The sequence below is a fragment of the Hemitrygon akajei genome, chromosome 25 (genome assembly GCF_048418815.1).
Source record: "Hemitrygon akajei chromosome 25, sHemAka1.3, whole genome shotgun sequence".
Classification (NCBI taxonomy): Eukaryota; Metazoa; Chordata; class Chondrichthyes; order Myliobatiformes; family Dasyatidae; genus Hemitrygon; species Hemitrygon akajei.
Window position 1 is genome coordinate 39,908,496 of NC_133148.1, and position 144,179 is coordinate 40,052,674.

At 49.2% G+C, this 144,179-nt stretch overlaps 3 protein-coding genes across 3 annotated transcripts; all 3 read right to left on the reverse strand.

The window, feature by feature from the left end:
- Positions 1-23,548: 23,548 nt before the first annotated feature.
- Positions 23,549-24,627, reverse strand: LOC140716218 (forkhead box protein G1-like). Its single transcript, XM_073028838.1, has one exon. It carries the CDS (start codon positions 24,607-24,609, stop codon positions 23,578-23,580), a length of 1,032 nt encoding a protein of 343 aa, XP_072884939.1. The 5' UTR covers positions 24,610-24,627; the 3' UTR covers positions 23,549-23,577.
- Positions 24,628-42,636: 18,009 nt separating this feature from the next.
- LOC140716542 (glutaminyl-peptide cyclotransferase-like) lies at positions 42,637-72,827 on the reverse strand. Its single transcript, XM_073029355.1, has 7 exons — positions 72,470-72,827; positions 59,241-59,387; positions 54,588-54,875; positions 52,795-52,956; positions 50,994-51,093; positions 46,795-46,911; positions 42,637-43,923 (listed from the first exon to the last, which is right to left on the reverse strand). Exons 1-7 carry the CDS (start codon positions 72,653-72,655, stop codon positions 43,778-43,780), a joined length of 1,146 nt encoding a protein of 381 aa, XP_072885456.1. The 5' UTR covers positions 72,656-72,827; the 3' UTR covers positions 42,637-43,777.
- An 11,424-nt stretch (positions 72,828-84,251) lies between these two features.
- Positions 84,252-116,960, reverse strand: LOC140716543 (F-box only protein 46-like). Its single transcript, XM_073029356.1, is given in 3 exon segments — positions 84,252-88,620; positions 88,622-89,039; positions 116,544-116,960. Coding segments are annotated over 2 exon segments (1,848 nt in total). The 5' UTR covers positions 88,943-89,039; positions 116,544-116,960; the 3' UTR covers positions 84,252-87,093.
- Positions 116,961-144,179: the final 27,219 nt, after the last annotated feature.

Sequence of the window (144,179 nt, forward strand, 5' to 3'; positions counted from 1 at the left end):
TCAAGAAAAAAATTGATGTTCGTGCCGTCAGGTTGGAGGCCACCCAAACGGAATATGAGATGTCGCTAATCCAGTCTGAGGGAGACCTCATCATGGTGGTAGAGGAGGCCATGCACAGACATGAAGGAATGAGAATGGGGGGGGCGGAATTAAGGAAGGAATTCCAGAATCCCGGGTCTCGGCAGCTGAGAGCAGGGATAGATTGGAGGTATGCGGGATGTTCAACTGGAATCAGAGGGGGTCTGGTGCCGGGAAGGGCTGTAAGAAGGGAGGAGGTTACCAGCAGAGGGAGGAGGCAACGGAACGCGGGTTAGTTGGAGCTTAGGACCGGTGGATGCAGAACTAACATGGGTCAATGAGTTCATCTTGGCCAAACACAAGGACTTTATATTATCCTGCCCTTCAGCTCAGTAAAACACTCTAAGCTATAACATTCCTGGGTGTCAACATCTCTGAAGATCTATCCTAGACCCGGAAAGTTGATACATGCAAGGCATACTTCATTGGGAGTTAGAGGAGATTTGGAAAGACTCTAGCAAATTTCTGGAATTGTAATGTGGAAAGCATTCGGAAAGGTCGCATCGCCATCTTGTATGGAGGTTCCAACGCACAGGACCGGAAGAGCCTGCGGAGGGTCATAAGACTCAGTCAGCTGACTCACGGGCACAACCCTCTCCACCATCGGGGCCATCTTCAAAGGCATCCATCATTAAGGACCCCCGTCACCTGGGACATACCCTCTTCTTATCACTGTCATCAAGGAGGGGGAACCGGAGCCTGAAGACAGCTTGCTCCCCTCCGCCATCCAATTCCTTAACAGTCCATGAACAATTCTCCACTACTTTACTCCCTTTTTGCACTATTTCTGTACTTTACACAAAACATGGAGCATAGAGCGAGTCTGTGTATCTGGTGGGAGCAAAGGATGTTGGGAATAGTGAGGGTGGGGCGCCGCAGGAGGGGTGTGGGACAGGTGGTGGAGAAGGTGTGCCAGGGGAGGGGTGATGGCACAGGTACCCTGAGACACCAGGCAAGGTCACCTGATTCCAAACAACTGGTTTATTGACCATTACTGAATGTATACACCTCACACTTCTGCACAGCACTATATATTTCTCGTTGGAACTTACTTAGTAATATTTTGTGTATTGCACAGTCCTGCTGCCACAAAATAAATTTCATAGCATACTGTATGTCAGAGATAATGGACCTGATTTTGATCATATCTGTTACAAGTCGCTTGGCTGTGAATCTCAAAAACACCCCACCCTTAGTCACCACTCATTCTTCCATGTGCAAGTCTGTTCTACGAGTTCTGTCTATTATCTAAGAGTATTATATTCACTCTTTTTGTTTCTACATTACGTGTTACGGTGTGGATATAATATTTACTTGAAGGAACATGCCAAACTGGTTGATTCTTGTGATCAACATAGGGTGATGGTTTTACAGCTCTGTAACACAAAACTGATGCTCTGCAGCACAATATGTCATTCTAAATTAATATAAAAACAAAATTAAGTTTCCTCTGATAGCTTTCAGAAAATGCACCTTGTGTTAGGACATGTTTTGTAACAACATGATTCCAACTTCAAGGATAATTGACCTTAAGTAGTATTAAACTGTAATACTCTGATTCAATACAACACTGGGGACATTTGCAAAACATTATACAGGTTCAGTGCCCCTTATCCGAAATCCTGTAAAAGTTCACTGTGCACAATGATACCAGGGTGTGACAGTCACAATACTACAACAATCTGGAATAACATGTAAACCTGCAAACTAGCATACAACTGTATGCTGTACAACTGTACAGTTACGAGAATCTAGATTAGAGACTCTACAAGGCTAATTAGCCAACACGAGTGAATCTGCAGATGCTGGAAATAAATAAAAACACAAAATGCTGGCAGAACTCAGCAGGCCAGACAGCATCTATGGGAGGAGGTAGTGACGACGTTTCGGGCCGAAACCCTTCATCAGGAGGCTAGTTGGCCTCTTGGGTCTCAGAATCAGAATTAGAATCAGGTTTATTACACTGGACAAGAAAGCTTTTGCTTCCTGAATACTTTTGGGTGTATCTTATAGATTTTGGGCTGTTGGTCATGAAAATCGCCGTGAAATTTCCCGATCATGCACCTTTTTAAAAAAAAAAATCACCTGTAGTTGTTATTTCAATCCACAATTCAAAATAACTGATGCGCAGATTAGGGAAGGTGTTTTTGTTGGTCCACAAATCAAACAGGTCATCAATGACAGGCAATTCGAAGAACTTCTAGTGAGACCGGAGAAAATCACATGGAAGGCATTCAAGGATGTTGTTGAAAATTTTCTTGGCAACTACAGAGCACCAAACTACATGCAGCTGGTTGACAACATGGTTCAAGCATACAGAACCATAAAGTGCAACCTGTCACTAAAGATTCATTTTCTGCATTCCCATTTGGACTTCTTCCCTGCAAATCTTGGTGCTGTCAGTGACGAGCGTGGTGAAAGGCTTCACCAGGACATTGCGGTCATGGAGAAATGGAATCAGGGCAACTGGAATCCATCAATGCTGGCTGATTATTGTTGGGCACTTAAGCGAGAAGCCTCAGACACTGAGTACAAATGAAAATCATCAACAAAACATTTTTAGCTGAGTTGAACAATTGCAAAGTGTCAGCACCATTATGCAATTAAACACACACGTTGCCTGGACTGGAGAGAGTGCCTTATGAGAATAGGTTGGCCTTTTCTCCTTGCTAGCGATGGAGGATGAGAGGTGACCTGATAGAGGTGCATGACGAAGCTGGCTGAGTTTACAACCCTGTGCAGTCTCGCGCAATCCTCTGCATTGGAGCTTCCACATCAGATGCTGATGCAACCAGTCAGGCAGCTCTCCATGGTACATCTGTCACACACACCGGATCTCCCCAACCTCCTGATGAAACCTGGCCGCCGTTGTGCCCTCTGCATCTGTCACACACACACCGGATCTCCCCAACCTCCTGATGAAACCTGGCCACCGTTGTGCCCTCTGCATCTGTCACACACACACCGGATCTCCCCAACCTCCTGATGAAACCTGGCCACCGTTGTGCCCTCTGCATCTGTCACACACACCGGATCTCCCCAACCTCCTGATGAAACCTAGCTGCTGTTGTGCCCTCTGCATCTGTCACACACACCGGATCTCCCCAACCTCCTGATGAAACCTAGCTGCCGTTGTGCCCTCTACATCTGTCACACACACCGGATCTCCCCAACCTCCTGATGAAACCTGGCCGTCGTAGTGCCCTCTGCATCTGTCACACACACCGGATCTCCCCAACCTCCTGATGAAACCTGGCCGCCGTTGTGCCCTCTGCATCTGTCACACACACACCGGATCTCCCCAACCTCCTGACGAAACCTGGCCGCCGTTGTGCCCTCTGCATCTGTCACACACACCGGATCTCCCCAACCTCCTGATGAAACCTAGCCGCCGTTGTGCCCTCTGCATCTGTCACACACACCGGATCTCCCCAACCTCCTGATGAAACCTGGCCGCCGTTGTGCCCTCTGCATCTGTCACACACACCGGATCTCCCCAACCTCCTGATGAAACCTGGCCGCCGTTGTGCCCTCTGCATCTGTCACACACACCGGATCTCCCCAACCTCCTGATGAAACCTGGCCGCCGTTGTGCCCTCTGCATCTGTCACACACACCGGATCTCCCCAACCTCCTGATGAAACCTGGCCGCCGTTGTGCCCTCTGCATCTGTCACACACACCAGATCTCCCCAACCTCCTGATGAAACCTGGCCGCCGTTGTGCCCTCTACATCTGTCACACACACCGGATCTCCCCAACCTCCTGATGAAACCTGGCCGCCGTTGTGCCCTCTGCATCTGTCACACACACACCGGATCTCCCCAACCTCCTGATGAAACCTGGCCGCCGTTGTGCCCTCTGCATCTGTCACACACACACCGGATCTCCCCAACCTCCTGATGAAACCTAGCCGCCGTTGTGCCCTCTGCATCTGTCACACACACACCGGATCTCCCCAACCTCCTGACGAAACCTAGCCGCCGTTGTGCCCTCTGCATCTGTCACACACACACCGGATCTCCCCAACCTCCTGACGAAACCTAGCCGCCGTTGTGCCCTCTGCATAACTGCATCGACGTGTTGGGCCCAGGATAGATCTTCAGAGACGTTGACACCCAGGCACGTGAAACTCCTCACCCTTTGTACTGCTGATCCGTTACTGAGAACCGTTGTGTGTTCTCCCGATTACCCCTTCCTGAGGTCCACAATCAACTCCAGCATTGCTGAAACCATGGGCCGTCTGTGATCTGACCCCTTTCCCCAAACCTGATCGCCAAATGATCGTGGTCTTCAGCACAAAGTCCTCACACTAACCTTAGTCCTCGTCTAATCTCATTTCTCAACTGCAGCATTAATTCACCGTTTTGAGCCCTTGTCCTGGTCATGTGTCCCTGTTTGCAGAAGGTAAAAGAAATTGACTGACATATAAATTATTGCCCTTTGGAGAAGTAGACCACAAAACCATAAGACAAAGGAGCAGAAGTCGGCCATTCGGCCCATCGAGTCTGCTCCGCCATTTCATCATGAGCTGATCCAATCTCCCCTTTAGTCCCATTCCCCCACCTTCTCACCATAACCTGCGATGCCCTGACTACTCAGATACCTATCAACCTCTGCCTTAAATACACCCAATGACTTGGCCTCCACTGCCGCCCGTGGCAACAAATTCCACAGATTCACCACCCTCTGGCTAAAAAATTTTTTTCGCATCTCTGTTCTGAATTGGCGCCCTGCAATCCTCAAGTCATGTCCTCTCGTACTAGACTCCCCCACCACGGGAAACAACTTTGCCACATCCAGGAGATCTGCATTTCTTACCCAGTCTGGGGAATAAGGGACCATAACTGTGAACTTATCTAACAAAATATAATTTCCTTCTGCCTCCCTTGATTCCTTCCGGTTGTTATAGCCGGGGGTGGTAAAGGGGACCAGCTCCCATAACCTATAAAATGTTCCCAAAGGAGTGAGTGTCAGATAGCCTCTGACAACCAGTCCAGCTCCTGGCCTTCATGTGTGGCTTAACTGCTAGGCCCAGCAGAACCATTTCTACTGACAGGAGAAGGGCAAAGGTGGGTTACTGGCACCTTAAAACCAGTCGATTCGAGCAGATGGGACTCGTCAGCTGTGGTTGGCAGCTCATTTGGGAGAAGGAAAACTCTGATCTCAAACCTCCGCAGCCTTGCGGCTGCACCCGCTCATGGGGGAAGTTTCACGAGTGAACCCCGAGGGGGAAAATCCGGAGCTGGAGTCCCTAAGGCAGTCCTACATTAAGTTCCACACTGACAGGCAACTCCTGCGACATCACTGGTACCAAACTGTATCGGTCTCTGCCGTTCCTTTGGGTTCATCGGCTGCGTGGAGAGGGGCTTGCTGCATGGGCGCCAGCTCGCTCTCCATATTGTACTGCCCAGGCTTGTGTATCTAGACAACTGGGGCACAATATCCATGGCTATTTGAGGCACATGCCATTGGGAGTATTTAATCAGTAGTGGGGGAGTTATCCCTCCTACCACACCCAGCTATTACAACCTTAAGCAAGCTGGTCTGATTATTCCTGAGAAAAATTACAAGTGGTGTGGTCTGATTTTGGTCAGTTTTTACCCAAACGGTTCCCTGCTCTGGTTGGATCGCCATCACGGCGTGGCTCAGTGCTGCCACCTCTGTTAGAATCCTGAACAACAGGGCTGGCAAAATTCAAGGTTCAGAGCAAATCTGACGCCAGTGGCACGGTTGGCGGCACACGTGACCAGTAAGGCTGATCTTTTAAGGGCTGACAAGGGGCACTGAGAAAGCCAGGTCCACCTGCTCTTCTGCAGAGAGCACAGAGTGAAAGGAGGAAGGGTGAAGAGTCCAGCACACACTCGATGAGTGAGCATTGGGAGGAGATAGAAAAAGCCAAGGAAAGAAATGTATGTTCTGGCTAGACAACGTAAGCGAGGTGAAAAGGTGACTCATAAGACCATAAGATATAGGAGCAGAATTAGGCCATTTGGCCCATCAAGTCTGCTCCACCGTTTCATCATGGCCGATCCAATTTCTGCTCAGCCCCCAATCTCCTGCCTTCTCCCTGTAACCCTTCATGCCCTGACCAATAAAGAATCTATTGACCTCTGCCTTAAATGCACAGAAAGACTTGGCCTCCACAGTCACCTGTTGCAACAAATTCCACAGATTCACCACCCTCTGGCTGAAGAAATTCCTCCTCATCTCCGTTCTAAAAGGACGTCTTTCTATTCTGAAGCTGTGCTCTCTGGTCCTAGACTCTCCCATCTCAGGAAACATCTCACATCCACTCTATCGGGGCCTTTCAATGAGGCCATCCCCTCATTCTTCTGACTTCCATTACAGGCCCGAAGCCTTCAAACGCTCCTCATACGACAAACTTTTTTGTGAGCCTCCTCCGAACCCTCTCCAACGTCAGCACATCCCTTCTGGGATAAGAGGCCCAAACCTGCGCACAATACTCCAAGTGATTCACTCGGACAGAAAACGTTTTGTTTCTGATTTATTTGTGAACTTATAGAAATAAGAGTAGGTCATTTGGCCTTTCAATCCTGCTATCACTTAGAGCATAAGACACAGGAGCAGAATTAGGCCATTCAGCCCATCGAGTCTGTTCCACCATTCCATCATGGCTGATCCCGGATCCCACTCAATCCCATACACCTCGACCTCAGAAAGTTCTGAGTAATCATCATAAATGGGGTGTTCCTTGGTTGCCGTGGATGACCATGACATCATCTGTGTCTTGTCACACCCTTCGCTCTCCACGGAGCGTCACAGATTCACCTTCCCGGCCGTTGGATCTCACTGTAGATCCCATCCGCCCAGTCCACCGGAGCTGACTTTGCATGCTGGGACAGGCGTGTCCCTATCTCACCCGGGGTAGGAGGCCGCTGGCTACCCTCACCTGGTTTAGCCCGCCTGTCGAAGCGGTGTGCTGGGGTGAGGCTGCTCTCACATGCAAACAGATACTTGGAGCCACAGGGAGAGCTGAGTGTCTGGTGGGGACCAAAGGTGAGTGAGCTGCTCCAGAATGGACACAACAAGCCCCTTCCCCAGAGGTGTCACCCCTCCCTGGACACACTGTACACTTCAAAGGGACCAGTATAACATGTTAAACTTCTCTCTCCCCCACCCCCCAGAGCTTAGAGTAATTAATCTCTAGCTTGGGTGGCAGGGTGGAGATACGTCTCTACCAAAGGAGGTGATACCCTTGGGCAAGGTGTGGCACCTGCTTAGCCCCCAATCAGGGTCATGTGAACCCATGGGGGCAGGTGGTGGACGAACGTACAAGCAGCCGGTGCAGATCACAAGTCCCGGTTATGTGACCACTGACGCCAGGCAGACAATCTCTGAAGAGTATTGATAATGGCTGGGGTCACCTGTCTTGTAAAGACACTGTCCAGAAGAAGGCAATGGCAAACCAGTTCTGTAGAAAAATTTGTCAAAAACAATCATGGTCAAAGACCATGATTGCCCACATCATGCAACACAGCACATAATGATGATGTCATACGACATGGCACATAATGATGATGTCATATGACATGGCACATAATGATGACCTGAATCCCAACCAGAATCATGTTTAATATCACCAGGGTCCTGCTGAAGGGTCCCAGCCCAAAACGTCATCTGTACTCTTTTCCATAGATGCTGCCTGGCCTGCTGAGTTCCTGTCACATTTTGTATATATACATATTTTTAATAAAATTAAATAAGCAGTGAAAAAAACAAGTAAAAAAGTAGTGAGGTAGTGTTCATGGGTTCAATGTCCATTCAGAAATCTGATGGCAGAGGGAAAGAAGCTGTTCCTGAATCATTGAGTGTGCGTCTTCAGGCTCCTGTACCTCCTAGCTGATGGTAGCAATGAGAACAAGGCATGTCCTGGGTGATGGGGTCCTTAATGATGAACGCCACCTTTTTGAGTCATCGCTCCCTGATCAAACAAAAAAAAGCAGTATGTTCTAAGTCATTCTCTGTGAGAATGCTCTCTGTCTCATTTTGGGACGTTCCTGGATGATACAAAAGGAATTTCCCTTCCTGTTACCCGTAGCGCTCAGCGTTATTATACAGTGGGCATGCTTCCACACACCAATACCGTATCGTATTGGGTCACTGCACTGGCCTTGCTGAGGAGTTGTAACATCAACTTCACAGTCAGCCAAACTGAGAGTCAGGATGTAGCCTCCTAGCTCACGGAAACGTAGAAAACCTACAGCTCAATACAGGCCCTTCGGCCCACAAAGCTGTGCTGAACACGTCCTCAACTTGGGTTTATTCCCATCTCAAGGCATGGCATCTCGAATAAGGAGAGAAACTGAAAAACAACAAAATGTTCCATTCACACAAGGAAATATGAACAGATAAGTAAGAACTTAGTTAAGTTTCCTGCAGGTAAATGTTATAAGATTCTGACAAGTTAAGTTCTACAGGTTCAGTAAATAGTACGTGTAAGCTATGAGCACCTAGGTTAATAAACTCAAATATAACATTCTATTTCAGCAAAATCTTATTGATACCTTTTGCTTAACTTCTAAACAATATAACAAGCAATGCTTCTGCTGGGGAAATAACAGGATGGCTTTAGATAGAAATTGCTTTCGCTCCTAACATAAACCTCTGGCCATCTGCCAGCCAATATGCTTTCCTACTTACTACTTCCTGGATGCACAGGAAGTGACCTAATACCTAATACCTTTCTCATGCCATGGGCCGATACCATTAAGCAAGATGTCCGCGGACCCCAGGTTGGGGGCCCCATTCCGCAGTTTACAGGGAATGGTGGGAGAAGCAGAATACATCCAGTAGGTGGCACTTCTGTGGGTGAAAAATGCCTCGTTAATGACAGAGTCAGAGGACAATGGCCGGACTGGTGCTAGCTGACACATCGAACACACAGCACAGAAGCAGAAGATGGGCTACAACAGCAGCAGAACAGCAGAAAACTCAGTGGTCACTTTATTAGGTACAGGAGATACACAGTAAGGTAACTAGTGAGTGCATATTCCATAAAATTAAAATCCATATATCTCTGTCCACTGTTTTCAGTCATTGTAACATCAAACTCTCTGACAAATATCTGAAACATTTTGTGTTAACAATTGAGTGCTTTTAACCCTTCCAAAGTTCAAAGTTCAAAGTACATTTATTATCAAAGTATGTATACATTACACATCCTTGAGCTACATCTCCTTATAGGCAGCCACGAAACAAAGAAAGCCGATAGAACCCATTTAAAAAAAGACCGTCAAGCACCCTGAACGAAAGTGAGTCCAGCAACAACAAGCTGGAGCTGACCCCAGCCCCTGTTCGGAGCAGAGCCGAGCGAACGTCGGAGAGCCTCTGGTCCCGACTGCCTCCCCTCCCTGCCCCTTCAATCTGGCCCGGCTTTGAATCGTACAAACGCCAGGTCATTCCTCGCGCCAGGGCCCCGTCGGTTCAATACGCTCTGGGCCTGGACCTCGCTGCCGCGTCTCGGCCACACCCAGCCTTTCCAAGTCGGCCCGACGCTTAAATCGATCAAACCTCAGCTCTTTCCTCGCTCTCTGTTTTGGTGGACGGGCCTCGCCTCGACTCTGCCTCAACCGCACTTCGATTCTGCCTCGCACTCGCTTGCCTGCCTCTTCCTCGACTTCACCTCCCCTCCACTCTCCTCGTCTCCGCCTCACCTTCACCATTTGCGGTGATCGTTTACCAGAAATCTAATTTTTCCAGGCAGAAATATGGGATTTCGGGTCATCAGGAGCAGCAAGCGGATGTATCCCAGGAATCTAGTTTGGGATCAGTCCTGCCAATGGGGAAACTCCCTTTCCAGCTCTACAGAATTTAAACAGAATTCAGCAGCAGAACTGAAACAGCTCAGAGAGCGAGATCTATAAACACAGAAGTTGTAATTACTTACCAATATACTGGGCCAAGACAATTGCAGGACAATCTGGAAGTTCAAAGTAAATTTATTATCAAAAAATGTGTATGTCACCATATACTACCCTCAGACCTGCTTCCTTGCGGGTATTCACAGGACAACAGAATTTAGGAAGAACTATAAATAACAAAGACTGACAAACAACCAAAGGACTTTGCTACAACTTCGGGGTTTTTGCCTTTAACGAGCAGGTTACCAGCCGGTATCCAGTGTTACACTTGGGATCTTATTGAAAGGTATAAAATTCTAAAGGGATTGGACAGGCTAGATGCAGGAAGATTGTTTCTGATGTTGGGGAAGTCCAGAACGAGGGGTCACAGTTTAAGGATAAAGGGGAAGCCTTTTAGGACCGAGATGAGGAAAAACTTCTTCACACAGAGAGTGGTGAATCTGTGGAATTCTCAGCCACAGGAAACAGTTGAGGCCAGTTCATTGGCTATACTTAAGAGGAAGTTAGATATGGCCCTTGTGGCTAAAGGGATCGGGGGTATGGGGAGAAAGCAGGTACAGGGTTCTGAGTTGGATGATCAGCCATGATCATACTGAATGGCGGTGCAGGCTTGAAGGGCTGAATGGCCTACTCCTACACCTATTTTCTATGTTTCTATGTTACTACACAAGAAAGCAGCATTCACCAGTGATAACCCTCAGCAACCAGGCCATCCTCCCTTCCCGTGCTACTGTCAGGCAGGAGGAATAAGAACCTTGCAACCCACCAGCTCCAGGCTCAGGATCCGTTATTACTCAACGATCAGGCTGCTGAACAAATGTGGTTAGAGGACTTTAAGACACAGGAGCAGAATGAGGTCATTTGGCCCATCATGGCTGATCCAATTTCCCTCTCAGCCCCGATCTCCTGCCTTCTCCCTGACTAGCCTTTCATGTCCTGACCAATCAAGGACCTATCAAACTCTGCCTTAAATATACCCAATGACTTGGCCTCCAGACCCGCCTGTGGCAATGAATTCCACAGATTCATCACCCTCTGGCTAAAGAAATTCCTCCTCATCTCCCTTCTAAAAGGACGCCCCTCTATTCCAAGGCTGTATCCTCTGGTCTTAGACTCTCCCACCATAGGAAACATCCTCTCCACATCCACTCTGTCTGTGTCCTCTGGTCCCAGACTCCCCCAATATAGGAAACATCCTCTCCACATCCACTGTATCTGTGTCCTCTGGTCCTTGACTCCCCCACTATAGGAAACATCCTCTCCACATCCACTCTATCTGTGTCCTCTGGTCCCAGACTCCCCCACTATAGGAAACATCCTCTCCACATCCACTCTATCTGTGTCCTCTGGTCCTAGACTCCCCCACTATAGGAAACATCCTCTCCACATCCACTCTATCTGTGTCCTCTGGTCCTAGACTCCCCCACTATAGGAAACATCCTCTTCCACATCCACTCTATCTGTGTCCTCTGGTCCTAGACTCCTCCACTACAGGAAACATCCTCTCCACATCCACTCTATCAAAGCCTTTCAACACTCGATAGGTTTTGATGAAGTCACCCCTCACTCTTCCGAATTTTCGTGAGTAGAGGCCCAGAGCCCTCAAACGATCCTCATATGACAAACCTTCCAATCCCAGGACCACCTTCGTGATCCTCCATTGAACCCTCTCCAATAACTTCCTCCTCCTCAGCGCTGAACTGATTCCACAACCTACAGAGTCACTTTCAAGGACTCGTGTTCTTAGGACCTCTTTTTAAAAAATTTGAACAACTTGCCATCTTTTGCACATTGCTTATTCATCAATCTTGCTTATGTATTGTATTTTTTGTGAATTCTATTGCATGTCTTTATTTCCCTGAAAATGCCTGCAAAAAAAAAAGAATCTGGAACACAGAACAACACAGTATCAGGCCATTCGGCCCACAGTGTTGCACCTAACCAGCTAAAAAGCAAATAGAACACAAATCCCTCCTACCTACACCATGTCCATATCCCTCCATCTTCCTCACATCCATGTGCCTTTCCAAACGTCTCTTAGAAGCCTCTAATGTATTTGCCTCTGCCACCACACCAGGCATCCACCACTCTCCGAGTAAAAAACTTACCCCTCACATCTACCTTTAAACCAACCCTCTCTCACCTCCAATCCCTGTCCTCTGGTGTTAGCCGTTTCACCCCTGGGAATCGCGAGCTGGTATCAGGTGACATAAGTGTTCTCTAACAGTAAATGCAACTTCGTTTCTACAATTCCGTTAAGTTTTGTATTTCTACTGAAAAGTTAACATTTTTCTAATTGCCAAAGCAATTGTACAGCCCGAACTGTCTTAATGTAGAAAGCACAACTGATAATTCCTACGCAGCAGGCTTCCTTCAACAACAATTTAATATCAGCCTATTTTTGTGATGTTGGATAAGGTATAAATATTCACCAGGACAGTGGCTGATATCTTTGAAGCAGTGGCCATGGGATCTTTTACATCAGCTGTGAAACAGTTTTTCCCCCGAACCGTTAGGCTTCTGAACACCCTGCTCCCTCCCAGCATCCATGTACATGCTGTCCGAATGCCCTGCTGACCCCCTCTCGCACTCCCCCAACCCATAGGCACACTCCCATCCTACGCTGGACTGTCACCATGTGCGCGGGCAATTTTGGAACCCGAGTGCGGACAGACTCCAATGCAGAGATAACAGCCAGAGTTTATTCATAATAACTCCAACACAACATCGGTGCTCAGCCGAGCGACACTGCGAGATGTGGGACCCCTCGATTAGCGCTAATCAGGCATCCACTTAAATGATATCAGTTACACGGAACCCTGGAGCCTATCAAAATAAACTTAACAAGTTTAAACAGAAAGCACCAGGAGACCACGTTACAAAGAGCAAATATATCGGGGGGAAAAATCACAGGAAACTCGAAATGGTTAACGACTCTCGCAAAAAAAAGAACAATTAACCAATTCAAAGCAACACACGCAAAATGCTGGAGGGACTCAGCAGGTCAGGCAACAGCTATGGAAAATAACGCTGAGACCCTTCTTCAGGACCGGAAAGCAAGGGGGAAGGCGGCAGAATAAAATGTTGGGGGTGGGGGGGGGGGGGAGGAGGAGAGCTAGAAGGTGAAATCTGATGGTTGGCCAATTCAGGTGCTTTAAAAATCTCGGAGCCCAATGCTCTCCGACGCCCCACACGGGCCTAAAGAGCTCATTACACTGACCACTGTTCATCTTTCATTGCTGCTCTTTCACATATTTAGACGACGGCTTGTTTTGTAACGACAGTGTCAGTAACATTATACTGACATACACCTCGCTCTTTAAGTCAGCCTGTCAGTCCTCAGACGGTGCGACTCAGGGACTCGTCCTGATGTCATTCTGGGATTCCTCTGTATTGTAAGTAAATGCTGTGTTCTGCACCTTGGCCCCCGAGGAACGATATTTCATTTAGCTGTATACATGTGTATGTTTACTGTCAATAAACTCCAACACCTGTGTTACATCACAGAGCTACTTCAGTGCCTAAAGAATGGCTCTCCCTCAGTACACTTCTTTCTCTCTCTTTGCACTATTTAGTTAACTTAACATATATATATACTATATGTATGTGTGTATATATATATACACACACACACACACACTATATATGTAGTAAACCACAATGCTGTGCTGAATATGTACTTACTTTAGAAATTACCTAGAGTTACCCATAGCCCTCTATTTTTCTAAGCTCCATGTACCTATCAAGGAGTCTCTTAAAAGATCCTGTTGTATCTGCCTCCACCACCATTGCTGGCAGCCCGTTCCACGCACTCACCACTCTCTGTGTAAAAAACTTACCCTGGATATCCCCTCTGTACCTACTTCCAAGCACCTTAAAACTGTGTCCTCTCGTGTTAGCCATTTCAGCCCTGGGAAAAAGCCTCTGTATATATATATATATATATACACACACAGACATATACATTTACAGTAAATTTACAATTGCTATTATTATATATTGCAATGTATTGCTGCATAACAACTAATTTTACAACATTCGCTGGTGATAATAAACTTGATTTGGAAATAAGAGGGAGGGTGGGATGAATCTATTGCGAGCTATTATTGACTTGATGGGACCACGGTGTTGTAATAAGTAAGCAATTAACTAGTAATGTATTTATTCCTTTGTGTCACCTGCAGTGAAGATGTCAGATCTAAAGCCCAGTTGGATTTACACGAGGGGTATTCCTCAAACTTGCCCATCCTTCCACAACCTCTTTCCCTTTCAAGTCAAGTTTATTGTCATTTTGACCATAAACTGCTGATACAGTACACAGTAAAAATGAAACAACGTTCCTCCAGGACCCTGGTGCTACATGAAACAACACAAAACTACACTAGACTATGTGAGACAGCACAAGGCTACACTAAACTACAGACCTACACAGGACTGCATAAAGTGCACAAAACAGTGCAGGACCGTACAATAATTAATAAACAAGACAATAGGTACAGTAGAGGACAAATTACAATAGAATAATAAATGATGTAGATGTCAGTCTAGACTCTTGAGTATTGAGGAGTCTGGTGGCTTGGGGGAAGAAACTGTTACATAGTCTGGTCGTGAGAGCCCGAATGCTTCGGTACCTTTTCCCAGACGGCAGGAGGGAGAAGAGTTTGTATGAGGGGTGCGTGGGGTCCTTTACAATGCTGTTTGCCTTGTGGGTGCAGCGTGTAGTGTAAATGTCCGTGATGGCAGGAAGAGAGACCCCGATGATCTTCTCAGCTGACCTCACTATCCGCTGCAGGGTCTTGCGATCCGAGACGGTGCAATTCCTGAACCAGACAGTGATGCAGCTGCTCAGGATGCTCTCAATACAACCCCCGTAGAATGTGATGAGGATGGGGAGTGGGAGATGGACTTTTCTCAGCCTTCGCAGAAAGTAGAGACGCTGCTGGGCTTTCTTGGCTATGGAGCTGGTGTTGAGGGACCAGGTGAGATTCCCCGCCAGGTGAACACCAAGAAATTTGTTGCTCTTAACGATCTCAATGGAGGAGCTATCGATGTTAAGCGGTGAGTGGTCGCTCCGAGCCCTCATATAACCCTATAACAATTACAGCACGGAAACAGGCCATCTCGGCCCTTCGAGTCCAGGTCGAATGCTTACTCTCACCTAGTCCCACCGACCTGCACTCAGCCCATAACCCTCCATTCCTTCCCTGCCCATATACCTATCCAATATTTTTTTAATAACAAAATCGAACCTGCCTCTACCACTTCTACTGGAAGCTCGTTCCACACAGCTACCACACTCTGAGTAAAGAAGTTCCCCCTCGTGTTACCCCTAAACTTTTGCCCCTTAACTCTCAACTCATGTCCTCTTGTTTGAATCTCCCCTACTCTCAATGGAAAAAGCCTGTCCACGTCAACTCTATCTATCCCCCTCATAATTTTAAATACCTCTATCAATTCCTGAAGTCAACAACCATCTCTTTTGTTCACATTCAGAGATAGGTTGTTGGCTCTGGTGAAAGCCTACCCTTGCTGGAGTACACTTCCGCCTCTGCAGGGGCGCCCAACCCTTTTTAGTGCCACAAACCCTACAATTAACCAAGGGGTCCGTGAGCCCCAGGTTGGTCTATTGGATGCCATTCAGATATTCAATTACAAAAGGTTTAATTGTTTATTTGTTTGCTGTTTTGTCTATTTATTTGGCAGTACAACGCAAAGCCGCCCCAGCAGCCCCCGACAAACCCTAGCCCAATCACAGGACAATTTACGATGACTATTAAAACCCACCTGGTCCGTCCTTGGCCTGTGGGAGGGAACCGGAGCAGCCGGGAGATCCGGCGCGTCCCACAGGGAGGGCGCGCAGAGACTCCTTACGGAACGGTGCTGGAGTTGAACTCCGAATTCGGGAATTCCCCGAGCCATCCCACCCCACCCTGACACCCAAGTCTAACTGCATACTGCCCCAGAGGGCAGAGGCAATTAAACACGTTGCTGAACCACTCGGGAAATCACGGACTTTCCCAGCTGAAACTATGCCATTTCCAACTCCTCCCCGCTGTTCGGTCCTCAAGTCCGCAGGCACTGAGACAAAACCGACCCCGCCCTCCCCACCGGTATCCCAAGCTAAAGCTTTTTGTCACCTGCCTGTGCATGTACACAACCAAACGAAACAAAGCCCCTCCGGACCACGGTGAGCCCACAAAACATACATCACACACACACTTTGTCTTCGGTCGTCCATTGGAATCCAATGACGACGTCCACTCCTTTATCAGTGAGATATCACCATATAACAATTACAGCACGGAAACAGGCCATCTCGGCCCTTCTAGTCCGTGCCGAACGCTTACTCTCACCTAGTCCCACTGACCTGCACTCAGCCCATAACCCTCCATTCCTTTCCTGTCCATATACCTATCCAATTTCACTTTAAATGACAATACCGAACCTGCCTCTACCACTTCTACTGGAAGCTCATTCCACACAGCTACCACTCTGAGTAAAGAAATTCCCCCTCGTGTTACCCTTAAACTTTTGCCCCCTAACTCTCAACTCATGTCCTCTTGTTTGAATCTCCCCTACTCTCAATGGAAAAAGCCTATCCACGTCAACTCGATCTATCCCCCTCATAATTTTAAATACCTCTATCAAGTCCCCCCTCAACCTTCTACAGTCCAAAGAATAAAGACCTTTGACTATACAGTCCTATCCTGGACCCACAAGCTCTATTGCAGGTGGGACATGTATATGTGGTAGTGGTGGTCGTGATGGCAACCATGGCTGCATTTCTCCTGGCTCTCTCCCGCTGTCTTCTGGTTGTTCTTTCCATCTCCAGAATACGAACCCCGTCCCTACACAGCTGTCGCCAAGTGTTACGGTCAGCATCAACATCCTCCAGGTCCTCGGGTCTGATCTTGTACTTCCTTAAAGCATTCTTCATCTGATCCTTATAGCGCTTCTTCGGTCCTCCAGCTGAGCGTCGACCATGATGTAGCTGGCCGTATAACACTCTGTGGGGTAGCCGACATGGGGGCATCCTTATCACCTGCCCCAGCCACTGCAACTGACGCTGGGTGATAATGGCCTCAATACTTCTGCAGTTGGTCTTTACAAGTATTTCAGTGCGAGGCACCCGCTCATGCCAGGTAATTCCCAGGATGCGCTAGAGGCAGCTTATGTGGAAGCGTCTCTCTCTCTCTCTCTCTCACACACACACACACACACACACACACACACACACACACACACACACACACACACACACACACACACACACGCACACACACACACACACTCACACACACACACTCACACACACACACACTCACACACACACACACACTCACACACACACATACACACACACACTCACACTCACACACACTCACACACACACACACTCACACACACACACACTCACACACACACACTCACACACACACACACTCACACACACACATACACACACACTCACACACACACACTCACACACACACACACACACACACATATACACACACACACACACACACACTCACACACACACACACACACACACACACACACACACACACACACACACACACACACACACACACACACACACACACACACACACACACACACACCAAACTATTACCACCAGTAAGTTAATAAAGTATAATTCAAAATGGATTAGTGCACAGCACAGGTAGCTCGCTGGCCTGGTGACAGGGAACTCATCATTCTCACAGCCCGAGGGAAGCGGCTGTTACCCAGTCCTGATGCTCCCGCACCTCCTTCCTGACGGTAGTGGGTCGAAGAGATTGTGGGATGGGTGGGAGGGATCCTCCGTGGAGCCTGCGTCCGTGTTTACGGGGGGGAATCTCCGAACACCGGCGGCCCTCGCGCTTAGCCGGCGCTCCGGTCCCGGGACCCGAAACCGTTCGCAGAGAGCGGGCAAGCGCCCTCGCTGAACGGGCGAGTCTGCTCAACCTCTCCCGGCTCTGCTCGGCTCTGTCCAGCCCGGGTCGTTGTGGCTCGCGGGGAAGGAGAGTGGTTCCGTTCCTACCCGGCGGAGGGGCCTACAGTCTGCGGGTCCTTCAAACGGGCGCTCAAAACCTGTACAGGCCAGCGTGATAGTGCCACATTGTAAAGAAACCTTGGCTGTTTAAATTCCATCCCAAAACGCAGGCAACACTTCATCTCCAAAAGCTAGTAGTCGAGTGTGGTGCTCCTTTGATGGAGAACGGGTGCAGGCTGATGCGCCGGGAACCACCGCACGGTCCGGGACAGATCGGGGTCCCGGTCCGTGACAGATCCGGGTCCCGGTCCGTGACAGATCGGGGTCCCGCTCCGGGACAGATCCGGGTCCCGCTCCGGGACAGATCGGGGTCCCGGTCCGTGACAGATCCGGGTCCCGGTCCGTGACAGATCCGGGTCCCGGTCCAGCGGCAAGACGACCGCGACCCTTCACTTCTGAATCAGAATCAGTTTAATATCACCGGCATATTGTTGCGAAATTTGTTACCTTTGCGGCAGCAGTACATTACAATGCATAATAATAATTTCTAAACTGCGAATTACAATATATATTAAAAAGTTAAATTAACTAAGTAGTGCAAAAATAGAAATTAAAAAAGTAGCGATGTTGAGTTCATGGGTTCAATGTCCATTTAGGAATCGGATGGCAGAGGGGAAGAAGTTGTTCCTGAATCGTGAGTGTATGTCTTCAGGCTCCTGTACCGCCTTGCTGAAGGCAGAAATGGGAAGAGGGCATGGCCTGGGTGGTGGTGGGGGGGTCTCTAATTGCAGAAATGGGAAGAGGGCATGGCCTGGGTGGTGGTGGGGGGGTCTCTAATTGCAGAAATGGGAAGAGGGCATGGCCTGGGTGGTGGGGGTCCTCAACGATAGACGCCGCCCTTGAGGATGTCCTCCGCGGAGGCTGGTGCCCATGATAGAGCTGGCGTGCCCAATAGGGACTCGGGGCGTTCCCGAGTTCGCAGGGAGTTTGTACGGCCTCCGGGAACTCCGGTGTCCTCCCACGGTCCAAAGACGAGCCAGTTAGTAGGTTTGTAAATTGTCCCGGGATTAGCCCGGGGTTAAGCGGGTGTGGGTTGCTGGGCAGGGCGGCGTGTTGGGCCTGCTCCGCTCTCTATCTCTTAATAAATAATAATTAATGAGGGGCACACGGGTGTGAGGAGAATGGTTACGCAGGAGGGGAGGGTTAGATTGATCGGGGTGGAGGTAAGGGTTCGATCCTGACTTTGGGCGCTGTCTGTATGATCAGCCATGATCACAGTGAATGGCGGTGCTGGCTAGAATGGGCCGAATGGCCTACTCCTGCACCTATTGTCTATTGTCTATTGACCCTGTGGATCTCCCCCGCCCGCCCGGTTTCCTCCCACATTTCAAAGATATATAGGCCGCGGGTTGATTGGCCGTAATAAATGTCCTGTTGCGTGTAGGTGCGAATTTGTGTGAGCGCTCAGAATTGGAGCCAGGGCGGACTCGTCGGGCCGGAGGGGTTGTACCCTACTGGTGGGCCGAAGGGTCCACGCGGTGCTGTAACTGTTCTATGTTCTAATGATCTGCCCTCTGAATCGAGTCAGCGAGGCGACAGATCGCCAACTCCCACCGCGCGAAATGGCGTCGATGCTGAATGGAATTCCCTCTGCCTCGATTCCTACGACAGGGGAGGGGACAGTCCGTCGGCGGCTGGAGGGTGCGTCGAAATGACTTGGGGTGGTGAAATAAACGCCGCACAGAAGTTCCACATGGCGGGTGAAAGGACTTAAACATAGAAACATAGAAGATAGGTGCAGGAGTAGGCCAATCGGCCCTTCGAGCCTGCACCGCCATTCAGTATGATCATGGCTGATCATCCAACTCAGAACCCTGTACCTGCTTTCTCTCCATACCCCCTGATCCCTTTAGCCACAAGGGCCATATCTAACTTCTTCTTAAATATAGCCAATGAACCGGCCTCAACTGTTTCCTGTGGCAGAGAATTCCACAGATTCACCACTCTCTGTGTGAAGAAGTTTTTCCTCATCTCGGTCCTAAAAGGCTTCCCCTTTATCCTTAAACTGTGACCCCTCGTTCTGGACTTCCCCAACATCGGAAACAATCTTCCTGCATCTAGCCTGTCTAATCCCTTTAGAATTTTATTCGTTTCAATAAGATCCCCCCTCAATCTTCTAAATTCCAGTGAGTATAAGCCTAGTCGATCCAGTCTTTCTTCATATGAAAGTCCTGCCATCCCAGGAATCAATCTGGTGAACCTTCTCTGTACTTCTCTAACCCTCTCTAATGTACTTCACCCAACCAATCGCATGATGTCGCACAGCAGAAAGCGGCCTGTCTCTCTATTGACAATCCACTAACCCCACTTAGCAGAACGCGGTCCACAGCTTTCTGAGCCTGGGCGATTCAAATGTTTGCCCAGATTTGAGATTTTTCATAAAGGTACGCAAAATTATGAGGGGTATGGGGGGGGGAGTGCAATCAGGCCTTTTTCTCACTGAGGTTGGGTGGGATTACAACCAGAGGTGATGGGTTAAAGGTGAAAGGTGAGAAGTTTAAGGGGAACATGAGAGGAAACTTCTTCACGCAGAGGGTGGCGAGAGTGTGGAGCGAGCTTCAATAGACAATAGGTGCAGGGGTAGGCCATTCGGCCCTTCTAGCCAGCACCGCCATTCGCTGTGATCCCGCCACGAGTGGTGCGTGCGAGCTCAATGTCAACATTTAAAGGAAGTTTGGATGGGTATGTGGACGGGGGGGGGGGTATGTGGACGGGGGGGTATGTGGACGGTGGGGGTATGTGGACGGTGGGGGTACGGGGGGGCTACGGTCCCGGTGCAGGTCAATGGGAGTAGCAGTTTAAATAGTTCGGCACGGACTAGATGGACCGAATGGCCTGTTTCTGTGCTGTCCAGTTGTTTTTCTGTATTTATAATGTATTACAACGTGTTGCTGCCGCAAAGTTAACGAAGTTCACGACATTCGCCGGTGATATCAAACCTGGTTCGGTACTCTGATTCCGTCTACCCTCGGCTCTCCGTTCCGGAATTAAACCGAGCAAGTTTACAGAATCCGGACTGCTCAGAACGAACAGGCACGACACGAACAAGTTGCGAGTGAAGTCCCGGGCAGGCACTGTAAAACCTAGCAGGGTGCTGGGGGAGATGGCAGCTAACTCTGTCCTTGAGTACAATTGACAATTAGCCTCCTGGTCAATAAAGAAGGAAAATAGTGGAAACAAACAACACCGGTGTGTGTGTGTGTGTGGGGGGGGGGGGTGCTACAGTTAAATTTCAAGTCGAATCTGAACTGGTGCCTTTCCGGTCCTGATGAAGGGTCTCGGACCGAAACGTCGGCTCTTTATTCCTGTCCATAGAGGCTGCCTGGCCTGCTGAGTTCCTCCGGTATTGTGTGTGTGTCTGAGTGAGTGAGTGTGTGTGTGAGTGAGTGTGTGGCTGTGAGAGAGAGAGAGAGAGAGTGAGTGTGTGTGTGTGTGTGTGTGTGTGTCTGAGTGAGTGTGTGTCTGAGTGAGTGTGTGTGTGTGAGTGTGTGTCTGAGTGAGTGTGTGTGAGAGTGAGTGAGTGTGTGTCTGTGAGAGAGAGAGTGAGTGAGTGTGTGTGTGTCTGTCTGTCTGTCTGAGTGAGTGTGTGTGTGTGACCCTGGATTTAAATTTCGGAGAGTCTCAGAAACGTCTTGAACCAGGAATATTAATTTCTGGCCTGACCCACTGACTCTTTCCAGTGCCTTTACTACATTTTATTTAAGATTTCCGTTATCTGTAGTTTCATCTCAAGTCCCCCTTTTTAAAATTCGTTAAAGTGCATTTTGAAAAATCCCTGTCGAATTTCCGGACAGAGAGTTCGATAGAGGCATCTCCCTGGATTTCACCAACGGCACTTTCAAAGTGTTGAGGATAGGCAAGCTCTCAGCTTTCGAGACCGCACCATAATGTCGGGAAAATAGTTCGTAAGCAGTGCACAGAGAAGAGGGGGCAGGTCATCCACCGCTCCCCCTCTGCTGACCGTTCTGCAGTCGGTGGCACACCGCTACAGTGTTACTGAAAATGTAAACTTTAAAAAACTACACATGCTGGAAACCTGCAATAAAATCAAACGGGAAAAAAAACACAAACAGGAAACATCTAACAGGTCGGGCAGCGTCTGTGGAGAGAGAAAGCAAGGAATCCGTTCTGTATTTCTTCTCACCGATGCAGGGTTTCGGCCCGAAACGTCGACAGTTCACAAACACAAGAGATTTTGCAGATGCTGAAAATCATGAGTAACACACATATTCACACACACTCACACTCACACACCACACTCCACACACTCACACACCACACTCCACACAGTCACACTCACACACCACACTCCACACACTCACACACCACACTCCACACAGTCACACTCACACACCACACTCCACATACTCACACACCACACTCCACACACTCACACTCACACACCACACTCCACACACTCGCACTCACTCTCTCTCTCTCTCGCTCACACACACACAGACACACACACACACACACACACACACACACACACACACACACACACACACACACACACACACACACACACACACACACACACACACACACACACACACACACAAAATTCCGGAAGAAATCTCAGTACAGTATCGCGGTGGTCAGCACAATGCTTTACAGTACCAGTGACCCGGGTTCAATTCCCGCCGCTGTCTGTACAGGTTTGTACATTCTCCCCGTGACTGTGTGGCTATGTGTGTGTCCTCTCGCAGTTCCTACAAAGACAGCGGCAGGTTAACTGGTCATTGTAAATTGTCCTGTGGTTAACTGGAATGAAATCGGGAGATTGCTGGGCGGGAAGCTCATTTCCGCACTGTACAGTATCTCGATAAACAAATGAAGTCAGAAGGTCAGGCAGCATCTATGGAAATGAATAAACAGTCGGCGTTTCGAGCCAAGATCTTTCACCAGGACTGTACTTTGTGTGCGTTACCATATAACCATATAACAATTACAGCACGGAAACAGGCCATCTCGGCCCTTCTAGTCCGTGCCGAACGCTTACTCTCACCTAGTCCCACCGACCTGTACTCAGCCCATAACCCTCCATTCCTTTCCCGTCCATATACCTATCCGATTTTTTTTAGAAGACAGTATCAATTACGTTGACAATCCCCCGCCCCCCACACACAGATAATTCTCCATGTGCCAAATTAGATACAAACCCTTATCTAATAATTTGTTAGCTCCAAACTATGAAGTGGGATGGCAGGGAGACAGGCTGTGTTCTGACCCAAAACATCAACCATTTCTCTCTCCGCAGATGCCGCCTGGCCTGCTGAGATTTTTAAAAACATTTTTGTAACATTTCTAACTCCATTTACAGTTTAAGTTTAGAAAGGTTTGTAAAAATGTCACAATTTTTCTGACTTTAGTTTTTAACCTTTTAATATTGAATGTTTTTACATACCTCGTTACAAATAAACATAAGTTCCTCCAATACTGATATTATACAGATAAACGGTCTGTTTTCAATAATTTATCCCCCTCCCATTACACTCATTAGTAAATTGTGCCTTCAATCTGTTATTTACATAATAAATAATCCGGTCCCGGGCCTTCAGAGGACCAGGGGGTTGAAGGGAGAGTTTGGGGTCTGGCTGGGGAGGAAGGTATTGGGGAAACTAGAATAAGGCCTGCTGAACTCTTCGCTATGTTTGAAGAGCGGGGGGGCCATTACACCGAGGGAGGCGGCCGGTCCGGTCACCGGCGGGTGCTGGAACTGTGAGATGAGGTAACCGGCCTGGCCGGCGAGCAGGTTAACGGAGCACGGTCTGTAGGAGGCGGGGATGGCGAGTCCGTGGGGCAGAGAGGTGGCCAGGGCGACCTGGTGATGGGCAGCGCCGAAGGGCAGGTCGAGAGCGGCCAGTTTGTCGCCGCCGGCGCCGAGCTGCTGCGACAGGACGGCGGCGTACGAAGCGGCGGGGTCCGGGTACGAGGCCGCGGCGCCGAGGCTTGGGTGGGCTTGGTGCAAAGAGAGCAGGGGGGACACGGGCCAGTAGAGCGAGCCGGCCAGCGCCAAGCCCGGGGAAGCGAGCCTTGCTCCCCTTTTGAAAGCCAGCTTAGCCCTGGTCGAGGTCGACCTCCTCCGCAGCTTGCCCGTCGCCCCTCCGATGAAGACGTCATCGCTGGAAGGGTCAAGCATCCAATAGTTGCCCTTGCCCGGGTCATCGTAGTGCCTCGGCACCTTGACGAAGCACTTGTTCAAGCTCAGGTTGTGTCTGATTGAGTTCTGCCAACCCTGTTTGTTCTCCTTATAATAGGGGAAATTCCGCATGATGAACTCGTAAATGGCACTCAGCGTCAACCTCCTCTCCGGACTCTGGCGAATAGCCATCATGATCAGAGCATTGTAGCTGAAAGGGGGCTTTTCGTGCTTGACACCGTCTCTGTTCCCTTCTCCGTTCCCTCCATCTCGCTCTGCCTCCTTCCCCGGGACGTCCCGTCCCGGCAGCGTCCCGACACCGGACGGCCCGTCCTCCTCGCGATCAACTCCCTCCACCTTCAGCTCGGGGCTGCCCCCGATCATCGTCTCGGGCAGAAGGTTCTTGATGGCGAAGGGCGCTCTGTCGGACACTTTGGGCTCCCCCATGGCCGCCACGACATCCAATTCTCCCGGTAATCTCCCCGCGAATGTCAAATCGCGGAATCCGCCCCCCAAACGCCTCGAAGATTTGCCGGGCCCCTCCCTCTCGGGTCCCGCAGCCTCTCGCCAATAGCCTCGCTGCTCGACGCCACTGGAGCCAATCAGCATCCCCCGATCTGCCCCCCTCCCAACCCACCGAAGGAGTTCATTCCCAAATCCAGGCTCAGAGGCCCACTGAAAATATTAACGGATTTATTTATTTTTGACCCCCTCGCGATGAAAGTTAGGGCTGCGCGTAATCCGGAATGTCTGGAAGGTAAGGAACCTGTCTTCTATCTCGTTCATACTGCGTTAAATAAATAAAACATGTCTAAAGCACGAATTCAAAGGCAGAGAAACGGACAGGCTCAAATATACTTCTAGATACTTAAAAATCATTTATTTGTACTTTGAAGGCTTTAAAACACACCTGCCCGACACAAAGACACATTGCCACACGCGGTAAAACGCACTGCGCACGGACACAATTAAACGCGCTCAAGTACATAACGCGACTCCAGAAATCACACACAGGTTAAACACCGACTCAGCCTCGCCGAGAGAGAGAGAGGGAGAGAGTTTAAAAATAAATTTATTCCGCATACAGCTGGAAGTATTCAAAACACAAATACGGATCGATGTGTCCGTGGAGATTTGTTTTTAAAGTTCCACAGACACAAGCACACCAAACTGTAGAACTCAGAAGCGTACTTAGAAAAAACATTCCAGGGCGACTCACGCAAAATGCTGGAGGAACTCAGCAGGTCCGTGGAAATGATTAGATAGATGGTCGACGTTCTGGGCCGAGACTCTTCTTCGGGACTTAGAAAATATTCGGGAAGCTTAAACAGACAGACAGAGACACACAAACAAACACACACACACAAAGGGAGAGAGAGAGACGCAGGCACACACAGGCCTCTATAGACAAACCTAACCTCAAACACGTATGCTTCAAATTCAAACGCACGAATATATTTTTTAAACACCTCATACAATCCACACCGAAACAAAATCTCAACTGCACGCGCAGATAGACGCTCGGTAAACCGGTTTAAAACGGTTACGGGTCATGGCATGAATTTGAAAAGGGTTTAAGGAACGAACGGCCTGAAGTGAATTTTGCCCTTTCAGAAGATAAATTATGGGTTTTTTTTGTGTACTTGTCAAGTGCAGGTAAATTCTGGGAGAGAAATGGACATTTTAAGGATGAAACGGCGTCTGTTACAAAGGCGCGCGAACAGTAGAAGATAAATTTAATTACAACTCTAGGTAAAGTTAGACTAAATGTATATCTGACGTGTTTATCGTTCTCCTAAAACTACGCGCGAAATCCCTACCGAGTAAAGATCGGTAACATAGAACATTTTTTTTTAAAACATAGACCGCAGATCAGCCCAATATTTATTATGGTCCACGGTCCACGGTCCACGGTCTAGTTCAGAACCAATTAAATTGTTAATCAAATAGTATTCAACAGAGACAGTCGAAAGCGTTGGGTCACGAACATTAATACTTACCGGGGGGGGGGGGGGGGGGGGGGGGAGATAGAGGAGAAAATGTTACCGGGACGGAGATAATTAGAAAATAAACAAACATCGTCGGGAGAGACTAGAGAAAAAGCGGGAAAGAGTGATTTAGCGTTAGGACGCATTTTGAGATCGGTACCTGTGGACATTAAATATATTAGGAAAAGCTACGGATAACCTCATAAACACTACTTAATTATTCCTGATGAGTCCCGATGGAGGGTCTCGGCCCGACATGTTGACTGTCCATTCATTCCCACAGGCGCTGCCCGACCTGCTGAGTTCCTCCAGCATTTTGCGTGTGTTGCGCTGGATTTCCAGCATCTGCAGAATTTCTCATGTTTGTAACTTTAATTATTCATTTTGCAATATTAGTAGCATTACAGAATCTTCTGCTCTGTTTAACACCATCACGCATAGTCTGCGAGACTGTTTAACTGGTGATTTTTTAATGTCCGTCCGCGTGTTTAAATGCATCTGCCTGTCTCTGCTGTGGGTCTCTGTGTTTTCCGCCTTTCTGTCTACCGATCACTTTATTTATTTATTGTAAGTCATCGTAATTTTATGTCCGTTCCGCTGCCGAAAAGTAACAAATTCCGCATCATATAACTGCGTTCCAAAAGGAAGAAAACTTGATCTGAATAAATAATTTCTTTTAAGTAACTGCGACCTCGCCCGTGCAAAAGTCTGTAAAAAATCTGTAATTCGAAGATGATTTCAAAATGGTGAAATTAAAAGTTTCTAAATATTAAAAAAAACTATAAAGAGCGGCAAAGAGTAAAAGAAAACTGAACTGAATCAATATTTGGTGAGACAGCCGGTTAAAACTGCATCAAATTTCTTAGGTACGCTGCCGTGCAGTTTTATAACAAAATGGTCTGGCGGGTTGTTCCAGGCATCTTGGAGGACTGGCCGCAGTTCTTGGGCAGACTTTGGCTGCCTCGCTGGCTTCTGTCTCTCCAGATAATCCCAGACGGCCTGACGATGTTGAGATCAGGGCTCTGTGGAGGCCAGACCCTCTGAAACCAAAACCCTGGAGTATTAAGACTTTTGCACACTGCTGTTGATCTGTCAGAATTTCCGTGCAGGGACGCTGAAGAATAATTGCCAACAAACTATTCGTCGTGATCTTCAAAACGTTATTTTAATTTCTCAGCCAGTGATGTCTGAAATGTCTGTTCCCCTCTCCCTCGACAGTCACCCGATTTAATGTCGGCAACCGAAGTAGACCCCGGTTTGAAATTCCCCAGTCAGAGAACGGCGAGATGAACTTAACGTCTTGTGTTTGGGCATTTGATGTCATCTTTGTCGCGGCAGTTTCTTTTAATCGATAGTAAACACAGGAGGTTCTACAGATGCTGGAAATCTTGAGCAAGGCACGCACAAACACACACACACATACACAATACAGGATGAATTTGGAGGCCAGGCAGCATCTATGCAGGGGAATTAAACAGTCGCCGTTCCGGACTGGGACCCCTCATCGAGTCTCGGACAGAAACACGTTTCCACTGACGCTGCCCGACCTGCTGATCTCCCCCCGCGTTTCGTCCGTGCTCCTTTAACCACGATTAAACAAAACCTTGTAGAACCAGGGGCGGTCATCTTGTTTATAATTTCTAATAGAAAGTTAGGGGGAGAAAACACTAAACTAATTATTAATAAACACTGCGTTTATAGAAACGCTCTGGTTGAAGTAACGCGATGCCCATTTGCCCCAGGGGCTTTAAACCTACGAAGACAATTATTCGACCCAGTTTGAGGAGGAGTTACATTTCTGAATTGGGGGGATGAATTGTGATTTTTATTTAAAATTTAACCTCCCTGTCGGTTCGGTCTGTTGTTGACAATCACACCCCGAATGATTTGGCTCACCGCCCGTCTACAGCTTCGATGTAAGTATGGTTTTAAACAATTTTTAAAAAGAATCTTTGTCTTCTTTTTACAAATAGACTATCTCCACCGTCCCAACTGCAGTAGGGGGGACTGTGCCGAATTTACTAGTAAAGAACTAAAAAGTCTCGGTAATTTCTCCCAACATTCGAATTAAATGTCTCCTCTTCATTTCTTTACCGGGGTTAAAGCGCATCCGGTGATAAAAATGCAAATAATTTCATAGTTGGCCTAGAATCGAATTTACTGGTAGTTTTAAAACGATAAACTCGGGGTTTTAAACGTGATTAAACATCCGTTTATTCAGCGAGTATAGTTTTAGACACCCGCTGCGGTGTTTCAATGCTTAGCGTTTATATGTCTGTAAAATCTTTACAAATTACGTCCTTTTTTAAATAAAATCTGCGTTTAAAAGACATTTTTTTCAGATTCATGCACGTTGTTTTCTCGCTCTCAACTCCTTTTTCGGAGGTGGGGTAAAAATAATATCGAAAACTTTTGTCGCCGGGTTAAACACGGCGAGCGGTCCGAAGGCAATTCGCATTCTGCAAATGTCTTCAATTTATAAACCTTCTTAAACCCGATCATTTAACGCGACACCGTGCAAATTATAAACGCGAGAAAATCTGCAGATGCGGAAATCCAGAGGCAAACACACGCAAAATACTGGAGGAACTCAGCAGGTCAGGAAGCATCTATGCAGATAAACAAACGGCGTTCCTCTAAAATTGTGTGTGTGTGTGTGTGTGTGTGTGTGTGTGTGTGTGTGTGTGTGTGTGTGTGTGTGTGTGTGTGTGTGTGTGTGTGTGTGTGTGTGTGTGTGTGTGTGTGTGTGTGTGTGTGTGTGTGTGAGACGTTGCAAATTATCCCCAATTTCTGTTTAAGAATTTCTTTCCCTCCCTCTGCGACATTTATTTTTTTTCAGACAGATCAAAATACTCATTTATTCACTTAATTGTCTTTCCAGTTTATTTTTAAAATCCGAGTCAATTCGCTCCCATGAATACGGCAATAAATTAAATAGAATAGGTTAACCTTTTTTTCCTGAACTTCTGAAGTATTTAGGAAACTTTTGGATACATTTCGTGCGGATAGGTGGGGACGTGTCAGTAAGTTAACTGAACAATAACTGCCGATACCGCAGCTTTTCCGGCACTTGCCCTCTCTCCTTCGCCATTTCCCATTCCCGTTTCCCTCTCTCACCTCATCTCCTTACCTTCCCATCGCCTCCCTCTGGTGCTCCTCCCCCTTCCCTTTCTTCCATGGCCTTCTGTCCTCTCCTATTAGATTCCCCCTTTTCCAGCCCTTTGTCTCTTCGACCAATCGACTTCCCAGCTCTTTACTTCACCCCGCCCCCCTCCCCCGGTTTCACCCATCACCCGCCACCTTGAACTTCTTCCTCCCCTCCCCGCCTTACTCTGAGTTCGCTTCCTTTCCAGTCCTGATGAAGGGTTTTGACCCGAATCATGGACCGTACTCCTTTCCCATGAATGCTGCCCGGCCTGCTGAGTTCCTCCAGCATTGTGTGTGTGTTGCTGCAGATGATGGAAATCTGAAATAAAATCGCTGACGTTTCACAGCCGTTCTTTCTCTGGGGCGGGGGTGGGGGGTTAATTTATACCTGATCCGCCGATTGAGAAACTAACCCATCGCGCGTCTCCTGAATTATATTTTGGAAATGCAGATGGGCTGTCTGCGTGGAGTCCGCACGTTCTCCCGGGTGAGCTGGCGGGTTTCTATCCGGGACTCTGGTTTCCTCCCACGTCTCCGAAGCAGAGCGGGTGGGGTTGAGGGGTTCATTGGCCGCTGCAAGTTGCGGCAAGTAGGCGAGGGGCAGAATCTGTGGAATTAAAGTTAGTAGGTGTGTAATAGTCAAAGACTATGAATCATAGGAGCAGATCTGGGCCGTGCGGCCTATCAAGTCTGCTCCGCCATTCCAAGATGGCTGATTTATTTTCTTCCCAACCCCATCCTCCTTCATCCTTCCCTTTGGCTCCCTGATTAATCGAGCACCTATCAATCTCCACCTTGAACATACGCAACGACTTGGCCTCCGCAGCCGCCCGTGGCAAAGAATTCCACAGATTCACCACCCTCTGGCTAAAGAAATTCCTCCTCATCTCCCTTCTAAAGAGCCGTCCTTGTATTGTGCGGCCTAGGCAACATTCTCTCTGCGACTGCTCTCTCTAGGCCTTTCAATAGTCGGTAGATTTCAACGAGATAGCCGCCCCCCGCCACCATTCCTCTAACTGCAGTCAGACTGAAGCACACGCACAAAATACTGGAGGAACGGAGCGAATCGGGCGGCATCTGTAGGAAAGAGTCGACGGCCGAGACCCTCCATCAGGACTGTCCTAATTTGTACTCCTTGCCCTGATAGAACATAGAATCTACAGCGCATTACAGGCCCTTCGGCCTACAATGTTGTGTCGACCATGTAACCTACTCGAAAAACTGCCTAGAATTTCCCTACCACATAGCCCTCTGTTTTTCTAAGCTCCATGTACCTATCTAAGAGTCTCTTAAAAGACCCTATCATATCTACCTCCACCACCGTTGCCAGCAGCCCATTCCACTCACTCACCACTCTCTGAGTAAAAAACTTACTCCTGACGTCTCCTCTGTACCTACTCCCCAGCACCTTAAAACTATGACCCCACCTGTAGCCATTTCAGCCCTGGGAAAATGCCTCTGACTATCCACACAATCAATGTCACTCATCATCTTACACACCTCTATCAGGTCTCCTCTTATCCTCCGTCGTTCCCAGGAGGAAAGGCTGATGAAGGGTCCCGGCCAGAAACGTCGACTGTACTCTTTTCCATCGATGCTGCCTGACCTGCTGAGTCCCTCCAGCATTTTGTGTGCGTGTAGCTTGGGATTTCCAGCAACTGCAGATTTTCTCGTGTTTGCAGTTAGTCTGGACTCGATGGGCCAAAGGGTCGGGTTCTTCTTCACCCTGTGATTCCTGCCGTCACCTCTTCATCCTGTGTTTTTAAAAAATCTTTTACGTTTATGATACAAAACAAATCGGCTGCATATCGTCCTTCTTCAGACGGGGGTTACCGTTCGCCGGGGAGGCCCGGGTAGATCGCGATGTAACTGCTGTCAACCAATCTTTCTAACCGGTGCCAGAACGGAGGGAGACTGCGTACGGAGCCGAACAAAGTTTATGCACAAAGGATTATTGCGACCCTAGGGAAAGGGAGGGGACGCAGGTTCAAAAGGTCATTGACTTTATCCCGCAATGAAACAGAATTTGGATCCGATTTACAATGACCTATCAACCGGCAGGTCTTTGGACTGGTGGAGGAGACCGGAGCACACGGAGGAAACCCACCGGGAGGGAATAGAAAGACTCTCGGAAGGCAGAGGTGGAAGCTGTGGAGAGTTTGTACGTTCTCCCTGTGACCACGCGGGTTTCCTCCGGGCGCTCCGGTCTCCTCCCGCCGTCCAGAGACGCACCGGCTGGGTTCAGTTGCCAGTGTAAATTGTCCCAAGATCTGGCCGGGGTTGACTCAGGGGTTGCTCGGGTGGGGCGGGGCATAAAGAGCTGGAAGGGTCTGTTTTACGTTGTATTTCTAAATAAATAAATATTTAAAAATCAATTTACAAAAACAAACTTCACATAAACAAAGACTGGCAAAGAACCAAAGTGTAAAAGAAGACAAACGTGCAAATAAAAAAGAAAAATAACACCGAGAATACGAGTTGTAGAGTCTTTGAAACTGAATCCATAGGTTGTTGAATCAGTTCAGTGTTGAGGTGAGTGAAGTTATCCACACTGGTTCAGGAGCCTGATGTGTGGAATCAGTTCAGTGTTGGGGTGAGTGAAGTTATCCACACTGGTTCAGGAGCCTGATGTGTTGAATCAGTTCAGTGTTGAGGTGAGTGAAGTTATCCACACTGGTTCAGGAGTCTGATGTGTGGAATCAGTTCAGTGTTGAGGTGAGTGAAGTTATCCACACTGGTTCAGGAGCCTGATGTGTGGAATCAGTTCAGTGTTGGGGTGAGTGAAGTTATCCACACTGGTTCAGGAGCCTGATGTGTGGAATCAGTTCAGTGTTGGGGTGAGTGAAGTTATCCACACTGGTTCAGGAGCCTGATGTGTGGAATCAGTTCAGTGTTGGGGTGAGTGAAGTTATCCACACTGGTTCAGGAGCCTGATGTGTTGGAATCAGTTCAGAGTTGGGGTGAGTGAAGTTATCCACACTGGTTCAGGAGCCTGATGTGTTGGAATCAGTTCAGAGTTGAGGTGAGTGAAGTTATCCACACTGGTTTAGGAGCCCGATGTGTGGAATCAGTTCAGTGTTGAGGTGAGTGAAGTTATCCACACTGGTTCAGGAGCCTGATGTGTTGGATCGGTTCAGTGTTGGGGTGAGTGAAGTTATCCACACTGGTTCAGGAGCCTGATGTGTAGAATCAGTTCAGTGTTGGGGTGAGTGAAGTTATCAACACTGGTTCAGGAGCCTGATGTGTGGAATCAGTTCAGTGTTGGGGTGAGTGAAGTTATCCATACTGGTTCAGGAGCCTGATGTGTTGGATCAGTTCAGTGTTGGGTGAGTGAAGTTATCCACACTGGTTCAGGAGCCTGATGTGTTGGATCAGTTCAGTGTTGGGGTGAGTGAAGTTATCCACACTGGTTTAGGAGCCCGATGTGTGGAATCAGTTTAGTGTTGAGGTGAGTGAAGTTATCCTCACTGGTTCAGGAGCCTGATGTGTGGAATCAGTTCAGTGTTGGGGTGAGTGAAGTTATCCTCACTTGCCAGAAGGCATGTTTTCTACCCGAATTTAAATTCCTGCATACCCATGATATAACATTAGATTTCTGTATTCTTGAGCTGTGTCTTATGACATCATCATTACGTGCCGTGTCATTTGACCTGGGCGATCATGGTCTATGGTCTACAGTCTCATGCTGTATTACAAACGTACATCATCGTTACGTGGTGTGTCTTATGACATCATCATTATGTGCCGTGTTGTATGACGTTTGTGATCACCATGATTGTTCTTGGCAAATTTTTCTACAGAATTGCTTTGCCATTGCCTCCTTCTGGCAGTGTCTTCACAAGACGGGTGACCCCAGCCATTATCAATACTCTTCAGAGATTGTCTGCCTGGTGTCAGTGGTCACATAACCAGGACTTGTGATCTGCACCGGCTGCTCGTAAGACCATCCACCACCTGCCCCCGTGGCTTCACATGACCCTGATCGGGAGCTAAGCAGGTGCTACACCCTGCCCAAGGGTGACCTGCAGGCTAGCGGAGGGAAGGAGCACCTTACACCTCCTTTGGCAGAGACGCATCTCCAGCCCGTGTATATAAGGGAGCACGCACAAGATGCTGGGGGAACCCGGCAGGTCAGGCAGCATCTGCGGAAAAGGGTCAACGTTTCGGGCCGAGACCCTTCATCAGGACTGCCGCGATTTGTACTCGTTGTCCTGAAGAAGGGTCTCGGCCCGAAACGTTGACTGTTTATTCACTTCCACAGATGCTGTCTGACCTGCTGAGTTCCTCCGGCATTTTGTGTGAGTTGTTTTGCATTTCCAGCGTCTGCAGATTTTCTGGGTTGTACGTATGTATAAATGTTGGTGTGTGTGTGCTACCTGTGCTCACCTGACCTGTGCGCGGGGCAGTGACCTGGACTTGTTGGGACCTAACTGGGTTGAATCGTGGCCAGAATTCGGCCGGGAAGATCCAGTCACCGTGGGATCCACCAGCCAGGCCAACAAGTCACCCGCCGAGTCCGCTTTTTAAAAAATAATAATCCATCGGTTATAAATTTCAATCACTAAGGCGCAATTCCATCACAAAGAGGAAGCGGACAAACCCCGGCAAACCCCATCGTCACCGAGGATGGTATCTACCCCCGCGGTCTCAAAGCGCCTCCAGGTTACCCGTGTTGTTTTTCCACAGCTACCCGGTCACTGACTCGACCATCTGAGTACTGCCCGAGCAGAACTCTCCGGAACAACAGAAATTACACCGCCCCCCCCCATCCGCCCTCACTCCTCCCCTCATCCGCCCTCACTCCTCCCCCATCCGCCCTCACTCCTCCTCCATCCGCCCTCACTCCTCCCCCATCCGCCCTCACTCCTCCCCCACCCGCCCTCACTCCTCCCCTCATCCGCCCTCACTCCTCCCCGCATCCGCCCTCATTCCTCCCCCCATCCGCCCTCACTCCTCCCCGCATCCGCCCTCACTCCTCCCCCATCCACCCTCACTCCTCCCCCATCCGCCCTCACTCCTCCCCATCCGCCCTCACTCCTCCCCCATTCGCCCTCACTCCTCCCCCATCCTCCCTCACTCCTCCCCCATTCGCCCTCACTCCTCCCCTCATCCGCCCTCACTCCTCCCCCATCCGCCCTCACTCCTCCCCCATTCGCCCTCACTCCTCCCCATCCACCCTCACTCCTCCCCCCATCCGCCCTCACTCCTCCCCATCCGCCCTCACTCCTCCCCCATCCGCCCTCACTCCTCCCCACCCGCCCTCACTCCTCCCCTCATCCGCCCTCACTCCTCCCCGCATCCGCCCTCATTCCTCCCCCCATCCGCCCTCACTCCTCCCCGCATCCGCCCTCACTCCTGCCCCATCCACCCTCACTCCTCCCCCATCCGCCCTCACTCCTCCCCATCCGCCCTCACTCCTCCCCCATTCGCCCTCACTCCTCCCCCATTCGCCCTCACTCCTCCCCATCCACCCTCACTCCTCCCCCCATCCGCCCTCACTCCTCCCCTCATCCGCCCTCACTCCTCCCCCCATCCGCCCTCTCTCCTCCCCTCATCCGCCCTCACTCCTCCCCCATCCGCCCTCACTCCTCCCCTCATCCGCCCTCACTCCTCCCCCATCCGCCCTCACTCCTCCCCGCATCCGCCCTCACTCCTCCCCTCATCCAACCCTGCACGGTTAAAACGTGAAATCCTAACGCCTGATCCCGACGGAGGGGAGAAGCAGCCGCGCACAGTGCGGATTCCGTCCGGGGGCTCGGGCTCCTTTTGCCCCCGGGGTTCCGAACCCGGAGTCCACTGACGTGGGTACGGGTGCCATGTGTCCGGTCCGGAATAAGGGTTTGTATTTGAAAAACAAATCCCGCTCAGATTTGAGTTTGTAAGTCTTCCTTCTGCACTTTAGGGTGGCGGGAGCAGGCCGTTCGGCCCAACTCATGCCGGCCGGGATCCCGCGTTAAGTTGGTCCCGTTTGCCTGCATTTGACCCCTAGCAGGGGATCTGAACCTGGGGTCCACGGGCCCCTCGGGTTCACCCTCTCAGTGGATAAATTCCAGCGAGTCCGTGAACTTGGATGTGAAAGAATTCACATCGTTATTTGCACTAACCTCTCGCTGAAATTTAGTTTTTTTCCTTCAATGATGAACGTAGGCAGCCGACCCCGGTAGTATTAGCAGTCCCTGGGATTTGGTGACTAATAGAAATCTCAGATTTTTTCACATCCAATTACAGTTGTTACAAATATCGGTTACGGCACACTCATCGCTAGTTATTTGCTAATCAGGATTACAACACTTGTAGCCTTAACCACAAAAAACCGAAATCGATGGTACGTCCAACAACTTTGTCAAAAGTCCACCTCACAGTATAATGATCTTATTCAAGCTTTCACACTGATACGTCTTTTTTTAAAAAAATGAACTTGTCTATATTTTTCTCAATAGTCTGTGCCGGCGGTGTAGGGGCACCGGCGCCGGCTTTCGGGACGTAAGTTCCCGGGTTCGAGTCCGGCTTTGCACCGTGCTGGGTTGAAGGTCGAGCTGGTATCTCGGCCTCGTAAAACAGACAAACGCTGTGGAAAACGGCAAAGTTGCCGCCAGCTGCACCAAATGGGGCGAAGGATGAACCAAAAAAAAAATGCATTGTAAGTGTATGTATATATATATATATATATATATTTAAATATATAGTCTTGTCATTTAATGGGTTAATAAAGCACACATGTCGTCAATTAGTTTTATTTTATGTTTTGATAACTGTATCTCAATATAATTGGTGTAGTTTGTGGATTTTAGTTGATATATTTAAATACATTATTCTGAGAAGGGCTCTATAGGCTTCACCGGCCCCTGACCACGGAACATTCGGGGACGGTAGGGGGACCGGCTCCGTGCTGACCGAGGCCGCGGCCTGTCCTGACTGGCGGCGTCGCTTTCCCCAACTTCAGTTCTGAACGCGAATTGCTTACTGTTACTGCTTGCGTGATTTGTGGGTTTTTTCCCCGGAGACTGGGTGTTTGACCGCTTTCTTTTTCCCCCACAATAGGTTCTATCGGGTTTCTCTGTCTTGTGGCTGCCTGTAAGGAGATGAATGTCAAGTTTTTAAAATTATTTTTATTATTGAGACTCCGGGCGAAACAAGCCTTTCCGGACTATCAAGCCGCGCCGCCCGGCAGTCCTCCGATTTAACCCTCGCCTAATCACAGGACAGTTTACAATGACCAATTAAACTACCGGCCGGTAGGTCTTTGGACTATGAAGGGGACCGGAGCACCCGGAGGAAATCCAGGGGATCGTGGGGAGAAGGTACAAACACCCAGCAGACAGAAACCTGCACTGTAAAGCGTTGTGCTATAAGCGCCGGCTCGCTACGCTCCCGTGGTCCTTGTCGACTAATTATTTCGCTTCTTTTACGTCTGTTTTGAAAGCGTTTCCGGTAGCCTGCGGGATGCAGTTTGGAGAACGGGTTCGGGTGATCCAGCTCCCTGCTGTCTCCGAGGGGATTCCGGGAAACAAGCCCATGTCCGACTCCACTTCGCTGAATGAAGCTTCCATTGTTCACCGATTAAAGCGACGAGGGAGCCTTCTGATCCCGGTGGGATCGTCCTGCTGCCGGAGAGGGGAGCCTGCCTCTTGGCCCGTCGCGGGGCCCGGAGGGTGCCACCGAGGATTCCAGCATTTATGGATGTGAATTTGGACGATGGACTATAGACTTCTTTCTCAGTCTTAAATTGTTTCATATTCGGTGTTTTCTCGTTTTGTGCGGGGGGGGGGGGTGGAGAATTTGGGGGTCGATGTTTTTTTTTTAGTTTTTTGTGCGGGAGGTGGGGGTCGATGATTGTGTTGCCGTTCTTTCTTTGTGCGGGGAGGGGTGGGTTTGTTTCTCTCTAACCTGACTTCCGTTGTTTTTCTTTCTTTCGTGGCTATCTGGAGAAGACACATCTCAGAGTTGGACACTGCATACTTGGATAATAAATGAGCCTTCGAACCTTTTTTTTGAATCTTTATATCAAAATCAGAATCAGGTTTATTATCACCAGCGCAGGCTGTGAGATTTGTGAACTTTGCAGCAGCTGTACCAGGATAAATACAGAGAGTAAATAAATGAAATTCGTTCTGTATGTTAAGTAGTTAAATTAAGATAGTCCTGCAAAACAAAAATAATAAAAAGTGAGGTAATGTTCGTGTATAAAGTATACACACTTTGATAATATTTGAACTTTGAACAAGATCAACGTGCACAGCGAGCAACATATTTTAACAACTTTGCCGGCATTTTTTTCCACTTCTCGAACTGTTCCTGAACCTTGGAGACAGCTAAGCCTGTTGGTGTGTCGGGAGTCAGATATCCCATCCTTCCCCACATTGGTGAACTCGATAGTTTTTTTCCCCCTACAACAATCTGTTTCGTGGTAAAATTTAATTTTATTTAAATCCCAGATTTATTTAACGACGAGTCTACATTCCTGGTTGGCTATGGTGGGATTTGAACTTGGGGGCAGAGGTCAGACCAGTTTATCCGCGACCACTGGTCCGCTGGTGTGGACTGTACACATGAAAATGAGTCATACAGTACAGAACCAGGCCGTTCAGCCCTTCCAGTCAATTCTGACCTTCATTTGTCCGTCTATTTCCCAACGGTTCGTCCATAGTTGGTCGGCAATGTTATTAAATGTGAGAGAATTCTCTTCACATTCTGTTCTTACTCGCCTTCCTCTCCTCCTCTTCACTTCCTCTCCCACTCACCTTCTCTTCACTACCTCTCCCACCTCTCTCTCTTTATTTCCTCTTCCACCCTTCTCTCCACTTCCTCTCCCACCCTCTCTTCACTTCTTCTCTCATTTCCTCTTCCACCCTTCTCTCTCCACTTCCTCTCTCTTCATTTCCTCTCCCACCCTCTCTCATTTCCTCTTCAACCCCTCTCTCTTCACTTCCTCTCCCACCCTCTCTCTTTATTTCCTCTTCCACCCTTCTCTCTCTTCACTTCCTCTCCCACCCTCTCTCTTTATTTCCTCTTCCACCCTTCTCTCTCTTTACTTCCTCTCCCACCCTCCCTCTCCCTCCCGTCAGTTCACTTCACTTCATGTAAGTCGAAACCCCACAACCGCCCCCGCCTATGACAACTTTAACGGACCAGGGCATCCATGGGGACGAATAAAATTCATGTTTCAGTCATCAGGTCTGGGAAGGAAAGGGGAGGGGGCAGAGATCAGAATGAGAGGTGGGTGAGGAGAAGGTGGCAGGTGAGGGTAAGTCCAACCGAGGGGAAAGGTGGGTGGGTGGGGAGGGAGGAGATGAAGTAAGAAGCTGGGAGGTGATTGGCGGGAGAGGAGAGTGGACCGTGGGAGATAGGGGACACCAGAGGGAGCTGATGGGCAAATGGGAAGTGAAGGGCTGAGAGGGAAGACAGAATAGGGAATGGATTTGGATTCGTACTGTGCTTGGATCTGCCCCGGCCATGTTACATTGCGGATTTGCAGCTTAGGAAGGGCCAGTCAGTCCTCGTACAGCCAGCGTTTACAGCCCCCATTGTGAGAGGCAAGGCCCCCATTGTGAGAGGCAATATCCCCATTGTGAGAGGCAATACCCCCATTATGAGAGGCAATACCTCCATTATGAGAGGCAATACCTCCATTATTAGAGGCAATACCCCCATTGTGAGAGGCAAGGCCCCCATTGTGATAGGCAATGCCCCCATTGTGAGAGGCAAGGCCCCCATTGTGAGAGGCAATACTCCCATTGTGAGAGGCAATACCTCCACTGTGAGAGGCAATGCCCCCATTGTGAGAGGCAATGCCCCCATTGTGAGGCAATACCCCCATTGTGAGAGGCAATACCCCCATTGTGAGAGGCAATACCCCCATTGTGATAGGCAATGCCCCCATTGTGAGAGGCAATACCCCCATTGTGAGAGGCAATACCCCCATTGTGAGAGGCAGTGCCCCCATTGTGAGAGGTAATACCCCCATTGTGAGAGGCAATACCCCCATTGTGAGAGGCAATACCCCCATTGTGAGAGGCAGTGCCCCCATTGTGAGAGGCAATACCCCCATTGTGAGAGGCAGTGCCCCCATTGTGAGAGGCAATACCCCCATTATGAGGCAATCCCTTCAACACCGCGGCAGTGCCGCTGCTTCCCCAGTCACTCGCGAAGATTCAGCGTGACATCTAAAAACTTTGACAAACTCCGATGGATGTGTAGTGGAGAGTGCATTGACTGGTTGCATCAAACCCTGGTATGGAAACACGAATACCTTTGAAAACAAATTCTCCTGTCAGTAGAAACGGTTCCGCCGGGCTTAGTAGCTAAGCCACACCTGAAGGCCGGGAGCTGGACTTGGTTGTCAGGGGCTACTTGAGACGCAGGTCATTGAGGGCATTTAATAGGTAGTGGGAGCCCTACTAAAGATTAAGGAACCAACCATGAGTGTAGACTGGTCAAAACTATGGACATTAAGAAAGCCAGACACTGTTTGTGTTTGTTGTAGATCTTGTTTTATGAATAGAAAACCGCGACTGAGCCCTCGGAACACTGTTGCCCCCTGGTGGACAGCGTCCGACCAGCAGCTACAACGGGCCCGCTTTCACTGATGCCGGCTATTCAACTGAGTGGGAATCTCGACACGCTCAAAATGCGGGAGGAGCTCGGCATTTCGGGCTCAGACCCTGGTGAAGGGTCTCAGCTCTTTATTTCCCTCCAGAAAAGCTGAGTCCGTCCAGTATTTTGAGTGTGTTACGTATGTGGGCAGTTAGTTCCCATCAGCGCCTTCCTGCGCTGTTCACACAATCCTTTAGACCTCAATCCCATTGCAAGGTGACTTTTTAAAAAAAATCCGGGTTAAATGAAGGTTTGGGACTCTGCCCGGAAGGCGGCTGAAACTTTTACCCCATTCAAGAAAATGATTTTTTGTATAACTTCTGCCCTCTGGCGGCCACCAGCTGCCACAGCGCTGGTTTAACTAATGCCGGCTCTTGAACTAAGTGAGACCCGGAGAGATTCTCCTGCTGAGCGGGGTCGCAACGACAGCAGAACCGTGTGGACTCCAGTAAGGGGCGGGAGAACGCACACCAGTGCTGCTCGAGGAATCAGAAGTGTAAAGTCCTGAAGAAGGGTCCCCTCCCCGAAATTTACTCCTTTCCACAGATGCTGCCTGACCTGCTGAGTTCCTCCTGCGTTTTGTGGGTGTGTGTGTTATGGATTTCATGCATCTGCAAATTTCCCTGTGTTTATGAAACGAGCGAGCAGCTTCAAGTTCCTTGGCATCATGGGAAAGACGAGCAACCTCGAACTGGACGGCGGACTGATGCAGCAGGTAGTGCTGCTGCTCCCAGGTTCGAGCCCCCAGTTCCGGCGCTGTCTGTGTGGAATTTGCACGTTCTCCCCGTGGACTTCCAGAATCAGAAAGAACATGGTTTATTATCACTGACAAACATTCAATGGCCACTTTACCGGGCGCCTCCTAGGAGATCAGCAGATTCTGAGATACTCAAACCATCCCATCTGGCACCAACAATCACTCCACTCCACGGTCAAAGTCCCTAAGATCACATTTCTTCCCCATTCTGATGTTTGGGTCTGAACAAACAAGTGAAGCTCTTGACCGTGTCTGCGAGCTTTAACACATCGAGTTGCTGACTGGCTGATTAGATATTTGCATTAACGAGCAGGTGTACCTAAGAAAGTGGCCACCGAGTGTACGTCATTAAATTTGCTCTTTTTCAGCGGCAGTTCAGCGCAGTACATTATAAAAAATGTTACAATGAGGGACCCCGTGACCACAAAGGTTTCCTCCCGGTGCTCTGGTTTCCTCCCACAGTCCAAAGACGTTCCGGTTGGTAGGTTAACTGGCCATTGTAAATTGTCCTGTGATTAGGCCAGGGTTAACTCAGGGGTTGCTGGCCAGCGTGGTTTGAAGAACTGGAAGGGGCTGTTCTGCATCGTCTCTCAATAAATAAATAGTACAAAATCAAATCAAAGTGGTGAGATGGTGTTCAAGGACCATTCAGAAATCTGATGGTGAAGGGGAAGAAGCTGTTCCCGAAATGTTGAGTGTGTGTCTTCAGGCTCCTGTGCATTGCGCCCTCCCTGATGGCAACAATGAGAAGAGGGCACGGCCTGGGTGGTGGGGGTCCTGAATGATAGATGTCCCCTTCACCAGCTACCAGATCTGGAAGCCATGCTTGGCGGTGGGGAGGCAGGCGTCCATGATGGAGATGGCTGAGTCCCTGGTATTTCATTAACAGGGATGTGTGTATGGGGTGGGGTGGGGGGGTTACTGAGACCGATTGTCCATCCCTGGTCCCTGGTATGAAGAGATCACTAAGAACTAGTGGCTCTGGAGACACATAAGTAAGGTCAGACTAGGTAAAGACAGGTGTGGGGGGAGAGAGTGGGGTGGGGAGAGAGGGCTGGGGTGGACAGAGGGGTGGGGGAGAAACGGGTGGGTTGGTGGAGAGAGAGACGGGTGGGGGGAGACGGGTGGGTTGGGGGAGAGACAGGTGGGGGGAGAGACGGGTGAGTTGGTGGAGAGACAGGTGGGTTGGTGGAGAGACAGTGGAGGGAGAGACGGGTGGGGGGAGAGACGGGTGGGGGGAGAGACGGGTGGGGGGAAAGACGGGTGGGCTGGTGGAGAGACGGGTGGGCGGGGGAAGAGACGGGTGGGCGGGGGAAGAGACGGGTGGGCGGGGGAAGAGACGGGTGGGCGGGGGAAGAGATGGGTGGGCGGGGGAAGAGATGGGTGGGGGGAGAGAGGGATTCTCAGATATTTGCAGTTGCTCTGGCAGTATAATTGTGTAGAAATTGTCCGTTACTCTTGAGTCTTTCTCTCTCTGCATTTATTCCTCATACAGTATTAATCTAATAAAACAACTTCTTGTAACCTTTAAGCTGTGAACGGCCTTATTTGTGTGGGCATTTGTAGTTTTCTCTTTTTGCAGTACTTACATAACTTTTTAAATATCTACACCCACCCCTTACTATCATTCACAGATTTTTTTCTATTATCCCCCCCTCAACTCCCCGGGTATTAAATCAGATGACAATTTCCAGCCAGCGTGGCGGGATTGTCATTTACCAGAGTAGCACACAAAATGATGAAGGGTCTCGGCTGAAAACACCGACTGTTTATTCCTCTCCGCAGACGCTGCCTGACCTGCTGAGTTCCTCCAGCATTTTGTATGTGCTGCTGCGGATTTCCAGCATCTGCAGAATCTCGTGTTTATCATTTACCTCATGTTTACCCTCCAAATAAAAAAAAGCAAGGTTAGGAAAAAATCTAACCCTTAAAAAAATTAAATCACACCTTGCTCCAAGTCTGCGCTCCGTAGGCATAGCTCGCTCGGTATATGTATATAAAAACATTTATTGCCATTCACGTCAAAACCACATACACATCCATCAATGGTACTGGAGACCAGCTCATCGTCCTGAGCTCCCGGGCGCCAAAGGCACCATCGAGGCCAGACAGCTGCCCCATGCCGTGCCCCCCCAACGCCCGCCATCTGCCCGGATTTACCCCAGGAGACGCCACTCCAGGCGCAAGCCCTCTTGTCACCAGGTCGTACGCCCGCACAAGGCTTTGGGTCAGGGCTGCTCTCGTGCTCAGCCCCCAGAAACAGCCCCGGCAACAAGAAGGGCAAAGTTTAGTCAGCTTTGCCGACTGCCATCTCCGAGAGGACCTGTCCTCGACCCGCAGCTCCCCCAGTGCGCGCCATCAAACGGCTACAACGGAAACGAAGGAGAACCAGGCTGGACTGAGAATTATCCCCAGGACAGGTCTACAGGAAATCATACAGACTGCATCCGGTGAATTCACACAGGGGGACCACGAGGGGGAGGGAAAGAGTAGAGGGGATGATGAGAGGGGACAGGGAGAAAAAGTGATGCGGTGAGAGGGGGGGGAAGAGAGAGAGAGAGAGAGAGACGAGAGAGAGGTAGAGAGAGAGAGAGGTAGAGGGAGAGGCAGAGAGGAGGGTGGGGAGAGACAGCGTTGGGAAGAGAGGGGGTGGGGAGAGAGGGGGATAGGGAGGGAGAGAGGGGGGATGGGGAGGGAGAGGGGGTGGGGAGAGAGGGGGGATGGGGAGAGAGGGGGTGGGTGGGGGAGGGAAAGAGGGGAGTGGGGAGAGAGAGGGGGTGTGGATAGAGAGGGGAGAGAGAGGGGGAGGGGGTGGGGGAGAGAGAGAAAGGGGGTTAAAATGCAATTTCATAGACACAAGACAAAGAACCTGAGACAAGATGAGACCCGCGATAGGCTCAGGGAATGTAAACACACACTCTCACACTCACACACAGACCTGAGGGTTGGCACATTCAGTACGAATGCCTCATATCTCCACTGTTGTGGGACAAGTCGTGCCTCTCTGTGCCCAGTGAGACGGTGTGCACCGCCAAGAGTTCAGTGTACACCCTCGGCATTCCAGCATTACCGAGAAGCCTTCCTCAGTGTGAAGGTCACTCCTCCGACCGCGGCCCGGTACCGTCCGCTGTTACAGTCCCAGGTACTCCGCCACAAAGACGCTCAGGATCTTACACAGGTTCTCGATGGTGGGGGGGTCCAGGTTCTCAAGCGTGTCCTCCATCGTATGCCAGACCCAGGGAAACGGGGTGGCGATGAGGTGCAGGACAGGGACTCCTGGAAATCAAACACAGTATCAGGGACCAATTCCACCATTCCCCAAATCCGTTCCCTTGCCCAAGTTCTGACGGATTGCCATTTCCTAGCTTATTCCATCTCCTTCCGACCCCGTGTTCCACCGTCTATCTTTCCCCTTGTCACATTCAAATTTATAAACCCTCGGTTTCTATATAGTCCGTTACACCCAGCACTATAAACTCCAGGTTTCTATGGTCCGTTAGCTCAGCTCTGTAAAGTCCGTTAGCCCAGCTCTGTAAAGTCTGTTAGCCCAGCTCTGTAAAGTCGGTTAGCCCAGCTCTGTAAAGCCTGTTAGCCCAGCTCTGTAAAGTCCGTTAGCCCAGCTCTGTAAAGTCCGTTAGCCCAGCTCTGTAAAGTCCGTTAGCCCAGCTCTGTAAAGTCCGTTAGCCCAGCTCTGTAAAGCCTGTTAACCCAGCTCTGTAAAGTCCGTTAGCCCAGCTCTGTAAAGCCTGTTAGCCCAGCTCTGTAAAGCCTGTTAACCCAGCTCTGTAAAGCCTGTTAGCCCAGCTCTGTAAAGTCCGTTAGCCCAGCTCTGTAAAGCCTGTTAGCCCAGCTCTGTAAAGTCCGTTAGCCCAGCTCTGTAAAGCCTGTTAGCCCAGCTCTGTAAAGCCGAGAGGGGACTCCCGGTCACAGGGATCAATAATAACCTGGTTGCCACTCCGGGCGTGTCATAGGTTACAATGGAACTTTGACAGGTTGCAGAGCTGGGCTGAGATGTGGCAGATGCAGTTTAATCTGGAGAAGTGAGAAATGATTCACTTTGGAAAGTAAATCGAAGGCAGAGTTGAAGGGGTAACGGCAGGATTCTGAGCAGTGTGGAGGAACAGAGGGGTCCAGGGGTCCACGTCCAAAATCCAACTCAAACTGCCTTAAGTTGACAAGGTGTTTGGGAACGCATGTGGTGTGCTGCCCTTCATTTTCTTTGAAGGGGTTCCACGGTGTTTCGTGGCTGTCTGTGGGGAAGCTGCATAATGCACACGTACTTTGATAACAAATGTACGTTGACCTTTGAATCATTAGTTAGGGACTGAGTTAATGATGCAGTCCTATAAAACTCCGGTAGGACCACACTTGGATTTTCGTGTTCAGTTCTGGTCTCATTATGGGAAGGATGTGGAAGCTTTAGAGAGGATGCAGAGGAGATTCACCAGGATGCAGCCTGGATTAGAGAGGGTGCAGAGGAGATTTACCAGGATGCTGCCTGGATTAGAGAGGGTGCAGAGGAGATTCACCAGGATGCAGCCTGGATTAGAGAGGGTGCAGAGGAGATTCACCAGGATGCTGCCTGGATTAGAGAGGGTGCAGAGGAGATTCACCAGGATGCTGCCTGGATTAGAGAGGGTGCAGAGGAGATTCACCAGGATGCTGCCTGGATTAGAGAGGGTGCAGAGGAGATTCACCAGTACGCTGCCTGGATCAGAGAGGGTGCAGAGGAGATTCACCAGGATGCTGCCTGGATTAGAGAGGGTGCAGAGGAGATTCACCGGGATGCTGCCTGGATTAGAGAGGGTGCAGAGGAGATTCACCGGGATGCTGCCTGGATTAGAGAGGGTGCAGAGGAGATTCACCGGGATGCTGCCTGGATTAGAGAGGGTGCAGAGGAGATTCACCTGGATGCTGCCTGGATTAGAGAGGGTGCAGAGGAGATTGACCAGGATGCTGCCTGGATTAGAGAGGGTGCAGAGGAGATTGACCAGGATGCTGCCTGGATTAGAGAGGGTGCAGAGGAGATTTACCAGGGTGCTGCCTGGATTAGACAGGGTGCAGAGGAGATTCACCAGGATGCTGCCTGGATTAGAGAGGGTGCAGAGGAGATTCACCAGGATGCTGCCTGGATTAGAGAGGGTGCAGAGGAGATTCACCAGGATGCTGCCTGGATTAGAGAGGGTGCAGAGGAGATTCACCAGGATGCTGCCTGGATTAGAGAGGGTGCAGAGGAGATTCACCAGGATGCTGCCTGGATTAGAGAGGGTGCAGAGGAGATTGATCAGGATGCTGCCTGGATTAGACAGGGTGCAGAGGAGATTCACCAGGATGCTGCCTGGATTAGAGAGGGTGCAGAGGAGATTCACCACAATGCTGCCTTGATTAGAGAGGGTGCAGAGGAGATTTACCAGGTTTATAAGATTGATAGAGTTGACATGAATACCTCTTTCTCAGGGCAGAAATGGCTAATACAGGGGGGCACAATTTTAACTCGGCCTGCACCCTCTCCCTCGCCTCCGTTCAGGGCCCCTGGTGAGGTGAATCTGCTGGGGTCTGTCATGTCCGGTGCTCCCTCTACATTGAGCTCAGCGTAAACCGGGGTGTCCGCGTCGTCGATAGGCTCCGGGACCCAAATGCCACCGCCTCGACTCGGCCTGTATCCAACGCGACTCAGCACCCCGAGCGATTGAATCTTGGGTCTCCCTCGCTCTCGGCGGGGGACTCACTGTCTCCATCCGCCACAGTTGGGGCATCCCGGTGGTCAAACATTCCCATTCCCATACATCAGTCCACGGCCTCCTCTTGTGCCGAGATGAGGCCACCCTCAGGGTGGAGGAGCCACAGCTCACATTCCTCCAACCTGATGATAAATAAATTTCACCCCCCCCCCATCTATTCCATTCACCTCTTCTCACCTGCCCAGTACTTCCTCCTGCGTCCCCTCCTCTGGTCCACTCTCCCCTCCCACCAGCTTCCTTCATCAGGATCGAACTGCGGTCGCCGGAGACGCGGAACAGCAGCGTAACCACCGCTGCCGTTTACTGAACACACGTCGCGCCACCCACCCCCCCCCCACCTCCCACCGAGACAGGCAGGCAGAGCTGGCCTCCCCCTTCCACCCCCACCGATCGGTCGGCCCATTACCCTTCTGTAGAAATGGGACGTGGTCGTCCTCGATGGGGGCATAGTGAGTGTTGCCGTTGAAGTATGTCACCTCGAAGGGGTGGAGCTGCAGCAGACCCAGCCTGTGGAGCCTCTTCTCTGGGGGAGAAAGGGTAGAGAGAGTGTGAGACACACACAGACACAGACACACAAACACACACACACACAACACACACACACAGAGACACAACACAGACACAGACACACAACACACAGATACACACACACACACAGACACACAACACACAGATACACAGACACAGTCACAGAGACACAACACACAGACACACACACACACACACACCCTCAAGTCACGAATGCAGAATAAAGTCGAACAGCTACAGAGGAGGTGCAGTGCGGGTAGACAATAATTTGGAAAATCAGAACAAGGTGGATTGTGAGGCCAGGGATTCATCTTATCAGACCAAAGGTCCATTCAGGAGTCTGTTAACAGGGTCGAATTCCCTTGGGCCTGCCGGTACAAGCGGACCGACACTTCCCTGCGTTAAAACGGCTGATCGATGCACCACAGAAGCATTGGGTACGTCTCAGCTGGGCACGGTAACGGCTCTGCCCGACCGCAGGAAACTGCAGAGAGTTGTGCAGACAGCTCAGCACATCACAAAAGGCAGCCTCCCCCCCACGAACGCTGTCTACACCGCTCGCTGCCTCTGATAGCAGCCAGCGTGGTCAAAGTCCCCACCCTCCCCTCTCCCACCGGGCTCAAGGACGGTGACCGCTATCGGGCTCTCGAGTGGCTCCTCACCTCACCACCTACCCGCACCGCGCTTTCCCCGGCAGCTTCTGCAATTCGTTCTGCATTGTTACCGTTTGTCTCGGCGCGCTGTGTGACGACCTGATCTGTAGGAACACCCAGCTCTCCACTGTACCTCAGCAGTGACCCAGCCCCAGTCTGAAACCACCAGCCAGTGATGTCGGGGACCTCCTGTCTGCCCCTGGCCCCGGTTACTCCACAACCCAGCAGCGCGAACGCTGGTCTCTGATGTCTGTCCCCTTTCTCCCAACTCCTGATCTACCAAACACAAAGTACACTGCAGATGCTGGGGTCAAATTAACACGTACAACACGCTGGAGGAACTCAGCAGGTCGGGCAGCATCCGTGGAAACGCGCAGTCAACGTTTCGGGCCGAGACCCTTCGTCAGGACTGATCTACCATGTTCCTACTACACCCACCCCAGCCCCCTCACCCTGCCTCATTCCCCTCTTCCACCCACTAAATCTGCCCATCGCCCTCCCCTCCTCTCCTACCTGCCCTCCCTCCCTCGATTCCCTGTCGCACCTTACCCTCCCGTCAGGCTCCACCATCTCCAGTGCTTTGTCACCTCACAGCCTCTGCCACTATTCCTGCTCTTCACTCCTCCATCTACCAAATGCCCTCCCCACCTGCACCCACCCATCACCCCCCCAGCCTCTGCCACTATTCCTGCTCTTCACTCCTCCATCTACCAAATGCCCTCCCCACCTGCACCCACCCATCACCCCCCCAGCCTCTGATGCTATTCCTGCTCTTCACTCCTCCATCTACCAAACGCCCTCCCCACCTGGATTCACCCATCAGCTCCCAGACTACATATTCCAACTCTCCCCTCCACCATCTGCCATTCACCCCTCCCCACCTAGATTAACCCATCACCCCCCAGTCTCTATCCCTGTTCCCACTCTCCCCTGCTCCATCCACCTATCATCCCTCTCACCCGGATTCATCTATCACTTTAATCTTTATATTTTCAGGTGTGAAGGGTGTTACTGGTGTGAGTCAGGTGTGAGTGTGTGACTGGTGTGAGTGTGTGATTGGTGTGTGTCAGGTGTGACTGGTGTGTGACTGGTGTGAGTGTGTGATTGGTGTGTGTCAGGTGTGACTGGTGTGTGACTGGTGTGAGTCAGGTGTGACTGGCGTGTGTCAGGTGTGAGTGTGTGACTGGTGTGTGACTGGTGTGAGTGTGTGACTGGTGTGTGTCAGGTGTGACTGGTGTGTGACTGGTGTGAGTCAGGTGTGACTGGCGTGTGTCAGGTGTGAGTGTGTGACTGGTGTGTGTCAGGTGTGAGGGTGTAACTGGTGAGAGTGTGTGACTGGTGAGAGTGTGTGACTGGTGAGAGTGTGTGACTGGTGTGAGAGTGTGACTGGTGTGAGAGTGTGACTGGTGTGAGAGTGTGACTGGTGTGAGTCAGGTGTGACTGGTGTGTGTCAGGTGTGACTGGTGTGTGACTGGTGTGAGTCAGGTGTGACTGGCGTGTGTCAGGTGTGAGTGTGTGACTGGTGTGTGTCAGGTGTGAGGGTGTAACTGGTGAGAGTGTGTGACTGGTGTGAGTGTGTGACTGGTGAGAGTGTGTGACTGGTGAGAGTGTGTGACTGGTGTGAGAGTGTGACTGGTGTGAGAGTGTGACTGGTGTGAGTCAGGTGCGACTGGTGTGAAGTCAGGTGCGACTGGTGAGAGTGTGTGACTGGTGTGTGTCAGGTGTGAGGGTGTAACTGGTGAGAGTGTGTGACTGGTGTGAGTGTGTGACTGGTGAGAGTGTGTGACTGGTGAGAGTGTGTGACTGGTGAGAGTGTGTGACTGGTGTGAGAGTGTGACTGGTGTGAGAGTGTGACTGGTGTGAGTCAGGTGCGACTGGTGTGAAGTCAGGTGCGACTGGTGAGAGTGTGTGACTGGTGAGAGTGTGTGACTGGTGTGAGAGTGTGACTGGTGTGAGAGTGTGACTGGTGAGAGTGTGTGACTGGTGAGAGTGTGTGACTGGTGTGAGAGTGTGACTGGTGTGAGTCAGGTGCGACTGGTGTGAAGTCAGGTGCGACTGGTGAGAGTGTGTGACTGGTGAGAGTGTGTGACTGGTGTGAGAGTGTGACTGGTGAGAGTGTGTGACTGGTGAGAGTGTGTGACTGGTGTGAAGTGTGTGACTGGTGTGAGAGTGTGACTGGTGTGAGAGTGTGACTGGTGAGAGTGTGTGACTGGTGTGAGTGTGCGACTGGTGAGAGTGTGTGACTGGTGTGAGAGTGTGACTGGTGTGAGTGTGCGACTGGTGAGAGTGTGTGACTGGTGAGAGTGTGTGACTGGTGAGAGTGTGTGACTGGTGTGAGTGTGTGACTGGTGAGAGTCAGGTGTGACTGTGGAAAGCATTATACGAGCGGTGCAGAAATCGCGAGTTTGTGCTATGGGGTTGCTGTCCATTCACTGATCTGCTGGCGGAGACGAAGAACGAGCGTGCGTCACCCCAATGACACTGTCGTGACCACTAACCCGTGCATCGTTGGACTGTGGGAGGAAACCCACGCGGTGACGGGGCGAACGCATGAACCCCTCAGGGGCAGTGGCGGGATTTGAACCTGCATCTCTGGAGCTGTAACGGTGCTGCACTGACTGCTTTGATGCCGTGCCTCCCCGCCCCCACCCCCCGGCTATCTCCTCTCTCCTTTCCCAGTCCAGAGGAAGGGTCTCGACCTGAAAATGCAACGGCCTGCCTCACTCCGCAGGTATTCCTCCGGCAGTTTGATTTTACCCCCAGTTCCTGTGTCTCCCGTGCAAACTGACCTGCCAAGTTCACTCTCCACTCCCTTGTCCACAGCTCAGCCGGCTTGGGTCCGTGGGAGCAGGGCCTCCCAACATCGGCTCCGCTTCTCATCGACTGCCCTGCCCGCCATTCACACTGGGCCAGAAGTAGGCCATTCGGCCCATCGAGTCTGCCCCGCCACTCAACCAGGGCTGCCTTACTATTCGCTTTCTCCTGCCTTCTTCCTGTAACCTTTGGAACCCGTGCTGATCAACCTCTGCTGAGACGTGGCCGATGATTTGGCTTCCACAGCCTTCAGTGGCAATGAATTCCACAGATTCACCACCCTCTGGCTAAAGAAATTCTTCCTCAACTCTAATCTAAAGGGACGTCCTTGTATTATGAAGCTGTGCCCTCTGCTCCTAGACTCCCCCACTTCAGGAAACAACCTCTCCGTATCCACTCTGTCTAGGCCTTTCAATATTCAGTAAGTTTCAATGAGATTCCCCCCCACCCCCCCCCCCCATCATTCTTCTAAAAGAACCTCCTCTTGAACAAAGAGATGGGAGGTGTGAAGAATGTTCCGCGTTGGGGGTGGGGGGGGGGGGAGAAAATCAGACCACCCAGAGTGAGGCGAAGTACACATCCACGCTGACGGCTCGAGAACACCCCGTACCGATCCCAACCATCCGACTGAACCAGCGGGCCGTGTTCTGGAAGTGGTTCAGGAAGACGGGCTTGCTGACACCCAGGAGATCCAGGAGCACAAACAGATCCTGCAAGAGGCAACGTGAGAGGGATCAGTGATCTGAAGGTCCTGGCCAACACGCTGTCTAAAACACACACAAAAACACCGGGGGAACTCAGCAGGTCGGGCAGCATCTATGGAGATGAAAGAACAGTCAACGTCAGGACTGGGAAGGGAGGGGGCAGAAGAAGGTGGTGGTGGACGGACTGGCAGTTGGCAGGGGATAGGTGACACCAGGTGAGGGGGAAGGCGAGTGAGTGAGGGAAGCGGGTATGAGGCAAGATGCTGGGAGGTGATCGACGGAAGAGCTAAAAGGCTGAAGAAGAGAATTGCCAGCAGTTTTGGGCCTCTTATCTGAGAAAGGATGGGCTGGAACCGGAGAGGGTTCAAAGGAGGTTTGCGAAAATGATTCCCGGATTGAATGACTTGTTACACGAAGAGAGTTTGACGGCCCTGGGCCTGTACTCACTGGAATTCAGGAAGATGAGGGGTGAACTCATCGAAATCTATCGAATGGTGGAAAGCCTTGATAGAGTGGATGTGGAGAGGATCTTTTCAGTATTGGGAGAGGCTAAGACCAGAGGACAGGGCCTCAGAATAGAGAGGGGCGTCCTTTTAGAATGGAGTTCAGGAAACATTTCTTTAGTCAGAGAGTGGTGGATCTGTGGAATTCATTGCCACGAGTGGCTGAGGAGGCCAAGTCTTTGAGTGTACTTAAGGCAGAGGTTGACATGAAGAAGGCAGGAGACTGGGGATGAAAGGAAGAATGGATCAGCCATGATGGGATGGTGTAGCAGACTAGATGGGCCGAATGGCCTGGTTCTGCTCCTCTATCTTATGGTCTTATTATGGTCTAATCAACAATCCCTCCTATGCTCTCTCTTCTCCCCCATCTCACCAGGCAGAAGATACAAAAGCCCGAAAGCACATACGCCAGGTCCAGTCCTCTGTTATAAGACTATTAAATGGTGCCTAGCACGATAAGATGAACTCTGGATCTCACAGTCCTCCTCGTTGTAGCCCTGCACCTTATTGTCTACCCGTATTGCAGTCTCTTGCAAATGTTCCGCATTCAATTATTGTTCTATCTGTAACGATTTGATCTGAACGAACGGTTTGCAAGACAAATGGTACACATGGCATCAATAAACCGGTTCCATGGTATTCTATAACCCCCCCCCCCCCCCACTCCCCCTCAGAAGCCCCAGAAAGACAGTTAGGGGTGGGCAGGGAGATGCCTTGCGTGGTGGGGTGGAGATAGGTCTCTACCAAAGGAGGTGTAAGGCACTCCTTCCCTCCGCTAACCTGCAGGTCACCCTTGGACAAGGTGTAGCACCTGCTTAGCCCCCGATCAGGGTCACGTGAAGCCATGGGAGCAGGTGGTGGACGGTCGTACGAGCAGCCGGTGCAGATCACAAGTCCTGGTTATGTGACCACTGACGTCAGGCAGACAATCTCTGAAGAGTATTGATAATGGCTGGGGTCACCCGTCTTGTAAAGACATTGCCCAGAAGAAGGCTATAGCAAACCACTTCTGTAGAAAAGTTTGCCAAGAACAATCATGGTCATGGAAAGACCACGATCGCCCACGTCATACGACATGGCACATAATAATGATGTCACACGACACAGCACATAATGATGATGTCATATGACGTGGCACATGGTAACGATGTCAATGAGTGAGATGCCAATGCCACCCTCGCCCCCTTGGTGACAAGAAACTCACCACAGAGTCGATCAGGGTGGTGCTGGAGGAGCCCTCTGGGTGCTTCGTCCTTGCCATCTGCCCCGCCAAGTGGCGGGAGCCATAGAGGGAGTCGGTGGGGCTCCAGCTGACCAGCGCCTCCTCCCCGTCGAGGAACAGCAGCTGCAGAGTCAGGTCCTGCCTCTAGACGAGAGAGAATTAAATGTGAATCCGAAAGATTGTCACCCCGGAAAATCGGTCAGCACAGTCCGGGGACTTGCTGGGGGCAGCCCGCAAGCGTCTCCCTGCATCCAGTACTCTGCAAAAGTCTTTAAGCACTTATAGACAGCCAAGACTTTTGTACAGTACTGTATTTGTCAACGTGGAATGGACAGCAATTTGTAAATCTAGCGGGAGCAAAGGGTGTTGGCAATGGTAGATGGATTTGGGACAGGAGCGGAGCGCCGGGGGGGTAGTGCTCGGTGGTTGACATGGATTCGACTGGCCGAGGGGTCTCTTTCCGTTTCGTACATTTCGCCAAGTTATAGGAAAGATGTCAACAAAATAGAGAGAGTACAGAGGAGATTTACTAGAATGTTACCTGGGTTTCAGCACCTAAGTTACAGAGAAAGGTTGAACAAGTTAGGTCTTTATTCTTTGGAGCGTAGAAGGTTGAGGGGGGACTTGATAGAGGTATTTAGAATTATGAGGGGGATAGATAGAGTTAACGTGGATAGGCTTTTTCCATTGAGAGTAGGGGAGATTCAAACAAGAGGACATGATTTGAGAGTTAGGGGGCAAAGGTTTAAGGGTAACACGAGGGGGAATTTCTTTACTCAGAGAGTGGTAGCTGTGTGGAATGAGCTTCCAGTAGAAGTGGTAGAGGCAGGTTCGATATTGTCATTTAAAGTAAAATTGGATAGGTATATGGACAGGAAAGGAATGGAGGTGTGTTGCCTTTAAGGCATTTGTTTAGTTTATTATATTTTCGCTTTAGTAATTCATTTGCTGTCGTTTTCTAATTAAAGTTAAGGTTGTTTAAAATAAATTCATTGTCTGTGATATATCGCGGCATGCGATGACGTCACACCTGGTTACGCCGCGTCTTGTGGGAAAATACCGGTTTGGAGAAACGGGAAGGAGGGGGCTTATGTGTGTGCAAGATCAGCGCGAGAAAAGTTTTCTTTCTACGCACTAGAAACATCAGAGAAGCAACACCGTAAGTTCATGAGATAATCGATATGTTGAATTAAAAATGTTAATGCTGATTCTGTTAAAAGTAATGACGGTCGATAAAGTTTATGTTTTTTGTTATTTAAAGAGTTGCGGATAGTTTGTGTTGATGTATTTAAAGCAGTCAATGGCGTAGGTAGATGCTGACTGTATGTTGCACTTTAATGTAATGTAGTTGTTGTAGTTTTACTTTTGCAAGTATTTATGATGTAAATGTGATGTCAAGAAGGAAACAAATACTATATATATTTTGTATTGTTTTATCAACAGTTTTCACCATATGTTAATGTGGAAGAGTGAACAGTAAACGGTTAATCTTACTGGGACCGCCTCATTGACTAGTTTATGCTTGGTGTTTAGTTCAGAGTTCTTTTACACCTGTGCGAGAACACTACAGGAGGGTTATGGGCTGAGTGCAGGTCGGTGGGACTAGGTGAGAGTAAGCATTCGGCACGGACTAGAAGGGCCAAGATGGCCCGTTTCCGTGCTGTAATTGTTATATGGTTATATATGGTTTCTATAATTTGGAGTATAAATGTCTGCTCAGTGGTTGGCACGTGCTCGATGGGCCGAAGGGCCTGGTTCCCGGCTGCGTGACTCACCCTCTCCTTCAGTTTGAGCAATTCCTTGTCCAGCGAGGTCACCAGCTCCAGCATCATGGAACAGGGCACTGCCGAATCAGTGGCCCCCACGTACACCCGCCCCCGGTCGTCGGCCGGGAAGTACTTGGAGTCGTAGTGGCAGGCGAGGACCAACCGGCGCCGGGCCGAGGGGTCAAGGGTCGCCACCACGTTGGAGAAGGTTCGCTTGCCGAAGGGCGTCCTCTCCTCGAACGTGTCCAGTTCCAAGGCCCAGCGAGCAGACAGCGACTCCATGTGGCCTCTGATGTGCTGTCGGGGAGAGAGGAAAAACACCGTCACTAACCCACCGATTCACACGGAGCGCCGTCACTAACCCGACATCCAACAAGGACCCCACTGTTCAAACCACGGTCCCTTCTCACTGCTCCCATCCAGCAGGAGGTACAGGAGCCTCAGGTCCCACACCACCAGGTTCAGGAACAGTTATTACCCCTCAACCATCAGGCTCCTGAACCAGTGTGGATAACTTCACTCACCCCAACTCTGAACTGATTCCACACATCAGGCTCCTGAACCAGTGTGGATAACTTCACTCACTCCAACACTGAACTGATTCCACACATCAGGCTCCTGAACCAGTGTGGATAACTTCACTCACCCCAACTCTGAACTGATTCCACACGTCAGGCTCCTGAACCAGTGTGGATAACTTCACTCACCCCAACACTGAACTGATTCAACACGTCAGGCTCCTGAACCAGTGTGGATAACTTCACTCACCCCAACTCTGAACTGATTCCACACATCAGGCTCCTGAACCAGTGTGGATAACTTCACTCACCTCAACTCTGAACTGATTCCACACATCAGACTCCTGAACCAGTGTGGATAACTTCACTCACCCCAACACTGAACTGATTCAACACATCAGGCTCCTGAACCAGTGTGGATAACTTCACTCACCCCAACACTGAACCGATCCAACACATCAGGCTCCTGAACCAGTGTGGATAACTTCACTCACCCCAACTCTGAACTGATTCCACACATCAGGCTCCTAAACCAGTGTGGATAATTTCACTCACCCCAACTCTGAACTGATTCAACACATCAGGCTCCTGAACCACTGTGGATAACTTCACTCACCTCAACTGTGAACTGATTCAACACATCAGGCTCCTGAACCAGTGTGGATAACTTCACTCACCCCAACACTGAACCGATCCAACACATCAGGCTCCTGAACCAGTGTGGATAACTTCACTCACCCCAACTCTGAACTGATTCCACACATCAGGCTCCTGAACCAGCGTGGATAACTTCACTCACCCCAACACTGAACTGATTCCACACATCAGGCTCCTGAACCAGTGTGGATAACTTCACTCACCCCAACACTAAACTGATTCCACACATCAGGCTCCTGAACCAGTGTGGATAACTTCACTCACCCCAACTCTGAACGGATTCCACACATCAGACTCCTGAACCAGTGTGGATAACTTCACTCACCCCAACACTGAACTGATTCCACACATCAGGCTCCTGAACCAGTGTGGATAACTTCACTCACCCCAACTCTGAACGGATTCCACACATCAGACTCCTGAACCAGTGTGGATAACTTCACTCACCCCAACACTGAACTGATTCCACACATCAGGCTCCTGAACCAGTGTGGATAACTTCACTCACCCCGACACTGAACTGATTCCACACATCAGGCTCCTGAACCAGTGTGGATAACTTCACTCACCCCGACACTGAACTGATTCCACACATCAGACTCCTGAACCAGTGTGGATAACTTCACTCACCCCAACACTGAACTGATTCCACACATCAGGCTCCTGAACCAGTGTGGATAACTTCACTCACCCCAACTCTGAACTGATTCCACACATCAGGCTCCTGAACCAGTGTGGATAACTTCACTCACCCCAACTCTGAACTGATTCAACAACCTATGGACTCACTTTCAAAGCCTCATGTTCTCAGTGTTACTTATTTACATTTTTAAAATTTACTATTGGTACAATTTTCCCGCTTACACATTGAATGTCTGTCAGACCTCTTTAATGAATCTTCATCATTATACTGTGGAACTGATTTACAGATACGGTGCGGAATCTGCCAGTCTACTAAACTATGCCGCCCAGCAGCCACACGATTTAATCCTCGTCTAATCACAGGACAATTATACTGAAACAAATCATGCTTTTGAGAACCGGAACCAACCCACCAGCTTCTCCAATTTTGTTACGTTGCAACTTCAACCGCACAATGACTTGTATTACAATGGTTCCTCGATTTACAAATGTTCAATTGACGGATTTGTGCGTCAAAGCCCGGATTCCGAGAGTACTTGTCCTCGACTTTCAAAGCTGATTTTCATAACAGTAAATATAACGCAGACCTCTCCCACACAGGAATGCACAGCCCTCAAGCCTCCAGTAAACAGTTTGCCAAGATTTTTCAATTCACAAAGTCATAACCAGGACTAGTGATCTGCACCAGCTGCTCGTACGACCATCCACCACCTGCTCCCATGGCTTCATGTGACCCTGATCGGGGGCTAAGCAGGTGCTACACCTTGCCCAAGGGTGACCTGCAGGCCAGCGGAGGGAAGGACCACTTCATACCTCCTTTGGTAGAGACCTACCTCCAGCCCAACACCCTAATTTTTGTTTATCTTTTCAAAAGTTGAATTTGTTGTCATACTTCATTAGGAATTTGAGGAGCTTTGGTATGTCACTGGTTAATTGGTCGCTGGAAATTTTCCCGTGGTTAGCCCAGCGACTGTGATAAAATCCCAAGGAAATCTGTCCACTGCTCACGTTCAGAGCTCACGCACTATTTTATTTAGAGGTACAGCACTGTAACAGACCCTTCTGCCCATCGGGCCAGTGCTGCCCACTCACACCCATGTGACCAATTAACCTACCAACCCGCACGTCTTTGGACTGTGGGAGGAAACCCACGCGGTCACGGGGAGAACGTACATACTCCTTACAGGCAGCGGCGGGAATTGAACTCAGTTCACTGGCGCTGTGGTAGCGTTACTCTACCGTGAGTCAGTGAGACTCGAGGGTCCAATCCGCAGTTAGGGGCAAACAGAGTTCAAAGTTCAAAGTACAGGATGTCACCATAGGCAACTCTGTAATTTGTTTTCTTGTGGGCATACTCTCTAAATCCAATAACCACAATAGAATCAATGAAAGGCCACACTGACTGGGCCTATAACCAGTGTGCAAAAGTCAACAAACCGTGCAAATGCAGTAAGAAATAGTAATAATCAATAAATAAGCAATAAATATCGAGAACATGAGGTGAAGAGTCTTTGAAAGTGAGTCCATGGGATGTGGGAACAGTTCAGTGATGGGGCGAGTGACGTTGAGTGAAGTTACCCCCTCTGGTTCAGGAGCCTGATGCTTGAGGGGGTAATAACAGTTCCTGAACCCGGTGGTGTGGATCCTGAGGCTCCTGAATCTCCTTCCTGATGGTGGCAGTGAGAAGAGATGTGCTCAATGGTTGGGAGGGGTTTACCTGTGATGGACTGGGCCGAATCCACTACTTGTTGTAGGATTTTCCGTACAAAGGCATTGATGTTTCGATACCAGGCTGTGATGCAGCCGGTCAATATACTCTCCACCACACATCTATAGAAGTTTCTCAAAGTTTTAGATGTCATGCCAAACCTTCGCAAATGTCCAAGGAAGTAGAGGCACCGCCCTCTGCCACAGTGTTGAAGGCATTGCCCCTCACAATGGGGGTATTGCCCCTCACAATGGGGGTATTGCCCCTCACAATGGGGGTATTGCCTCTCACAATGAGGGTATTGCCTCTCACAATGGGGGTATTGCCTCTCACAATGAGGGCTGTAAACGCTGGCTGTACGAGGACTGACTGGCCCTTCCTAAGCTGCAAATCCGCAATGTAACATGGCCGGGGCAGATCCAAGCGCAGTACGAATCCAAATCCATTCCCTATTCTGTCTTCCCTCTCACCCCTTCACTTCCCACTTGCCCATCAGCTCCCTCTGGTGTCCCTCCTCCCCTATCTCCCGCAGTCCACTCTCCTCTCCTATCAGACTCCTTCTTCTTCAGCCGTTAACCTCTCCCACCAATCACCTCCCAGCTTCTTACTTCATCTCCTCCCTCCCCGCCCACCCAACTTCCTCCCAACCTAGATTCACCCATCGCCTGCCCATTCCTTCCACTGTCTTATTCTGGCTTCTGTCCCCTCTCTTTTGAGTCCTGATGAAGGGTCTTGGCCTGAAACATTGACAGATTATTCCTCTCCCTGGACTTGCTGAGTTCCTCCAGCATTTTGTGTTAAACCAGGGCTTCACAAACTGTTTAATGCCATTAAGCAGGGGGGTCCGAGGACCCCAGGTTGGGAACGCCTGCTTTAAGGTTGCCTCTCATTCTCCTACTTTGCAAACATTGAAGACCCAGGTTGGCCAACCTCTGCCTGCAATTCGGAACCTCTGGTACCAGGAAAATCCTCGGGAATTCTTTCCTTCACTTTACTGAGAAAGCAATTGCAACGAGACAAATAAAATGTAACAGCATGATGGGGGTAGGTGGGGAGTCCATCGTTAGTGTTTGAAAGTTGCCCCTGAGATGCGAACAGGGCACCACAAAGAGCAGATTCATTTTAATGGGCACCCACCTGTCGGACGAATTGAATGCCTTTGGACCCTGGGTATCGTTCGATCAGCATCGGCACCAGAAACACGTTCCACAGGCGATGGAAGTCGATGAGCGACGCCAAGTGCCGCACCTGACTGGACATGAGGCTCTTGGGCTTGTGGTCGAACTGTTTCAAAGCAGAGTGCAGAATTTGAGCTTTGTGCAGAGCCAAGTGAGTCAATCAAGAGCGTACGGAAGCCCTGGGCCAAGGATTAGCAGGGGCCACCAACCTTTTATGCACCACGGACCGGTTTAATATTGACAATATTCTTGCAGACTGGCTGACAAGGGGGGGGTGGGGGTGTTAATCACGACCGGAATATAGGTGATAAGTCAACTATGAGTCACTTATAAGTGGCTAATACACTCAATTTCGTTTCTAAAAGGGTTTATCTAATCAATTTAATATTAAACACACAGCGCATATTTTCCTCCCATGAATATAGTGATAAGTCAATTATAACTCACTTATAAGTCAATAGGATCATAACATTTTAAGTAACATTTGGATATTAAACACACAGCGCATATTTTCCTCGTATGAACATATAAAATCATTGCACACACCAGTGAGAGGACAAGGTAAGGGCTGGAGGTCCCCATACTGAGGCCACAGCGGTCGCAGACCGGAGAGCACGGCCAACAAAAGTTTGGCTCGAGGGATGACTTTCAGTAGATCGCAGCGAGGTAGCTGCTCTGCTACTTACGAAATCCCAAGCCCAAATTAGGTCGTCTGAGAATATTTTAGCACCGGGTTCCCCACGAACATTCGCTGTGCTAAACAGGTTTAGAGACGGCGCCCATCTGTCCGCGCTCCAGACCAGTAGCAACGGCACTTCTCACTGACCGGTTACCCGAGGCCAACCAGTGATCCCTGGCACGAGGGTATCACTGCGTTCAGGCGACTGATGACCTCACGTGCGTTCAAGTTCAACAGTGGGCATGACAGGGAATGAGGAAAGGTGCAGCTGACTCGTATCGTTTCATATTGCCAAATCGTATCGTTTCCTCACGGCCCGGTCACCGGTCTGGTGGTTGGGGTCACTGGGTTTATTTAGTGTGGATAGGACTTTGAACTGCATCAGACTGATTATCGATCGCGAGAACGTGGCAAGTGCATGTGTGGCCGATTGATCGCACAGTGGAACCCCTACATGCGTTAGGCGCTCTCTTTTTGCGGGGGCTTTTGGGGGGGGGCGGGGTTTGCAGCTCTCACACTGCAAGCTGCCCTGAATGTACCGGTACTGTGCAAAAGTCTTTGGATTTTTTTATAAAAATGTGGTTTCAGAGGGTATGACCTGCACAGAGCCCCGATCTCAACATCATCGAGGCTGTCTGGGAGACCTAGTCTGCTCCGGGCCTCATGGCTACGGACTCAATCCCTGTTTGGGCATGATTGCCGTTTCCCCCCACCCTTTGCACTATGGACGCTTGACTGTCGTATTTAAAAAAAAATTTTTTGGGGGTTTATTATTTTGTGGCTGCTCGTAAGGAGACAAGCCTCAAGCTCACATAATGTATACTTACTTTGATAATAAATGAACTGTGGCAAGTTCTCCGAGATGCCTGGAACAACCTACCACCGATTTCCTTACAAAACTGCTCAACTCTGTACCTAAGAGAATTGATCTAGTTTTAAAGGCCAAGGGTGGTCACACCAAATTTGATTTGATTCAGTGGTTTTTTTTTACTCTTTACAGTATTTTTTGATATTTGAAAACTCCTCATTTCGTTATTTTTGAAAGCATCTTCACTTTACAGAATTCTTTCCCCCCCTGTGCCTCAGACTTTTGCAGAGTACTACAAGCAACAGACTTAATGGCTGGCATGGGTTAATGGGCCGAGTGGCCTGCAGCTGTGCTGACTAGAATTCTACAGAACAGAAATGGGCTCTTTCACCCCACCTTGTCTACACTGACCATAATACCCATCCACACTAACCCCAGCGGCCAACGTTAGACCCATAGCTCAAAGTCAAAGTCGTCTCCACAAGTCCGTGTATGTACAGGCACAATGAAAAACTTACTTTTACTAGCATCACAGGCACAGAGCTTCATACACCCAGTGGCCACTTTATTACGTTCCCCCAAGGGTACGTTCTAGGTTCAAAGTGATGTGCGTTCACAGATGCTCTTCTGCACACCACTGTTGTAAAACCCTGTTATTAGAGTCTATCACCTTCAACCAGTTTGGCCATTCTCCTCTGATCTTCTCATTAACAAGGTGTGCTCACCCACAGAACTGCTGCTCACTGGATTGTTTTTTCATTTTTCGCACCATTCTCTGTAAACTCTAGAGACTGTCGTGCGTGAAAATCCCAGGAGACCAGCAGTTTCTGAGATACTCAAACCACCCCATCTGGCGCCAACAATTAGTCCGTGGTCACAGTCACTTAGATCACATTTCTTCCCGATTCTGATGATTGGCCTGAACAACAACTGAACCTCTTGACCGTGTCTGCATGTTTTAATGCCACGTGATTGGCTGATTGATATTTGCATTAACCAGCAGGTGTGCAGCTGTACCTAATAAAGTGGCCACTGAGTGTATTAGCAGCATTTATAAGGGAAAACATAAATTATATACAAATGAGAGCAAAATACAGATCATTTTATTGCAAACTGATCAAAGCGGTTCAAAGGTTAACTTTATTACCAAAGTATGTGTGCGGAATACAACTCTGAGACTAGTCTTCTCCAGATAGCCATGGAATTCAGAAAACCACAGAAGTAGTTAAAAGAAAGACATCAATCTCCCCCAAATGGAAAAAGAAACAAAAACTCACAAACCCCAAACTCCCCCAACCCCTCCCTCACACAGAAACTAACAGATCAGCCATATGGAGAAACAGCAAGAACATCAGACCCCAAACCCCCAGCCCGCCATCAGCAACAAGAACGAACGGGAGACAGCACGGAAAAAAAACAGAACTAAAGGAGGCTAATATGAACACCAGTGCAATCCACAAATCTCCGAACTTTGATAACATCTCGGAGAGCATCGGGATCCATCAGCCTGTCCAAAAGCATCGGCAACCAGTGGCCCCTCCCAGGGCCACTGGCTCAGACCATACTGTTACACTTCCGGTAAATTTAATGTCGGTGATAAGTGGAGATACATCTCTACCAAAGGAGATGCAAGGCGCTCCTTCCCTCTGTAACAAGTGACACCTGCTTAGCACCACCTCCCCTCCCCGATCAGGGTCACGGGAAGCCACGGGAGCAAGTGGTGGATGGTCGTACGAGCAGCCGGTGCAGATCACAAGTCCTGGTTATGTGACCACTGACACCAGACAGACAATCTCTGAAGAGTATTGATAATGGCTGGGGTCACCCGTCTTGTAAAGACACTGTCCAGAAGAAGGCAATGGCAAACCACTTCTGTAGAAAAATTTGCCAAGAACAGTCACGGTCATGGAAAGACCATGATCGCCCACGTCAGAAGACACAGCACATAATGATAATGCCATATGACACAATGCATAATAATGATGTCCTATGACATGGTGCATAATGATGATGTCATATGACATGGCACATAATGATGATGTCATATGACATGGCGCATAATGATGATACTTTAGCGAAGAGGGTTGTGCAAGTTTGTTCAAGAATTAATTGGTTGAAGGGATGTAGGTCCTCTTCCCTCACCTTTCCTATCCAGGTTTCTGCTGAAATCTCTTTTAGACATTGTAGCAGTATCGCCTCTGCTCATTCCAGATATTCATTGGCCCATCCCTCAGATCTCATTCAAATTTCTCCCCTCTAACCTTAACCCTGCTCCCTCTAGTTCCAGACTCTGCTGGCTTGGGAAAAGGATTTTGACCATCAATGCCCTTCACAATTTTATTGCAACTATCAGTCACCCCTCAGTCTCCAGCACCCAGTGAGAACTAAGCCAGTCTCCGGCACCCAGTGAGAACTAACCCAGTCTCCGGCACCCAGTGAGAACTAACCCGGTCTCCGGCACCCAGTGAGAACTAACCCGGTCTCCGGCACCCAGTGAGAACTAACCCGGTCTCCGGCACCCAGTGAGAACTAACCCGGTCTCCGGCACCCAGTGAGAACTAACCCGGTCTCCGGCACCCAGTGAGAACTAACCCGGTCTCCGGCACCCAGTGAGAACTAATCCGGTCTCCGGCACCCAGTGAGAACTAACCCAGTCTCCGGCACCCAGTGAGAACTAACCCGGTCTCCGGCACCCAGTGAGAACTAACCCGGTCTCCGGCACCCAGTGAGAACTAACCCGGTCTCCGGCACCCAGCATACATTCAGAGCATTTCATTCCCACAGATGCAGTGTTTCCAGGATTTTCCATTTTATTTCAGATTTTCGGCATCTGCTGTCTTTTTTTCATCTATTCAAACAAAAAGCCTTTTTTTTGTTTTATACAGCGTACATTTCTGTGCAAAAGACATAATCACATATAGAAGACAAAGGGTGCCTAAGACTTTTGCACAGTCCTGTATTTGTCAACATGGAGTGGAAAGCGAGTTTTGTAAATCTTGCGGGAACAAAGGATGTTGGGAATGGCGAGGGTGGAGCGTCGCGAGAGGGGTGTGGGACAGATGGCAGAGAAGGAGTGCCGGGGATGGGGGGTGGCACAGGTGCAGACACACCCGGCCCTGAGACACCAGGCAAGGTCATTTGATTCCAAGTAATTGGTTTATTGATCATTACAGAATGTTTCTCTGGTGCTTCCCACTCCCTCCCCTCTCCCTTCCCCTTTTCCCAACCATGTTCCCCCTCTCCCTGCCCCCTTCCCACTCTCAGTCCACAATAGAGACCCAGATCAGAATCAGGTTTATCATCACTCACAAATGCCATGAAATTTGTTTTTTTTGTGGCAGCAGTACAGTGCAAAACATAAAATTACCACAGTACCATGCAAAAGTCTTACATATATGTGCCCAAGACTCTTGCACAGTACTGTACCTCTTACCTGTGGTTCCTTACTGCAAAGTGAAGCCACAATGCAGAAAAACTGTCGCAATATCCTTCCCACAGATAAGGAGATAACGAGTCAAGCTTTAATTGGTCATATTTGCTGCTGCATTCTGTTCATAGACCGTGGAGCATGGTTGAACATTTTGAAACACATGATAAAGGATTTTACTAAAAGTTATCAGTGAGGGAAGAAACTGTTACACAGTCTGGTCGTGAGAGCCCGAATGCTTCTGGTGACTTTTCCCAGACGGCAGGAGGGAGAAGAGTTTGTGTGAGGGGTGCGTGGGGTCCCTCATAATGCTGTAATTCCCAGGGTTTTCATTATTAACTTGCACCACGTTGTAATTTGATAACTGCAAACTCAACTGAATGCCCATTAATTTGAGTTACTGCAAACTTAATAGAATTTAACAATCGCTATGGGAAGGACAATAAAGGATGTTATTAGTCTAGAAAAGGTGCAGAAATTATTCATGAAGATCTTGCGGGAACTGGAGAGCTTGAGTTGTAAGGAGAAAATGGATAGGCTGGGACAGTTTTCCCTGGAGTGTGGGAGGCCGGGATGTGACCTTATTGAGCAGTGTGGATATGGTGGATGGTCACATTTTTCTCCCAGGGTACGGGAGTCCAAATCCAGAGAGCAGAGGTGAAAGGTCAAAGGTGAAAGATTCCTGAGGGGAAACTTTCACATGCAGAGGGTGGAGGATATATACAACAGAGGAAGGTGCATAAGATCATAAGACATAGGAGCAGAATTAGGCCGTTCAGCCCATCGAGTCCGCTCCACCATTCCATCCTGGCTGATTTATCGTCCCTCTCAACCCCTTTCTCTTGCCTTCTCCCCGAAACCTTTGACACCAGTGCTAACTGAGAACCTATCAAACTCCGCTTTAAATACATTTGGCTTCCATGGCCTTCTGCAGCAATTAATTCCACAGGTTGACCACCCTCCGGCGAAAATTCCTCCTCATCTCTGTTCTAGAGGGACGTCCCTCTACTCTGAGGCTGCGTCCTCTGGTCCTAGACTCCCCCACTATAGGAAACATCCTCTCCACATCCACTCTATCTGTATCCTCTGGTCCTAGACACCCCCACTATAGGAAACATCCTCTCCACATCCACTCTATCTGTGTCCTCTGGTCCTAGACTCACCCACTATAGGAAACATCCTCTCCACATCCTCTCTATCTGTGTCCTCTGGTCCTAGACTCTCCCACTATAGGAAACATCCTCTCCACATCCACTCTCTCTGTGTCCTCTGGTCCTAGACTCTCCCACTATAGGAAACATCCTCTCCACATCCACTCTATCTGTGTCGTCTGGTCCTAGACTCCCCCACTATAGGAAACATCCTCTCCACGTCCATTCTATCTGTGTCCTCTGGTCCCAGACTCCCCCACTATAGGAAACATCCTCTCCACATCCACTCTACCTGTATCCTCTGGTCCTAGACTGCCCCACTACAGGAAACATCCTCTCCACATCCACTCTATCTGTGTCCTCTGGTCCTAGACTCCCCCACTATAGGAAACATCCTCTCCACATCCACTCTATCTGCGTCCTCTGGTCCTAGACTCCCCCACTATAGGAAACATCCTCTCCACATCCACTCTACCTGTATCCTCTGGTCCTAGACTGCCCCACTACAGGAAACATCCTCTCCACATCCACTCTATCTGCGTCCTCTGGTCCTAGACTCCCCCACTATAGGAAACATCCTCTCCACATCCATTCTATCTGTGTCCTCTGGTCCCAGACTCCCCCACTATAGGAAACATCCTCTGCACATCCACTCTATCTGTATCCTCTGGCCCTAGACTCCCCCACTATAGGAAACATCCTCTCCACATCCACTCTATCTGTGTCCTCTGGTCCTAGACTCCCCCACTATAGGAAACATCCTCTCCACATCCACTCTATCTGTGTCCTCTGGCCCTAGACTCCCCCACTATAGGAAACATCCTCTCCACATCCACTCTACCTGTATCCTCTGGTCCTAGACTGCCCCACTACAGGAAACATCCTCTCCACATCCACTCTATCTGCGTCCTCTGGTCCTAGACTCCCCCACTATAGGAAACATCCTCTCCACATCCACTCTATCTGTGTCCTCTGGTCCTAGACTCCCCCACTATAGGAAACATCCTCTCCACATCCACTCTCTCTGTGTCCTCTGGTCCTAGACTCCCCCACCATAGGAAACATCCTCTCCACATACACTCTATCTGTGTCCTCTGGTCCTAGACTCCCCCACTATAGGAAACATCCTCTCCACATCCACTCTATCTGTGTCCGCTAGTCCTAGACTCTCCCACTATAGGAAACATCCTCTCCACATCCACTCTATCTGTGTCCTCTGGTCCCAGACTCCTCCACTATAGGAAACATCCTCTCCACATCCACTCTATCTGTGTCCTCTGGTCCTAGACTCTCCCACCATAGGAAACATCCTCTCCACATCCACTCTATCTGTGTCCTCTGGTCCTAGACTCCCCCACTATAGGAAACATCCTCTCCACATTCACTCTCTCTGTGTCCTCTGGTCCTAGACTCTCCCACTATAGGAAACATCCTCTCCACATCCACTCTATCTGTGTCCTCTGGTCCTAGACTCCCCCACTACAGGAAACATCCTCTCCACATCCACTCTATCTGCGTCCTCTGGTCCTAGACTCCCCCACTATAGGAAACATCCTCTCCACATCCATTCTATCTGTGTCCTCTGGTCCCAGACTCCCCCACTATAGGAAACATCCTCTGCACATCCACTCTATCTGTATCCTCTGGCCCTAGACTCCCCCACTATAGGAAACATCCTCTCCACATCCACTCTATCTAGGTAGGTTTCAATGAGACCCCACCCCCCCCCCAGTCTTCTAAACTCCAGCACCTACAGACCCAGAGCCATAAAACGCTCCTCGTGCATTAACCCTTTCATTCCCAGAATCCTTCTTGTGAGCCTCCTCTGCCAGCACATCCTTTCTTATCCAAGGGGCCCAAAACTGCTCACAATCCTTCGAGTGAGGCCAATGCCTTGTGAAGCCTCGGCACTCAAAACATCAGAGACCTCCTTCCTCCATCACTGGTGCTGCCCTCATCCGCGTCTCCTCATTTCCCAGACTTCCGCGCTCATGCCCTCTTCCCGCCACCTTATCCGGGATAGAATTCCTCTTGTCCTCCCCTAGCACCCCAAGAGCTTCCACACGCAACACATTGTTCTGCCATCGTCGATGGGACCCTGCCACCAAACACATCTCTACCTCCCTCCCTCCACACCCTGTTTTCCACAGGGATCGCTCTCTCCATGATTCCCCTGTCCAGTCCTCCCTCCCAGCTCTTATCCCTGCGAGCGGCCCAAGTGTGCTACCCCCGGCCGCTCCCCTCCTCTCAGCGTCTCAGACAGACCTTCCAGGCGAGGCATCTCCGGTGCTCCCGATGCAGCCTCCTCCACCTTAGTGAGACCCCTCGTAAACTGGGTGGAAACGACAACTTTGTCGAGCTCCTCCACTCCATCGGCCAAAAGCGGAACCTCCCCGTGGCCAGACATTTTAATTCCGATCCCCGTGCCGGTCGTGAAGCCGGCGAGAGGCCTCCCTCAGGATGGAGGAGGAGCACCATTTCATGTTCGGCCTCCCACCTGATGGTAGGAATAGCAATTCCTCAAACTCCCTCTTCCTCTGGCCTCTTACCTCTTCTCCTCACCCATCACCTCCCCCTGGGTCCCCTCTCCTCTCCTACCAGACTCCTTTCTCTCCAGACCTTTACCATTCCCACCCACCTGTCTTCCCCCATCACCTTCTCACTATTCCCCTTCCCTTCCCCCCCCCCGACCTTTCCATTCTGTTGTCTTCCCCCTCCCCCCCCCAAAGAAGGGTCTCGGCCTGAAACGTCGACTGCCTATTCATCTCCACGGACGCTGCCTGACCCACCGAGTCCCTCCAGCATTTTGTGTTTGCTTCACATCTTTGCTTTTATATTCCAGTCCTCTCGAAATCAATGCTAACATTGAATTTGCCTTCCTCACCACCGACTCAACCTTTAGGGAACGCTGCACGCAGACTCCCAAGTCCCTCTACACTCGATATTCCCCCCCACCCCGTTTAGAACGTAGTCCATGTCTTCATTCTCCCTATTGAAGTGAATAACTACAGGCCATGTTGCATGTGTCATTTCTTTGCCCTGTACAATGTTGAGACCGGTACGTAGGTAAGAGAGGTTTAGAGCAAAGGGTCTGTAACCCTTTTATGCCTTGCACCCCTTGGGCAGCCCGGTGAAGCCTCTGGACCCCCCTCTCAGAACACTGCATTTAAATATATAAACTAAAACACACAGGCTTGCCAAAGAAAACCGTTACACTGAAATACAGTTATCAAAAGACCACTGTGGTTTGTTGCCGACACTCATAATTGGAGGAAATGCTAAATTTCAGTTAGCGGTTAGAGAAAACAAAGATGAAATTTATTTCCCTTCCATGTTCTGATCGATAAGCTACAGAACCTGGATCTCTGTACCTCCCTTTGCAGTTAGATCCTCGACTTCCTAACCGGAAGACCACAATCTGTGAGGATTGGTGATAAAATATCCTCCTTGCTGACGATTAACACTGGTGCACCTCAGGGGTGTGTGCTTAGCCCACTGCTCTACTCTCTATACACACATGACTATGTGGCTAGGCATAGCTCAAACACCATCTATAAATTTGCTGACGATACAACCATTGTTGGTAGAGTCTCAGGTGGTGACAGAGGGCGTACAGGAGTGAGATATACCAACTAGTGGAGTGGTGTCACAGCAACAACCTGGCACTCAGCATCAGTAAGATGAAAGAGCTGATTATGGACTTCAGGAAGGGTAAGATGAAGGAACACATACCAATCCTCATAGAGGGATCAGAAGTGGAGAGAGTGAGCAGCTTCAAGTTCCTGGGTGTCAGGATCTCTGAGGATCTAACCTGGTCCCAACATATCGATGTAGTTACAAAGAAGGCAAGACAGCGGCTAGATTTCATTGCAAACTAAATTCTGTTCCAATTCCAACCTCACTCCTTCCGAACGCTCTGCTCTCCGCTCCCTCCGCACCAATCCCAACCTCACTATAAAACCCGCTGATAAGGGGGGAGCTGTTGTTGTCTGGCGTACTGACCTCTACCTGGCCGAGGCACAGCAACAACTCTCTGATACCTCCTCTTACTTACCCCTTGATCATGACCCCACTAAGGAGCACCAGGTCATTGTCTCCTATACCATCACCAACCTTATCAGCTCTGGGGATCTCCCATCCACTGCCACCAACCTCATAGTTCCCACACCCCGCACTTCCCGTTTCTACCTCCTACCCAAGATCAACAAACCTGCCTGTCCAAGTAGACCTATTGTCTCAGCTTGCTCCTGCCCCACTGAACTCATTTCTGCATACCTTGACACTGTTTTATCCCCCCTTGTTCAATCCCTTCCCACCTATGTTTGTGACACTTCTCACGCTTTGAATTTTTTCAATGATTTTAAGTTCCCTGGCCCCCACCGCCTTATTTTCACCACGGACGTCCAGTCCCTATATACCTCCATCCCCCACCGAGACGGTCTCAAAGCTCTCCGCTTTCTTTTTGGATTCCAGACCTAACCAATTCCCCTCTACCACCACTCTCCTCCGTCTAGCGGAATTAGTCTTTACTCTCAATAATTTCTCCTTTGGCTCCTCCCACCTCCTCCAAACCAAGGGTGTAGCCATGGGCACTCGCATGGGTCCCAGTTATGCCTGCCTTTTTGTTGGCTTTGTGGAACAATCCATGTTCCAAGGCTATACCGGTATCCATCCCCCTCTTTTCCTTCGCTACATCGACACTGCATTGGCGCTGCCTCCTGCACGTGTGCTGAGCTCGTCGACTTTATTAACTTTGCCTCCAACTTTCACTCTGCCCTCAAATTTACCTGGTCCATTTCCGACACCTCCCTCCCCTTTCTTGATCTTTCTGTCTCCATCTCTGGAGACGGTTTATCTACTGATATCTACTATAAGCCTACAGACTCTCACAGCTACCTGGACTATTCCTCTTCCCACCCTGTCTCTTGCAAAAAGGCTATCCCCTTCTCACAATTCCTCCGTCTCCGCCGCATCTTCTCTCAGGATGAGGCTTTTCATTCCAGGACGACGGAGATGTCTTCCTTTTTTAAACAAAGGGGCTTCCCTTCGTCCACCATCAACTCTGCTCTCAAACGCATCTCTCCCATTTCCCGCACATCTGCCCTCACCCCATCCACCCGCCACCCCATTCGGGATAGGGTTCCCCTTGTCCTTACCTACCACCCCACCAGCCTCCAGGTCCAACGTATAATTCTCCGTAACTTCCGTCACCTCCAACGGGATCCCACTACCAAACACATTTTTCCCTCCCCCCCCTCTGCTTTTCACAGGGATCGCTCCCTACGCGACTCCCTTGTCCACTCGTTCCCCCCATCCCTTCCCACCAATCTCCCTCCCGGCACTTATCTTTGTAAGCGGAGCAAGTGCTACACCTGCCCTTACACTTCCTCCCTCACCACCACTCAGGGCCCCAGACAGTCCTTCCAGGTGAGGCGACACTTCACCTGTGAGTCGGATGGTGTGGTATACTGCGTCCGGTGCTCCCGGTGTGGCCTTTTATATATTGGCGAGACCCGACGCAGACGGGGAGACCGTTTCGCTGAACACCTACGCTCGGTCCGCCAGAAAAAGCAGGATCTCCCAGTGGCCACACATTTTAATTCCACGTCCCATTCCCATTCTGATATGTCTATCCATGGCCTCCTCTACTGTCAAAATGAATCCAAACTCAGGTTGGAGGAACAACACCTTATATACTGGCTGGGTAGCCTCCAACCTGATGGCATGAACATTGACTTCTCTAACTTCCGTTACTGCCCCTCCTCCCCTTCTTACCCCATCCCTGACATATTTAGTTGTTTGCCTGATCTCCATCTCCCTCTGGTGCTCCCCTCCTCCTTTCTTTCTCCCGAGGCCTCCTGTCCCATGATCCTTTCCCTTCCCCAGCTCTGTATCACTTTCGCCAATCACCTTTCCAGCTCTTAGCTTCATCCCACCCCTCCGGTCTTCTCCTATCATTTCGCATTTCCCCCTCCCCCCACTACTTTCAAATCTCTTACTATCTTTCCTTTCAGTTAGTCCTGATGAAGGGTCTCGGCCCGAAACGTCGACAGTGCTTCTCCCTATAGATGCTGTCTGGCCTGCTGTGTTCCACCAGCATTTTGTGTGTGTTGTGGCTAGATTTCATTAGGAGTTTGAGAAGATTTGGTCTGTCAACAAATACACTCAAAAACTTCTACAGATGTACTGGGGAGAGCATTCTGACAAGCTGCATCGTCATCTGGCATGGTGGGGAGTTGGGGGCTGGGGGAGGCTACTGCAGAGAGTTGTAAACTCAGTCAGCTCTGTCACGGGCTCCAGCCTCCCCAGCATCCAGGACATCTTCAAAGAGCGATCCCTCAGAGAAGGCGACACCCATCATTAGGAACCCCCATTACCCAGGACATGCCCTCTTCTCATTGCTACCATCAGGGAGGAGGTACAGGAGCCTGAATACACACACTCAATGACTCAGGAATACCACACACTCAACGATTCAGGAACAGCTTCTTCCCTCTGCCATCAGATTTCTGAATGGACAATGAACCCATGAACACTACCTCACTACATATATACATACTGTCATTCACATTTCTCTATTATTATGCATCGTGTTGCACTGCTGCCACAAAGACAACATATTTCACGAAATACGCCGGTGATATTAAACCTGATTCTGAAGTTTTCACGGGCCCCCCAAGGGGGTGAACCCGAGGGGTCCGCGGACCCCGCTCTGGAGCGCTGTAGGTCAAATGCAGGCAGAATGGACTAGTTTATTTGAGAATCTGGGCTGCCAGGGTATCCCCGAGTAGGACCGAAAGGCCCGCCTCTCTAAACTGCAGCAGAAACACTTTCGAACTAAAATCTCAGCGAGGTTTGTTTTCAAACTACTAACCCTCAATCCCGATTGGACCGTAGCAAACGCCCGTTCAGCGTTTAACTGAGACAATCCCCAATAATTTTTAACACACGTTAAAAAAAAAATCATTTTAAACTAATCAACCCAGTTAAAAAAAAGAGATGAAGCGCTCTTTCACAACAGGGAGGCGAAGGTGGGTTTGCTTTAATTCCTGCATGCGACACTGTAACGATTCGATGCCACACTGTTGCAATCGCTGCTTCACCGCGTGTGGGAGCCACGTACCTTCTGCCGGTTCCAATGCGCCGGTCTCAGTTCGGGCTTCATTTCGCCTCCAAGCAGCCCCAAGATGATGCAGAGGACGGCGAAGGCGAATGAAGCCGAGAGCAGGATGACCACCCACGGTAGCCTGGCCATCCCGGAGCGCTTCTCGGGGCGAGGGGCGCGGGCATTCCGCGCCGACTTGGACATGACGGCGGCGGGCGCTCACATCTTGGCACCGGCGGATGGAATTAAGGACACGTTCCCCCCCCAACTCAGCGGCCGCCGCCGGAAGATGACTCGCCGGAGTGGGTGTACCTTTCCAAGAAAGGTCCGCCCCTTTGCCGGCTGCCGAGTCGCACAGGAAGAGCGCAGAATCTCTCCGGTTATTTGCAGGCTGGAAATCAGCTTCTTTATGACTTTCCCTCGCTGCTGGGGTTTACAGGGACGAGGAACTCCGCAGGTGCTGGACACACGCCGGGCAGCAGCGATGGAAATGGTGAAGGGTCTCGGCCCCAAACGTTGGCCGATTTCCTCTTGTTCCACAGACGCTGCCAGACTCGCCGAGCTCGGCGGCAGTTTGTGTTCAGGGGCCCAGCGTCCTGCGTGCCGTGCCCTGGGTTTGCTGCGTCTGCGGAATCTCTTAACGTTTCTGCCCCAAGTTACGTGCGGGTCAGAACAGCCCTCCGCTGGGGATTAGCATGTGCCCGATTTTAATGCAGATTCACAACAGGAATCATCTAAAATCATGCTGACTCGCTGCAAGAGGGTTTCATTTATTCCCTTTCTCTGGCCCACAGTTTTCGTCCCTTCATAAATGCCCCGAACCTGGCGTAGATGGGACGGGGGGGGGGGGGGTCTGCTTCGTCGAACACCTCCGCCCCGCCCGCCAAAAAGGGAAACTTCCCGGTGGCCACGTTTGAATTCCGACAACCATACCCGTTCTGACACGTTTGACCACAGCCCCCTCTTGTGCCGGGACAAGACCGCCTTCAGGGCGGAGAAACAACAGCTTGTATTGCGTCTGGGTGGCTTCGGGGCAGGAATATGATTTTCTCCTCCCGTTAAAAAAAAATTCCCATCCCCTCCCTTCTTCCTCTATCCCCCACACTGGCCTCTTACCTCTTCTCACCTCGCACTGGGTGCCCTCCCCCTTCCCTTTCGCCTATGGTCCCCTCTCCTCTCAGATTACCTCCTCTCGAGTCCTTTATCTTTCCCACCCACCAGGCTTCACCTATCAAACTGCAAGCTAGCTTGTGGTGGCGGAACACCAGACATCAGGAATGAGGGTGGAGTTGGGATCCGGAGTGCTTGTGCATTTCCCACTGCCTATAAACTCACAAGTTTCACTGGGAAATGGATTGTCCTTCTGTATAACATGTAATGGAAGTGCCAAAAAACGTGCTTGGTGAGTAACCATAGAACATTACAGCACAGAAACAGGCCTTTTGGCCCTTCTAGGCTGTGCCGAACCATTTTTCTGCCTAGTCCCACTGACCTGCACCCAGCCCATATCCCTCCGTCCAGCCCATATCTCTCCATACACCTCTCATCCATGTACCTGTCCAAGTTTTTCTTAAATGTTAAAAGTGAGCCTACATTTACCACTTCATCTGGCAGCTCATTCCACACTCCCACCACTCTGTGTGAAGAAACCCCCACTAATGTTACCTTTAAACTTTTCCCCCTTCACCCTTAACCCATGTCCTCTGGGTATTTTCTCCCCTGGCCTCAGTGGAAAAAGCCTGCTTGCATTCACTCTATCTATACCCGTCATAATTTTATACACCTCTATCAAATCACCCCTCATTCTTCTACGCTCCAGGGAATAAAGTCCTAACCTATTCAACCTTTCTCTGTAACTCAGTTTCTCAAGACCCGGCAACGTCCTTGTAAACCTTCTCTGCACTCTTTCAATCCTTCCTGTAATTCGGTGACCAAAACTGTACACAATACTCCAAATTTGGCCTCACCAATGCCTTATACAACCTCACTAACGTCCGGAATATAATGAGAATTTATCTAAGGGAATTGGGGGTGCAGGAATTCACATTAAAAGGGTTACTGGGCATGGGTGAGAGGGCACGGGTCAGAGTACTTTTATCTTTCTTAAGGGATACAGGGGTTTTTGTAGGATATGAGGAATAAGCAGGAATAGGATACTAGGATGGCCAAAGTGTAGATTAGGGTGTGTGTGTGTGTGTGTGTGTGAGATTGGGTGAACGGATTTAGAATGCGAGCAGAAGGTGGCGGTAATGCACCATTAAGCTGGGTGCCAACCGCCGTAAAACAAGAAGAAGAACGTCTGGAACTCCAGTGGACAGGCACCACTGAAGTCCCCACAGTGCTGTGTTCTCAGAATGTTAACACATGTATTGTAGAGAGCCAGATCCCTCCCCACCATCGGTAGTATCTACAGGAGGTACCACCCGAAGAAAGCAACGTCCATCTGCAAAGTTCCCAAACACCCAGACAATGCCATCTACCATCAGGCAGGAGGTACAGAAGCCTGAAGTCCCACGACACCACAAAGTTTCCCTCTGACTTTTTTTACAGTTGCGCGGACCAACCATCGCTCCGAGCAGGGAACTTTTACTCGGCCCGAAAGCCGTGTGGCGTTTTAAATGTGTTTTTATTTTGGTAATATGCATCTCAAACAAACACAAACCACAACTCACAACACAAGTAAATGATGTCAGGCAGTCAAAACAACTGACAGGCACAATGGCAAAAGCAAAATGTTTTGACTAGATGGCGTCAGCATTTGTGGGGCCAGAAGTTTATTCACAATGAGCTGCTGACTTCCATTCTGTGTCTATTGTTACAATTTGTAGCAATGATGTAACTCGAAACACTCACAACGTAAATACATTGAAGGCCTAAAATGTTTCAAAATAAAGGTTTTGGTACATTTATTATTTAGAAAGTTTATGGATAAGATGAATATATTATTATACTTAAGGCCTAAAATGTTTCAAAATAAAGGTGGTACATTTATTATTTAGAAAATTTATAGATAATATGAATATATTGTTTTTGTGGAAAGCCAAGACAAGAAGAGATCTGATATCATCAATCAAGAAATAGCTGCTGGAATTCCTTGGACTCATACTGAAGAAAGAGAAGCTTGAACATCCTGCAGTGTCGGGGAAAAAACATATGGAAGAAAAAGTTGCGATTGACAAGGCATGACTTTCATGAGATATGTCAAGAGATGGACAGGCAAAAGTTTTCGAGAGTTTATTAGAACATCCCAGATGAAAGACCATGATCAACCATGTCATACGAGATGGCACATGATGATGGTGGTGTGGATTATGTTCATTATCATATATTTAGTTACAGGGTATTTCAAAATTATACTGTCACAGATTTCACAATTATGTTAGCTTAATTTCAAAATTACATTAACATGATATAACAGAAAATTCCAGCTGTGTGGCGTATTTCATTAGGAACTTGAGAAGATTTGGTATGTAACCAAAAACACTCACAAATTTCTACAGATGTACCCTGAAGAGCCTGACTGGCTGCCTCACCGCCTGGTATGGGGGGGGGGCATGGGGGCACTGCAGGGGATGGAAATAAACTGCAGAGAGTTGTAAACTCAGTCAGTTCCATCACGGGCACTAACCTCCGTAGTGTCCAGGACATCTTCAAGGAGCGATAACTCAAAAAGGCGGCATCCATCATTAAGGACCCCCGTCACCCAGGACATGCCCTCTTCTTATTGTTACCATCAGGGAGGAGGTACAGGAGCCTGAAGACACACACTCAACGATTCAGGAACAGCTTCTTCCCCTCTGCCATCTGATTTCTGAATGGACGTCGAACCCGTGAACACCACCTCACTACTTTTTTATTTTTGTTTTTCCACTACTTATTTAATTTAATGCTTTACCGTAATTCACAGTTTTTTTCCCTATTATTATGTATTACATTGTACTGCTGCTGCAAAGACAATACATTTCACGACGTATACCAGGCCGGTGATGTTAAACCTGATCCTGAAAACTCTGATCAATGAGATTACACCAGAGGCTCCCAACCTTTGACATGCCATGGGCCCCCACCATTCACCAAGGGGTCCGTGGGCCCCTGCTCCTCTCTCCTCCAGTTCCCGTCAACTCCCCCAGGCCCCACGGTTCACTTAGGAGTCGTTTACAGCTGCGAGTTAACCTCGCGCCTCTGGGATGCGGGAGGGAGCTGGAGCACTCTGAGGAAACCCGTGCAGAATGTGGAACCTCTGTACAGACAGCGCCCCCGAGGTCGGGATCAAACCCTGGCCACACGACCTGCGAATGAATCAGTGGCTGCACCCCCCAGGGAAGCAGAGCCTGGGTGGTTTCTGTGGGGCCCATTCTGTTCTGACGTCGCCAAATCGAGGCGGTGGGGTCCAGGCCCCGGAGCGTAGCAAAGCAGCTGAACCCGATGTGCGGTCGACGGACTTAAGCACATGACCGAATCAGAAGGGTCAGGTACAGGCCGATCAAGGTGGCGGGGTCCTGGCCTCAGGGCAGATCGAAGCGACTGAACCCAATGTTTGGACAATTATTCCAGCGCCAGGACAGACTGTGAGGGTCAGGGTTTCAGGGCCCGAGGTGAGGGTCCGGCTGCTTGCCTCTGCGCTCAACCAAGGGTCCGTGGACAATGTCTGTTTGTGGACCAACTCGGAGTGCTATTTGTTGTTTTCTCTGCACGTTGGGTGCTCAACCAGGCTTCACGGCTGCCCATTGGGAGACAAATCTCAAGGTTGTATAAAGCACACTTTGTTAATAAACGTACTTTGAATTTTAAACAGCAACTCGAAGTCCCCCAACTCAAATGCTGGTTCTTCGTCACTACCTCCAACGCGGGCGGGTCAGAGGAGGTATCCCGGATCCCGCCAGTTGTCACGGGGTGCATGGATACTCGAGTCTAGGTAACCTCTCCCAACTTGACCCTTTTTGTTTCAGTATTATTGTCACGAAGGTTAGCTACGCGCTCGATATTTGCCCAGATGTGAACATCATTCGTACGGATGTTAACCTACCAGAGCACCTGGGGATGTTTTTGGTGCGTTTCCTCTCTGATATTTCTGACATAAAATGGTCACCCATTCCCAGGCCTGTAACGTAAGATGCACCCACACCGATTACAGCCTCAGTGGGTACGTACTGGTCAATGCTCCAAGTTCAAAGTAAATTTATTCTCAAAGTACACGTACGTCACCATATATACCCCCGAGATTCAATTTTTGCAGGCATATGCACAATAAATCTCTAGAATAATAACCACAATAGAATCAATGAAAGTCCATTCCAAATTGGGCGTTCTACCAGTGTGCAAAAGACAACAAGCTTTGCAAATATTAAAAGAAAGAACAAATGATTAAGTAATAAATATCGAGAACATGAGATGAAGAGTCCTTGAAAGTCAGTCCATTGGTTGTGGGAATATTTCAATAGACAATAGGTGCAGGAGTAGGCCATTCAGCCCTTCGAGCCAGCACCACCATTCAATGTGAATATGGCTGATCATCCACAATCAGTACCCCGTTCCTGCCTTCTCTCCTTATCCCCTGACTCCGCTATCTTTAAGAGCTCTATCTAACTCTTTCTTGAAAGCATCCAGAGAATTAGTCCCCACTGCCTTCTGAGGCAGAGCATTCCATAGATCCACAACTCTCTGGGTGAAACTCTGTTCTAAATGGCCTACCCCTTATTCTTAAACTGTGGCCTCTGGTTCTGGACTCCCCCAACATCGGGAACATGTTTCCTGCCTCTAGCGTGTCCAATCCCTTAATAATCTTATATGTTTCAATCAGATCCCCTCTCATCCTTCTAAACTCCAGTGTATACAAGCCCAGTCGCTCCGATCTTTCAGCATATGACAGTCCTGCCATCCCGGGAATCAACCTCGTGAACCTACGCTGCACTCCCTCAATAGCAAGAATGTCCTTCCTCAAATTTGGAGACCAAAACTGAACACAATGATTTCAATCTGGGTGATGAATGATTTCATCATTTCAATGAAGGGGCAAGTGAAGTTGAGTGAAGTTGTCCCCTCTGGTTCAAGAGGCTAGTGGTTGAGGGGTAGTGAACCTAGAGGCACAACTCCTGAGGTTCCTGATGGCAGTGGTGCGAAGACAGCATCGCGTGGGTGGTGAGGGTCCCTGACGATGGATGCTGCTTTCCTGTCACAGCGTTTCATGTAGTTGCACTCGATGGCATGGTGGGCTCTGCCCGTGACGGTCTGGGCTGTTATGACACGACACTCACACGAACTGCTCGAGGATCTCCTCAGACCCATGGAGGGCAATGAACAGCCAACCCCTCCAGCTGACGACCCTTCGCCGGGACTGGGAGGGAAGCCGGCCGGAAGCCAGAGATTGAATGGTGTGCATCTGCAGAACCTCTCGTGCCAATGCCGATGAGCTCTCGGCAGGGGCGGGGGTGATGCAGCAACCCGGGTGCTGACTGTGTGGCCAGAACGTTTCCCCAGGAGCTCAGGCTTCTCCCACTTCCCGAATAGGTGCCGCTTGGCAGGTTAATTGGTGCGTGAGTGTCGGATAGAGTCTGGGGAGAACAAATGGGGATCATTGTAAATGGGTTTGTAAAACTTCCAAACGAATCACGTCCTTCTCCTCCCCTTCTCAGTGGTGCTGCACATTTATTTATTCTGATATACGTGATGTAGACCTTTCCAGCCACACTGCCCAGCAACCCCCCAATTTAACCCTCGCTGTATTGATTTATAAAATGCAGCATGAAAAAAAAAAACCCCTCTGGCCCTTTGAGCCGTCCTGCCCAGCTTTCCACTGATTTAACTCTAGCCTAGCCACGGGACAACTTACAACGTCCAACCAGTACGTCATTGGACTCTGGGAGGAAACCCAGGCGGTCACGGGGAGAACGTACAAACTCCTCACAGGCAGTGGCCGGAATTGAACCTGGGTCACTGGTACTGTAAAGCGTTGTGCTAACCACTGTGCTACTGTGCTGCCCTAGGACTGGAGAAGGGTCTCAGCCCGAAACATCGTCTGTTTATAGATGCTGCCCGACCTGCTGAGTTCCTCCAGCATTTCGTGTGTGTTGCTCTGGATTTCCAGTGTCTGATAGTTTGTGATATGTTTGTGATATGATGCCGCCCCCATGGTCCTGAGCTCTTCAATCTACCTCTTCCATTACTGCAATATTACTATTTCTATTTGCTCTGCATCAGTACACTCCTGTACTGTTCCATCTAACACAATGCTGCTGCATCTAGTCCTACCATGTACAGTGTTTACACTGCAGTGGATACAGTCCAGTGAAGTCCATCACAGGAAATCCTCTTCCCACCACTGAACACATTCACCAGGAGCGCGGCACTAGAAAGCGACAACACCCACCCATCCAAGCAATGCTCTCTTCCCCCATCGGGAACGAGGTACAGGATCCTTAGCTTCAGTTGTTACCCTCGAGCCCCCTGCACCAGTGTGGAGAGCTTCATTCGCCACTACTTCGAACTGATTCCACAACCTGCAGCCTCAAAGGCTCTACATTCGTGTTCTCAGTATTATTTTTTTTTAATTTGCATGCTTCGTCCTTTCTGCAGGTTGGCGGCTCTGTCGGAATTTATGTATGGCTTTTCATAAGTTTTAGTGGGTTTCTTTATGTTCCTGGAAATGCCTGCAACAAAACGAAGCTCAAGCTGGTCTTTGGTAACGTACAACTACTGGCCACTTCACTGTGTACCTAATAAAGTGGCGACAGTGTGTGTCCACGGCCCTCTGCTGCTGTAGCCCATCCACTTCAAGGTTTGACAAGATGTACATTTGGAGAAGCTCCTCTGCACACCACTGTTTGAAACACATTTCTTTGAGTTACTGTCAACTTGAACCAGTCTGGCCATTCTCATCTAACCTCTCTCAATATCAAGGCACTCCCGCTCCCTAGATGTCCTTAGCTTCTCCCACCCTTAATGAGGCATTTTTGCCCAAAGATCTGCTGCTCACTGACTTTCTATTTTGGACCATTCTCCGTAAACCCTAGAGACTGTTGCGTGTGAAAATGCCAGGAGATCAGCAGTTTCTGAGATACTCAAACCACCCCATCTGGCACCAGCAATCATCCCACGGTCAGTGACTTAGATCCCATTTCCTCCCCATTCTGATGCTGGTCTGAACCTCTTGACCATGTCTGCATGCTTTTATGCATTAAGTTGTGGTCACATGATGGGCTGATTGGATAGTTGCATTAACGAGGTGGTGTACCTAATGAGGTGGCTGATGAGTACTTTGATAATACATTTCCTTTAATCTTAACTGTATGTAAGCAAGGAATTTCATTGCACTCCATTGTTTAGGACAAAAATCTGATGTATAACTGTGCTGAAACCTGGTCCTTTTCAGGAATTATTGGAGAGCTCCTAGCTGGGCTAACAAGATCTATTCAGCTGCATTTACAAATCTCCTGGCGGGCGTAACCTGGCACCTGGCACCTGACACTCTCGTGCAGGGTAGTAATTAAAATTTGAGTATCTCAGGGGTGTTTGGTTACTCCTGTGTTCCACAACAAAAGGCGTACGCTCCATCACCGATGCGAGTGTGCACAGGTTTGATGTTGCACTATTCCAGACAACAACACAGATAAAGTACAACTGCCCCGGACAGACTGCATGTCCTGGAGCAAATTACTTGGCCTGTCTGATCCATTATTGCTCCACACAGACCCTTTCCACCTCCTCCCCATCTCACCCATCGCCAATTCAAACACCCAACGCCCCTACGTATCAAAAAAAAAGATGAGGGGCCTTTGGAATGGCCCCCTCATCCGAAACAGAAGCTACAAACTTCAGAAGTTGAGTAACTCTCTCAGCGAGTCACTGGGAGAGTTTAGAATGCAAGACATTTAGCCATCAAGTTTACATGCTGTCCCGGGTTTACCACCGCTCAGTGATTCCTTCACTCAGAGAGTGGTAGCTGTGTGGAACCAGCTTCCAGTAGAAGTGGGAGAGGCAGGTTCGATATTGTCATTTAAAGTAAAATTGGATTGATATATGAACAGGAAAGGAATGGAGGGTTATGGGCTGAGTGCGGATCAGTGGGACTAGGTGAGAGTAAGGGTTAGGCACGGACTAGAAGGGCCGAGATGGCCTGTTTCCGTGCTGTAATTGTTATATATGGTTATAGGGCACCCCAACATCAGAACAAGCTAGTAAATTAAGTTGAAAGCCCAGACTAAGGAAACATCTTCTCCCCCTCTGTTGTTAACAAAGAGGAAGACTTCCTCTCACAAACCGCCCACCCATTGTCCACCGTCAGTGCCACCTCTGCCACCATTATCCTCAACGCTGGTGCTCCACAAAGCTGTGTCCTCAGCCCTCGACACTCTTGACTGCGTGCCCCGACCCTGTTCTGTCTCCACCTGCATAGGAGCTCCCAACCTGGAGTCCGTGACCCCTTGCTTAATGGTATTGGTCTTTGGCCTGAAAAAGGATGGAAACCCCTGGTCTACACATTAGCAAATGGCACCGCCATAATGGGCTGGATCTCAGATAACGATAATTCCGAGTACGGGAAGGAGGAGCGTTGTGTGACGTGGCGTCATGACAGCAACATCTCCCTCAATATCAGCAGAAGAGCTCGTCACTGACTTCAGGAAAGAGCGTGTTGCTCCTGTTCACATCATAGTGTCTTTTAAGAGATTTTAAAGATAGGTACACGGAGTTTAGAAAAATAGAGGGCTATGCAGTTGGGAGATTTTAGGCAGCTTCTAGGGTAGGTTACATGGTCAGCACAACGATGTGGGCCGAAGGGCCTGTAATATGCTGCGGATTGCTATGTATGCAAACGGGCTGAGGTTGAGATGGTGGAAAATTTCAGGTTCCAAAAGTGCAAACATCATCAATAGTGTCTCCTGGGCCATGAAAACACACCAGCAACCAGTGCCACCCCTTCCTGAGGGGGCTCCAACCTCACCCCCTCCCACCGCAACGGATATTTATAGTTGACATCACAGACTTGTCCCTTCCCACAATCGGAAGCATTGCAACATCCATCGTCCGGGATACACCGATTTCTCTCAGCTACCAGCAGGCAGTGGGTACGGAAGCCTGAAGACCCACACCGCCAGCTTCATGAACCGCTAATTCACTACTTCAACCACTCGGTTCTCGAGCAGACACTACCACAGTACAGCAACATCAACCACTTTGCAGAGTCATGGATCTTTTGTGCTAAATTTGTTTCCCTTGTTTGGAAAAGAAAACTGCCCACCTTCTGATTGAATTTTTCTTGCAAACGTTGCTGACACCACACACACACAAAATGCAGAAGTTGACCCAGCAGGTCGGGTAGCGTCTATGGAAACGAATAAACAGTCAGCCTATCTGGGTCCTTCAGGTCCGCAAGACACTGCAGAGTCCTGGACTCAGCCCAGTTCATCATGGACGTGCCCATCCTCACAATCGGAGGGACCTCCAGGAAGCATTGCCTCCAAGAGGCAGCATCCATCAGATGGGCTATGCCTCCAGATTCTCTGCCTGAAACGCCGGCCGTTCATTCATTTCCTGCCTTCCTCCAGAATTTTGAGAGAGCTGCTCTGGATTGCCAGCACCTGAAGCTTTCTCGTAGCGATTACCTGACGCCATGCACCCACATGCACGAGCTTTTCCTTGCAAGCACTGCACTCGTGCACATGGCCATAAGCTCAGCTCTATTTATTGAGATACAGCCTGGAATATGCCCTTTGAGCCATGCCACCCAGAAACCCACCCACTTAATCTTAGCCTAACCACGGGACAAGTTACCTACCGACCGGTACTTCTTTGGGAGAGTGGGAGGAAACCGGAGCAAACTCACACAGGGAGAACAAAGTCCTTGGTCACCGTTGGCTTTGAATGAGGCTTGCATCTCCTCTATCGGACCAGGGACCGATCATCCTGCCCGATATTACAGCAGGGGTGACGAACCTTTTTTGAGAGCATGTGCCCAAATCAGCAATAATAACTCCTCCACGTGCCATAGCAATCTTGAGCAGAGATTTTCAACTGTTTCATGAATTAGTGACAATAATGACAGACAGTTTAAGGGTTAAGTTCCTTAGAAAACCAGCTAATATAGTAGAAAAGACAATTGAAAAAAAATTATTTCTAAACAATAGTTTTTGTTGGGTGGCGGGATGGTGACATATCTCTACCAAAGGAGGTGTAAGTCGCTCCTTCCCTCCGTTACCCTGCAGGTCACCATTGGGCAAGGTGTAGCACCTGCTTAGCCCCCGATCAGGGTCATGTGAACCCATGGGGGCAGGTGGTGGATGGTGGTATGAGCAGCCGGTCCTGGTTATGTGACCACTGACGCCAGGCAGACAATCTCTGAAGAGTATTGATAACGGCTGGGGGTCACCCGTCTTGTAAAGACACTGCCCAGAAGAAGGCATCGGCAAATCACTTCTGTGGAAAAATTTTCCAGGAACAGTCAATAGTCGTGGGAAGACCACGATCGCCCACATTATACGACACAGCAGATAACAAATGAATGGTTATTACAAATGTTTATGATCCAAATTTCAAAACCTATCATTCAACGTCACACATTCTCACTGGTGTGAGGCATATCCTGTGAAACCATCACACAGCTCTGTCGGGCCATTAAAAAAAAATTATTTGCTGCTTCATTTGGCAATAATCATTATGAATCTTTTTTTATCACGCCTGGACTTTGAGGGGCAGGTGCCAACAGAACATCCCGTCTACCACCTTGGGCACACGTTTGCCAACGCTGCTTACAGCAACGGCTCTCACCAGCTGTCGGTCTTTGAACCCTGGCTGAAGAAAAACTACATTTATGTCACTGTTTGAAACAAGTTTATTACCGGGTAAAACAAAAACAAACAGGAGAACTGGGAGGGGGCTTTGAACCTCCCTGTAACAGGACACTGAGCCAAGCCCATTTTATACTTTGTTACACCTGAAAAGCTTCTTACATCAACCAGCTTCCATTTGAGCATCTTGGTTTGGACATTAGCACCCAGTTGCCCAGATGTGGTTCAGTGAGATGTGTTTTTTTGCTGACGGTGAGGTATACAGGTACATTTTCTGACGTTCTGGGAGGTACTGATAGCACGCCCGCGGGTTAATACTTATTTCGGGGGGGGGGGGACTCGGCAGGCCCTTCTCTCAGTCGGATGACAACAGCCAGATGTTGTCAGTGATGGGGGGCTTGGCTGCAGCAGCTTCAGAGGAGGGGGCCGATGAGGTGAGAATGCGAAAGGCTGTCACCAACCACTGCTCCCACCCACTCCCTCTCCTCATGAAATTGTAACACTGCACAAATCAGAAGGGGGACAACACTGTGGCGGTCCAGAGGAGGCCTCTTTGACCAGGGATCTTTCCCCTGTACACTGGGGAGCCGGGGTGGAGTGGCTCTGAGCCGGCTCACCTGTCCTTTCTGGGGACGGTGTATCAGGTATATAGGGAGCGGCAGCCATTTTGACTGGGGGGCTCCTCAAGTGCTGACTGCGCTTCAACCCCTCTCTCCTGATCTACGGTCAACTGGTACGGTGGGCGGGGGGGGGGGGCAAGCTGTCCATTCACGGGTCTACACAGCGGTCAGTCAAGGGGCAACAGCCTGCCCCTCTCCCAGGGTTATATCCATGCCCGGGTATCCTTACAGGAGCATGCAATCTCTATTGGGGGGGGGGGGGGAGGGTGAAGAGATCAGTTAACGGTCAGCACCCCCCCTCCCCGGGGAATTGTAGACAAAAACAATATTTTACCTTCAAATTGTTAATGATTTTGCGAACCTCTGATTATTGTCACTGAATAAACTTCTGTATGTTTCTAAAGAAAAATTCAGGAGGGGACAGAGGAGGTATTTTGTTAACCAATACCCCAGACAGGAGTGGTGTCTACTTTCTTGTTGCCTCTCACCAAGGTGAGTGAGGTGTGGGGTTAAAGTTCATCCTTGGTCACCAATGCCAACCCAATTCCAAAGCTTGCCTTTATTACCATCAGTGAGATTCTGGAACTAGAATACAAAGCTTTGATGCGATTCTATCGAGCAGAAGCGACTCTGGACTGACTATCTCCCTACCTTCGTGGGTCCCTCCGTCGAGCTGAAATCAAAACTGGGCGGGCATTTGAACCTTGTGGCTCGAGTGCGACACATTGTGTGCTGCCCACCGTTCCCTATTCCCGCTAACCTGCGCGGGAAACATTCCCACGCACACAGCATTCGTTGCCGGGCAGCCGCAACTTCCTTCTAAATGATGTTTTCATCACCTGCCGCACAGATTGCAGGCCGTGTAAAAATTTCTTGCTGGGAGCGATGGTTGGTCTGTGCAGCTGTAAAAATAATTCAGAGGGAAGCTCTGGGCCCCTTAGAAAGGACGAGCCGACAATGGAGAGGGTTCAAAGGAGGTTCACAGCAATGATTCCAGGACTGAAAGCCTCTTCACGTGAGGTGCATCTGATAGCTCTGGGCCTCGGCTCAAAAGAATAAGGGGTGAGCCCATTGAAACTTATCTAATGTTGAAGGCCTCGATAGAGCAGAGGTGGACCAGGTGTTTCCTGTGGTAAGAGAGTCAACGACCAGAGGACGCTGCCTCGGAATGGAGGGAGATGAGGAGGAATTTCTTCAGTCAGAGAGGGGGTGAATCTGTGGGATTCTTTGCTACAGGCAGCTGGGGAGGCCAGATCTTTACGAGGTCGATAGATTCTTGGTTAGTTAGGGCACGAAGGGATACAGGGAGAGGACAGGAGAGTGGGGCTGAGAGGGAAAGTGAAATGGGGGAGCAGGTTCAGTTGGTCGAATGGCCTAACTCTGCTCCTGTATCTTTTGGAAATTTGGCACCATTTCCTACCCGTCCTTGGCTACAACTGCTAGTGGACCACTTGGAGACTAGGTACCCTCCCCATCTCCCATTCCCTTTAGGGGTAAACGTCCAGCAATAATGGACGTAGTTCCCTATGGTCACTGAGTGCCAGTTGGTGAGAGGGCAGCGTCATCAGTACTGCCCACTTTCATAAGTGGGTAAATGGTTAATGACTGAAGGTGGGGGGGAGGGGGGGAGCCTTGTCTGAGTGACAGTAAAATCCACAACCCCGGACCCCACCTTCTCGGCCGCACGGAGCTGTATTTGGCGTCTCCTTCTGCCTTGTTGTCGAGCCAAATCTATTCGAGACGGTCTGTCTCTGAGCCCTGAGGCAGGGAGAAGTGATGAGAGGTAGGGGCTGTTGTCTTCAATGTCCGGGGGTGGGGAGGGTTCCCCACTAATTTTGCCTCTGAACACACACATCTCAACTGCTAACGCCCTCCTCTGCCCCACGCAAGGTTAGCGAGACCCCCTGCGTAGATCCGGCGAGCTTGTGGGGTGAAATCTGCTCTAGTTTGATCAAAAATTAAATTACGGTAATATAATTTGTAAAACAGGGAGAGAAAACACACACTCTCTCTCTCTCACACACACACACACACACACACACACAAACTTTTATCATGCTTCCAACAGAATTTTCTTTTTTTTTTGACAACCCTTCCCCATTTCAAAACAGATCAAAAATTAAATAGCTCTAGCAGAACACGAGAAGCCAGAAGATTCAATCACAGGACAGCACGGTGAGGGAGGGCGAGTTTTTGTTTTCTTAAAAAAAAGTTCCCTCCAGTTCCTTTTCATTTTGTCGTTTTACCTCCCCTCCTCCCTCTTTGCTGTGTCACCGGTCTGCACCCAGTTATTGTCATGTAGTCCGACCCGGCAGCCGGGGGTGTCCCTGTCTTTCCGGCGACAGCACATCCAGTAGGATCGTCCGTAAGGCAAGTCGTGGTGGTAAGGTTTGGGGTGCCAGCGGCAGAGGGAGACATCGCCCCTCTCGTAATGCTTCTTGCACTGCTTGCAGGGGTCGTCGCGGTAGAGGGGGTCCCGGTTCCAGCGCGAGTCGACGGCCCGGATCCCGTAGGCCTCGATGACCCCCTTGAAGTGGTGGCAGGCGCACTTGAGGGCGGCCAGGGACCGGGTGGGCAGGTAGCCCAGGATCTTGACCGTCACGTGGTCGGGCAAGAGGAGGAGGTACTGGCGGGGCTCCAGGAGGCGCTGGATCTTGAAGCGGATCTCCAGGAAGTCGTGCGAGACATGGCGGTACAGGCAGTAGAGGGGGGCCTCCGGCTCGTCCGGCTGCGAAGGGCCCTTGTCCTCGGACTCACGGATCCGGAGGGGCCCAGCCTTGGCCTCCTGGGGCTGGCCCGCCCGGCCCTGCTCGGCCTCGGGCCCCTGAGCCAGGGAGTGCAGGAAGAAGAGCTGCCCGGGGGGAGGCTCCTCGCAGCCCGGGCACTTGGTGTCCTGCCCCACCGTCACGCACAGAGAGTCCTCGCGGTCGCCCGGGGAGCCCTCGCGGCCGAAGACGACGCACTGGTCCACACCGCCGGTGACCACCACCTCCACCCGGAAGCCGGCACGACAGTCTCGGGATGCCCCTTTCTCCAGGGAGGAGGCGGTGGCATCTGGGGGCCCCGTCTCTCCCACCGGGCAAGGCGCTGCCATCTCTATGTCCGGCAGTGGTGGGGCCGGGGCAGGTGGGAAGGCGGGGGCAGCCGAGGGGGAGGAGGAGGAGGAGGAGGAGGAGGAGGAGGGGGGCGAGGAGGGAGAGGCGGAGGGCCCAACGATTTGGTAGAGGTCACAGGTGATTTTCTCCAGAGCCCCACCGCACACCGCCCGGTTGCAGCTCATGAAAACGCTGCCGGCCGGAGCGTCCGATCCCCGGGGTCCGCCCCCACCCCCTGCCCTGCCCGCCACCCGGAAGGCGATGCGGACCTCCCCGGCGGGGCAGGGGGGGCTGAAGTCCCCGCTGCCAGCCCCCAGCCCGTTGCGCCTCCGTGCCCCGGCTCCCCGCTGGGCCGATTCAATCCGGGCAATCGCCTCGGCCACCCGGCTGCTGCCCCCGCCTTCCCCCAGCTCCTCCTCCCCCTCCTCCTCCTCATCCCCCTCCTCTTCCTCCTCCTCCTCCTCCCGCCGGGGCGAGGGGCCCTCGGCTTCCTGTCCCGCCAACGCGGTGGCGGTGGAACGCTGCTCTACCAGGGCCACCATCTCGGCCACCGAGACCAGCTCCGCCTCGCCCGGAGGCTCCCTCGGCCCCTCCCTGGCAGGGTCATGCGACTTCCTCCTCCTCTTGGGCTTCGTCCCGTCCGTTGTCCAGCTGCCCTTCACCTTGACGGCATTGCTCCGGCCGCTGTTGCCACCCCCCTCCGCACTGGTGAGCCACAAAGAAGGCGATCTTCTCCTTGGTGTTGCCTGGCTTGATGACGTACCAGGTGTCCAACAGGACCCTGCCCTCCTCGCCCTGCCCCTCGCTCTGGCCATTGCCCCCGCCGGCACCGGGAATAGCGGGCGGCGTGTTCTCCGAGGCCGGCTTGCTCTCCTTCACCTTGGGGTCCCCTCCCGGGCTTTTCTTCAGGCTGATGCAGCACGGCTTGTTCTGCAAGTAGGTGCCAAAAGGCCGGGGACACCAGAGTCTTATGCGGGAGAAGGTGTTCTGCTCCATGGCACACGCTCCGGTCAGGTCCCGGCACTCACGGCCCTCCGCACTCCTTCTCCGGGCTCATTCAGCGTACGAGAGGCGCTCCCAGTTCCGACTTCCCCTGGAAAAGGCAACAGAAGGGCAGGCGTCAGTTCTCCGGAAGCTCGCTCAACTGGGACAAAACGAAAACCCGGAAAGAATAAGTAAGGTTGTACAACAGGGGGCAGATACTACAGTGACCACAGCCCAGTTCTCTGTCCCAGGACACGAGGAAGATCTGCAGATGCTGGAAATCCAAAGCAACGCACTCAGCACGTCAGGCGGTATCTGCTCTTCTCCACAGACGCTGCCTGGCCTGCTGGGTACCTCCAGCATTTCACAGACTTCTCCAGAGACGTCAAAACCCGGGATCTTGAAACAGCTCACCCGTTCCAACGTTGATCCCCTCAACGAGGGCTGGGGTACCTTCTCCCAACCTCCCCCTCCTGAAGGTTTATTGCCACAGGGAGCAGCAAGGCGGTGTACCAGTTAACCCTAACATAACCACAGAGGCAGAGACCTGCGTTCAAGTCCTGCCGCTGAATGCAAGGAAGTTACACGTTCTCCCCGTGTGGGTTTCCCCTGGGTGCTCTGCTTTCCTCCCACATTCCAAAGACCTACAGGTTGAGTGGTCAGAGGGGTGCAATGGGTCAGCAGGGGCTCATCGGGCCAGAAGGGCCTGTAACGCGCGCTGTAGCTCTGAATATGGTTTCTGAATTGCGGGTCGGGCAGTAGCTGTGGTAAGGGAAACCGTCAAGACCCTCAGGTCAAAGATATTTCCTCAGATCTGGGAAAGAATGCAACAGAAACGGGTCTCTGAAACTCTGGTGTGGAGGGGGCCATGGCACAGGATCGGAAAAAGCTGCGGAGGTTTGTAAACTCAGTCAGCTCCATCGCGGGCGTTCGCCTCGCCGGCATCCAGGACACCTTCGAAAGGCGATGCCTCGGAAAGACAGCGTCCGTCATTAAGCACCCCCACCACCCAGGACATGCCCCCGTCTCTTCATTACCGAAAAGGGGGGAGGTTCAGAAGCCCGAAGACACACACCTATATACCAGTAGGTCAGTAGTTTAATCAATCATTGTACGAGGGGCGATTGATAAGTTCGCGGCCTAAGGTAGAAGGCGTCCAGTTTAGAAAACCTAGCACATTTATTTTTCAACATAGTCCCCTCCTACATGTACACACTTAGTCCAATGATCGTGGAGCATACAGGTCTTGGACATCCAGAAAGTGTCCGCAGATGGGTGATTGATAAGTTTGTGGCCTAAGGTAGAAGGAGATGAGTTATTAACTTCAAGCTTTCTGCATAATCCAATGAGGAAGCCCAGGGCCAACAAACACTCCTCATATCACTCCTCACATGTTAGTAGGGAAGTGGTGTTAGGCAAATTGAAGGGATTAAAGGCAGATAAATCCCCAGGGCCAGATGGTCTGCATCCCAGAGTGCTTAAGGAAGTAGCCCAAGAAATAGTGGATGCATTAGTGATAATTTTTCAAAACTCCTTAGATTCTGGATTAGTTCCTGAGGATTGGAGGGTGGCTAATGTAACCCCACTTTTTAAAAAAGGAGGGGGAGAGAAACCGGGGAATTATAGACCGGTTAGCCTGACATCGGTGGTGGGGAAAATGCTAAGAGTCGGTTATCAAAGATGTGATAACAGCACATTTGGAAAGAGGTGAAATCATCGGACAAAGTCAGCATGGATTTGTGAAAGGAAAATCATGTCTGACGAATCTTATAGAATTTTTTGAAGATGTAACTAGTAGAGTGGATGGGGAGAGCCAGTGGATGTGGTATATTTAGATTTTCAAAAGGCTTTTGACAAGGTCCCACACAGGAGATTAGTGTGCAAACTTAAAGCACACGGTATTGGGGGTATGGTATTGATGTGGATAGAGAATTGGTTGGCAGACAGGAAGCAAAGAGTGGGAGTAAACGGGACCTTTTCAGAATGGCAGGCAGTGACTAGTGGGGTACCGCAAGGCTCAGTGCTGGGACCCCAGTTGTTTACAATATATACTAATGATTTAGACGAGGGAATTAAATGCAGCATCTCCAAGTTTGCAGATGACATGAAGCTGGGCGGCGGTGTTAGCTGTGAGGAGGATGCTAAGAGGATGCAGGGTGACTTGGATAGGTTAGGTGAGTGGGCAAATTCATGGCAGATGCAATTTAATGTGGATAAATGTGAGGTTATCCACTTTGGTTGCAAGAACAGGAAAACAGATTATTATCTGAATGGTGGCCGATTAGGAAAAGGGGAGATGCAACGAGACCTGGGTGTCATTGAAGGTGGGCATGCAGGTACAGCAGGTGGTGAAAAAGGCAAATGGTATGTTGGCATTCATAGCAAAAGGATTTGAGTACAGGAGCAGGGAGGTTCTACTGCAGTTGTACAAGGCCTTGGTGAGACCGCACCTAGAATATTGTGTGCAGTTTTGGTCCCCTAATCTGAGGAAAGACATTCTTGCCATAGAGGGAGTACAGGGAAGGTTCCCCAGATTGATTCCTGGGATGGCAGGACTTTCATATGAAGAAAGACTGGATCGACTAGGCTTATACTCACTGGAATTTAGAAGATTGAGGGGGGATCTTATTGAAACGAATAAAATTCTAAAGGGATTGGACAGGCTAGATGCAGGAAGATTGTTTCCGATGTTGGGGAAGTCCAGAACGAGGGGTCACAGTTTAAGGATAAAGGGGAAGCCTTTTAGGACCGAGATGAGGAAAAACTTCTTCACACAGAGAGTGGTGAATCTGTGGAATTCTCTGCCACAGGAAACAGTTGAGGCCGGTTCATTGGCTATATTTAAGAGGGAGTTTGATATGACCCTTGTGGCTAAAGGGATCGGGGGTATGGAGAGAAAGCAGGTACAGGGTTCTGAGTTGGATGATCAGCCATGATCATACTGAATGGCGGTGCAGGCTCGAAGGGCCGAATGACCTACTCCTGCACCTATTTTCTATGTTTAAGCCTACCAATCCCGGAATAGTTTTGGTGAACCCTCTCCAGTGTCAGCACACCACTTCTTGAATAAGGGACAAAACCGTTCACAACAGTCAAAGTGAGGACCTCACAACGCTTCCGAGAGATTTGTCACCGTATCTCGGTACACCTGACAATTCCTGGAACACCCAAAAGGGCCTTTGCAGGAATTAAGTTCACCAAACACTGAGGAGCCGAGGAGATCCAGCCAGCCAGTTTCCCTCCAGATCTCTCTCACCAGACGGCAGAATGGGACACACCCTGCTGGAGGAACACAATGGGCCGTGCAGTCTGTAGGTTTGGGGGGGGGGGGGGGGGAGAGAGGAAACGTTGGTGATTTGGGTCGAAACTTGGCAGAACGACGGACGTGTCACCCTTCGCTGCCGCTGGGTGACGGTGCTGACCGAGCACCTGCACCAGGGGGACTGTGGCAGTTCAAGAGGGCATCCCACCAGCACCTTAGAGGGCTAACTGGGGGGGGGAGGGGGAAGGATAGACAATAAATACAAGAAAAAAAGTGTCACCCTAGTCATAGAACAAAAACAGTACAAAAACAGGCCCTTTGGCCCATCTAGATCATGCCAAACCATTATCCTACCTAGTTCCGTCAACTTGCACCTAGACTAGGGGTTCCCCACCTTTTTGATGCCATTAAGCAAGAGGTCCAAGGGCCACAGCCCTCCATACCCCTCTCGTCCACATACCTATCCAAATTTCTCTTAAGTGTTGAAACCGAACCCATATCCACTACTCCCCACCCCCCCCCCCACCCCGGCAGCTCGTCCCGCACTCTCGCCACTCTCTGAGCGAAGATCCCCCTTAAACCTTTCACATTTCACCCTTAACCCATGACTTCTAGCTCCAGTCTCGTCCAGCCTCAGTAGAAAAAGCCTGCTTGCATTTACCCTGTTTATACCCCTCAGAATTTTGTGTACCTCTGTCAAATTCCCCCTCATTCGCCCAAGCTCAGTCCTAAACCAGTCAACGAGTCTCAGGGTTGTACACTGTATATATACTTTGACAATAAATATATTTTTAATTTTTCCCGATAGCTCAGGTCCTCAAGTCCCAGCGACGGTGGGGAGGGTGTGGTTTGTCAGGGTGACACAGGCTCACGTGCAGCACAGATCAATGGGGTCGATTGACCTGTTTCCATGGCAACAGATTAGCCTGCGTGAGCGGACACACCGGGCCCATTAGAATTGTTAACAAGCCTGCATGGAACTGTGGTGCCAGAGACAGCAAGCTTCTTCTGCTTTCTTGCCGCCCGAGCTGCTGAATTATAAAAGGAGCCGCTATCAATGACGACGATAGAATCCCAAGGAAACCTGACCCGGGAGACCGGCACTAGCTAATCACATAGAACATAGAGCTGTAACAGGGCAAGAACAGGCCATTCGGCCCACAGTGTTGGGCTGAACCAAGTAGACGTCGAATGGCCAACTAATCTCTCATTGCGACACGATGTCCATTCCCTTCCATTTTCCTCACATTTATATGCCCACCAAAATGACTCTCAAAAAGTCTCTAGTGTATCTGCCTCAACCTCTCACTCGCATCTCCCTGCCTCCTCACGTCTCCTTTGAAATTATCCCCTCAGTTTAAACACATATCCTCTCACTCGCATCTCCCTGCCTCCTCACGTCTCCTTTGAAATTATCCCCTCAGTTTAAACACATATCCTCTCACTCGCATCTCTCTCCCTCCTCACGTCTCCTTTGAAATTATCCCCTCAGTTTAAACACATATCCTCTCACTCGCATCTCCCTGCCTCCTCACGTCTCCTTTGAAATTATCCCCTCAGTTTAAACACATATCCTCTCACTCGCATCTCTCTCCCTCCTCACGTCTCCTTTGAAATTATCCCCTCAGTTTAAACACATATCCTCTCACTCGCATCTCTCTCCCTCCTCACGTCTCCTTTGAAATTACCATAGAACCAAAGAACACTACAGCACAGTACAGGCCCTTCAGCCCTCCATGTTGTGCCGACCCATATAATCCTTAAAAAAAAGTACTAACCCCACACTATCCCATAACCCTCCATTTTTCTTTCATCCATGTGTCTGTCCAAGAGGCTCTTAAATACCCCTAATGTTTTAGCCTCCACCACCATCACTGGCAAGTCCAGGCACCCACAACCCTCTGTGTAAAAAACTTACCCCTGATGTCTCCCCTAAACTTCCCTCCCCTAATTTTGTACATATGCCCTCTGGTGTTTGCTGTTGGTGCCCTGGGAAACAGGTACTGACTATCCACCCTATCTATGCCTCTCATAATCTTGTAGACCTCTATCAAGTCCCCTCTCATTCTTCTATGCTCCAAAGAGAAAAGTCCCAGCTCTGCTAACCTTGCTTCATATGACTTGTTCTCCAAACCAGGCAACATCCTGGTAAATCTCCTCTGCACCCTCTCACTCACCTTTCCTCTCACTCCTTTCCTCACACATATCCTCTCACTCGCAACTCTCTGTACAAAAATCTGCCCCCTCATGCCTCCTTTGAAATTACCCCCTCACTTTAAACACGTATCCTCTGGTAGTAGACATTTAAAACCCTGGGAAAAAGCTAGTGTCTGTCTTCTCCAGCCATGCCTCTCATAATCTCTTAAACCTCTTACAAGTCTCTACACATGAAGATCGAGAAGGGAACAAACTCGACTGGGCATCTGTGAGAGTCATGGCGCAGGCCAACATGTGGGATGCAAAAGAATTCTTAGAAGCGTGGTTTCCCCCGAACAGTTCTGTGAACAAAAATGGCCGACCTCGACCCTACTTATGAGCCAAGGCAGGCAAAATTCCAGATCACAACGCGCAAAGTTCACCAAACAGCCAATCAGCGATGAGATTCCCTCCCCACATCCCGCGAGTTTCTGAAACCATGTCCAATCAGCTGATTGACAAGTATACAAGGGCCAAGCGTTCAGAGGACAGATCACAACCTACAGCGCACTGACGACGTCTCCTCGCGTGGTGAGGAAACGCTTGCAAGTAAATTGCCAAGATCAGAGAGCGACTCAACCCAACCACCAACCACCCGAGCTACACATCTTCCGACTTCCTGTAAAACCTCTGTCAGATCTCTCAGCTATCACCACTCCAGAGAAAGCAAATTGCCCAAATTCTCGTTACAGTACACACGCCCTCTAATCCAAGCAACATCCTCACTAAAGCCTTGTCATCCTTCCGACCAGAACTATGTACAATACTCCAGCTGTGGCCTAACTAGAGATTTATAGGACTGCATCACAACTTGCTGACTCTTTAAACTCAGTGCCTCGACTAATAAAGGTGAGTATACCATACGCCTTCTGAACCACCCTATCAACCTGTGTAGCCACGTTCAGGGAGCTAATCATGTTCCACACCCACACATCATAAGACCACAAGACTGTAAGATATAGGAGCAGAATTAGGCCATTTGGCCCATCGAATCTGCTCCACCATTTTATCATGCCTGATCCAATCTTCCTCTCAGTCCCAATCTCCTGCCTTCTCCTCATATCCCTTCATGCCCTGACCAATTAGGAATCTAACAACTTCTGCCTTAAATATACATAAAGACTTGGCCTTCCCAGCTGCTTGTGGCAAGGAATTCCACAAATTCCCTACTCTCTGGCAGAAGAAATTTCTCCTCACCTCTGTTCTAAAAGGACACCCCTCTATTCTGAGTCTATGTCCTCTGGTCCTAGACTCCCCCACCACAGGGAACATCCTCCCCACATCCCCTCTATCAAGGCCTTTCAACATTCGATAGGTTTCAATGAGATCCCCCCTCTGAATTCCAGTGAGTAGAGGCCCAGGCCTATCAAACACTCTTCATATGACAAGCCTTTCAATCCCAGAGACATTTTCCTGAAGCTCATATGAACTCTCCCCAGATTCAACAAATTCTTTCTAAGAGAGGGGGCCCAAAATTGTTCACAATTCTCCAAGTGAGGCCTCACCAGTGCTTTATAAAGTCTCAACATTACATCCTTGCTTTTATATTCTAGTCCTCTTGAAATGAATGCTGACATTGCATTTGCCTTCCTCACCACCGACTCAACATAAGAATTAATCTTCAGGGAATCCTGCACAAGGACTCCCAAGTCCCTTTGTGCCTCAGTTTTTTTTTTGAATTTCCTCTCCATTTAGAGAATAGTCAACCCTTTCATTTCTTCTTCCAAAGTGCATGACCACACACTTCCCAACACTGTATTCCATCCGCCATTTCTTTGCCCATTCTCCGAATCTGTCTCAGTCCTTCTGCAGCCTCTCTACTTCTCAAAACTACCTGCCCCTCCACCTACCTTCGTATCGTCTGCGATTCTGTGTCAGCGTAGCAAGGGGATAGCACTTCCAGTTGGCTATAGGCCCAAATCCCCAGTCAAAGGCAAAAGACGCCACAATGTTGAAGATATTGTCTCTCATGCTGGTGGCTCTGGACACTGGCTGTTTGAGGACTGACTGGCCTTTCCGACATTGGGATCTATCTAAAGTGCCCAGGAAGATCCAATTGCATCATTAACTCCCTCCTTCACACACGGTTCAGATTTTATTTATTTACAGACTCAGCACAGAGAAGACCCGCCTGGCCCCTTGAGCCGCGACACCCAGCCGTCCCCCGATTTAAACCACGGGACAATTTACAATGACCAATTAACCTACCAACCAGCAGGACAGTTAGCTACCACACTCCTCGAACAGAAAACCAAACAGTTAACATCGCAGGGCAGCACTGCGGCATCATGGTTAGCACGATGCTTTACAGTACAGGCGACCCGGGTTCGATTCCCGCCGCTGCCTGTGAGGAGTTTGTACCTTCTCCCCGTGACCGCGTGGGTTTCCTCCGGGTGTTCTGGTTTCCTCCCACAGTCCAAGAGACTTGTGGGATAGAGCAAGCGCAATGGAGGAATGCTAAGTTTGCGCCAGAAGTGTGGTAACGCTCGAGGGCCACCTCCAGCACATCTCTGATGGCTGATCAGCGACACGAAACCAAGTACTTCACAGCCGGTTTCAATACCTTGACGTACACGTGACGAACGAAGCTGATCTTTTTCCTCAAGCTAGCTACTCGGGCTACACAAAGCCAACTGGATACAGTGCAGGCTGAACGGTAGTGGGCTGATCTCGAAGGCCAAAGGCTCGGCACACATCGTGGGCCAAAGGGTCGACCCGCACTGTACTGTTCAATGCTGAGAAAAAGGAGCAGGATTAAGCTTTTCGGCCCAACGAGTCTTCTCCGCCATTTCATCATCATAGCAGATCATATCCGTCCTAACCCCGTTCTCCTGTCTTCTCCCATAACCTACAGGACCACTAGACTCTTCACTGCCCGTTACACTGCAGATGTTTATGACAATGGAGGCCCTCCAACTCTGATGGTGTTCAGGGTCCCTTCATCGTGTCAGTTGTCATGACTGCCAGTCGTGCAAGTTCTGGGTGCAGACTCAGGGACCTTTTGTTTCAGAACGTAGAAGAGGACAGCACAGGAACAGGCCATTCGGCCCACAGTGTTGTGCTGAACCAGCTAAAAAGCAAATCAAAAACCCCCAAACACTAATCCCTCCTGCCTACACCGTGTCCACATCCCTCCATCTCCCTCACATCCATGTGTTTCTTAAAAGCCTCTAATGTATTTGCCTCTACCACCACACCAGGCAGCACATTCCAGACATCCACCACTCCCTAAGTAAAATAAACTTGCCCCTCACATCCCCCCTGAACCTGCCCCCTCTCACCTTCAATGCATGCCCTCTGGTATTAGACATTTCAACCCTGGTGAACAGGTACTTCCTGTTCACTCTATCTATGCCTCTCATAACCTTACAAACCTCCATCCGATCTCCCCTCAGCCTCCGCCGCTCCACAGAGAACCACCCGTTTATCCAGCCTCGTGACAGCACACACCCTCTAAACCAGGCAGCGTCCTGGTGAACCCCTCTCCAAAGCTTCAACACCCTTCCTATAGTGAGGCAACCAGGACTGTGTGCAATATTCCAGTTGTGGCCTAGCCGCAGTTTTATAAAGTTGCAACGTAACCTATCGGATTTTTACCAGTCGGGGTCGTCGGCCCTGAGCTGAACCCCCGAACCTGGAGGACCGGTGGACCCCTCTTAGTCTGGCCTCTACCCTTTGACCTGTTTGGCATGGGTGACCCTACCAAGAGCCAAAGCATAAAGACAACACAGCTCTCCGGGTCACTGAGGCACGCAAGCCTCCAAACCCTACAACGAGGTTGTGGTCCTCTAGGAGGAAGACCATAAGGCATAGCAGCAGAATTAGGCCCTCTGAGAGATACGAGGGCCAATCAGACCTCATCCTGTTGCAAAGAGGACATGCTTGGCAGATTGGCAGATTGGGAACAGTAAGAATTTCACTGCTCCCATATCTTTGATGGTGTATTGTTCAGCTGGGGAATCTCCAGTTTTCCCTCTTGGGACAAAGACCTCAAGAATCTTTGAAGGACATGTGTTTACCAAGGGGACACGGAGGGAAGCTGTTCCCATCAGCAAAGAGCAAGGAATATACATATTTTGCCCAGAAAAATTACAAAGGCAGATGCAGGAATAAGAATCAGATTGAATATCACCATCGCGGCCAGCTTCTTCCCCTCTGTCATCGGATTTCTGAATGGACAATGAACCCATGAACACCACCTCTCTACTTTCATTTGCTGTTTTAAAACATGTTCCCCCCCCCCCCACTTGGAAGTTTTCACGTTTTATTGTTTTATAACATTGAATCACAGTGGATTTAATTTGGCTTTTTTGACACCGATCCACAGGAAAAGACTCCTTCCTGTCAAAGTGAAAACAGATCTCTACAAAGTGATATAAATTAATTACAAATATAAATCACAAAATAATTGATTGCATAAATATTCACCCCCTTCAAGTCAGTATTTAGTAGATGCACCTTTGGCAGCAATTGAGTCAGTGTGGATATGTCTCTATCAGCTTTGGACACCTGGACACTGCAATTTTTCCCCATTCTTCTTTACAAAACTGCCCAAGCTCTGTCAGATTGCATGGGGATCGTGAGTGAACAGCCCTTTTCAAGTCCAGCCACAAATTCTCAATTGGATCATGGTCTGGGCTCTCCAGGACATTAACTTTGTTATTTTTAATCCATTCCTGCGTAGCTTTGGCTTTCTGCTTGGGGTCATTGTCTTGAAGGGAAAAAACAAATCTTCTCCCAAGCCGCAGTTCTCTTGCAGACTGCATCAGGTTTTCCCTCCAGGTTTCCCGTATGTTGCTGCATTCATTTTACCCTCTACCGTCACCCTCTGGTTAGGCCACACTTGGGAGTACTGTGTCCAGTTCTGGTCGTCTCACTATAGGAAGGATGTGGAAGCATTGGAAAGGGTACAGAGGAGATTTACCAGGATGCTGCCTGGTTTAGAGAGTATGCATTATGATCAGAGATTAAGGGAGCTAGGGCTTTACTCTCTGGAGAGAAGGAGGATGAGAGGAGACATGATAGAGGTGTACAAGATATTACGAGGAATAGACAGAGTGGACAGCCAGCGTCTCTTCCCCAGGGCACCACTGCTCAGTACAAGAGGACATGGCTTTAAGGTAAGGGGAGGGAAGTTCAAGGGGGATATTAGAGGAAGGTTTTTCACTCAGACAGTGGTTGGTGCGTGGAATGCACTGCCTGAGTCAGTGGTGGACGCAGAAACACTAGTGAAATTTAAGAGACTACTAGACAGGTATATGGAGGAATTTAAGGTGGGGGTTAGATGGGAGGCAGGGTTTAAGGGTCAGCACAACATTGTGGGCTGAAGGGCCTGTACTGTGCTGTACTATTCTATGTTCTACCTTCACAAGCCTTCCAGGGCCTGCTGCAGTGAAGCATCCCCACAGCACGATGCAGTCTCCACCATGCTTCGCGGTAGGGACGGTGTGTTTTTGATGATGTGTGGTGTTATGCTTACGGTTAGTCTGATGGCCGAAAAGCTCCATTTTGGTTTCAACAGACCATAGAACCTTCTCCCAGCTGACTTCAGAGTCTCCCACCTGCCTTCTGGCAAACTCTAGCCAAGATTTCATGTCTGTTTTATTTCCCATCGATGGCTTTCTCTTTGCCACTCTCCCATAAAGCTGCGTCTGGTGAAGCACCCGGGCAAGTTGTTGTATGCGCAGTCTCTTCCATCTCAGCTTGTAACTCCTCTAGAGATGTCACAGGTCTCTTGGTGGCCTCCCTCACTACTCCCCTTCTTGCACGGTCACTCAGTTTTTGAGGATGGCCTGCTCTAGGCAGATTTACAACTGCACCATATTCTTTCCATTTCTTGATGATTGACTTAACTGTGTTCCAAGGGATATTCAGTGACTTGGAAATTTTCTTGTATCCATCTCTGACTTGTGCTTCTCAATAACCTTTTAGTGGAGTTGCTTGGAGTGTTCTTTTGTCTTCATGGTGTAGTTTTTGCCAGGATACTGACTCACCAACAGTCGGACCTTCCAGATACAGGCGTATTTTTACTACAGTCAATTGCAACACCTCGACTACACACAGTGATCTCCAATTAACTAATTATGTGACTTCTAAAACCAATTCGCTGCATCTGTGATGATTTGGTGTGTCACAATGAAGGGGATGAATTCCCTTTTGCACAATCAATCATTTTGTGTTTTATTTGTAATTAATTTAGAGATCTGTTTTCACTTTGACAAGAAAGAGTCTTTTTTCTGTTATCAGTGTCAAAAAAAAGCCAGATTAAGCATGAAAACTTCCAGGAAAGTGGGTGAATACTTTTTATAGGCACTGTACATACACAGCCTGCCATGCTTTCTTAGTAACTGTATCGATATGTTGAGCCCAGGATAGATCCTCAGAGATGCTGACACCCATGAACTTGAAATTGCTCACTCTCTCCACTTCCAATTCCTCGAAAGCCGAGAAATTCACAGAATTATAGTCCTAAGAGCCTGTAGCACAGAAACGGATAAAATGCCAAGGCATCAGCACGTTAGCAGAGCAATTAGCGCATTCACTTTACAGTGCTAGAGATCTCCGACCGGGGTTCAATACCCCCGGCTCCACGATCTGTAAGGAGTGTGAACGTTCTCCCCCGTGACCACACAGAATTCCTTCAGACGCCCTGTCTTCCTCCCAAGTTCCAAAGTGCAGATCGGGGTTAGTAAAGTGTAGGGCCGCCATGTTGGCGCCGGAATTGTGACGGCGCCTTCAGGCCCCGCCCCCGCTGCACCGATTTGATGCAAATGATGCATTTCAAAAGTTCAAAGTTCAAAATAAACCTATCATCAAAGCCATGTCACCATATACTACCCTGAGATTCAAATTCTTGCGGGCATTCACAGTAGAACAAAGAAATAAAAGTAGAATCAATGAAAAAACTGTACCGGAAGACTGGCAGAAGCCAAACAATACGCCACCCTTGGCACCCCAGGAATCAGCTTTATTCACCATACATATTTCTACGCATTCGGCATTTGCTGTTGCATTAGGATTTGGAGTAAGCGTGCGTAAATACCAGCACGTATTTACAATGTAAACAGCTTTATAAAGTGTGGTTTAAAGGGTTGACAGTGCAGTGAAGTGACGCGGGTAATAGAGGGGGTGGGGGGGGGGCCTCACTCGAACGGTGGATCAGATTAACTGTCTGGGGGCAAGAAACTTATAAGATGGCATGTAGCAGAAAGGCCTCGATAGAGTGGATGTGGAGAGGATAGTCCCTACAGCGCGGGAGCCGCAGACCAGAGGGTGCAGCCTCATAATGTCCACTTAGAACAGAGGTGAGGAGGAATTTCTTTAGCCTGAGAGTGGTGAATCTGTGGAATTTGTTGCCACAGCTGGCTGTGGAGGCCGAGTGTTTATGTATATTTAGGGCGGAGGTCGATAGATTATCGGGGCATGAAGGGATATGGGGGGAGAAGGCAGGAGATTGGAGCTGACAGGGGAAATGGATCAGCCATGATGAAATGGTGGAGCAGACTCGATGGGCCAAATGGCCTAATTCTGGTCAGATATTTTATGCTTTTATAGCCTTTGTTTGTTTAAGAGCCCTACAGCGATTTCTAGAAGGGAACTTTTGGAAAAGGCAGTCTACTGAGTGGGAAGTGTCCGCATCGATTTGTCCAGTTCACATAAAATACAAGTCTAGCAGTGATCCGTGGAATTACTGTTGGATCCAAGGAAAACAAACCCAGGGTATCCCGTCTCTCCTCGTGACTGAAATGCTGCACCCCCAGGAACATCATGGCGACTCCCCACAGCACCCTCTCCCGTGTAAATGCGTCCTTCCTATAGGGTGCCCCGTGTAAATGCATCCTTCCTATAGGGTGTACCGTGTAAATGCGTCCTTCCTATAGGGTGCACCATGTTAATGTGTCCTTCCTATAGGGTGCACCGTGTAAATGAGTCCCTCCTATAGGGTGTACCGTGTAAATGCGTCCTTCCTATAGGGTGCACCATGTTAATGTGTCCTTCCTATAGGGTGCACCGTGTAAATGCGTCCTTCCTATAGGGTGTACCGTGTAAATGCGTCCTTCCTATAGGGTGCACCATGTTAATGTGTCCTTCCTATAGGGTGCCCCGTGTAAATGCATCCTTCCTATAGGGTGCACCGTGTAAATGCGTCCTTCCTATAGGGTGCACCATGTTAATGTGTCCTTCCTATAGGGTGCCCCGTGTAAATGCATCCTTCCTATAGGGTGCACCGTGTAAATGCGTCCTTCCTATAGGGTGCACCGTGTAAATGCGTCCCTCCTATAGGGTGCACTGTGTAAATGTGTCCTTCCTATAGGGTGCACCGTGTAAATGCGTCCTTCCTATAGGGTGTACCGTGTAAATGCATCCTTCCTATAGGGTGTACCGTGCTCCAACCCAGTATCTCACCAACACTGCAAACAAGGATCAGCTTTGGCCGTCACACGTACATTGAAAAATGCAGTGGAACGCGGCCTTTGCTTCGACGACCAACACGGTCTGAACGCGTGCTGGGGCAGACCGCGGTTGGCGCCACACTTCCAGTGCCAACACAGCATGCCCACAACTCCTAATCTGTACACCTTTGGAAACCATCAGTCCCTGATCAGAGTGGGTGCCACCCTTCTCTATGTTACTGGCCCTTCTCCAGCACCTTTCTGCATATGCGTCCTTGTAGGCAGGTAGACTGCAGCTGGTGAAGGCTAATGTGCCGATCAATATTATCTCGTGGCCTGACACCAGCAACAGAAGCTTTCATGCCATCTGATACTCCTTACGTTGACATCTAAAACATTAACGTGTATGACTCAGAGATCAGCACCAGAGTGGTGGAGGTTCAGAGTTTATCATCTACCAGCTGATGGAAACTGAACTGATCAGGGCCTTCAAAGAGAATGAATGCCAACACCGAACGGTGAGATGTTTAAGGGGAAGCTGAGGGGGGAAACTCTTCACTCAGAGGGTGGTGAGAGTGTAGGACGAGTTGCCACTGGAAGTGGGCTCGATTTCAACCCTTAAGTTTGGGTAAGTACATGAATGGGAGGGGTATGGTGGGCTATGGTCCAGCTGTGGGTCGATGGGAGTAGGCAGAGTAACCATTCAGCAAGGGCTAGATGGGCTGAATGGCCTGTTTCTGTACTGAGATACTCTATGAGACTGACATTTGCAGGAGGATAGTTTACACTGTTGGGGTTCCCAACCTGGGGTCCATGTACCCCCCTCTTAATGATAGGTTCACGATACGTTCATTATCAAAGCGTGTGTGCAGTATAAACTCTGAGATTCGTCTTCTCCAGACAGTCAGGAAACAAAGAGACCCGGGGAAGCCGTTCAAAGAAAAACACCCACTGCGCCCCCACCCCCGGTGCAAAATAAAACAAATCCCGCAGACAGCAACAAGAACATCAAGCCCCCACGCGCAAAAAAAAAGACAAATCGTGCAAATGGCAACAATATCAACCACACACCCAAAAAGAAATCACGCCAATGGCAACAAGAAAGAACTAGTGAAAACACTGAATATAAAAATATAAAATCAGAAGAGTTGAATCCATAAACCGCAGGCCGGGAACTGCAGCACCAACCTCCATCAAGGGAGACAGAGAGACCACTCGAACGCAGAGACCTTCTCTCGGGGGTAGGGTCCATCGCATATATAAAATAAGGTTGGGAAGTGTTAACAATCTGCTTAACCATGAGATGGCACGGACTTGATGGGCCAAACAGCCTGTCTCTGTACTGTAATAATTTAGTCGCAAGTGACTTCTCACAAATGGTTTCAGTCAGAATTTGAAACCGAAACGGATGGAGTGGAGGAATTCAGGAAAGGCACCAGGCTCTAGTAGAATTAGGCACCGTTACCAGCGTGCGAGGGAATGAACTCGGGGAACATCGTGGAGGAGCACAGCGGGATGAGCTGCGTCAGCAGAAGGAAAGGGACTGCGACGTTTCAAGTCAAACCCCTGTGTCAGCCCTGAGCTGCCGAGTTCTCCCATCAGACCCTGCTCCAGATCCCAGCATCCATAGATGCCCGTGTCGCCAATGTAGGAGGCCAAACTGGGACAGGGTAGGGATTTCAGAAAGTTCAGGGTTCAATTCCGGTGCCAGCAACACCTGTAAATGAATTTCCCTGTGACAGCACGGGTTTAATTTGGGTGCTGTTCATCCCACAGTCCAAAGACGCACCAGTCAGTAGGTTAATTGGTCATTGTAAATTACGCTGTGGTTAGGCCAGGGTTAAATCGGTGGCTTGCTGTTTGCACTGGCTTAGACCATAAGACAAAGGAACAGAAGTCGGCCATTCGGCCCATCGAGTCTGCTCCACCATTTTCATTCTCCCATTTAGTCCCATTCCCCCGCCTTCTCACCATAACCTTTGATGCCCTGACTACTCAGATACCTATCAATCTCTGCCTTAAATACACCCAATGACCCGGCCTCCACTGCCACCCGTGGCAACAAATTCCACAGATTCACCACCCTCTGGTTAAAAAAATTCTTCACATCTCTGTTCTGAATGGGTGCCCTTCAATCCTTAATTCATGTCCTCTCGTACTAGACTCCCCCACCATGGGAAACAACTTTGCCACATCCACTCTGTCCATGCCTTTCAACATTCGAAATGTTTCTATGAGGTCCCCCCTCCTTCTTCTAAACTCCAAGGAGTACAGTCCAAGAGCGGTCAAACGTTCCTCATATGTTAACCCTCTCATTCCCGGAATCATTCCAGTGAATCTTCTCAGAACCTCCTCCAACGTCAGCACATCCTTTCTTAAATAAGGAGCCCAAAACTGAACACAGTACTCCAAGTGAGGTCTTACCAAAGGGCCCATTCCACTCTGTTACAGTAAATATAATTGATGAATTTCAACATCTGCAGAGTACCTTGGCACTAACTTCTGAGGCCCACGACCTTGTCGTAGGGTTTGAGGTTTGTGTCCCAGAGAGCTACGTTGGCTGGAGTCAGGCTTTACGCTCGGGTGCAGAGAGCAGCAGACTGACCCAAAGGCACATCTCTCTCCAATAACGGAAGCTTCTACATCATCAGAGACTCGCAAATTTCCACATACGTACTGTGGAGAGCATTCTAACTGGCTGCAAACACCTTCCGTTATCGGAGGGGATCGAAAGAAGCTGCAGAAAGTTCTAAACTCCATCAGGCGAACCAACCTCCCCAGAATCCAGGACATCTTCAAGGAGCGGTGTCTCAAAAAGGCAGCGTCCATCATTAAGGATCCCCGTCACCCAGGACATGCCCTCTTCTCACTGCTACCATCAGGGAGGAGGTACAGGAGCCTGAAGGCACACACTCAGCGATTCAGGAACAGCTTCTTCCCCTCTGCCATCTGACTTCTAAATGGACATTGAACCCATGAACCCTATCTCTCTACTTACTTATTGTCTTTATTATGCATTGCACTGCAGGGTGATATTAAACCCGATTCTGATTCAGGTGCTGCCTCAAGGAGACATCAAAGAGCCCCACCATCAGGGTTACACCATCTGCTCGAGGCTACCATCGGGCAGGAGGTAGAGAAGCGTGAAGTCCCACGCTAGGGACAACTACCCTCCTTCAACCAGCCCACAAGTCACTGCGACCACGTTCACCACCTTGCCCTACCAGAGATTATTTTTGTTCTAATTGTGTTCTTTCTGAAAGTTCGAAGTAAATTTATTACCAAAGTCACCACATAGAACCCCGAGGTCCGTTTTCTTGCAGCGTTCACAAAACAATAACAGCAAAATCGATGGAAAAGCACAATGTGCAAAAGAGGAGAAAATGCGCTAACACAAAAAAAAACACCAATAAATCAATAATACTGCGAACATGAGATGCAGAGTCCTTGAGAGTGAGTACATAGGCTGTGGAGTCAGTTCAGAGTTCAGTACAACAACGTTCAGGAGCCTGATGGCTGGAGGATTGTAACTGCTCCTGAACCTCCTGACCGGGGGCAGCATCAAGACGTGAGCGCGGCCTGAGTCCCCTTGATCCTGGACGCTGCCCTACTGCGACAGCACTCCTTGTAGGTGTGCTCAGTGGAAAGGAGGGCCTTGCCTGCGATGAGCTTGTACGACCCACGTTTAATTTGTGTTTTATCTTGTGAACGTTACAGACCTGGCACCTGCACTGTATCGTTTACCTGCCCTGTGCTCTTTTGGTGTCCTTTACACTTTATTCTGCATTGTTATCAGAATCACAGAGTCGCACAGAATCAGGCCCTTCGGCCCACCTAGTCCATGCTGAGCCACCTAACCTGCCCACTCCCATCGACCTGCACCGCGTCCGTAGCCCTCCATAACCCTGTCATCCACGTACCTATCCAAACTGCACTTGGATATTGAAATCGAGCTGGCACGCACCACTTGTGCTGCCGGCTCGTTCCGCACTCTCACCACCCTCTGAGTGAAGAAGGTTCCCCTCATGTTTCCCCTTAAAATTTTCACTTTTCACCCTTAACTCATGACCTCTGGTTGTAGTCCCACCCAACCTCAATGGAAAAAGTCCGCTTGCATTTACCCTAGCTATACCCCTCATAATTTTGTATACCTCTATCAGATCTCCCCACAGTCTTTTACATTCTAGGGAATAAAGTCCTAAGCTATTCAATCTTTCCTTATAACTCAGGTCCTCCAGTCCCGGCAACATCCTTGTAAATTTTCCCTGCACTCTTTCAACATTATTTACATCTTTCCTGTAGGTAGGTGACCTAAACTGCACACAGTACTCCAAATTAGGCCTCACCATCGTCCTATACAACTTCAACATAACATCTCATCTACTGTACTCAATACTTCGATTTATGAAGGTCAACGTGCCTAATGCTTTCTTTACAACCCTATCTACCTGTGACGCCACTTTCAATTGATTATGTACCTGTATTCCCAGATCCCTGTGTTCGACCACATTCCTCAGTGCCCGACTGTTCACTGTGTGAGACCTACCCTGGTTGGTCCTACCGAAGTGCAAAACCTCACACTTGTCTGCATTAAATTCCTCCGGCCATTTTTCCAGCTGATACAGATCCCTCCACAAGCCATGATAGCCTTCCTCGCTGTGCACTACACCCCCAATCCTGGCGTCTTCCGCAAATTTGCCAATCTAGTTAACCACATTATTATCCAGATCACTGATATAGATGGCAAACAGCAAAGCAGCTAGCACCAACCCCTGTGGCACACCACTAGTCACAGACTTCCAGTCAGAGAGGGAACCCTCTACTACCACTCTCTGGCTTCTCCCACAAGGCCAATGTCTAATCCAATTTACCAGCTCATCTCGAATGCTGAGTGACTGAACCTTCTTGACCATGCGGGACCTTGTCAAGTGCCTCACTAAAGTTCATTCACTGCCCTGCCTTCATCCACTTTCCTGGTAACTTTCTTGAAGAACTCTTTAAGATTGGTTAGACATGACCTACAAGTGTGAAGCCACGCTGACTATCCTTAATCAGTCCATATATATCCAAATATTTACATATCCAGTCCCTTAGAAAACCTTCAAATAACTTTTCCATAACTGATGTCAGACTCATTGGTCTATAATCTCCTGGTTTATGTTGTATAAACCCATTATGTTATTACTTTACCTACTTCCAGCTCAGTGCACTGTGAAATGAATTCCAAGATTCAAAGTACTTTTATTATCAAAGTACCCTCACCACTATCGTCGGGCAAATCAAAGGTGGTGATGAATCAACATATAAGAGGGAGACTGAAGATCTGGATGAGTGATGTCGTAACTACAGCTCAATGTCAGCAAGACCAAAGGGCTGATTATTGACGTCAGGGGAAGGAAACCAGCCAGTCCTCCTCATTGGATGATCAGAGGTGGAGAGAATCAGCAACTTTCAATTCTTCAGACGAAGTTCTGGGCCCAGCACGCAAGTGCAATTACAAAGAAAGCATGGCAGTGCCTCTACTTCTTTAGGCACTTGGGAATATTTGGCATGACATCCAAAAACTTTGTCAAAATTCTATGGATGTGCGGTGGAGAGTGTATTGACTGGCTGCATCACAGCCTGGTACGGAAACACCAACGCCTTTGAGCGGAAAATCCTACAAAAAGTAATGGATACGGCCCAGTCCACCATGGGGAATGCCCTCCCCAACATTGAGCGCGTCTGCATGAAGCGTTCTTGCAGGAAAGGAGCATTCGTCATCAGGGACCCCCGCCACCCAGGCCATGCTCTCTTCACGCTGCTGCCATCAGGAAGAAGGCACAGGAACCTCACGACTCGCACCACCAGGTTCAGGAATTGCTATTACCCCTCAACCATCAGGCCCTTGAACCAGAGGGGATAACTTCACTTGCCCCAAAATTGAACTGTTCCCACAACTCTGGGCTCACTTTCAAGGACTCTCCATCTCATGATCCTGATATTTATTATTATTTTGTATTTGCACAGTTTTGTCATCTTCCACACTGTGGTTGAACACTCAAGTGGTGTGGTCTAAAATTGATTCTAGTATAATCATTATTCTATTATGGATTTATCCAGTATGCCCTCAGGAAGATGAATCTCAGGGTTGTATATGGCGACATATATGTACTTTGTTGATAAAAATTTACTTTGAATTAGTTTTGAATTAAATTTAGCTTTGAAAAGCACGTATGCACTATACAACCGAGATTAGTCTTCCCAATCTTTGATCTGTATGAACAGCATACCAGACAAGCTTTTCACTGGTACGACACAATAATAAGCCAATTCCAATACTTGACTCTCTGAGCCTCTCACGCTGCTGCAAGTAAGGCTTTCATTGCACCTGTGCACACATACACTTGTGCATGATGTTAGACTTTGTCTTTGGACTGACTCCCATCACCAAGCCAGTCTTGTACCCAATTGGCCAGCTCAGCAGGATCAGGCCACCACATGGGACCTTCTCAAAGGGCTTGCTAAAGACCACGTTCATGTCTTACCGCCCTGCCCTCGCCGAAACTCTTGGCCGCTTCTTCAAAAAAATTCAATCCAATTTGTGAGACATGGTCTCCCATGCACAGATCCAAGCCGGCTATTCTAATCCTACCTTCAGGCAGCATCATGGAGAGGGATAAGCAGTGGACGTTTTTGGCCGAAAAAGGGTCTTAGTGTAACAAGGAAGCAGGTTCACCGGTTTGATAAGTGAGACAGAGGACATGGACTACAAGTAAATACATTAACCATTCATTTACAGACAGTTAAACGTTCGATCAAGTAGCTAAGCGACCATCCGTTACAGAAACTGTGAGACTAAACATTCAGTAACACTTCAAACTCAGCGGGTACCCCATCAAGTCTCCCAAAGTTACACGACTACAAACTAAACATTCAACAAACAGTTATTTAGCTAAGCGCACATGTGGGCCCTCCCATATCTGCAGCACTTTCCCAATGGCTCTTCAGCACCGGTCACAACCTCAGCATGAAGCCCCAAGCACCCAAAAGTGGACACCAGTGCTGGGGCACACAAGGCAACCACTGGGAAACAGCCGCTGCACCCTTCAAACGGGCCAATCGATGACCAGCACGGTAGAAGCGGCTTTTGTCCGAAATGGAAACTAACCCTTCACGTGACACTCGGCCTGAAACATTGACTCTTGTCCCTCTCCATAGACGCTGCCTGACCTGCGGAGCAATGCTCCCTCTAATCTGTCACGGCCAGTCGTACGCTGTGCAACTTTTTGCCCGGTGACAACAACACGTGCACACCGAATTATTTCTTCAATTAAAAAAAAAGCATAAATAAGCCAGTTCTAAAATCTGCAGACAAATCATCACCAACTCCACACTGTCAACACCATCTGCATCAGAAACCGGAAAAGAAATGAGATTGTGTACAATCGTGAAATATACTGAACGTGCCGATGAGGTAGAGGGTGACAACCTTTTGTACGCAGTTTAAATTCTTTTAAGCACACGCGCACACCTCAAGAGGGAACTTGGCTGCTGAGTTCCTCTGGCGTTTTGTGTGTGTGTTGCTCTGGACTTCCAGAATCCCGAGATTTTAATCAGTGCTTGCCTATCCAAGTGCAGGTCGATTCTGTATCTCCAGTAACACTCCTACCTACCCCTGATGTTGGGTTCAGCACCCTCACATTCCCCGTGCTTGATCTTGCAGCCCTCTTTAAATAAACACACAACATTAACCACCCTCCAATCTTCCAGTACCTCACACCTGACTAATGCTAACACCATTCCCGCCGTCGCCTGTGAGGAGATTCCACGTTCTCCCCGTGACCGCGTGGGTTTCCTCCGGGTGCTCTGGTTTCCTCCCACAGTCCAAAGGCCACAGGTTAGTAGCCCACATGGGCGGCATGGATTCGTTGGGCCCCAAATCTAAAACTGAAACAATTATCCGTGCCAGGATCCCAGAAATTCTTCCCTAGCTACTCGATGTTCATTGATTGAGATACAGCACAGTGTTGGTCTTTCTGACTCTTTGAGCAACACCGCCCAGCAACACCACAATTTAACCCTGGCCAAATCACAGGACAATTTACAATGACCAGTTAACCTACTGACCGGTACGTATTTGGACTGTGGGAGGAAACCGGAGCACCCAGTCGCGGGAAGAATGTACAAACTCCTTACAGGCAGCGGCGGGAATTGAACCCGGGTCGCTGGTACTGTGAAGCGTTGCGCTAACCACTACGCTACCATGCCACCCTCAGTGCCTCGGAATACACTCGGTCAGGTCCGGCGGACTTAGCCACAGCACTTCACTCGAACACTTTAGAACATCCCAATGTGCTTTCCAGCCTTTGAAATACTTTTTTCGGGTCGAGTCACTGCTGACGAGAGCACTCATTCGAGGATCTTATTGGCTGCGTTTAGAGTCAGAGTTATACAAGACGGGAATAAGTCCTTTGGACCAGTTGGCTCCATGCTGACCCAGGAGTGTTGCTAGAGCTGGGCATGCACTCTTGGACAATCCTTTATGAGCCAGTATGAGCAGAGAGGCTTCCATGACACTCCTGACATGCCCTGTAGAAAGTGGAATGACTGGTTGCGTAGTATCATTGTTGCAACAACAACCTCACACTCAACCTCAGCAAAACCAAGGAACTGACTGTGGACTTCAGGTAGGAGAAGTTGGGAAAACACACGGCCCTTGTCGAAGGGGTCAGCAGTGGAAAAAGTGAGCAGTTTTAAATTCCTGGGCGATTTTTCCTGGGCTCAGCAGATGGATGCAATCACCGTGGATAAACTTCGTTAAGAACTAGAGGAGATTAGGATTGTCACCAAAGACACCCACAAATTTCTACAGATGTGTGACGGAGAGCATTCTAACCAGTTCCACTGCCTCCCAGTATGGAGGACTGTTCATTCATTATATTCCGTGTTGTACGACGTGGCCAGTCACGGTCTTTCCATGACCATGACTGTTCTTGGCAAATTTTTCTACAGAAGTGTGTGCAGTTTTGGTCACTGAATTACAGGAAGGATATTAATAAGGTTGAAAGAGTGCAGAGAAGGTTTACAAAGATGTTGCCGGGACTTGAGAAACTGAGTTACAGAGAAAGGTTGAATAGGTTAGGACTTTATTCCCTGGAGCGTAGAAGAATGAGGGAAGATTTGATAGAGGTGTATAAAATTATGACGGGTATAGATAGAGTGAATGCAAGCAGGCTTTTTCCACTGAGGCTAGGGGAGATAAAAACCAGAGGACATGGGTTTAGGGTGAAGGGGGAAAAGTTTAAAGGGATCATTGGTGGGGGGGAGGCTCCTTCACACAGAGAGTGGTGGGAGTGTGGAATGAGCTGCCAGATGAAGTGGTAATTGCGGGTCACTTTTAACATTTAAGAAAAACTTGGACAGGTACATGGATGAGAGGTGTATGGAGGGATAAGGTCCAGGCTTGGGTCAGTGGGACTAGACAGGAAAATGGTTCAGCACAGCCAAGAAGGGCCAAAAGGCCTGTTTCTGTGCTGTAATGTTCTATGTTTCTAAGTGGTTTGCCATTGCCTTCTTCTGGGCAGTGTCTTTACAATTCAGATGACCCCAGCCATTATCAATACTCTTCAGAGATTGTCTGCCTGGCGCCAGGACTTGTGATCTGCACTGGCTGCTCATACAACCATCAACCTCCTGCTCAAGTGATCTTGATCGGGGGTGTGGGGGTGCGAGGGGGGATTAGGAGGGTTAAGCAGGTGCTACATCTTGCCCAAGCATGACCTGCAGGCCAGCAGAGGGAAGGAGCGTCTCCCAATGTAACATTTATTAGAAGTCCAGTATACAAGATCGCAAGACCTTTTGGCCAAAAGCCACCCCCCAATCTGGGACATTTTCAAACGGTGATGCCTAAAGAAGGCATCATTAAAATACCCTCACCACCCAGGACATGCCCTCTTCTCATTACTACCATCAGGGAGGAGGTACAGGAGCCTGAAGACTGATACTCAACGATTCAGGAACAGCTTCTTCCCCTCCGCCATCGATTCCTGAATGGACGTTGAACCCGTGAACGCCTCTTTTGCACCATTTCCTTATTTGCCGCAGCTTTGCCTTGCACTGTACTGCTGCCACAAAACAACAGATTTCACCACGTATGCCAATGGCAACGACAGTTACCACTGTGATGCAGCGGTCAGCCTAACGCCTTGAACCGCCAGCGACCCTGCCCACTCCGTAACATTCTTCCCATCATCGTGTGGGGGTTCCCCTGGATTCTCCTGTTCCCTCCCACCTTCCAAAGACCTACCGTTTAGTAAGTCAATTGGTCACATTAGTGTAACTGGGGGGGGGGGGGGGGGGGGCTGGAGGCCAGAAGGGCCTGTTCCTGTGAAGCCTGATCTTGATTCAAAATAGCCAACCTCAACCTGTTCACATCGTTATTGTTTTGTGGAGAGGAAAGAACAGAGAGGGCAAATAATTAATATGGGTGCAGGGTGGAGATGCGTCTCTACCAAAGGAGGTGTAAGGTGCTCCTTCCCTCTGCTATCCTACAGGTCACCTTGGGCAAGGTGTAGCATCTGCTTAGCCCCCGATCAGGGTCAGGTGAAACCATGGGGGCAGGTGGTGGATGGTCGTACGAGCAACCGGTGCAGATCATAAGTCCTGGTTATGTGACCACTGACGCCAGGCAGACAATCTCTGAAGAGTATTGACAATGGAAAATCCTACCAAAAGTAGTGGATTCGGCCCTGTCCATCACTGGTAAAGCCTTCCCAACCACTGAGCACATCTACATGAAACGTTGTCATAGGAAAGCAGCATCCATCACCAGAGATCCCCACCACCCACTCGGGTCATGCTCTTTTCTCACTGCTGCCATCGGGTAGAAGGTACAAGAGCCTCAGGACTCACACCACCAGGTTCAAGAACAGTTACCACCCCTCAACCATCAGGCTGTTAAAGAAAAGGGGATAACCACACTCACTCGCCCATCCAATGAAATGTTCCTACAACCAATGATCTCACTTTAAGGACTCTTTACCTCAAGTTCTCGTTATTTATTGCTATTTATTTATATTTGCATTTCCACGGTTTGTTGTCTTCTGTTCTCTGGTTGGGCGATCTTTCATTGATCCTGTTATAGTTACTATTCTATAGATTTGCTGAGTATGCCCACAAGACGAAGAGTGTCATAGGTTTATATTCATAAGAAATAAGAGCAGGAGTAGGCCATCTGGATGGTGACATACATGTACTCTGATAATCAAATCAGCTTTGACTTTAATGGCTGGGGGGGGGGGGGGGGGGTCACCCGTCTTGTAAAGACACTGCCCAGAAGAAGGCAATGGCAAACCACTTCTGTAGAAAAATTTGCCGAGAAAGACCGTGATCTCCCACATCATACAACACGGCACATAATGATGATCATTAACTAGTAAATATGGATGTGGACACGAGATTCTGCAGATGCTGGAAATCCAGACCAACACACAGAGAAAATGCTGGAGGAACTCAGCAGGTCGGGCAGCATCTATGGAGGGGGAATAAACAGTGGACATTTCGGGCCGGGGCCCTTCAGTAGGACTTCATCAAGCAGGGTTGTATTTACGTGGTAACAGGGGAACTGCAAAGGCATTGAATACGGTAGCAACAATGAACCGCTGATTAGGCTATGGTGTGCACCCATTGTTGTAAAAAAAAATAGGATTTACTGTTAGACCTGTGTGTAATCAAGTTATTCTGTAAATCAGTACCTGGTCTATTTACATAATTAAACCTTCCTGTGGCCACCATGTGTTATCAAATTGCAGTTTTACCGGTAACCTCGATAAAAGCTGAATCTAATTCAAGCTCAGAAGATCAGCTTTGTCTGGTCTCCTGACGCTCAAGATAACAAAACTCCCTCCCTCCCTCCCCCCCCAGGATGAGTCAAGGAATTGGGCAACTGACTCCCTCGAGGGGTTAGGGATTAAGAAACTGACACCTCCCATTCCCTCCCCTCAAAAGAGTCAGTGACTTAGGGAATAAGAGTCAAGGAAATTGGGCAAGTGACACACACACACACACACACACACACACACACACACACACACACACACACACACACACACACACACACACACACACACACACACACACACACACACACACACACACACACACCCCCATCAGGCAGCTGCCCCCTGCCCCCAAAAGAGTCAGTGACTTAGGGAATAAGAGTCAAGGAAATTGGGCAAGTGACACCCCCAAACACACACAGAGACAAACGCACACACACACCCCCCATCAGGCAGCTGCCCCCTGCCCCCAAGAGTCCGGGACTTGGGGAAATGACCCCACAATGAGTTAGTTAGGGAATTGGGCAAACTGACCCGGGAGGGGCAGGAATCTGTACAGGTCAGTAAGAAGCCCCACAGCACCCCAACTTGGAATTGGGGGGGTGGAAATCTGAGAGTTGGGCTAGTTACCCTGGTGAGCCTTGTGCCCTCTACAATGGGGAGGGTGGTAGAGACAGAGTGGTGATGGAATCCCCCTCAACCTTCACCTGTGACCTCTGACCAGACGTATCAACACTGCCTACCTCGCAGAAAGAGGCGTCAGTGCAAGTTTATTTCCTGGAAGCGCCTGTTAAATAAAGCCCCCCCCCCCCCCACCCCACACACACGCGATGTTTTCGTTATCAGTTATTGATCGGCAGGCTGGCCCGGATTGGAAAGGCCGCCCGCAACACCGCCCCAGAGGCGATCGATACCAGTCGCTCACTGCTGCAGCCACAGTCCCCGCCACTGAACCACGTCCAACTCCGCAGCCCGTGCCCAGGCCGACCAGTTCCTCCCGGGCCGATGCGCAGTACTCAATTAAACTTCAGACTTCCCACTGCTGAGTTCCACAATAACAGCGGGAGTTTTCTTTTAAAACAGCAGTGATCAGTTTAACCCAGTTTCTGAGGGGATGGGGTGTTTATCCCAAGACTGTTGTGTGTGTGTGTTGGGGGAGCTGTGGAAAATCCCAGGTCCCCTGCAAATTTCTACAGCTATCCCGTGGAGAGCATCACCGTCGGGTATGGGGGGGGGGGGGGGGGGGAGCTACTGCACAGGATCGAAATAAACTGCAGAGAGTTGTAAACTGTCCCCAGCATCCATCCCGGACAGCTTCAAGGAGCGATGCGTCAAAAAAAGGCAGCATCCATCATTAAGGACCCCCACCACCCAGGACATGCCCTCCTCTCATTGCTACCGTCAGGGAGGAGGGACAGGAGCCTGAAGACACACACTCAGCTTCTTCCCCTCTGCTCTGATTTCTGAATGAACCCATGAACACTGCCTCGCCACTTTTCAATTATTTACCGTTCCTGCCCTACTCATTGAATTACATATTCACTGCAATTCAGTTTCGCCTCTGTACCATCATTGTTCACTGCCGCAAAGTTAGCAGATCTCAGCGCACACACGCCGGTGACAGTGAGCTGGTTCTGATTCACCAACACACCCCGGGAGGACGGAGGCCCCAGTGACGGGGGTGGGGTGGTGGGGGGGAAACGCGTGGCTGGCAGGAGATGTCAACACAAGAGCCGAGCTGGACGCGCAGAGCCCAGGATCACCCGAGCCGAGCCAACAACTGGCTGTCGAGGGAGACGCACTGGATCGGACCCGGGGTGGGGGGTGGGGGGGTGGGAGATTGTAACTCCACAAGTGTAACAAGAAACAACAGATCGCGGCCGAAACTGACGCGCAACTAATCCCCAAAGCCACTTCGCCCCTTCCCCGGATTAACAGCTCACCTTCATCACAAAGAGGCAGCTGCCCGAGCGTGGCGTCTTCTGTCCAGTGTTGACACTAATCGAGCGCCCCGCTCGTCCATGCAACCCAGGCCTCGAGTGGGACGGTCTTGGGGGGAGACACGCGTAATACACACACGCACACGCACACTCAGACACACGGTCTCGCTCAGTCGCGCACACCGATCAGCTGGGGCACAGACAGGCGATTAGCTCCGGTTGCCGGGCGAGAGGCATCCTGAGTGTCTCCGGGTCCCCTCCGCCTGAGTCGGGATCAGGGTGACGCTGCCTGCCGGGGCGGGAGGCGAGGGGCTCGCCAAGCTAGATCCCTCCTGCCCCTGACATCTGCAGCGCCGGAGGAGGGAGGCCATTTGTTGACAGACACTTGCGAGGGGCCGGGAGCCTATCACGGCGGAGAATTCACGGCATGTCTATATATGGACGGAGGGATTACTCCGAGCCGCCAGCGCCAGCTTGTGAGGGACGAGCCTCACTGCTCCGAACTGGGGAGTGAGGGTTAACCCCCTGCGTGCCGCATCTCCTCTGGGTAGGGTAATGCTGGAGTGAGCGCAGGCAGTGTTAACCCTCAGCAAACCACATCTCCCTCCTCTGGGTAGGGTAATGCTGGAGTGAGCGCAGGCAGTGTTAACCCTCAGCAAACCACATCTCCCTCCTCTGGGTAGTTTAATGCTGGAGTGAGCGCAGGCAGTTAACCCTCTGCAAACTACATCTCCCTCTTAACCCTCTGCATGCCGCATCTCCCTCCTCTGGGTAGGGTAATGCTGGAGTGAGCGCAGGCAATGTTAACCCTCAGCAAACCACATCTCCCTCTTAACCCTCTGCATGCCGCATCTCCCCCCTCTGGGTAGTTTAATGCTGGAGTGAGCGCAGGCAATGTTAACCCTCTGCATGCCACATCTCCCTCCTCTGGGTAGTTTAATGCTAGAGTGAGCATAGGAAATGTTAAACCCTCTGCATGCCACATCTCCTCCCTCCGGGTAGTTTAATGCTGGAGTGAGCACAGGCAATGTTTTTTTTATTAAACAAAATATACTTTATTCAAAAATAAAATTATATACAATTAAACCATTCAATGACTTTCAATCCTTTACAACTGTTTCCACTGCTGTCTTTACATTTTCACACTCTTCACCAGCCATGAGGCACTCTGTTATTCCATATTTACATACACTTGTTTAGGGGTATAAACCCCGCCCCCCGACCCCTCAACTCCCGCGAGAGAAGAACCTTAGACTGTGGTCCTTACCCCAGCCAATGTTAACCCTCTACAAACCACATCCCCCTCCGGGTAGTTTTCTGCTGGAGTGAATGTTAACCCTCTACAAACCACATCTTCTCCCTCCGGGTGGTTTTCTGCTGGAGTGAGCCCAGCCAATGTTAACCCTTTGCAAACCACATCTCCCTCCGGGTAGTTTTCTGCTGGAGTGAATGTTAACCCTCTACAAACCACATCTTCTCCCTCCGGGTAGTTTTCTGCTGGAGTGAGCCCAGCCAATTGTTTTTATTAAACAAAATATACTTTATTCAAAAATAAAATTATGTACAATAAACCATTCAATGACTCTCAATCCTTTACAAATGTTTCCATTACAGTCTTTACATTTCCACACATTTGCCACCCAGGTGGCACTCTGTTATTCCATAGTTACATACCCTTGTTGAGGGGTATACACCCCACCCACCCCCCCACCCCTCAACTCCCGCGCGAGAAGAACCCTAGACTGTGGTCCTTCCCCACCGGACCCTTGCGATGGCTGCACCGAGTTTGAGTGCGTCCCTCAGCACGTACTCCTGCAGCCGAGAATGTGCCAGTCGGCAGCATTCCCCCACGGACATCTCCGTGTGCTGGCAGACCATCAAGTTTCGGGCCGACCAAAGAGCGTCTTTCACCGAGTTGACGATCAGCCGATGTTTAACCCTCTGCAAACCACATCTTCTCCCTCTGGGTACTTTTCCGCTGGAGTGAGCCCAGCCAATGTTTAACCTTTTTCAAACCACATCGCCCTCTGGGTAGTTTTATTCAGGAACAGCTTCTTCCCCTCTGCCATCTGATTTCTGAATGGACACTGAACACATGAACACTACCTCACTTTTTTATCCTATTTTTGCACTATTTATTTAATTTAACTATTTAACATATATATATTGCAATTCACAGTTTGTCTCTGTTATCATGTATTGCATTGTCCCGCTGCCACAAAGTTAACAGATTTCACAACATATGTCAGTGATATTAAACCCGATTCTGATCCTGGAGTGAGCCCAGGCAATGTTTAACCCTCTGCATGCCATATCTTCTCCTTCTGGGCCGTTTTATTCAGGAACAGCTTCTTCCCCTCTGCTAACCGATTTCTGAATGGACATTGAACCCACAAACACTACCTCACTACATTTTTTATTCCCGTTTTTGCACTACTTATTTAATTTAACTATTTAACATATACTTACTGTAATTCACAGGTTTTCCTCTGTTATTATGTATTGCAATGTCCTGCTGCCACAAACTCAACAAATTTCAGGACGTACACCGGTGATATTGAACCTGAGTTTGATTCTGGAGTGAGCTCAGGTAATGTTAACCCACTGCGTGCCATACCTTTTCCCTCTGGGTAGTTTCATGCACAGAAATTACACAGAGCTACGGCCCAACGATCCAAGAACAGCGATGAGGAGGAATTTCCTTAACTGGAGGGTGGTGAAGCTGTGGAATTCGTTGCCACAGGCGGCTGTGGAGGCCAAGTCACTGGGTGTATTAGAAACAGAGGTTGATAGATTATTGATTGGTCAGAACGTGAAGGGATACGGGGAGAAGGCAGGAGATTGGGGCTGAGAGGGAGTTGGATCAACCATGATAAAATGGCGGAGCAGACGCGATGGGCCACAAGGCCTAATCCTACTCCTAAAGTATTATGGTTTATAGTTCAGCTTCAATCCCAACTGGAAATACAGCACAACACACACAAGATGCGGGAAGAACTCAGCAGGTCAGGCAACATCCATGGAAATGAATAAACAGTCGACGTTTAGGGGCCGAGACCCTTCTTCAGGACTGAGAAGGAAGAAGGAAGGCGCCATATTGAAAAGGTGGGGGAGGGGAAGGAGAACTTTTCTATGACTCTCGGGAGCTTAATTCCAGTACTTAAGAGCAGTATGGATGTGTACGTGGATTTTAAGGGTATAGAGGTCGATGGGAGTAGGCAGCTTAAATAGTTTGGTACAGACTAGATGGGCCAAAGGGCCTATTTCTCTGCTGTACTTCTCCGAGACTCTATGATAGTTGGAAGGTGATGGGTGAAGCCAGGTGGGTGGGAAAGGTCAAGGGCTGGAGAGGAAGGAATCTGATAGGAGTGGAGAGAGGACCAGAGGAGAAAGGGGAGGAGGTGGGTCACTGGGGGAGGTGATAGGCAGGTGAGGAGAGGCAAGAGGCCAGAGGAGAGGAAAGAATAAGAGAGGAGAGGAGGGATTTCTTTTTAACCTGAAGGAGAAATCGATATTCATGCCATCAGGTTGGAGGTTACCCAGACAGAACATAAGGTGTTGCCCTGAAGGTGGCTTCATCCTGGCACGAGAAGAGGCCATGGGCCAACATGTCGGAACGGGATTGGGAGTCAGAATTAAAATGTCGGGCCACCGGGAATTCCCGCTTTCGGTGGACGGAGCGGCTGGTTTGTGTGCACAGCAAGATTCCACAGTCAGCAACATGGGAAGAAACGTGTGACTTGATTCGGAGCCCTGAGCTGGGAGATAAGACCGTACGCTAGGACTCAAGGTTCAAGGCTGTTTATTCTCATTGGTCAGTACACGAGCATCAATGAAACAATTGTTACTCCCGATCCGATGTAGCACAAAGAAAATCACGATAAGCGTGAGGAACACAATGAAAAACACAATAAATATAACAGATAAGATCAGTCTCTATACATCGACTGATTGTAAAGTGACACCAGGGACAGGAAGATCTAGGCATAAGGTGACTCTGACAAGAAATGATACAGTCACGACGGGGAGGGTGGTGGGGTTGATCAGCCTGACGGCTTGAGGAAAGTTACAGCTTTTGAGTCCGGTGGTCCTGGCACGGATGCTGCATAGACATAGTTCAAAGTAAATTATTATCAAAGTGTATATATGGCCCTCCAAGGGGACCGCAACCTTGTCGTAGGGTTTTGTTTGAGGTTTGCGTGCCTCAGTGACCCGGGGAGCGATGTTGGCTGGAGTCAGGGCTTTATGCTTTGACTCTAGGTGGGGTCACCCATGCCAAACAGGTCAAAGGGGAGAGGCCAGAGTAAGAGTGTCCACCGGTCCTCCAGGTTCAGGGATTCAGCTCACAGAAACAACAATGAATCCTTCTGCACCTGAGGTATTCCTGAGTCTCCGCCTTGCACGACTTGCACGACTGCCAGTAGTGAAAACCAAGAGGAAGCTACTGACACGATGACGGAGGCCCTGAACACCAGAGATGGAGAACCTTCATTGCTGCCCAAAACGCCAGTGACATAACGGGCAGCAAGTAGATACTTATACAACCCTGAGACTGAGGGTTGTAGGAATTCACAGTGAATACAAAAAGCACACAAACAAGGCAGACAAAGAACCAATGTGCCAAAGACAACATTTCGTGCAAATATGGAAATACAATAATAATAGATAAATAAGTAATGAATAATATTGAGAACAGGAGTTGCAGAGCCCTTGAAAGTGAGTCATAGGTTGTGGAATTAGTCGGGACCTCACTGGGCTGAGTGAAGTTATCTCCTCTGATTCACGAGCCTGATGGTTAGGGTTTAGCAACTGTTCCTGAACCTGGTGGTGTGGGACCTAAGGCTCTCGTAGCTCCTTCCTGATGGCGGTAGTGAGTAGAGAGCATGACCCAGATGGAGGATCACCTTGATGATGGATGCTGCTTTCCTGCGACAGTACTCCGTGTAGATGTGCTCAGTGGTGGGGAGGGTTTTACCTGTGGTGCACTGAGCCGTATCTGCTACTTTTTTGGGGCTTTTCCATTCAAGGGCATTGGTGTTTCCATACCAGGCTGTGACGCAACCAGTCGATGTACTCTCCACTCTGCATCTGTAGAAGTTTGAGATGTCACACCAAATCTTTGCAAACTTCTAAGAAAGTAGAGATGCGCCTTCTCTCTGTAATTGCACTTACACACTGTTTGAAATGAATACACCGAGAGAGTTAACGTTTCTGACCCTCTCCGCCTCTGTTCCCCCAATGAGGACTGGCTCATGAACATCTGATATTCCTTCCGGGTAGAACCCGATGGCGTGAACATCAATTTCTCGAACTTCTGATAATGTCTTCCCCCCCCCCCTTCACCATTCCCCATCCCCTTTTCCCTCTCTCACCTTATCTCCCTACCTGCTTATCGCCTCCCTCTGGTGCTCCTCCCCCGTTTTCTTTCGTCCCCTATCAGATTCCCCTTCCCCACGCCCAGTATCTCTTTCACCAATCAACCTCCCAGCTCCTTACTTCACCCTCCCCCTTCCTAGTTTCACCCCTCACCTTGTGCTTCTTCCTCCCCTCACTCTGCCTCCTCATCGTTCTTTCTCCAGACCTGATGAAGGGTCTCGCTCTGAAAGTTCGACTGTCCTCTTTTCCATCGACGCTGCCCGCCCCGCTGAGCTCCTTCAGCGTTTAGTGTGTGATTCACGGACCTCCAGCTTCCTCCTGGTGAAGTCAATAATCAGCTGCAACACGAGCGAATCTGCAGGTGCTGGAAATAAATAAAAACACAAAATGCCGGCAGAACTCAGCAGGCCAGACAGCATCCATGGGAGGAGGTAGTGACGACATTTCGGGCCAAAACCCTTCATCAGGAGTGCTCCCTGGTCTTGCTGACATTGAGTGAGAGGTTGTTGTTGTGGCACCACTCAGCCAGATTTTCAACCTCCCTCTAATATGCTTTGATTTGGCCAACGACAGTGGTGTTGTCAGCAAGCTTAAATATGGCATTGGAGCTGCGCTTGGCCTCACAGTCATAGGTGTAAAGTGAGTGGAACAGCGGCTAAGCACACAGTCTTGTGGAGCGCCTGTGCTGGTGGAGGTTGTGGAGGAGATGTTGTTGCCAATCCAAACCGACTGGGGTCTGTAAGAGAGAAAATCGAGGGTCCATTTACACAAGGAGGTATTGAGGTCCAGGACTTGATTAGTTTTGGGGGGGATGATGGTGTTGAATGCCGAGCTATAATTGATAGAGCATCTTCACCGTGCAGATGTGCCCGGGTTGAGTGAAGAGCCGATGAGCTGGCACCTGCCGTGATGGGCTGGATCCAACTCACCTCCTCGGCAAGAGTTGGTAAGTTTCACCGGCAAACACAAGGCACTTCATCACGGTGGATGTGAGTGTCACTGAGACAGGTCGCCACACTCTTCGTGGGCACCGGTACGATGGGAGGCTGCTTGAAGCAGGCGAGTGCCTCGGACTGCTGAAGTGGCAGGTTAAGGATCCGTGAGCGCTCCAGACAGTTGATTAGCACGAGTCTTCAGTACTTGGCCGGATGCTTTCCATGAGCTGCCCCTCCTGAAGGTCAGCCTCAGGGCATCACAGCATTGTCGGGGGCTCTGGGAGTCCGTGACGGTGCGTCCATGTTCTGCCAGTCAAAGTGAGCATTAAGGGAGCAGAATTAGGCCATTCGGCCCATGACATCTGCTCCATCATCCTATCACAGCTGAATTATTTTCCCTGTCTACATGAGTAGCGCACACAAAATGCTGGAGTAACGCAGCAGGTCGGGCAGAGGAACCTATGGAACAATCGACGTTTCGGGCCAAGACCTGATGAAGGGTCTTGAAGGGTGTTAGCCTGAACTATTGGCTATTTAACCATGGACCACAGAATCAGAGAAAAGTAAAACACAGAAACAGGCCCTTCGGCCCATCTAGTCCATGCCAAGCCATTTAAACTGCCTACTCCCATCAACCTTTGCCCCCCCATGCCCTTACTATCAAGGTACCCATCCAAACTTCACTTAAACGTTGAAATCAAGCTCGCATGGACCACTTGTGCTGCCAGCTCATTCCACACTCTCACCACCCTCTGAGTGAAGAAGTTTCCCCCCATGTTCCCCTTTAGCTTTTCACCTTTCACCCTTAACCCATGACCCTAGTTGAAGGCTGTGGAAAAAGCTTGCTTGTATTTACCCTATCTATACCCCTCATAATTTGGGATACCTTTATCAAATCTCCCCTAAATCTTCTACATTCCAAGGAATAAACTCCTATTCAATTTTCCTCATAACTCAGGTCCTCCAGACCCGCCGACATCCTTGTCAACTCACCATTCAGTTAAACCACAGCCCAACACCACGAAACAAAATGCCCCGACCATCTGTGAGATCTTGCTGTGCCCAAGCCGCCACCTGACGCGATGGTGACGCCTCCATATCCAAAACCAGATCCCACACTGCAAGGTGATCCCAGCGTCAGACTGCATTCGGCTCTGATCTTCATCTCAACAGCCATGGGCAAACGTTTTCAAATGCTAGATCACACAGGCCCCGATATTATTTGCGAAACACACCAAGGAAGGCAAACGCAGTGCAGTCATTTCGAGAGGACTAGAATATAAAAACAAGGGTGTAACGCTGAGCCTTTATAAGGCGTTGGTCAGAAGATACTTGGAATATTGGGACCCCTTTTCTAAGAAAAAATGTGCTGATATTGGAGAGGGTCCAGAAGAAGTTCACGAGAATGATTCTGGGAATGAAAGGGTTAACGTGTGATGGCTCCGGATCTCTGTATTTGCTGGAGTTTAGAGGAATTGCGGTGGGGGGGGGCGGGGGGATCTCATTGAAACCTATCAGATATTGAAAGGACTTGATAGCGTGGATGAGGAGAGGATGTTTCTGTCAGTGGGGGAGTCTCAGAATAGACGTCCCTTTTGAACGGTGATGAGGAGTGTGGTGAATCTGTGGAATTCATTACCACAAATGGATTTGGAGGCCAAGTCATTGGGCATATTTACAGCAGAGGTTGACAGGTTCATCAAAGATTACAGGAAGGCAGAATGGGGTTGAGAGGGATAATAATCAGCCATGATCAAATGATAGAACAGACTCAAAAGGCTGAAGGGCCTCATTTGCCTTGTGGTCTACATTCAATATCTATTGAAGTAAATGTAACATTTTTCAGCATTTGCACTGTGGTTGGGATGTCACCTACTGCACATGCGCACAGGTGATGGGTTACCTGTTCCCTCCATTCCCGTCCTTTAAACCCATTTCCGGGAGACGTACGTAGCTCGGAGCCGCTAATGCGTCATGACGTAAGGGAGAGGCGGGTCCCGGGCATTCAGCCTGCAATGTCCTCTGGGAAACGTAGTTCCAAACTTCTGGTTACTGTACAGCAGCCCAGTCCGTAAGTGTGAGTCCCAGATCGTATTTCCCTGCTTAAACCGACTTCAAACATTTCACACTCACGTCCCTCTGAAGAAAATGAAAAGATAAAGTTATTTTCTTTAAAAAAAAGCTGAGGTGACACAAAGCATATTGGGATATGTAGTCCAAATGGTTTTTAAATTCAGTGTGGCATTAGTTTTAGGTAGTTTTTGTGATACCTTGACCACCCGAAGTAGCTGAAAACCTCCTGAAGTGGTATTCCTATTGCAGTGCATGGAATGAGTTTGCAGCAAGCACTTACAATCAGTGGAGAGGAATAAACAGTCGATGTTTCGGGCTGAGACCCAAAATCTCAACTGTTTGTTTATTGATTGAGAAACAGTGCGGAATAGACCGTTCTGGCCCTTCGAGCCGCGCCACCCCTGATTTAAATCTGAGCGTAACCATGGGACAATTCTGGTCAGATGGTGGTGCGTATACACGCAGCGGCCTCTAGGGGGCCACCCGGATGTGCTACACGCAGTAAGTCGTTTGGAGACTAGTTTATTCAAACTTCGCGGCGCTGGCATTTAATCCCTAGCGCCCGCCCTCTTCGGGCGGAAATGACATCAGAGGTGCATTACCAAAGTGCCCCCCCCCCCCCCCCGTGCGCTTGCTATTTGTGAGCCGGTGCACTTGCGCAGAAAGTGGGTCGCCACATAACCCCCACCCCCAGAACCGGCGATACACCCCCCCCAATGTCCACAGTCTGGATCAGTCTCTGTTTGGGAGGTCTGGCTCTGCACCGCGGTGCCTGAACCTCGACCGGCTGCGCCAAGTCCACATGGGCTGGTTTGAGTCGGTCCACCGTGAAAACCTCCTCTCTCCCCCCAATGTCCAGAACGTACGTGGACCCGTTGTTGTTGATCACCTTGAACGGCCGCTGTAGCTGTGCCTGGTGTCCGCCCCTTCGCACAAACACAAACTTACAGTTCTGCAGGTCTTTGGGTACATGGGTCGGGGTCCGTCCGTGCTGTGAAGTTGGTACGGGGGCCAGGTTGCCGAGCCTCTCGCGTAGTCTGTCCAGGACTGCTGCGGGTTCTTCCTCCTGCCCCCTTAGGGCTGGTATGAACTCTCCCGGGACGGCCAGGGGCGCGCCGTACACCAACTCGGCCGTTGAGGTGTGCAGATCCTCTTTGGGCGCTGTACGAATTCCAAGCAGGACCCAGGGAAGCTCGTCCACCCAGTTAGGTCCTCTCAGGCGGGCCATGAGAGCCGACTTCAAGTGACGGTGGAAGCGTTCTACTAGTCCGTTCGACTGTGGGTGGTAGGCAGTAGTGTGGTGTAGCTGCATTCCCAACAGGCTGGCCACAGCCGACCACAGGCTGGAGGTGAACTGGGCGCCTCTGTCGAAGGTAATGTGGGCCGGTACCCCGAAGCGTGCTACCCAGGTTGCAATCAGAGCTCGGGCGCAGGAATCAGCAGATGTGTCGGTGAGCGGGACCGCCTCTGGCCACCTCGTGAACTGGTCTACCACCGTTAGGAGGTACCGCGCTCCTCGGGACACTGGTAGGGGGCCCACGATATCCACATGAATGTGGTCGAACCTCCGGTGGGTGGGTTCGAACTGCTGTGGCAGGGCTTTAGTGTGCCGCTGCACCTTGGCTGTTTGGCACTGCGCACACGTTCTGGCCCATTCACTGACCTGCTTGCGAAGTCCATGCCACGCGAACTTGCTGGAGACCAGCTGGACGGTCATCCTGATAGATGGGTGTGCCAAACCGTGTATGGAGTTGAAAACTCGCCGCCTCCAGGCTGCCGGGACGATGGGGCGAGGTTGGCCGGTAGCCACGTCACACAGGAGGGTCCTCTCACCTGGGCCTACGAGAAAGTCCTGCAGCTGCAAACCCGAGACTGCGGTCCTGTAGCTGGGCATCTCGTCGTCTGCCTGCTGTGCCTCCGCCAGTGCTACATAGTCCACCCCCAGGGACAGGGCCTGGACAGCTGGTCTGGAGGGTGCGTCCGCCACGACGTTGTCCTTTCCCGAGACATGCTGGATGTCCGTCGTGTACTCGGAGATGTAGGACAGATGTCGCTGCTGGCGAGCCGACCAGGGATCGGACACCTTCGTGAACGTGAAGGTCAACGGTTTGTTGTCCGTGAACGCGGTGAACGGCCTGCCTTCTAAGAAGCACCTGAAATGCCGGATTGCCAGATACAGTGCCAACAGCTCCCAGTAGAAAGCACTGTATTTGAGTTCGGGTGGTCGTAGGTGCTTGCTGAAGAACACCAGGGGTTGCCAGCACCCCTCGACGAGCTGCTCCAGCACCACACCGACTGCTGTGTCGGATGCGTCCACTGTGAGGGCGGTCAGAACGTCCGTTCTGGGGTGCACCAGCATCGCGGCATCTGCCAAGGCTTCCTTGGCTTTAACGAAAGCGGCCCCGGCCTCCTCGTCCCAAGTAATGTCCTTGCCTTTACCCGACATCAGGGTGTACAAAGGGCGCACGATACGGGCTGCTGAGGGGAGGAAACGGTGGTAGAAGTTCACCATACCAATGAACTCCTGCAGGCCTTTGACCATGTTGGGCCGGGCAAAGTGGCGGATTGCGTCTACCTTGGCGGGCAGAGGTGTTGCCCCGTCTTTGGTAATCCTGTGGCCCAGGAAGTCAATGGTATCGAGACCGAACTGGCATTTGGCCGGGTTGATCGTGAGGCCGAAATCATTCAGGCGGGAGTAGAGCTGGCGGAAGTGGGACAGATGCTCCTGGCGACTACCGCTGGCTATAAGGATGTCGTCCAAATAGATGAACGCAAAGTACAGGTCGCGTCCCACTGCATCCATTAGCCACTGGAACGTCTGTGCGGCATTCTTCAGGCCGAACAGCATTCGGAGGAACTCGAACAGGCCGAACGGGGTGATGAGTGCTGTTTTGGGGATGTCTTCGGGGTGCACCGGGATTTGATGGTATCCCCGGACGAGATCTACTTTGGAAAAGATTCTTGCCCCGTGCAGGTTTGCTGCAAAGTCCTGTATGTGCAGCATGGGGTAGCGGTCTGGAGTTGTAGCCACGTTCAGTCTGCGGTAGTCGCCGCATGGTCTCCAACCCCCGGCTGCTTTGGGCACCTTGTGCAGGGGGGAGGCCCATGGGCTGTCAGACCTCCGTACGATCCCCAATTCCTCCATCCTCTTGAACTCCTCCTTCGCCAGGCGGAGCTTTTCGGGGGGGAGCCTTTGTGCGCGGGCGTGGAGAAGTGGTCCCTGGGTCGGAATGTGGTCCTGTACCCCGTGTCTGAGCATGGGTGCCGTGAACTGCGGTGTCAGAATCGATGGGAAGCCCACCAGGAGTCTGGTGAATTCGTTGTCCAACAGCGTGATGGAGTCCAGGTGTGGGGCCGGCAACTTGGCTTCACCCAGGGAGAACGTCTGGAAAGTCTCGGCATGTACCAGTCTTTTCCCTTGCAAGTCGACCAGCAGGCTCTTGAGCTCGCAAGAAGTCCGCCCCCAGGAGTAGTTGGGCCACCGCAGCCAGTGTGAAGTCCCACGTGAACTGGCTGGCACCGAACTGCAGCTGCACTGTGCGGGTGCCGTAGGTCCGTATCGTGCTGCCGTTTGTGGCCCTCAGGGTGGGTCCTGGCTTCCTGTTGTGGGTGTCGTACCCCGTTGGGGGCAAGATGCTGATTTCCACTCCGATGTCGACCAAGAAGCGGCGTCCCGACTGTTTGTCCCAGACGTACAAGAGGCTGTGCTGGTGGCCAGCCGTCATAGTCATTAGCAGCAGCTGGCCCTGGCCCTGGCAGGGCGGGCGACAACGGCGGGCTTTTGTGCCCCACCGCTGGTGGTAGAAACACCACTGTTCAATGGCCTCCTCACTCCTGCCTCTGTGTTGTGTGCAACCCACTGCCGGGCCTGGTCTGGTCCGCTGTTGGGTGCGTGGCCTGGTAATCTGACCAACGGATGCCACGCTCTCCCTCTTGGCTTTCCACAGCACGTCTGCCTGGGCCGCCACCTTCCGGGGGGTCGCTGAAATCTGTGTTGGCCAGCAGCAGATGTATGTCCTTGGGCAGCTGCTCTAGGAACGCTTGCTCGAACATGAGGCAGGGCTTGTGTCCGTCAGCCAGGGCCAGCATCTCGTTCATCAATGCTGATGGCAGCCTGTCTCCCAAACCGTCCAGGTGAAGCAGGCGGGCACCCTGCTCACGCCGTGAGAGGGCAAAGGTCCCAATGAGCAGCGCTTTGAATGCTTCATATTTGCCTTCTTCCGGGGGCGACTGTATGAAATCCGCAACCTGGGCAGCCATCTCCTGGTCAAGGGCGCTCACCACGTGGTAGTAACGCGTGGAATCAGAAGGTATCTGCCGAATCTGGAACTGGGCTTGTGCTTGGCTAAACCACACGCGTGGTTGCAGCGTCCAGAAAGTCAACAGTTTTAGCGAAACTGCGTGAACAGATGAAGAGTCGGTCATCTTTGGTCCAAATCCCATTTGGACCGTCGGGGTCACCAATGTAGCGATGTGCTACACACAGCGATGAAACAACGACACACAGTCGGTAAGCCATTTCGAGACAAGTTTATTCAAACTTCGCGGCGCTGGCATTTAATCCTTAGCGCCAGCCCTCTCCGGGCGGAAATGACGTCAGAGGTGCATTACCAAAGTGCCCCTCCCCCCCCCGCACGCTGGCTATTTGTGAGCCGGTTCGCCTGCGCAGAAAGTGGGTCGCCGCACTACCGTATTTTCCTTGCTAAATGTGTTTTTATACATAGTAAGACTATTCGTTACTCCAATAACTACGTATACAGCAGGTCCATCGCATCAGTGAGCTGCTCATTGTTTGGAGTCGTTCAAAGAAGGTCAGCCAGCCCAGCAGGCCTGGGGACTCGAGTCAAGCCATCGTTGGAGAAGCTGGATTGGGTTCAGAAGAGCTGACCTGGGCGCAGACCGTGCTGCTGCCCGCTACTCGAAGGCACTGGAGCTGGGGCTTTTGAGATGGCGCAAAGGTAGCCGTGGCTATCTCGGATGGTTCTTTCGCGATCGCAAGACCCTGCTGGACATTGATTGCCGTAGGCCTGCTGCCCTTGTTTGGTGGGGAGACAGGCGGCGAGGCAGCAGTGTCACCTCAGTTGTAGCTAGGACTAGGCCTCAGTCTTCAGGCATGTGTTGTTGCATGGGGTCCTGGCTCAGTTGAGGAGTTGGGGGTGGTGGCCTCTCCTGCCAGTGCTGCTGCCCCCAGTGGTGGATCTGCAGAATTACAGGCTGGTCAGCCAGGAACCATCAATTTGCGGGACTTGTCACCCAGGAACTTCATCTAAAAATTTGTTTTTTTTACATGACTATGTTCTTTTTTTTCCCCCCTTTCCTGTTATTTTGAATGCCCATGCATGTTTCTGCTCCTTGGCCCCAGAGGAACGCTGTCTTATTTGGCTGTAATCATAAACAGGAAAATCTGCAGATGCTGGAAATCCAGAGCAACACATGCAAAATGCTGGAGGAACTCAGCAGGTCGGGCAGCGTCTATGGAGAAGAGAACAGTCAACGTTTCGGGCCGAGACCCTTCAGCAGAACTGGAGAAAAAATGCAAAGGATTAGATTTAAAAGGTAGGGGAGGAGAAGGTGAAACTGGGAGGAGGAGAGGGTAAAGTTAGGAGCTGGTAAGTTGATTGGTGAAAGAGATACAAAGGTGGAGAAGGGGGAGTCCGATAGGAGGGAACGGAAGGCCTTGGAAGAAAGAAGAGGGGCGAGGAGCACCAGAGGGAGGTGATGGGCAGGTAAGGAGATGAGGTGAGAGAGGGAAAAGGGGATGGGGAATGGTGAAGGGGGGGCATTATCAGAAGTTCGAGAAATTGATGTTCATGCCATCAGGTTGGAGGCTACCCAGACAGAATATAAGGTGTTGTTTCTCCAGCCTGGGTGTGGCCTCATCGTGACAGTAGAGGAGGGCATGGATTGACATGCCGGAATGGGAATGGGAAGTGGAATTAAAATGGCCACTTGATGATACCGCTTCTTCAGGCGGACGGAGCGTATGCGCTCGGCAAAATGGTTTCCCGATCTCCATCGGGTCTCACCGATGTACAAGAGGCCACACCAGGAGTGCCAGACACAACAGACTCGCGGTCATGTACAAACTCCCTACAGGCAGCAGGTCGCTGGTACTGTAATCTGCTGTGCTAACCACTATGCTACCTGGCCAACCCTTTCTGTCCATAGCTGCGGCCTGACCTTCTGAGTCAAGAAGGTCTGACCCTCCAGAACTCTATGAGTGTTCCTTAAGATTTCCAGCATCCACAGGATCTCTTGTGTTGATGATTCACAGTCAGTGGCGTTGCTGATGGATGAATAATGGCAGACCACCATTAGAGGTAACGGTTCCTCTTCTCTGAAGGCTGGTTATCTCCTCCAGAGAGGGCAGATGTCCTTGAGATCACATCTCCAACTGCACTGGAGCATCGGCTGTGATATTTGCCGCAAGTTGGACTATTAGACAATAGACAGTAGGTGTGGGAGTAGGCCATTCGGCCCTTCTAGCTTGCACTGCCATTTTGAGATCATGGCTGATCAATTACTATCAATACCCGGTTCCTGCCTTGTCCCCATATCCCTTGATTCCCCTATCCATAAGATACCTATCTAGCTCCTTCTTGAAAGCATCCAGAGAATTGGCCTCCACTGCCTTCCGAGGCAGTGCATTCCAGACCCCCACAACTCTCTGGGAGAAGAAGTTTTTCCTTAACTCTGTCCTAAATGACCTACCCCTTATTTTCAAACCATGCCCTCTGGTACTGGACTCTCCCAGCATCTGGAACATATTTCCTGCTTCTATCTTGTCTAATCCCTTAATAATCTTATATGTTTCAATCAGATCCCCTCTCAATCTCCTTAATTCCAGCGTGTACAAGCCCAGTCTCTCTAACCTCTCTGCGTAAGACAGTCCAGACATCCTAGGAATTAACCTCGTGAATCTACGCTGCACTTCCTCTGCAGCCAGGATGTCCTTCCTTAACCCTGGAGACCAAAACTGTACACAATACTCCAGGTGTGGTCTCACCAGGGCTCTGTACAAATGCAAGAGGATTTCCTTGCTCTTGTACTCAATTCCCTTTGTAATAAAGGCCAGCATTCCATTAGCCTTCTTATGAGTTATAGACAATAGACAGTAGGTGCGGGAGTAGGCCATTCGGCCCTTCTAGCCAGCACCGCCATTCACTGTGATCATGGCTGATCATACACAATCAGTACCCCGTTCCTGCCCTCTCCCCATATCCCTCGACCCCGCTATCTATAAGAGCTCTGTCTAACTCTCTCTTGAATGCATCCAGAGACTTGGCCTCCACTGCCTTCTGGGGCAGAGCATTCCACATATCTACCACTCTCTGGGTGAAAATGTTTTTCCGCATCTCTGTTCTAAATGGCCTACCCCTTATTCTTAAACTGTGGCCTCTAGTTCTGGACTCACCCATCGGCGGGAACATGCTTCCTGCCTCCAGTGTGTCCAATCCCTTAATAATCTTATATGTTTCAATCAGATCCCTTCTCATCCTTCTAAATTCCAGTGTATACAAGCCCAGTTGCTCCAATCTTTCAACATATGACAGTCCCGCCATTCCGGGAATTAACCTTGTGAACCTACGCTGCACTCCCTCAATAGCAAGAATGTCCTTCCTCAAATTTGGAGATCAAAACTGCACACAGTACCCCAGGTGGGGTCTCACCAGGGCCCTATACAGCTGCAGAAGGACCTCTTTACTCCTATACTCAATTCCTCTTGTTATAAAGGCCAGCATGCCATTAGCTTTCTTCACTGCCTGCTGTACCTGCGTGCTTGCTTTCATTGACTGATGTACAAGAACACCTAGATCTCGTTGTACTTCCCCTTTTCCTAACTTGACTCCATTTAGATAGTAATCTGCCTTCCTGTTCTTGCGACCAAAGTGGATAACATCACATTTATCCACATTAAACTGCATCTGCCATACATTTGCCCACTCACCCAACCTGTCCAAGTCACCCTGCATTCTCATAACATCCTCCTGACATTTCACACTGCCACCCAGCATTGTGTCATCGGCAAATTTGCTAATGTTACTTTTAATCTCTTCATCTAAATCATTAATGTATATTGTAAACAGCTGCGGTCCCAGCACCGAACCTTGCGGTACCCCACTGGTCACAGCTTGCCATTCTGAAAGGGACCCGTTAATCGCTACTCTTTGTTTCCTGTCAGCCAGCCAATTTTCAATCCATGTCAGTACTCTGCCCCCAATACCATGTGCCCTAATTTTGCCCACTAATCTCCTATGTGGGACTTTATCAAAAGCTTTCTGGAAGTCCAGTTACACTACATCCACTGGCTCTCCCTTGTCCATTTTCATAGTTACACTCAAAAAACTCCAGAAGATTAGTCAAGCATGATTTTCCCTTCATAAATCCATGCTGACTCAGACTGATCCTTCTACTGCTATCCAAATGTGTCGTAATTTCCTCTTTTATAATTGACTCCAGCATCTTTCCCACCACTGACATCAGGCTAACCGGTCTATAATTCCCTGTTTTCTCTCTCCCTCCTTTCTTGAAAAGTGGGACAACATTAGCCACCCTCCAATCAGCAGGAACTGTTCCTGAATCTATAGAACATTGGAAAATGATTACCAATGCGTCCACAATTTCTAGAGCCACCTCTTTAAGTACCCTGGGATGCAGACCATCAGTTCCCGGGGACCTATCAGCCTTCAGACTCAACAGTCTATCCAACACCGTTTCTTGCCTAATATAAATTTCCTTCAGTTCATCCTTTACCCTAGTTCCTTTGGCCATTATTACATCCGGGAGATTGTTTGTGTCTTCCCTAGTGAAGACAGATCCAAAGTACCTGTTCAACTCGTCTGCCATTTCCTTGTTCCCCATAATAAATTCACCTGTTTCTGTCTTCAATGGCCCAATTTTGGTCTTAACTATTTTTTTGCTATTCACATACCTAAAGAAGCTTTTACTATCCTCCTTTATATTCTTGGCTAGTTTACCTTTGTACCTAATTTTTTCTTGGCATATTGCCTTTTTTGTTATCTTCTGTTGCTCTTTAAAAGCTTCCCAGTCCTCCAGTTTCCCACTCATCTTTGCTATGTTATACTTCTTCTCTTTTATTTTTATACTGCCCTTTACTTCCCTCATCAGCCACGGCCGCCCCTTACTCCCCTTAGGATCTTTCTTCCTCTTTGGAATGAACTGATCCTGCACCTTCTGCATTATTCCCAGAAATACTTGCCATTGTTGTTCCACTGTCTTCCCTGTTAGGGTATTGTTCCATTGAACTTTGGCCAGCTCCTCCCTCATAGCTCCATAGTTCCCTTTGTTCAACTGTAATACTGACATATCCGATTTTCCCTCCTCCTTCTCAAATTGTAGGTTAAAACATATCATATTATGGTCACTACCTCCTAATGGTTCCTTTACCTCGAGATCCCTGATCAAATCTGGTTCATTACACAACACTAAATCTAGAATTGCCTTCTCCCTGGTAGGCTCCAGTACAAGCTGTTCTAGGAATCCATCTCGGAGGCACTCCACAAACTCCCTTTCTTGGGGTCCAGTACCATTCTGATTCTCCCAGTCTACTTACATGTTGAAATCCCCCATGACAACTGTATCATTACCTTTGCGACATGCCAATTTTAACTCTTCATTCAACTTACACCCTACATCCAGACTGCCGTTGGGGGCCTGTAGATAACTCCCATTAGGGTCTTTCTACCCTTAGAATTTCTCAGTTCTATCCATACTGACTCTACATCCACTGATTCTATGTCCCCCCTCGCAAAGGACTGAATATCATGCACAAAGGTGACAATTTTGTGACCCGCAGAGGAAGGCGGTGTTGTTGCAGTGTGACGCTCTTTCCCACAGTCGCCATCAGGTAGAAGGTACAGGAGCCTCAGGACTCACACCACCAGGTTCAGGAACAGTTACCACCCCTCAACCATCGGGTGCTTGAACTAAACTACTTGAGATGTTCCCACAACCAAAGATCTCACTTTAATGACTCTTTATCTCATGTTCTCGTTACTCATTGCTATTTATTTATATTTGCATTTGCACAGTTTGTTGTCTTCTGCACTCTGGGTGATCTTTCATTGATCCTGTTTTAGTTACAATTCTATAGATTTACTGAGTATGCCCACAAGAAAATAAATCTCAGGGTTGTATATGGTGACATATAGGTACTCTGATTACTTTGAACTTTTGGACTGACCGCTACCTTGCTGAGGCCAGGAGGCAACTCTCAGACACCTCCTCATACCTACCCCTTGAAGAGGACCCCACTATGGATCATCAGAAATCTGTCTCTAATACCATCACTGACTTCATCGACTCTGGAGAAGTCCCATCCGCTGTCACCAAACTCCTAGTTCCCTTACCCAACACTGCTCGCTTCTACCTCCTAGCCAAGATCCACAAACTGGACTGTGAGGGTAGGCCCATTACCTCTGACTCCTCCTGTCCCACTGAACTCATGTCCTCATACCTCAACTCCATTCAATCCCCCTGATTCAGTCCCCTCCCACCTACATCAGTGATGTTTTTCATGCCCTCAATCTCCTCAATAACTTTCAATTCCCTGGCCCATCTCATTTTCACCAAGGAAGGCCAGTCCCCATGCACACTTCTATCCCCCATCAACAAGGCCTTAGAGCTCTCCACTTCTTTCTCAATAAAAGGCCAAACAATTCTCCTCCTCCTTCTCACCCTCAGCAATTTCTCCTTTGGCTCCTCCCATTTTATCCAGACTCGAGAGGTAGTCATGGGCCCCAGCTGTGTCTGATTTTTGTTGGCTACATAGAACAGTCCCTGTACAAATATAGAAACGCCCAACAGTGGTGGGAATGAACATTACAGCTCGGTAGCTTAGTGGTTAGCACGATGGTTTACAGTACAGGTGACGCGGATTCAATTCCCACCACTGCCTCTAAGGAGTCTGTATGTTCTCCCCTTGACTACATGGGTTTCCTCCAGGTGCTCCGGTTTCCTCCCACCGTCCAAAGATGTATACTAGGTTAATTGGTCATTGTAAATTGTCCAGTGATTAACTCTACTGCACAGGTTTCCTGACATCGGTGGAAATGATGGGCAGCCACCAGGAACAGTGTACGAGGCATGCTCTTCACTGCATCTTGGTACATGTGACGATAACAAACCAATATCAATATCAATTCCAATACCATTATCAATTCAATACCAGTATCAATTCCAATACCAATATCAATAACAATTCCAATACCAGTATCAATTCCAATACCAATACCAATATCAACACCAATACCAATATTAATACCAATTCCAATACCAATACAAATTCCAATTCCAATATCAATAACAATTCCAATACCAGTATCAATTCCAATACCAATTCCAATATCAACACCAATACCAATATTAATACCAATTCCAATACCAATACAAATTCCAATTCCAATATCAATACCAATTCCAATACCACTTCCAATATCAATACCAATTCCAATATCAATGACAATACCTAATAAGATATTTATGGACTTTTATTCTAATCTTTATAAATCTGAATTCTTTAATGGTACTATTACTATGAATAAATTTTTGTAAAGGTTAAACATACCTCAAATTTCAATTCAAGATGCCGATATGTTAGATGCACCTATTAAACAAGAGGGGATAGCCAAGGCTATATCCTCTATGCAATTAGGTAAAGCTCTGGAACCTGATGGTTATACGGTAGAATTTTACAAGACCTTTCATGAAATGCTTATACCACATCTTCATCAAACGTTTACCGATTCTACATCCTCTGGGAACCTTCCTAAAACTTTTTATGAAGCACTAATTTCATTGATTCCAAAAAAAGGAAAAGACCCACTGGAATGTGTATCCTATAGACCTATTTCTTTACTGAATGTAGATTTTTAAATCCTCTCTAAGATTCTAGCAAATAGGCTTGAGATTATCTTGCCTAATGTTATCTCAAATGATCAAACAGGATTTATTAAAAATAGGTACTCACATTTTAATATTCGAAGATTATTAAATATCATTTATTCCCCCTCAGCCAAAGAATCGGAATGTATTGTATCTTTGGATGCAGAGAAAGCTTTTGATAGGGTGGAGTGGCCTTATCTATTCCAGGTTTTGAAGAGGTTCAATTTTGGTCCAGGATTTATTTCCTGGATTAAATTGATTTATCATGCCCCAGTAGCTGCGGTTTTAACTAATAATGAAAAATCTCCTTACTTTAGATTATATAGAGGTACCCGTCTGGGTTGTCCCCTCAGTCCTTTATTATTTAATTTGGCTTTAGAACCACTTGCTATTGCTCTTAGGGATTCTAATTCTGTGCAGGGTATTAGGAGAGGGGATAAATTACATAAGGTTTCGTTATACGCGGATGATTTATTAGTTTACATTTCAAATCCTAAGAAATCTATTCCTTCTATGCTATCTACATTTAGGGAATTTGGTACTTTTTCTGGATATAAACTTAATTTACATAAAAGTGAATTATTTCCTATTAATAATTATTCTGATTATTATGATCAAATACCTTTTAATATTGCCAAAAACCATTTTACTTACCTTGGTATCAAAATTACAAAAAATTTTAAAGACCTATATAGGTATAATTTCTTCCCTTTAGTTGAATATACTCAACAGGTGCTTTCTAAATGGTCACCTATGTCGATGTCATTGATAGGTCGAATAAATGCTATAAAAATGGTTATTCTACTGAAATTTTTATATATATTTCAAGCAGTTCCCTCTTTTGTTCCAAAAACATTTTTTGATAAAATAGATTCTCTGATTTTGTCTTATGTTTGGAATAATAAAAGCTCTAGAGTGAATAAACTTTTATTGCAAAAATCAAAAAAAGATGGAGGACTGGCTTTACCAAACTTTAGATTTTATTATTGGGCAATTAGTATTCGTTATATTACTTTTTGGATTTATGATATAGATGACCAAGATCGCCCTTCATGGTTACAGTTGGAGGAAGATTCAGTAATGGGGTTTTCGTTAACTTCTTTATTAGGAGCTCTTCTTCTGTTTTCGCTCTCCAGAATAGGTAGACAAGCTCTCAAACCTATTGTTAAACATACTTTAAAAATTTGGTTTCAATTCCGTAGATTTTTTTGAATTAAATGATTTTTTACTTTCTAGTAATATTTATTCTAATTTCTTTTTTAAACCATCAACTTTGGATAAGGCTTTTTTAACATGGAAAATTAAGGGAATAAAAACTTTTTTAGATTTGTTTTTACAAGACTGTTTAATGTCTTTTTCACAGTTAATGGATAAATATGATATCTCTAATACACATTTTTTCAGGTATTTACAGGTTAGGAATTTTTTACGTGATTTTTTACCGAATTACCCCTTGGTCTGCTCTTCAAATTTGGCTTATGTTATTTTTCAGTTTAAACCTTTTCAAAAACAATTAATAGCTATCATTTATAAACAGTTAATGAATGCTCGCATGTCGCCTAATGATAGGGTTCAACGCACCTGGGAAGTAGAACTTCAACATTCACTTTCAGATAATCAATGGAGTAAAATTTATTATTTAGTCAATAATTCATCTATCTGTGCACGCCATATCTTAATTCAGTTTAAGATAGTACACAGGGCCCATATGTCCAAAGATAAATTGGCGCATTTTTTTCCTAATATAAGCCCTATTTGTGACAGATGTAACGTAGAAGTGGCTACTCTAACTCATATGTTTTGGTCATGTGTAAGTTTAAATAATTTTTGGAGGGATGTGTTTGGAATATTATCTAAAGTTATAGATATGGATGTTCAACCTAATCCACTTACAGCAATTTTTGGGATTATTCCAGAGGAAGCAAGCAAAGTGTCTGCATCCGCCCAACATGTGATAGCTTTTTCAATTTTACTGGCTAGGAGAGCTATTTTGCTACATTGGACAGAATTTAACCCACCTACTGTTTTCTATTGGCTCTCCTCCATTATGTCATGTCTAAGCTTGGAGAAAATTAGAAGTCGGACATTTGATACATCCTTTAATTTTGAACAAGTCTGGCGACCCTTTATTCAATATTTTCACATGATTTAATTTTATTTATTTATTTATTTTTCTTTATTCTCTTTGGGGAAAATCCTTATTAATGAAGGTTCAGAGATGACTGGAAGGATGTCTTTTTCTCTCTTTTTTTTCTAATTTTATCCTCAATTGGACTGCCCAATCTTTCTTTTTCTTTCCTTTTTTTTCTTTCTCTTTTTTTTTGTTTCAGTTTAGTTAGTGGAGTTTTTTTTTCTTTATCAATAAAATTCCTGATCTTTTTTTTATGATTGCTGTGAGGAGTTGTAGTTTTTTTTGCCCATTGTATATATAACAGCATAATATTTTACCTATTTGATTTTGACATTATATACTTTCTGTTTTTACTATTGCTGTTTATATGTCTTTTATATTATCTACTTGTTAAACTCCTCTTTTGATTTGTATATTCTTTATTTGAAAATCAATTAAAAATATTGAAAAATGAAAATGAAATGACAATTCCAATATCAATACTAGTTCCAATATCAATACCAGTTCCAAGTCCAATACCAATTCCAATATCAATACCAATTCCAATTACAATACCAATTCCAATATCAATACCAATTCCAATTACAATACCAATTCCAATATCAATACCAATTCCAATATCAATGCCAATTCCAATACCAATTCCAATATCAATACCAATTCTAATATCAATACCAATTCCAATTCCAATACCCATTCCAATATCAATAACAATTCCAATATCAATGCCAATTCCAATACCAATTCCAATATCAATACCAATTCCAATATCAATACCAATTCCAATACCAATTCCAATATCAATACCAAGTCCAATATCAATACCAATTCCAATATCAATGCCAATACCAGTATCCATACCAATTCCAATACCACTATCAATAGCAATAATGACACAAATATTAACATCACTATCAATATCAATACCAATTTCAACACCAACATTAATACTACTATCAATATGAATACCAATGTCAATACAAATATCAACACAAATACTGACAGCAATATTAGTACTGTGTGCAGTTTTGGTCACCGAATTTGGTCACAGGAAGGATATTAATAAGGTTGAAAGAGTGCAGAGAAGGTTAACAAGGATGTTGCCAGGACTTGAGTTACAGAGAAAGGTTGAATAGGTTAGGACTTTATTTCCTGGAGTGTAGAAGAATGAGGGGAGACTTGATAGAGGTGTATAAAATTATGATTGGTATAGATAGAGTGAATGCAAGTAGTCTTTTTCCACTGAGGCTAGGGGAGAAAAAAACCAGAGGACATGGGTTAAGGGTGAAGGGGGAAAAGTTTAAAGGGAACATTAGGGGGAGCTTCTTCACACAGAGAGTGGTGGGAGTGTGGAATGAGCTGCCAGATGAAATGGTAAATACGGGCTCACTTTTAACATTTAAGAAAAACTTGGACAGGTACATGGATGAGAGGTGTATGGAGGGATATGGGCCAGGTGCAGGTCAGTGGGACTAGGCAGGAAAGTGGTTTGGCACAGCCAAGAAGGGCCAAAAGGCCTGTTTCTGTGCTGTAATGTTCTATGGTTCTATGGTTCTAATTTTTTAGAATAAAGAACACAATTATATCAAGAATAAGCAAAGTCCATTTCAGTGCAAAGTGATGAAAGTGGTGATGGAGTTGTTAAACTGAGATAGTGATCAGGTTTGTGCTGGTCGGTCCGAGAACCAAACGGTTGAAAGGAAATAGCAGTTCTTGAACCTGGTGGTGGGGGACTTGAGGCTTCTGTACCTCCTGCCCGATGGCAGCTGTGAGAAGGTGACATGGCCTGGACGGTGGGGCGGGGGACTTCAGGCTTGTGTACCTCCTGCCCGACGGCAGCTGTGAGAAGGTGACGGTGACATGGCCTGGACGATGGGGCTTCAGGCTTGTGTACCTCCTGCCCGACGGCAGCTGTGAGAAGGTGACGGTGACATGGCCTGGACGGTGGGGTGGGGGACTTGAGGCTTCTGTACCTCCTGCCCGACGGCAGCTGTGAGAAGGTGACATGGCCTGGACGATGGGGCTCTTTGATGGTGGATGTCACCTCCTGTAGATACCACCGATGGTGGGGAGGGAGCTACCCGTGACATACTGGGTTGAGTGCACGACTCTCTGCAGCCTCTCACGTTTCTGCGCATTCGAGTCGCTGTAACAGGCCACGATACACCCAGTCAGGAGACCTTGAACAGTACATCTGCAGAAGTCTATTACAGAGTTCATTGACTCTGATCAATGAGAGGTTTGGATGGGTACGTGGATGGGAGGGCTATGGTCCCATGCAAGTCAATGGGAGTAGGCAGTTTAAATGATTCACCATGGATTAGATGGGCTGAAGGGCCTGTTTTTGTGCTGTATTTTTCTATGTCGGACCTCCTTAACCTTCTAATAAATATATGTCCTACCATTTACACCACCCGCGTGCAAGGATGATCGTCTGGATTATTAGTGTTACCTGTCACGGCTTCCATGATCACAGCATGTCCTGAGATGCTTTCAGCCAGCCAAGTGTGTCTAGGTGGCCACAGGGGGAGTTTGCACTGGCACTCATGTGAAAGTGGGTATCACCCTTGTCTTTGTGTTTTGAGGCTCATGGGCCACACCAGTATAATCCCCGCTTATTTGATCTGGCACCTTTCAGTGCACAGTTCGAAGTTTCCATGCACATGTGACAAGTAAACCTAATCTTTAATCTTTGGTGTTGGTGTTTGCCTGCATTTCTGTTGGCTGTGTGTTCTAAGCCTTTCCTGGTAATGCTCCCCAACTCTTCCTGTGCTACACTGACGACTGCATTGGTGCTGCTTCCTGCACCCATGCCGAGCTCGTCAATTTCATCAACTTCCACCCTGCCCTTAAATTCACTTGGTCCACTTCTGACACTTCTCTTCCCTTCCTCAATCTTTCTGCCTCCATCTCTGGAGACAAAATGTCTACCAACATCTTTTACATAGAAACATAGAAAACCCTCAGCACAACACAGGCCCTTCGGCCCACAAAACTGTGTCGAACATGTCCCTACCTTAGAAATTACTAGGTTTACATATAGCCCTCTATTTTTCTAAGCTCCATGTACCTATCTAAAAGTCTCTTAAAAGACACTATCATATCCGCCTCCACCACCGTTGCCGGCAGCCCATTCCACACACTCACCACTCTCTGAGTAAAAAAATACCCCTGACATCTCCTCTGTACCTACTCCCCAGCACCTTAAACCTGTGTTCTCTTGTATTAGCCATTTCAGCCCTGGGAAAAAGCCTCTGACTAACCACAGGATCAATGCCTCTCGTCATCTTTTATAAGCCTACTGATTCCCACAGTTATCTTGACTGTACCTCTCGTCACCACGTTCCCGTAAACACGCCAATCCCTTTTCTCTGATCCTTTGTCTCAGCCGCAGCTGTTCCCAGGATGAGGGTTTACTTTCCAGGACATCAGAGATGTCCTCTTCTTCGAAGAACATCTTTTCCCTTTCTCCGCCATTGCTGCTGCCTTCACCTGCATCTTCTCCATTTCCCAGACGTCATGTTCAGCCCATCTTCCCTCCAGCTCAACAGAGACAGATTTCCTCTCATCCTCACCAACCACCCCACGAGCCTCCGCATCCAACACATCATTCACTGCGATATGTGCCATCTTCAACAGGATCCTCCCATCAAACACATCTTTACCCCCCCCCCCCCACCCCACGTACTGCTTTTCTGCAGGGATCCCTTTGTGATTCCCTTGTTCTACCCATCTCCCCCAACTAATCCCCCTCCTGGGGCCAGTCCCTGCAAACGTCCAACGTACCACCCCTTCATTCAGGCCCCAAACAGTCCCTCCAGGTGAGGCAGCACTTCACCGGTGAATCAGCCCACTGCAGTGGTTCTCAATGTGGGAAATATGGAAACTGGAAAAACAAATAGGCTTGGAACAGGGTCATATTACATCATACGAAAATATTGAATAAATGGTCTCCATATCTTTTCAAATTTAATAGAAGTATCAAATACAACACTTCTAATTTTTTCTAAATTTAGACGTAACATAGTTTGAGAAGTTTGAATTTCCAGCATCAGCAGATTTCCTCGTGTTTGCTCTTTTTCTCGATTGGATTCTGTTCTTTTAAGAGTTTCCCCTGATAAGTGGCTGCCCCAGTTGACCAGAATCCCGGGGCCTCCGCCTGCCGTCCGCTGATGCTGCATCGCAGCTGGTCTGCAGGATACACAGGTCAGGGCAGTACGACGTGGAGGGCCAACTGTTGCCCGTGTAGCAGAATCCCCCCTCTCCACACATCTGATGCCTACGTGTAGACATCCCCGCAGTCTACATGGAATGCAAGCCTGGCCAGTACGATATGGAGAGCGGGCTGTTGCCCAAGTACTAGACTCCCCACTCTCCAGATGAACCCAAAGGAACGCAGAGGCCGATGCAGTTTGGCACCAGTGGCGACACAGGAGCTGCCAGACAGCGTTGAACTCAGCGTTAGGGTCTCCAGATCCGGATTTTTCCCTTGGGGTTTACTCCCCGTGAGTGGGTGTGGCAGCGGAGTTCCAGATTTTCTTCCCCTAAGTGAGCCACCAACCACGGTTGACAAGCCCCAAATGCCCGAAGCGACTGGTTTTAAGGGACCAGTAACCCGCCTTTGCCCCTTCAAATGGTTCTGCTGGGCTTCGTAGCAAAGCCACACGTGAAGGCCAGAGGCTGTTTGAGTTGTGTGCCATTGGGAGCATTTAATAGGCAGTGGGGGAGCTTATCCCATTATCCCCCCCCCCCAAACCCCGCTATTACCAATTCAGGAAGCAGAATCCACTGTAAAAAGATTTCGAGCAACACACACAAAATGCTGGTGGAACACAGCGGGACGAAGGGTCTCGGCCCGAAATGTCGACAGCGCTTCTCCCTATAGATGCTGCCTGGCCTGCTGTGTTCCACCAGCATTTTGTGTGTGATGTTGTTTGGATTTCCAGCATCTGCAGATTTCCTCGTGTTTGCTCGCTAAAAAGAATTCGGTTTACTTTAAGTCGGTCAGTCTTTGAAATGACGAAGAAGTACTTTCAAGCCTGCGAGACAGATTAACTGTCGCAATGTTAACAACTAGTTAAGGATGGTTATTACTTCCCCCACCCCCAGCGGTCAGACTGATCAACTCCCCCCCCCCGCCAGCACTACACACACTTCACCTAGCGCCCGTCACTCGTGCCGTCAGTCCATGTACCTGTCAGCTGGTTGTAACTCTGTTTA

Bases quoted from the DNA above. Each gene is read 5' to 3' on its own strand.
- LOC140716218 (XM_073028838.1), bottom strand. From the start codon at position 24,609: ATGGGGGAGCCCAAAGTGTCCGACAGAGCGCCCTTCGCCATCAAGAAC.
- LOC140716542 (XM_073029355.1), bottom strand. From the start codon at position 72,655: ATGTCCAAGTCGGCGCGGAATGCCCGCGCCCCTCGCCCCGAGAAGCGC. The intron at 54,876-59,240 runs GTGGGTGCCCAT...TCTCCCCGACAG, and splicing joins GCATTCAATTCGTCCGACAG to CACATCAGAGGCCACATGGA. The intron at 52,957-54,587 runs GTGAGTCACGCA...TCTCTCGTCTAG, and splicing joins TGCTCAAACTGAAGGAGAGG to AGGCAGGACCTGACTCTGCA.